The 125,234-nt window shown below is 43.1% G+C and overlaps 2 protein-coding genes across 3 annotated transcripts; one reads left to right on the top strand and one right to left on the bottom strand.

The window, feature by feature from the left end:
- Positions 1-21,516: 21,516 nt before the first annotated feature.
- On the bottom strand, positions 21,517-59,827 carry LOC115162331 (intraflagellar transport protein 43 homolog A). Of its 2 annotated transcripts, XM_029713528.1 has the most exons (10): positions 59,732-59,827; positions 59,328-59,432; positions 59,164-59,175; positions 38,139-38,203; positions 34,017-34,055; positions 33,132-33,178; positions 23,391-23,463; positions 22,327-22,402; positions 22,086-22,148; positions 21,517-21,803 (listed from the first exon to the last, which is right to left on the bottom strand). In XM_029713528.1, the coding sequence occupies exons 1-10, from the start codon at positions 59,774-59,776 to the stop codon at positions 21,693-21,695; spliced, it is 636 nt and encodes a 211-aa protein (XP_029569388.1). In that variant the 5' UTR covers positions 59,777-59,827; the 3' UTR covers positions 21,517-21,692. The 2 variants fall into 2 exon arrangements, with proteins under 2 accessions (XP_029569388.1, XP_029569389.1); XM_029713529.1 differs by lacking the exon at positions 59,164-59,175.
- Positions 59,828-76,289: 16,462 nt separating this feature from the next.
- Positions 76,290-90,301, top strand: LOC115162330 (transforming growth factor beta-3 proprotein-like). Its single transcript, XM_029713527.1, has 7 exons — positions 76,290-77,137; positions 85,414-85,577; positions 86,843-86,972; positions 87,120-87,227; positions 88,041-88,212; positions 88,678-88,831; positions 89,164-90,301. Exons 1-7 carry the CDS (start codon positions 76,792-76,794, stop codon positions 89,320-89,322), a joined length of 1,233 nt encoding a protein of 410 aa, XP_029569387.1. The 5' UTR covers positions 76,290-76,791; the 3' UTR covers positions 89,323-90,301.
- The last annotated feature ends 34,933 nt before the right edge of the window (positions 90,302-125,234 follow it).

Here is a 125,234-nt window from a genome sequence, read left to right as displayed (position 1 = left end):
AAAGACCAATTCTAAATGTATTAGATAAGTTCATACTTTTAAAAAAAAACAATAGAAATAAGTGTTTTTAGACAATGTCTGACAAGTGCCAATAATGGAAGTTTTCCTCAAAGCGAATGTGTGGCTGAATGAAAAGTCATTTACCACTCCTTTCAACACTCAAATGAAGCCAGGCTAAGTAAAATAAAACATTTAATTCTCTGAGAAAATTAGCACAAAAGCCATTTAATCTCTCTCATCTTACTCTTAATAACTGCACATTTCCCCTTGGGCCCATGGGAAAGGGCCTCTGTGCCGCTGCCACCTTATCGGTCCTCTCCATATGTCAGCATGCTGAGCGGCTCCCTCAGTACCCAGCCCCCGGCCTCCTCTCACCGGGCCTGTGGGAGAGCTGGGCTCCAGGGCCCACCATTGTTCTGGCCTGGGAGGCAGTCCGGGGAGAGGCCTGAAAGCCGGAGAGGGGGAATAAAAAAAACTCAGCCACTGCTTCATTAAATGCCAGCCTTTCACAAGCAAACATATCAGAAACAGCCCCCTTTCAGAGGCGGTAATTAGCAATTTGGAAACCTTGCCCCCTCAGGATATACAGTTTCAATTTAGTCGGGTAGGACAGCTTTAGATTCTAAGGCACTTAATATTCATTGTTTCTCCCATCTTCCCAATTTCTCAACGTACATTGTCTAGCCTTTCACTGGTGATATTTTTTATTTTTTTTATCTGTCATGTAATTCTTCTTTTCAATGAGCCTTCTGCAAGAGAAGTACATTTTTCTAGATAATTTTCAAAGGGATTTGTCAAGAATGTGTGGGATATGATAGCAAAGTGCTTTTCAAGAAGCGCCAAGCCGGAAATCCTGCAGAGTTGTGCATGCTTGATTAAGTTGAGAAGTAAATAGTCTGTAAGAAAACTTGGGGCAACTCTGCCACAGAGGAGACTCTCCCCTCCACAGGAAAGGGCATATGGGTCTTTGAATGTCAGGCCAACAAGAGCCTGAACAGACATGCAAGAAACTTGCATCACATGTTAAATATGACTGTGATGACCGATGGAGATTGTAAAAAAGGCCATCTTCAGACAGTTATTCTAGCACGGCCTAGGCATCCTTATGCTGTAGCACTTGCTGTTGCATCCGGCATGCACAACTCCCCAGGATGTCCGGCTTGGCGCTTCTCGAAAAGCACTTGCTATCATATCCCACACATTCTTGACAAATCCCTTTGAAAATGATTTATAAACAGTATAGCTGAAACGATTACCATTACTTTTTTGACCATCGTTTGGTGGTGCTATAATACTTATTTTGCTGCCTGGATGAGAGGGAAAATGTTTGCAAAGTGTTTAATAACCCAAGCCACACGCTTTACCTCAGGGGGCAAGAATAACACTTATCAGGGCCTCTCCGGATCCTTTGTTTCTTAATGCAACCCATTCCATTCATTTGCATTCTGCTTTGTCTAATAAAAATAATTGATTTTTGCCTCTTTCACATAAATGAAAAAGGAATGTGATTAAGAATTTTGTCCCCCCCCCCCAAAAAAAATCTAAATTCCAAGATCCTCATCAAAAATGGAAAAATACATAACTCATTAAAGCCAAAAAGAAATAGCTTGAATTGTAAAAAGAGGGACAGGGAATGAAATAATGAATGGAGTCCGAGTGAGCTATCTTTCCCAGGCAGAGCGTCACTAGGGAAGCAAACTCCCAGCCAGCAGAAATGAGCTACCTATCTGTGAAAAGAGTGACTGCTCCATCCTATTTGATTTGGCTTCCCTATCATCTCTTAAGAAGATGTCAGCCTTGCTTCGTCTATTGCTCTGAGCCTTTATCAACCCATAGACGCTCCGCTGCAAAAAGGGGAGCCTCATTTCAATGCCTTTCAAGGAGCAACACTAAAGAATAAGTGTTATGTGATAAAAAGAGGGTTGTTAAATAGATCTGTCTATTTGTATGGTAATAATGATCGCTTAAGGACCTGGGGCTCCGTGACTTGTAGAACAAGGAAACAAATCTGTATTCAGGTGTTGGGTTAACATGGCTCTCAAAACGACCTTGTGAAACTTTTACACAGTAACAAATGAGTTGCATGCTACATTTTTTCATTATTTTCTCTGCACTAGTCAGACTGAAAGCAGCTTGGTATTGGAGCATCCTGTGGCCGTTCAACACAACTCACTGATTTGATATAAAATGGGGCCCTTGATACCAATGTTTCCCACAATCATATCACTGTTTGTTTTGGTCACATTCAGGGCTTGAAGGTTCCTGATTTCATTGACAAGGTCAGAACCATTTTCATCAAAGAAATACATCCTGATGTTTCCCATTCCTTCAAAATAAAGGAAACATTGTTGACCGTTATTGTTGATCAAGTCACTGCTAGCTACAACAACCACTGTAAGACAAGAAACACCAACATAAACAACATGACAAAAGCCAATACATATCTCTCATTAGGATTCAAAGGATTCTGGTTTTCTGGCCCCAGATGGCCACATTATTAACAACACAGACCTCAGGAGCATTGTTTTTGTTGTCAAGGAAATGAAACAGTGGTGAGTGTGTTTGTTGTGTCTCTGTACCTGGAGACCTTATTGTAGCACATTGTTCCAGTTGTGTTGTTTCCTACAGTTAGTGATGTCAGCTTGTCCCAATGAAGGCAGGGTTGACATGTCAATTTGGCAGAGGGGCGGGCCAGGGTTCACCGCAGTCATTTGATCCCTTATCTCCCATTTTGATATCTCAGTCTTGTGTCAGTACAAACAACAACAGTCTGCCAGAGAGAGGCTGATGAACATGACTGATTCTTCAGGCAGACCAGGGGATGAGTAGGGCTTCTCCACAGATACAACAATGACATGAGCACTTGATGGAAAAGCTCCCCTCTATCTTCAGAGTAGCTGGAGTGAGTCAATGTGTACTCTTTGTTGCCATCCTCCAATAGAAATGACATAATAAATAGAAATACACAAAGTTCAAGTCCATTTATTCAAAAATCAATACACCTTGTGACATTCTTCACTGAAAAGCAATGGGTTCTCTATATATTATGTGTGGCCCTTACATGTCTCCAAAGAGTGAATTGGTAATGGAAGGGCTGGGGGTAAAATAACTAATTTCTCCATTAGCAGCCCCTGGTTGACCTGTGAGTATTCACAGCAGGCAGTCATGTTGGCCAACTCAGCTCTGCACCCCATGCCTGGCTCCATTATGGCCTTCCCCAGCCTGGTCACCCGCTTCCATTTATCTGGTGGGATAACTATAGAAATCTGTCAGGAGGCAGGGGGAGGTTTTTTCGCTCTGCTCCAGCCGAGCTGGCAGATTGAGAGCCTCCCGTAATGCACAAGTCTGTTTTTATTATTCTTGCTGGGGGAACACTATTTCATCAAGCGCATGATTCCACAGAAGAGAGGAGATAGCCCCAGCCGGCTATATTTCTTCCAATCAAACATTCCAAGGGGAAAAAATGAGTGGGTGCCATCAAATCACAGAATAATGCTGCCAGATTTTATGTAAAAAAGAAGGACTGATGGACAAATACAGGAAGGCAAGACAAGTTAAATGATGTGTGTTCAGGAGCTGAGATTGGAAAACTGACAGAGAAAAGCAGCCTCTTTGCTGGAATATAAATTGTTGTTCGCTGTAAAAAGGCTTTTATCTGGAGTGAATATGGGACGTAATACAAAGGTCAGGGTTAAGTCATTTTCTACGGCAAGTTAAGCGAATAATGAAGGCGAGCCCGCCTGGAGAAGGAGCAGTGCTACTGCCAGTTTGTCTTCATTTATTATGCCAAATCTCATGATTTTGGCGTTGCCACGGTGGGTGCTCTGGCGCGCACCAGTGGACGACATATCGCTTAATTTACACAAGGTAATGAAAGCAGGGAATGGGAGGACAAAACAATTTACCTGCTGACACAGGAAGAAGTGATTTGCGAACATGGGGGTGAACGGAAGAGCAGGCAGAGGGCCAAGGCAGAGGGGTGGAAGAGAAAGGGAGAGAGGGAGGGGGTGAGGAGGAGAGAGGCGTAGCGGGATGAAAGAGAGAGGGGGGGACAAAGAAAAAACAATAGAACGGGGTTGGGAGGATAAAGGAGATAGTTGGGTGTAAATAGTTGGAAAGAGAGAGGGGGTGTTGGTGGGGGGCTGGGCTCTTTTGATCACACCACTATTCTGATCAGTTCTGATCACAGGCATGATGATGGCTGTGGTAACTCCAGTTTAAACAAACACACACACACACACACACACACACACACACACACACACACACACACACACACACACACACACAAGCTGTAATTGACTTCAAACCTGATAGAGAGTCTGTTCTGAAAAGGCCCTTGTTTTACTCCTTCCCAATTTGAATCATTTAAACTACGCCACTTCAGTGGAGGGGGTGGGGAGGGTAACTATTATCATCGTCACACTGGCAATACAAAAGGTAATTCTACCCACAGACATCAGAAGTTTGTAAGACTGCCATCTCAAACTACTCTGTTTGACAACCACATTACGGTAGTTTAACACAATCACGTTATGTAAAGTTTGCCACACACATTTTGAATCTTGTGTGAATGTTGGCACAGTATTACAGATTGACATGTGTTCCCTATAAAATTAGCTGTTCACTTACAGAGGTGCTGAAACCTTCAGACTTGCCCTGATGTTTCGTAACATTCTCCTACAGAGTTTACAGACATACACTAAGCGTCCTAGAATTGCCAGATGGATGGCGACAAAGATCGAAATTGAATGAATTGCGACCATTCAGCTGATGTTCGTTCACTTGAGCAGACAAGAGTCTGACTTGTGACAATGCTTGAGGAGAAGCCCTGTAATTTTCCAATCACTACCTTTCAGGCCAGGCCACTCTTTAGGGCCATAAGATCAGATGAGATCCAGCATTTTCTTCTGGAAGAAGCCACAGTCTATTTGCCTGCACACTGTAACAAAACAATCAGACAGAGAATCAGGCTTTTTCAGTCTCTCTGGAGAGGGACCATAGGGAGGGGAGGAGAAGAGGAGAAGAAGGGGTGAGAGATAGAGAGAGAGGCGTCTGAGTCTCGTCCCACTGGCCGCCCACAGTGGGTGGTTGTGGTGATGATAAACGGAGTGGCGGCACAGCACTGGGGCTCTGCTGGCACGGCGCGCTGCAGGACCAGACACTGAGAGGAAGTGTCACTCTCCGCAGGCCTGCTGGGTCAACCTGGAGTCTGCTGTGTCCTGTTGTTTGAGTCTTCACAACAAATCAAACACCATAACACCGCCTCCCTGAACACAGCTGGGGGCCCTCCGCTGTCTGGAAGAATGTGCTAACAAACTCTGGTGCTCATCCAGAATGAATTGAGCAGCACAGCACTGCTCACTGAATATCTGAATGAAACAACCATTCAACTGCTTACAGCTGGGAGCCCTTTTCTCCCTGGGAGGGTAACTGATCTTTGGGCCCTGGACCTGAGGGTGCTCCTCCCACAGGCTCCCCTCTCCTCCACCCTCCGTAGGCTCTCCTCTCTTCCACCCTACCCTGGCCCCCTCCACAGGCTCTCCTCCACCCTCCCCTGCCCCTGGCTCCCCCCGTAGGCTCTCCTCTCCTCTACCCTCCCCTGCCCCTGGCTCCCCCCGTAGGCTCTCCTCTCCTCTACCCTCCCCTGCCCCTGGCTCCCCCCGTAGGCTCTCCTCTCCTCTACCCTCCCCTGCCCCTGGCTCCCCCCGTAGGCTCTCCTCTCCTCTACCCTCCCCTGTCCCTGGCTCCCCCCGTAGGCTCTCCTCTCCTCTACCCTCCCCTGTCCCTGGCCCTGTCTGTAGGCCCTTCTCTCCTTCACCTTCCCCAGCCCCTGGCCCCTCCGTAGGCTCTCCTCCACCCTCCCCTCCCCTGGCCCCCTTCGTAGGCTCTCCACCCTAGCCTCCCCTGGTCCCCTCCGTAAGCTCTCCTCCACCCTCCCTTGCCCCCCTCTGAAGGCTCTCCTCTCCTCCACCCTCCCCTGCCCTGGCCCCCTCCGTAGGCTCTCCTCCACCCTCCCCTGCCCTGGCCCCCTCCGTAGGCTCTCCTCCACCCTCCCCTGCCCTGGCCCCCTCTGTAGGCTCTCCTCCACCCTCCCCTGCCCTGACCCCCTCCGTAGGCTCTCCTCCACCCTCCCCTGCCCTGGCCCCCTCCGTAGGCTCTCCTCCACTCTCCCCTCCCCTGGGCCCCCTCTGTAGGCTTTCCTCCACCCTCCCCTCCCCTGGGCCCCCTCCGTAGGCTCTCCTCCACCCTCCCCTCCCCTGGGCCCCCTCCGTAGGCTCTCCTCTCCTCCACCTTCCCCTGGCCACGGCTCTCCTCCACTGGCTTATTTCCTCTCACAATGAGAGGTGACAGTGAACAGCGGAACTCGTCAGTGTGAATAACACACAGTCACGCTCTGCGAGACCCTATCTGGCGGCGTGCACACACACATGTGAGTGTCACAGGGGGCTGGGGGGCCTGGTGCAGAGCAGCACAGCGGCAGGCAGGCTGTCAGCCCCACTCCGACCCCTCCATTACAGCTTAACCAGGGACAAATTGAGCGATTTGACGTGTTACTGTATATCGTTTGACTCACTTTGTTGTCTTACAATGCTGTAGTGCAATTATAGACTAGTGTAAAAAATGAAATAACTTCTACTGGATGGAAGGGTGTCATCAATACAAAAGTGCAGTGTCTCAGCTCTATACCAAGGGCATGCCAGTCATCTTTGGTTTAAACTTTACAGAAATAGCTAAGCTCACATTACTGTAAATTCCCATAGTTGCATGCTCTCAGTCTCTTCAGTCTTCCTCTGTCCTTCTGTGACAGACAGCCAGGAGCTGCTATAAGACGACCACTGGTCTGGCTTAATTTAACCACTTTCCCTGTCCACTGCCACGTCAGTATACAGTATTACATAACTGCTAATGGGCTAATAGCGCGAGAGAGAGAGAGAGAGTGAGAAAGAAAGAAAGATAGTTAGGGAAATGGAGCTCAGGTTCATCCAAACATTTAATAATTTATGCAATCTGGAGCGTTCACCTCTTACTGGGCTAATTATATAATTTAACTGGCCTGGATGATTGGCCAATGCAGCCACTCTCTCTTACACTGTCACCACATGATTATGACTTACGCCAGCACAACCTAGCAACCTGGATGAAGTCAGCTTGCAATACATTTTAATGATCACTTAGATGATACGGACATTCACGCAGCTTCCAGCACATTAACAGGAAAATATGGATGCCATCAAAGTCAGACTAGAGACAGGAGGAGAGATGAGAGGAGATGTGGGGAGTAGGAGACAAACAGGGGAGATGTGACAGAAGCCCTGTTTATACCTGCCGTTAACATGAATCCTTTGTCCTGATGTTGTCCTGATCTTGACCTGATCTTATCTGTTTCACAATCAGAGCACATTTCATCTTTTAATCGTTCACACTTGTCTAAAAAGGTGAGCACAATCACAATGTGGACAAGATTAGGACAAAGGCTGCATGTGAGAACCAGGTATAAACAGGACTATAGGGACAGCTAGGCCAGCTGATATGGGCCAGATACATTTTCTTGCGTCTGTGGGATAGGTTTCTTTCTGTCTGTGGTCACTGCTCGGCCTGGTTGGGGAGTGACAGGGCTGGTGTGGCGTCAGTTCAGGCCTGTCAGAGAGGTAGACACTGGTTCAGGAACCAGAGCTGCTGTTGCTGTGGTGTGGTGCGACCTGTCCCATCCAGCAGCAATGGAAAAACAGCAGCTGACACTCTACTCCTGAGGCGCTGCTGGTGACCTCATTTAGAACATGGGCTTTTGGAGGAAGGGTGGAGAGGAGGTGGGGTACTGTATATGGTGGACAGGGAACGCTGGCTTTGGCTGTTACGTTCCAAACCTCAAAGCACTCGCACAAAGTTTCAAATAACTGTCAAAGGTTGAAATAAAGAGAAATGTAATAATGAACAATGGTGATATAAAAATAGATTGGACATAATGAAAAGAGCTGCATGTCTTTTTAATAGCTGTAAAATGGCTAATTGCCCCACTATGATTGATCATTGGAGAGGCACATTGGGACATTTGAGACCCCTGAGTTTTTCTACTGAAATAATTCAACATTTCCCATGTAATTAAGAGATGTTATACGACTTCGCTGACCTTAAATGACTGTGAAATAAGTCATGTAAAAACACAGATACATCAGAAAGGAATAGGCCTCTCAGATAGAAAGGGACTTCAGTGGTAGCTGGTCTCTCTCTCTCTCTCTCTCTCTCTCTCTCTCAGAGCTCTCTCTCTCTCTCTCAGAGCTCTCTCTCTCTCAGAGCTCTGTAGCTGTTTTTGTGGCTATCCTATTTCATGACCTCGCCGTGGAGCGATTGAATGACAGAGATGACCTGTTTGGAAAGCACCAGTCTGACCACGCGCCACTTGATTTATGCATGTTTTTGTTTTCTTTCCTGGCTTTGTGGACTCTGTTGTTTTTCTGCTGTAACTTGACTAACTAAACCTGAGGAGGGTGATTCTTACCTGAGGGACTCAGGCCAGGGATCAGTTGGTTCCTGATTGAGAGTTAGCTCAGAGTCTTGTTGGCTTGTAGCTTTTCTGGACCAGGGGTTCACCACATAGTCACCCCATGAGCCTCGCATTGACTTAAAGGGGGTGAAACAATATATTTTTTTAAATCTCCCCACCACCACAATTCCATTCTTACCCAATATTAAATGAGATTGAAAGTTCCACTGCACACTTTCCCGGGGCTGTCAAATGAGCTGTCAGTCATGTGCCAGAACAGTCCGATGCTCATCTGCTCTAATACATCACAGCCTTTTATATGGACCAGGATCAGGGAGGCTCCCCTCCCCTCACCAGCCCCCCCTGGGACCCAGCGTGATTGATAACAACATCCAGGCAGGGACTGATTCATACTGGTGCCCATTTGGAGAATGGGGTGAGGCAGAGACCACTTCCTCCTGTACTGGTGCCTACCACAGCCCCACTGGAGAACATGACATTAGCCTGTTAAATCCACAGCAGCAGCATGCTGAACCCCTGGAGCGTTCTGGAGAGAAACTCAACAAGGTTTTCATTCATAAAGTATGCTTTGACAGCCGTTGATAAATCGTATTCACCAGATGCTGATATGATTTGCCTTTTTTATGTTTAGTATAAGGTAATCATCTTAGAACACAGACACCATGACATGCCCACTTTAAAATCCAAAGGGGTGGCAGGTAGCCTAGTGGTTAGAGCATTGGACTAGTAACTGAAAGGTTGCAAGATCGAATCCCTGAGCTGACAAGGTAAAAATCTGTCGTTCTGCCCCTGAACAAGGCATTTAACCCACTGTTCCTAGGCCGTCATTGTAAATAAGAATTTGTTCTTAACTGACTTGCCCAGTTAAATAAAGGTAAAATAATAATAATAATATCCCTGTGTCCATGCTCCACTCTAAATGAAATGCAGACATCTAAACTATTCTTCCTGATTAGCTGCTCTCTTTCCTTTGGAGGTCCAATGCTAGGATTTGTATTGAGGGGAACCAGTTTTGAGTACAGGATTATTAGCATGTGGTGGTGCTGCCAAGCTAATGACCACTTGGCACATAGACAGCTATCCATCCCAATCTCAGGTCACACTAATCCAATTCATGCGACCTGCTTGGCATCAGAGAGACTCATCTGTCTTTACTGTTCATTAACAGACCTCCTCTTGGACTAAACACATTCACATTCCTCCTCTGGATTTCCTGAAAGGGAACACTAGCATATAACCCCTGATCTAATCTGAAGAGTCAATAGAAGGGATGGATACACAGCATCAGAGATTCTACATAAAGCTAAAAACGACATTCAGTTCACTAAAGGGATATGTTTTTCGGTAAAACTGAAACTCGTTTCTGGACTGTTACAGTACATGTTCCTTCAGACCAGTATAGGAAGATCTTCACTCAAACAAATCTAATCCCTCCGTGTGATAAGCAGCAGGAGCAGCAGCGGAGGGGTATGTCAGAGTGTCTGGAAGTGATAAGTACATCAGTTGCGGCTGTCGTGAGTAAAAGTGTGTGAAGCGATGTAATCATGGCAGTCACAGGGCTGAGGACCTAATCCTGGCCTAGCATCACTGGCAGCACAGCTATTGACCATGCTATGATAGGACGCTGTGGGTAAACAGACCTGTCCTGATAATCACACACAGGCTACGCACGCGCACACACACGCGCACACACACGCACGCACACACACACACACACACACACACACACACACACACACACACACACACCAGCTAGTTCCATCATACATTACATCAATCCCTGAATCCAGATCCGGATGACAGGGAATTAATGCTTTTGACAGGAAATCATGCTCACTTTCTCTCTATATCTCTCTCCAACTGAGACGCTTGATCTAGACACTGTCACACATCCAACTGTCTCTTTGAATATGCTCCATTCAAATAGCATGAAAAAGCTCTTCTGTAGATTTCCCCCATATCCTATTCAAAAACATATCAGAATACTTGTATTCACGTCAAATCCTATGCGTTTATTCCACACCATCTCAGTGTTGTCACAAGCTGAGTGGCTACATGGGATCCCCCCTCTCTTCTCTCTCAGGCTGTGACAGGGACTTTATGTCTGGGGGTGGAATGATAATAATGTTTCTAATCTTGTTACATTGCACACAGAATTGTGTTCCATGTTAATGAACTGGCCCCCTCCCGGCCCTGCCGATCTGCTTACTTTCAATTTGTGTACTGTCATCTCCCCGCGACGCTGCTGAAATTGATGCACCCTCTTCCTTTTAATTAAATCAAACCCAGTCGGGGGCTGGGCAGGTGGGTGGCCTGCGCCCGTACATACGTCAAAAAGACCTGCCTGACTTCACGCCAAACCTGAGTGCTGGTAAAACTCTGGTTTAGGTTTGGTAATCCATTAGCTAGTGTGTACTTCACTCTTCTCTAAGTGTGTTTTGCATGGCAGTGTCTTTGAGGCAGACAGGACATCCAGCATAATGTAGTTTACCCACTGATTCCATGAAAATGTATTGAAAACATAGACAGTTGACATCGTGTGCCTATGCCACCATGTAAAGATTTAACACAAAAATGACCTTTCTTGGTCTTTCCCAATCAGCCAAAATAAGTAATACGATGTTGGTAGGATAATGAAAATCTAGACTTTCTTTAATCTGGAATGATGTAGTCTACATCACAATACAATATAATAGTCATGGAATAATTGATGGCAGCTGAAACAATCCAGTTTCCCAATCTCAATTCACACATTTTGGAGTTCTATGGACACTGCTCCTGTACTACAAAATCTCTGCTAGAAAAATAGTCCCTCCAACCTGCCTTGTAGCTTGCACAGGTACAGAGGAATGTTGGAGCCAGACAGAGCATAAAAAAGGGAAGCGTAAAATTCCCACAAATTATAGGGAGGATAATTGGATTCCGAGCTTTGTCCTGTACTGTGGGCGGTGGCGCTCCTGAAGCTGTGACATTATCAATGTAACATAACCTGAAGGCTGCGGTGCTGTGGCGCAGGGCCGCCTGGTATGGCCCGTCCTCCAGGTTCCACATCACTGCCTGCTTGGCTATTCATCCTGTGGACCCTGCAAATGAAATTATGGGAGGAAGAGCAAAGGACATTGTTTGGGAATTAATCCTATTTATGCCTAAACCCACTTCAAAATGTTATAGTGAGGTACTCTTAAGATGTAAGGCGCATTTACAATTAGACAAGGCACTGAGAGGATTGGAGCACACAGTATGGCCGTTTCTTGGTCAGTAGGGCCGGCGTGAGAGATATAGCAGTGTCTGGAAGTAATCCAACAGATGGATAAACACTGAACAAATAAAGACATTCAACATACTGATTTCACACTCAAACAATCTGAATGAAAGATTCTCACCAGGTGTCCAACAGACCAGGGTTTCCAGTCCTGGGGTCCTCCCTTGGTGCACATTTTGGTTTTTGCAGTAGCACTACATAGCTGATTCAAATAATCAAAGGGGAGTTTGGGAAACCCTGCTGTAGGCAACCTTCATTTTGGACTGTATCTGCACCTGTTTGAACAGTTAGAAATGTATGTTTTGTCTTCTCCAAATCTAGGCCTACACCAAATTAAATAAAACATGTTGAAAATGTTTTTTCAAAGGATAGTCATCTCAAATATTTTGTCACTGTCATTTCCCACACACACACCTCAGTTCTGTCAGAGCAAAATATTGCCCTCTACAATTATAAAAATGTTGTTTTTGTTTTTATATCTAGGCCTACCTTAAACTCCAATAATCTTCTTCCTTGATCAGAAAAGGTGTGAGAATTGTTGTCGGTATTTATGGAATATTTTTCATTCAATGGATTAAATTAATTAGATCTAGTCTACAGTAGAGGCACTGTGATGTGAAGGCATGCCAAAGTAATCAAATGACCGCGCAACACATCAACAAGCACGGGCTCGACACCGTGCTTCATTTTAGCGTCTGAAATAGAACACTGTTTTGAATGAAATAAAAAAGAAAAAATATAGACATAGATTTGATTTGTTTGGCCTAGGCATTTGATTTGTTTAGCCCATAGGCCTATGACTGTATTTTTATATAAAGTTTTCATATATATATTTGTTCAAACTTCTGTCATTCTAAGAATAACATTGTTGTTTTGGTGAAAATAAAACAGTCATTCTAAAAAAAGTTCCTCAGTCTTGATGGGCCTGTAGTTTGCAAACGTTTTTCTAACATAACGCATCAGTTTTACCTGGCTGTCACTACGAAACAGCGCGCGCTGTATATAGGAAATATCAATGTATGGACTTTCTTGCGTTCAAATGAAACACTGTCAAAAAAAGTAGAGCCTAAACGGTCACAATTGTTCCATTTGTTGAAATAATATACCTAATTGTATTTAGGCCAGCTGTGAAAATCGGACAAAATATTACATTTTGAATAAAGGCTACCGAACGTAAGTAAATGTATGCTGTTTCGCCATTATTTTTGAATACATTTGGCCATGCAAATTATACAATTACAATAATATGACTATTACAGTAGGGCCTAATCATTTAAATATGAATGAAACATAAGAGCAATGTTAGGCTTATTGAGACTGCTGCAATTTTGAAATAAAGTTGCAGGATTTACCTGTCATTTAACAAAGAAAACCCCAATCTAACCTGTAATTATGTGATCAGAATGTATTAAATCCTAATCAGCCAATTTACGTCAAAACCCAATATACTGTTACAACAAAACGATTAAACTGAAGCCACAAATAGGCTACGGATTTTGACATGCCACTGCGTTATATGAAGTGAACCACACTGGAGCGTCTTCCAACCCTCTCGGAATTGCAGATAAACACTGCCCCCTGCTGATCAATACAAATACAAGACGATTCAAAAATACCTTAAAAAAAAATACAGAAAATTGCACATTATTTTATTCAAACATAATTGCACACATTAATATATTTCCATACACAGCAGCTTTGAAAGCATTCAGTAAGAAAAAAACATAAATCGAGCCTATATACCCAGTATGATTTTCACTATAAATCTCATTGTTGTTTGTAACAATGATATGACAACAACATACATTTCTGCCTGTCCAAAAGAGTAAAACATTATTTGATGGGGCTTATATACTGACATATTACTATTACCTGTCCCACAAACATGGAGGTATATAATGTAAAAGATAAGATGAGGTATAAGCCTATTGTCAGCAATGAGAGGTTTAATATCAGGTATACTTGTATTTACAGTTAATTTTATTCCAAAACATTTATATATTCTATATATTTAAATAAAAATCATGTTAGACTAGAAAAGAGGACAACAACATAAACACAGATATACTATATACACGTTCCAGGGAGGGCAGTGGCCATAATGGTCCTATAGCCTAATTACCTGATAGGTCCTTTACCCTCCCCATCAGGAGCAGCACAGACCCCAGCCAGAGCGAAGAGGCCACACCACAGAGCCTGTCTCTTCTCCCTGGTTACACGCTATCTCCCCCACCCACCGCAAACACACACCCAAGATGCACAGGAAAGAGGATACTGACACATACACACACGCAGATGTACGGACGCACATGTACAAACAAACAATAAAACACACACACACCAGAGGAGGCTGGTGGGAAGAGCTACAGGAGGACAGGCTCATTGTAAAGGCTAGAATGGAATCAATGGAATGGTATCAAACATATGGAAACCACACATTTAACTCAATTTATTCCATCCAGCCATTACAATGAACCCGTCCTCCTATAGCTCCTCCCACCAGCCTCCTCTGACACACACACACACACACACACACACACACACACACACACACACACACACACACACTTGAACACTCAGTCAGACCCACAACTACTGCTTCACCCTGCCATTATCCCCTCCTCTACCCCAAACACACAGTTTTAATTTCAAAGCTCTGATTAGCTGATGATTGCATGACAGCCGCCGACCAGGTTCCCTTTTCGCCTGGCTCCCAGACTGCAACTCAATCATGCCCAATTAGTGGGTCCCCAAACACTCTCTCTTATTAGAGGACTCATAATCGACTCATTGTGTCCTGATTTGGCAAATAAATCACTCTGGGGGCTTCTCTCTCTCTCTCTCTCGCTCGTTCTCTCTCTCATTCCCCCACCTCTCCCACTATGTCTTTCACTGCCCCCCCCCCCCCCCTCTTTACCTTGTCCAGGGGTACAGTGAACGTTTTCAAGCAAGCTTTTCATTGGAGCTGACAGTTTGAGCTACTCTGCTGGAATCCTTTTTTATTCCCCCAGAAGAATAAATAATCATTTAGCAGCGAAGGCAAGGCAGCCAGCATGCGGGTGTCCTTGTCCTACAAGGTTAAGAATCCATTCCGTCTGAGCAAGAAAGGAGTGAATTAAAATAAATGACGGCCAGATATTTATTGCGAGTTTGTAGATGAAGCTAAGTCACTCCAGTGGACCAGCGGGGGCTGGGCTGCCAGTGGCTCTGCATGACCTGTTAGCTCTTTTTGCATGGGACAAGGGAATAACACTCAATGTCACATTACGCCTTTCCTGCTTTTCTATATATATATATATATATATATATATATATATATATATATATATATATATATATATATATATATATATATATATATATATAAATGCATGTGTTGCTGCGGACGTTAGGGGGTAGACATCAAATGAGATAGTAAGGCAAATGAAATTATCTAGTGCTGGATGCTAAAAATATTTGTAATTTGATCGAAAGAGAAGATCGTGAGAAATGTAAGCTTGGTAGAAAGACAGCACTGGCGGCTGGCATAGACATCGAGATATAGAATGAAGGGGACGGATGGGATCAAAGAGGACAAAGTTTCCTTGATATTGTCATTGAATGTGGAGACACCAAACTCAAAGACACTGCTTTCGTCCAGTATCTGTAATTGAACAAATAAGATACATGTTAATGTTCAGGAACAAGGAGACAGGTTGGTTGGGAGGGGGTGTGGCCCCTTGACACTGTCCATTCATATAACATTCCAGAGACTCCCAGCAGACATTTATATACAGTATGTTAGCCCCAGATCTCAGCACAAGGGTATAACAGCCTAATTAATGAAGTGGACTGAGATGAAGTAGCTTCGTCATAGTAAAAATACCTCCTGTGCCAAGGATTCAAATAAGGTTTTCAGTGTTTCCACACAGTGATCATGTGCTATGTTCATAGATAGTTGTGTTCTGTACGTCGCTGAGCTTCACAGGCTCTGTGGGGTGTACTGGGTTGAGCTCCAAGGGCTTGAGGAGCAGGCAGGAGGCCTATGAAGTGACAGATTTAGAGGGAACCGTCGGATTCTGATGTAGTGGACTCAGAACCCCATTTTACAGAGTGGTCAGCGGTCTCCTACTGTGATTCTGAGCCTGGCTATTGGGCTCAAATGGCTTCTGCCAGTACGGAGGATTTCAGCATGCTTAGTGGGCTCTCAGAGGGGTTTGTGAAGTAACCTCTGGATTGTACGTACCTGCTCAGAGACAGACAGTACAGTAGTCCCCAACAGGGTGTAGCTGGGGGGCTGTGCATCTTCAGATGTCCCTCGCATACCTTAACATCATGATTGTGTGAGCGGCCTTTACTGTCACAAGCCTCATGCTCTCTACTGTGTCCATATCGCACAGCAGAACACAGTCCTCATCATAGTCTTTACTTTAACCACTTGACCCTTTGGCATGTGTGTCTCCCTTAACTCTGAACCAACTAATTTCCCCTTAACTCTCCCTCTCTCTCACACTTTACCTAGTAGTGTGTGTGGACTGAGGCTGTGTATTTGTGTGTGGTGGTCATTAGTCTCTGTATAAAAGGTAAAAGGAAACGTCCTGGCCAGCTGGCGTGGTGTGGGGTGCAGCGTGGGGGGTCTGCCACTGTGAGACTCCCACGGCAGAACCACTGAGGCCTGGTGCCCCCCGCCCACCGACGGGCCGCTGTGACCACCACAGGCGCTCAGCAGATGGAGCCTCCTGCTCTCCTCTCTCTCCTCTCTTCCACAGGAAGACAAGGAGATTTGGGCTAGGACTGGCCTAACTAACCTCCGTCACAGATGCCAGAAGAAGCCTGGGCCTCCAGTGGAGCCCTGCTGGGGAGATGCTGGGCTGCAGCAGGTGTGATCTCAGCCCCTCTCTCTCCCCCCTGTCAGCACCTCAGTGGTGGAGCCCACACTCTGCACTCTCTTCCTGCCCTCGCTCCTCCTCACTTAGACACCGTCTGTGCTGAGGTAACAGGACCACATCCTCCCCCTCACTAACCAAAGACATGTCCACTACAGTACATTTCACATCTCTTTAGATCCAGATATTCTGACAAACCAGGCTTTATCATTCACTAACACGATGAACGGGGGCGAACTGGGACCAGAAATCGGCTCTGGCATTTCTAACATCCTGGCAAATTTCTTCCCCGAGGCCCCCACAACGGTCAAATGTTTTTGCCAAAAAATAATTTTATCATTATCACTTTCGCCCCCCCCCAAAAAAAGTTAAACAGGTTCACTTGGCAAAAAATGGACCACCCCTTCTGGCATTTGCCAGATATGTCAGATGGCCAGTCCGCCCCGACGATGAAAGATGAGAGGTTACTGACAGATGACTGACTGACTCTGGCTGTGGACTGAATTGGATATAACACATGAAGCATGAGGTATGGCAAATAATATGAAGTACCAAGATCAAAGTACAATAACCAAAGTAGATGTTTTTGCCCCTTTGAGGGCAAACTGTCTGCCTGTTTACTCAAGTGTTTTCCACTGCTGGTGATGATAAGCTCTCCTTCTGACCTCGCCACCACCATGGGGCCCAGCCCACACTACCACTCTCCCTTCCATCAGCTCCTTCTTTATCGCCAGCAGCTACAAGACAAACAGGTTCTGCTGCAGGTCACACACTGCTGCAGCCAGTGTTCTCGGTGATGGAGAGGGTTTACATGGGGGTGCCGCTGCACCACGCGGCTGAGCCCCCCACCTTGACCTGTCCCTGTCTACAAGGCCTCAGTGAACGCTGTCCCCTGCCCCCCCCCCCCCCCCCCCCCCCCCCCGGTCCCCCAGCCTCTCTGACCGCCACTGAGTTATTATCATAATTTCCCAGAGAGGCATTGCGGGGCCTCCACAATGAGAGTGTCGCCCGTGTTTTACAGAATGTTTTGTGTTTTATTGCCTTTAAGTCACTCGTAGGCCAGTAGAGAGGGCCCACAATGATAAGAAAACCACTCATGTGAAAAATGAAGGGCCTCATGTCCTGGACTGAGAGGAGAAGAGAGGAAATAATAAAATCCATGGCAAATGTGGACCCTGACTGTAATTCATGTTCACACCTCCCCTCCAACCCAAACCAATTCCCCAAAATTGTAGGAGAATGAGGAAATGAGCATCATTAATTCAGCCAATCACTGCGCTACAAAAAGAACAGCGGCTTTTTTCTCGTTTGGTTTGTACTTGAAAAAAACTCCCATAAAACGCCACCCGCCCCTCTCATTCCCCCTCCCGACTCCCAAGCCCTTGACAACATGACACCTGTAAAATGCCCAGGGGCATTCCAAGCTGCCACCGTCCCAGTCATTTCATGTCCAAGCCCACCTGGGGTAAACAAAAAAGGACCAAGAGCGATAGAATATTAACAAAAGAGGGGGGAAAAAAAAGCACTGTCGAAACTGAAAACACCAACTCACACAACTTTGGACTCTTAAATATAAAGCCTTTGTCTCTAATGTGGTCAGCAGAGCCCCTCCCCCACAGGCCCCTGTGGCTCCACAGGATAAAGGTGTAGCATATCTCATGGAAAATAAAACATCTGTTTAATCTATTACTTTCAAACGCAAATCCCCTTTTGATCAAAGAATGATATTGATCTGCCTGCCTCTGTCTATGACAGGGATTTCTCTTTCAAACTTGAAATATCATCCAGTCTTTGTGGCAAATTAATACAGGGGCTAAACAGCTCTCCTTTTTCAAGTAATTTTCAAAGTGCACTGAAACCATTTGAATATGGTTGCATTTGCATTTATTGCAACCATATAAAATACAAATTCAGCTTGCCCATGTAAACAGAACGTATGTAGTGTGGTGGACATTTGCCCTAGAGTTAAAACACTGCTAATGTTTCATCCTACATAGAGAAGCCTCCAAAGCTTAATAATGAACAGACTCAGGGTCTGATGATGTATTTACTGCATCTCTGGAATAATCAAACCAACATCTGAGATGCTGGACATCCAGGCTTGGTTCATGGCACCTGACTCAGCTTGTAAAGCCCTGATCAGGCCAGTGACTGACTGAAGACCTGTGACAGGCCAGGCGCCTGGCCCCTGGTGGAACGAGCAGGTCAGGTCTTAATATCCCGTGAGCTTTGGCGTGTCTGTCCTCACCCGTCACTCTGTGTGTGACGGTCCCTGGCTGAAGGCCCCGGCTATCTTCACATCTCCCCATTTTCTTAACACTTTAATTACACATCAACATATTGCTTTTGGGCCATATGGAAGGCAGATATTGAGACCAGATAAGATGTATAAACTTCTGTCAACACCACAGCATATTAGGGGGAATTGGAAGCATAGTACCTCTATTCCTTCTTCCAATTAGCGCCCTGTATCAAAATACATTAAGACAAGCCCATCAACCCCGAGCAGGAAAATACATTTTTTAGGAGGCCTTGGCCCGGTTTTATTAAAATTGTATTACTTCCCCTGTTTGTTTCTTTGCCACAAAATGAAAAGTCATTTCTACACAGGGATTCAATAAAAACTCAGATAAAGGACCCAGTAAACTCGACGGCCTGAGAACTGGTCCTAGTCCACTGGCTCAGAATGGACTCTCAAGGTTCTACAGTTGGACTACAAGTATGAGAAAACATCCATAAAAAATAACCAGTAATAATTCACACGAGAATAAATAAATGCCGGATGAGAACTTAACTTTTACATAACTGATGTATATTTACATTTGATATGGGACCCTGACAAAGAGTTCAAACGAACAGTTATTTATTCCAATCAGCTGAATAAGGATATCATATTCCACATTAAATACTGTGTATTTTTTTTCCTGTACAAATGAGGTCAGAAGATCCCACTACAAAATCATTCCCCATTCCCAAAGATGACCTCAACCCAAATGAGACCTAATCCTCCTAAAATAGCTCCCTACGTTTTATCAGAGGCACACAAAGAAGTCTCTGCTCACCTCTCCGTGACACGGTGTTCTTCTGGAGCTAAATACATCTACACTGCGAGGAGCTCTAGGAGCAAGGGCCGTCTCTCTTCGTAGAAATAACGTATGTGTTACAGTTGGTTTGACGTGATTCAATTCAGTGCACCCAGCTACCGAGAGGTCATTCTAAGCCTTGCTGCATCAGGATATAAGAGAGAGGAAGAGAGATGGAGAGAAAGAGAGGGAGGGGGAGCACGTGAGCGAGAAAGAGGAGAGTATGAGGGACAGAGAGAGGTCACTTTGAGGAGCTGGATGCAGGCACATGCCAAACAGCGTCTCCTCTCCCTCTCTAATCCCCACTATGATCCACTGGTGTTCCAGCCAATCGTCTGAGACAGGCCACAACCCGTGATCACTGGGCCCTAATCTGGGTCCTCCGCCCGTAAGCCGTCCACCTCAAACGCCAGCGGCCCGGAGCCAGCAGAGGACTGGCAGGCGCGGCCATCTCCAGAGAGACAGCTAGAGGTTGTCTCTACATGGCTGGGCACTTCGCAGCTCCGCGGGGGTGGGAGGAAGGGGCAACGCGGCAGCTGCTCGGGGCATATGGGCAGAATTCATTAAGGCTGGCTAAATAAGCCAATTGTGGAGAGACTGTAAGTGTGTGTAAGTGCTGGAGAGAGAGAGAGAGAGTGAGGGAAAGAGAGAGATGGAAGAGGGAGAAAGGCTGACCACTCGTTACAGTAATTCTGAACATCCCCTCCATCTGTAATACCCATGAAGACTGATTTGAGGCCTACGAAATGACTGGCTGAATGGTTATCTATGTGTGACTGGAGATAATTGAGCTGTGAGCTGCGTAGATTGTGTCCTCCAGGCCGTTGGCGTATCCCCAACTGTCACGAGACCTCTCTCTGCTTCAGGGAGAAATAAACCTAATCACAGTCTGTAAATGTTAAACCTGTTTTCCCAATAGTCTCCGAGTAGCTTTGGAGGCCTGCGTCTTTATTCACACACATGATCCAAAGACTAATCTAAGTGGAGACAAGGCATAAACACACACTGATACATACTAAACATTTGTGTGCAAACTATGACAGTGAGAGGATCTTCGGTATAAATGATTCCATCCTTACATATAAAAAGGTAAAGAGCAGAGGACATACTCCACTGAGGGCTTCTTCGCTACTAATAATCTGTATTATGTTGAATTGGACTCATGTTCAGGCCCATAGGCATATATAGTATTACAGCCTCTCCTAAGGCCCTGTGGTTTGGGTTTGATGCATGGTTGTTATGTAAGTTTGGAGAGAGCATGCATCTGGACACCTCCAGCCATCTCCAAAGGTGGAAGATGTCTTCTTATCTTCCTTCCTTCCTTCCTTATATAATGTATGCTAATCCCCATTTGTCAATAGGAAGTGTGTTCAATGCATTTGAGATAATAGTGAAGAGGGGGCAGCTCTTGTCGAAGAGCTGGAAGATAAAGTCAATGGCACAGTCAATAACAATAAAGTTGTGGGCTTTAATGAAGAACGCTAATTTGACCACGATCAAGTGGATTTCAGCTTAGGTGATTGTCAACCTTGGACTTGTATCTGACTGAGGTTGTAGGGGGGTAGATAACGCAGGCGGGAGACGAGAGGGCATTTTGGTCTGTATCAGACCATTTAGGCATTCAGCATTTTAAAACAAAAGTGAGTTGTCTTCTAGCAGTTTTGGTAGATTCAAACAGACAGCATTGCAGTGAAATACCGCACACGTGTCGTTAAACTTCTGTGTCTTAGAGAAGATCATTCATTTGCAACCTACTATAGAAATTACAGTCATTAATTTCAAAATAAATACACCTACAAATGCGGTGTGTTTAAATTTATTAGAAAAAATAAATACATTTTGCACTGAATTTGAAATATGAACAACAAGCTACATATATTTGATGGTCCCTATGTTTGGACAGAGCATTGACATGCACCCACCCAGGTCCCAGAGGAGTCCTGGTCCCCCCTATCCCATCCTGGGGAGGCTCGTCATCATAACACAGGCAGCGGAACCTGCTCCTCCTTCTCTCCTTGATCCCATTCCGTCAGCAGCTCTGAGGACACCTCCGTAAACAGACGATCCCAGTCCCAACCCACGTCCTCCTGATAGAGGGAGAGAGAGAGGAAAAGAGGGAGGGAAGAGCAGATGAAGAAAAAGAGGGAGAAAGAAGAAAGCGAGGAAAATAAGAGGGGGAGAAGCAGAGCAAGACAGAGCGAACATCGCAGGGAAGGTGGGAGAAGGATAGTAGAGCGTGTTAATGCACACATCATAAATCTTGATTACCTGGGAGACTGGAAGGCAACCTCCCCTGGTGCTTCAGAAACAGCTGCACACCCCCCTCACAGGGAACACAGCAGCTATATTTACAAAAAAAACTCACTCACCTCCCGCACCTCCTGCTCTGGAGCCAAAACCTTGGTGAGGAGCTTCAAGTCAATCTCCCCATCCTAGGGAGAGGCAGAGACCTTATGAGAACACCCTGAGCGTGCAGAGACATACTCCTCAGAGAGAGGGGTTGATATTGGATACCTCCTTAAAAGGCAGGCTGGGTAATGTATTACAAAGAAAAATAAATTAACAGTTGAAACCTGGCTGTGTGTGTGGGGCCCATATGAGTTGTCTTACCAGGGTCTGGAAGGCAGAGTACTTCATGAGGTCGTTGTCCAGATCTCTGTATGTCATTACCCGGTTCACCTGGATGCTGAGGAGAAGAACAAACACGAAGTAAACAAAAATCCCATAGTAGACGTGCTATACTAAATGTTGGCATGCTTTTCCTCATTAGAGGCTGTCTATTCAAATACAGTAGCCACTACCTGCATCAGTAAGCTATCACCAGACCAATTGACAAACTGTATCATAGTACAGTACAACTTGCAAGTATCACTGTGAGACAGATAGCTTCTCAGAAGTTTAGGGTAGTGCTTACAGGGCACGGAGAGTTCATAAAGGACAGAGAGATCAGGAGATGGGCGCCAAGTGGTAACCGCCTCAAATTGAAACCCAGCTGCTTATCTGTAGTTGGAATTAAGAGGAGGGCTCTGAAAGTGGCGAGGGCCTAGCAGTGCATGCCAGTCCTACTTACTGCACATTACACGCTACATTGCCCCCGCAATGAGTTCAATGTGGATATTATCTCGTACAGAGAGCGGGTCTCAGCCTAATAACCCCCGCCGCTGTCATAGCCGCGCTACATAGTGGACACATGTCGGCGTGTCTCTCACTGCCCTGTAAATCAAAGGGCCCCACTAGTAAGGGCCCCGCTAACAGCCGTGCATAAATCACACCTTAACTGTTATTTCTGCATAACGGCCCAATATGCCAAGACACCTTCATTACCATGATGAGAGGAGGCAAGGTAACAGTCAAGACACCATCTAAGACCAGTGTATTATTATCTTTATCTCTCCTGGATGTTAACATGTAGGCCAGGTACTGTACATGGCTCTGAGGATGGGCTGGGTCTGTAACCCTCCAGAGGTATCTGAACTCAGCTGTCAGGTCCTATTAGGTCACTTCAGAGACATGAACAGTTATGCAGCCAGTGAGGGTGAGGAGCCATGTCTGTATTCACAAGACTGACCAAATGGATACACGTCATCAACTCTGAAAACAGAGTGGTGGGATGCAATCTAGGAGTTTGAGTAACTGGAGTCAACTAAAGGGGAGGGTGGTGTTGTTTACAGTACCTTGGAGGAGCAGCAACTTGCATGGTAAGGTCTTCCTCTTGTACTTCATCAAGGTCTGGGATCACTGGTATATCTAAAACACAACATACATACAGAACATATCAATATCTCATCAATGTCACCCTCTCCATTATTTAGTCATTCAATCTGTACATCTAAAGGGTTAACTGAGACGCAATAGTGGTCAATCACATAAAAACTGGACAAGGATTACAGAAACACTCATTTCAAAGACACAGTCTGCTTTGTGTTTGGTATGACAGTCTGCTTTGTGTTTGGTATGACAGTGTGTGTGTTTGTGTGTGTACGTGTTTGTTTGTGTACGTGTGAGTGTGAGTGTCTCAGAGTAAATTGGCACCTGATTCATCCCCTCCCTCTCCCTCTCTCTCCCTACATTCTCCGTAGAGCTGCCCTGTCACAATAGCCAGGCGGCCATGAATATTCAGGAGGCCAGGCAGCAGCTCTTCCTGCTGCGAGAGGGGCGCTGGCCAGGGGCTCCCCGGAAAGCACCCCCCGCTACCCCAGCATTTGGGCCCTGTCAGCGCCGCCCACCCCCAGGACCCGCGGTGGCCGGCAGGCCGACCTCCGTGACCACTCTGCCACTCGGACCGGGGCGGCATCCAGCCATGTGCAAGAGTATTTGCTGGCGGGCCCATCTGTGTGGGGTCGGAAGTCACGGTGCGGCCTGGCAGGGGCTGCGGTGCCAGGAGCCGCCAGCCCGCTGCTCAAACAGTGGGAACTCGCTTTAATTGGCAAAACGCAACAGGACAGAGGATGGCTCCGCTCCCAAGAAGGACAGGGCAAACTTTCACAGCACATTTCAGATGGACTTTTGTTAGAGTGGGCGAAGGTGTGGGGGGGGGGGGGGGGGGGGGCAGACAGACAGACTGTGAGGAAATAGAATGAATATTGAAATGTTGAAGACACTTAAATGCACCTGTATAATTCATATGAAATTAATACATGCATTATACCATGTTAGAAACAAACATTACAAAATATGAAATAGATGAACTACAAGTATATTACATCATATTTGAGGGAAAGTGGTCTACCCTACTTCCACAACTGAAAACGATAAATTCATACTTGTGCAAACTTTGCTATTAGAGTTGCCTGTCAACATCAAAGACACAGAAATCTATCTAATCCTTGTTGCCATGTAACAACTCTAAATGAGCAAAAAAAACAGACAGAAACAACTCATGTGCACTCAGAGGAGAGGTCTAATTCTCTGTTGTTTTGTCTCTTTTTTCAATACTGGTTCTGGTTGAAGGCAATTGAAAAGTGCAGCTACATTTCCTTCTGACTTCCTCCAGACAGACAGTGTGCTAGGTGTCAGTGGAGAGGCTGGGAGAGAGCAGGGGAGCGGGAGGGAGAGGGAGCAGGAATGTCAGTAATCTCTGAACACAGCGCTGCACCCTGAGGGGAAAGTCAATAGTGGAGCTAGATAGAGGCCAGGAGATGGGAGGCACGATCTGATGGGAGGAAATATCTGTAGATCTGTCACTATACCTTCAAAATACTTCTTAGAAAATACACTGGTGGTTGCAAAATACATATTTTCTCGGAGGGTTAGTCTACTGTTCTCATATAACAGTTAAGCAAATATTTCAGCAATGACAAAATAAAAAGTTAAAAAGGAAGTTATTTATGTTCCTAGAATGAGCAAAACGATTAAGGTTATGAAGGATTCTTCAGTTGAAGGAAACAGAAAAATCTAATCCCAGCAATTTTGCACAGATAACAAACATCATCATCAGTTGATAACTAATTCCGTTCTCTTTGTTTAATTAAATAAAATTTAAAATGCCACACTCGTTTAGCCGCTGACAAGATTCATCTGTGTTTCTGATATCCAAATAAACGCAAGCGTGGGTATTTCATATTCATGAGGCCCCGGTGACACTTTGTCCTCTCATTTACAAAGCACAGTGTTCAGCAGAATCCATCCCCTCCGGACCCCCAATCAAATTTAATGGTCTTAGCGCAATGACATCAAAAAGCCTCGCTGTCCAGCTCTTTGCAAATAGCTTCCTGGGTTGTTTCCCCCCCACTCTCTCAGCCAATAATGCCCTATTAACAGTATTCTACGAGAGTTCAACGTGAAGCAGTAAGGGTTAGGTTCTCTATATGCAAACTCTGGAAACACTTTACTTGACACCCAGTGTCTTAACACGTTATAATGTCATAACAGCTGACATAGCTTGTCATAATATTGTCATAACACAGTCATGACCCATATACAGTACCAGTCAAAAGTTTGGACATACCTACTCATTCCAGGGCTTTTCTTTACTTTTACTATATTGTAGAATAATAGTGACGACAACTAAATGAATGAAATATCACATATGGAATCATCTAGTAACCAAAAAAAAAAGTGTTAAACCAAAATATATTTTATATTTCAGATTATTCAAAGTAGCCACCCTTTGCCTTGATGACAGCTTTGCACACTCTTGGCATTCTCTCAACCAGCTTCATGAGGTAGGCACCTGGAATGCATTTCAATTAACACGTGTGCCTTGTCAAAAGTTAATTTGTTCGAATTTGAGTTAATGAGTTTGAGCCAATCAGTTGTGTTGTGACAAGGTAGGGGTGGTATAAAGAAGATAGCCCTACTTGGTAAAAGACCAAGTCCATATTATGGCAAGAACAGCTCAAATAAGCAAAGAGAAACGACAGTCCATCATTACTTTAAGACATGAAGGTCAGACAAGTGCAGTCGCAAAAACCATCAAACTGGCTCTCATGAGGACCGCCACGGGAAATGAAGACCCAGAGTTACCTCTGCTGCAGAGGATAAGTTCATTAGAGTTAACTGCACCTCAGAAATTGCAGCCCAAATAAATGCTTCACAGAGTTCAAGTAACAGACACATCTCAACATCAACTGTTCAGAGGAGATTGTGTGAATCTGGCCTTCATGGTCGAATTGCTGCAAAGAAACCACTACTGGAGGACACCAATAAGAAGAGACTTGCTTGAGCCAAGAGACACGAGCAATGGACATTAGACCGGTGGAAATCTGTCCGTTGGTCTGATGAGTCCAAATGTCAGAGTTTGGGTTCCAACCGCCGTGTCTTTGTGAGACACAGAGTAGGTGAACGGATGTGTGGTTCCCACCATGAAGCATGGAGGAGGAGGTGTGATGGTGAATTGCTGGTGACACTGTTGGGGATTTATGTAGAATACAAGGCACACTTAACCAGCATGGCTACCACAACATTCTGCAACAATACACCATCCCATCTGGTTTGCGCTTAGTAGGACTATCATTTGCTTTTCAACAGGACAAGGACCCAAAACACACCTCCAGGTTGTGTAAGGGCTATTTGACCAAGAAGGAGAGTGATGAAGTGTTGCATCAGATGACCTGGCCTCCACAATCACCCAACATCAACCCAATTGAGATGGTTTGGGATGAGTTGGACCGCAATGTGAAGGAAAAGCAGCCAACAAGTGCACAGCATACAGTTGAAGTCGGAAGTTTACATACACCTAGTAAAAAATCTGTCTTAGGTCAGTTAGGATCACCACTTTTTATTTTAAGAATGTGAAATGTCAGAATAATAGTAGAGAGAATGATTTATTTCAGCTTTTATTTCTTTCATCAAATTCCCAGTGGGTCAGAAGTTTACACACACTCAATTAGTATTTGGTAGCATTGCCTTTAAATTGTTTAACTTGGGTCAAATGTTTCGGGTAGCCTTCCACAAGCTTCCTACAATAAGTTGGGTGAATTTTGGCCCATTCCTCCTGACAGAGCTGGTGTAACTGAGTCAGGTTTGCAGGTCTCTTTGCTCACACATGCTTTTTCAGTTCTGCCCACAAATTTTCTATGGGATTGAGGTCAGGGCTTTGCGATGGCCACTCCAATACCTTGACTTTGTTGTCCTTAAGCCATTTGCCACAACTTTGGAAGTATGCTTGGGGTCATTGTCCATTTTGAAGACCCATTTGCGACCAAGCTTTAACTTCCTGACTGATGTCTTGAGATGTTGCTTTAATATATCCACATAATTTTCCTCCTCGTGCTGCCATCTATTTTGTGAAGTGCATCAGTCCCTCCTGCAGCAAAGCACCCCCCACAACATGATGCTGCCACCCCCGTGCTTCACGGTTGGGATGGTGTTCTTCGGCTTGCAAGCCTCCCCCTTTTTCCTCCAAACATAACGATGGTCATTATGGCCAAACAGTTCAATTTTTGTTTCATCAGACCAGAGGACATTTCTCCAAAAAGTACAATCTTTGTCCCCATGTGCAGTTGCAAACCGTTGTCTGTTTTTTTTATGGAGGTTTTGCAGCAGTGGCTTCTTCCTTGCTGACCGGCCTTTCAGGTTATGTCGATATAGGACTCATTTTACTGTTGATATAGATACTTTTGTACCTGTTTCCTCCAGCATCTTCACAAGGTCCTTTGATGTTGTTCTGGGATTGATTTGCACTTTTCACACCAAAGTACGTTCATCTCTAGGAGACAGAACGCATCTCCTTCCTGAGCGGTATGACGGCCGCGTGGTCCCATGATGTTTATACTTGCGTACTATTGTTTGTACAGATGAACATGGTACTATCAAGCATTTGGAAATTGCTCCCAAGGACGAACCAGACTCGTGGAGGTCTACAATTTTCTTTCTGAGGTCTTGGCTAATTTCTTTTGATTTTCCCATGATGTCAAGTAAAGAGGCACTGAGTTTTAAGGTAGGCCTTGAAATACATCCACAGGTACACCTCCAATTGACTCAAATGATGTTAATTAGCCTATCAGAAGCCTCTAAAGCCATGACATCATTTTCTGGAATTTTCCAAAGACAGTCAACTTAGTGTATTTAAACTTCTGACCACTGGAATTGTGATACAGTGAATTACAAGTGAAATAATCTGTCTGTAAACAATTGTTGGAAAAATGACTTGTGTGTCATGCACAAAGTAGATGTCCTAACTGACTTGCCAAAACCATAGTTTGTTGACAATACATTTGTGGAGTGGTTGAAAAACTAGTTTTAATGACTCTAATCTAAGTGTATGTAAACTTCCGACTTCAACTGTATGTGGGAACTTGTTCAAGACTGTTGGAAAAGCATTCCAGGTGAAGCTGGTTGAGAGAATGCCAAGAGTGTGCAAAGCTGTCATCAAGGCAAAGGGAGGCTACTTTGAAGAATCTAAAATATATTTTGATTTGTTTAACATTTTGTTGCTTACTACATGATTCCATATGTGTTATTTCATAGTTTTGATGTCTTCACTATTATGCCACAATGTAGAAAATAGTCAAAATAAAGAAAAACCCTTGAATGAGTAGGTGTGTCCAAACTTCTGACTAGTACTGTATTTATACCTGTTGTTACATATATTGCATTATTTTATGGCTGGTAACGACACCTACATAAGAGTGTCAAAAAACACATATTTTCAAATTAGTTTTTCCCTGCCAAGAAGTTTCCTTCCTTTCCTTTGTTGTATTTCATTACTTGTCATGTTTTTTTCTTCATATTTCAAATAACTTGCAGAAAATAGATTTTATGACACTGTCAAGAAGCATTATGACCATCCTGTGTCACTTTACTTGGACTAAGAAAATACACTTTAAGACACTGTCAAGAAGCATTTATGACCATCATAATCATATACGCCAGATAGGCCTATCACGTACATGCTCTTATATCAGTCATCAGTCAAAAAGAGGGTGTCTTGTCCTGCTCCTGAAATCTGCTCCTGCATTCATCCCAGTCTTCAGCAACAGGGCACTGGGGTAGGCGCATGTCTGACAATCTGTGCGCAATTACAATGATAATCGAACATGGTAATTAAAATATATATATATAAGATAAACATACTGTTGGCTATGGTGTAAAGGAATGTTTTCCCTTGTATGGTAGGTTTTGTGGGTTTCGACATTCCTATATATGTGTCATAACCAGCCATAAAATAACTACAGTGGTAACTTGTGTGGGTTTTGACACTCTTGTGTAAGTGTCATAAATCCAGCCATAAAATAAAGCAATATATGCCAAAACAGGTCTAAATATGTGTCAAGACAGTGTTATGTCCATATTATAGGTGGACAAATTGTGAGCCGTTATGACATATTATGACATGGTTATGATCGTGTCATAACGTGTTATGATGCTGGGTGTCAAGAAAAGTGTTACCGAAACTCTATTGTTAAGTGCAAAAAAATTTACAACATTTTAAAATGAGCTTCAAATTCAACCTATTACTGGACGCCAAGAGAGTATTAATAGGAGCTGCAAACAAGCTGCCGTTTTTCTTTCTGAAGGAAAGGGCAACGCCATCAGAAAGAGATGTCTGTTCCCAGCACTGCTGGCACACATTTCCTGATACATTTCCTCCGTTCCCCATTGCAGCCTGGACATCTATCAAGGTTGCTTTGTCTGGCGGCGACTGGGCAAAGCCTATCCTTATTACACGGTCATGGCGAGTTTCCTCGCTGAAGCATGTAAATATCAAAAGGGGATAATTTGCTGTGAATGTAGACATACTCCCAGCAGGCACGCCGCAGTCAGCGACTTTGGGGACACCTCCACACATCACCAGGCAGGGCTGCTATAATCTAAGCAGGGAGGCTATGGGATGATTACCTAGGCACGGACTACATTTGAAAAGCTTATGGGACAATATTCAGCAGATCACTGACTGAGAGACAGAGACAGAAACAGATTGAGAACAGATTAGTGTGTTTGTAATGGCAGTTCTTTGCAATGAGACTGGCAGGGGACTGAAAGCCAGCCAAGGGGGAGAGGGGGAAAGGGCTAGCCCTCTCTCTCTCTATGCTTCTAGCCACTGGACATAAGGGATAGGGTAAGGGACATAATCAAGATCGGAGGGGCTATCTCACTAACCCTCAGCACTGCAATTTCCACTGCCCCAGCCGCCGGCACTGTATTAAGAGGTGGCCCTCCACTGAGGAATTATCTTTCCAGCTGCATTTGCTGGGTAAGAACGGTACCACTGGGGTCTCCACACAACTGACCCTTTCAGCTAGGGTGTGTGTAAGCATGTGTGTGTGTGTGTGAATGTGATTATGACTGTGTGTGTGTGTTATCTTGTGAGCAACTTAAAAGCATTGTCAAAAACGTTTATTACCATTTGTTATAATCGTAAAAACAAAACAACAATGAAAAATGAAAAAGGCTTTGTAAAAACAAAGTGGCCATAAAACTAAAAGATGTCAAATGTTCACATTATTTTGTAAATCTAATTCCAGTAATGAAGTTCATAACATCTAAACCTACAACATCTAGAAGATGAAATGTGCAAATACACTTTATTAGGATTCTAAGCACATACAGTGCATTCGGAAAGTATTCAGACCCCTTGACTTTACCCACATTTTGTTACGTTACAGCCTTAATCTAAAATGGATTAAATTCACATTTTTCCTCATCATCTACACATAATCCCACATAATGTCAAAGCAAAAACAAGTTTTTAGAAATGTTTGCAAATGTATTACAAATAAAAACAAAAATACCTTATTTACAGAAGTATTCAGACCCTTTGCTATGAGACTGGAAATTGAGCTCAAGCTGGCCGCCCGACCAAACTGAGCAATCGGGGGAGAAGGGCCTTGGTCAGGGAGGTGACCAAGAACACGACGGTCACTCTGACAGAGCTCCAGAGTTCGTCTGTGGAGATGGGAGAACCTTCCAGAAGGACAACCATCTCTGCAGCACTCCACCAATCAGGCCTTTATGGCAGAGTGGCCAGACAGAAGCTACTCCTCAGTAAAAGGCATGACAGCCCCCTTTGAGTTTGCCAAAAGGCACTTAAAGACTCTCAGACCATGAAAAACAAGATTCTCTGGTCTGATGAAACCAAGATTGAACTATTTGGCCTGAATGCCAAGCATCACGTCTGGAGGAAACCTGGCACCATCCCTAAGGTGAAGCATGGTGGTGGCAGCATCATACTGTGGGGATGTTTTTCAGCAGCAGGGACTTGGAGACTAGTCAGGATCAAGGGAAAGATGAACATAGCAAAGTACAGAGAGATCCTTGATGAAGCCCTGCTCCAGAGCCCTGAAGACCTCGGAAGGTGAACCTTTGCACCAGTCTAACAGGACAACAACCCTAAAACACACAGCCAAGACAATGCAGGAGTGGCTTCGGAACAAGTCTCTGAATGTCCTTGAGTGGCCCAGCCAGAGCCCAGACTTGAACCCTATTGAACATCTCTGGAGAGACCTGAAAATAGCTGTGCAGCTATGCTCCCCATCTAACCTGACAGAGCTTGAGAGGATTTGCAGAGAAGAATGGGAGAAACTCCCCAAATACAGGTGTGCCAAGCTTGTAGCATCATACCCAAGAAGACTCGAGGCTGTAATTGCTGCCAAAGTTGCTTCAACAAAGTACTGAGTAAAGGGCCTGAATACTTATGTAAATGTGATGTTTTTTTTTATACATCTGCAAACATTTCTACAAACCTGCTTTTGCTTTGTCATTATGGGGTATTGTGTGTAGATTGATGAGGAAAAAAATATATAATCAATTTTAGAATAAAAGGCTGTAATGTAACAAAATGTGGAAGAAGTCAAGGGGTCTGAATACTATCCGAATGCACTGTAAATCCACAGAAGAGGGCTATAATGGTGGGTAGGTGTTTCATTAAGTATGAGAGTAGTAACTACAGCCGCAGACACAGTGCTTCTGTTCCTCATCAATATGTCAGTTTAATACCTCAAAGAAAACCTCCTTATACAACGCCATCCAGCCCAGCCTTGGCATGTATATAATATAACTTCTTAAATAATCAGGGGCTCACCACTCCTATCTTTGCTAAGGCAATTTCACCCTTATTTCCCCTGGTGCTTTGCCCCAAAAAATGGAACAATTATCCCAGGCCGTGCTTTGTTGAAATGTCTACTCTGACATTGTTTGTGATGCGGAGAACCAGGCCCTGAGGTGACCGAGTTAGAGGCTAGCGTTGAGCGTTCCCGCTGGTTCAACGCTCTGAAGCACCTGCCCCAACATGTAGATGTGTGTGTGTGTGTGTGAGAGAGAAGACGTGTGTGTGTGTGTGTGTGTGTGTGTGTGTGTGTGTGTGTGTGTGTGTGTGTGTGTGTGTGTGTGTGTGTGAATGTGTGTGTGTGTGTGAGAGAGAGAGGAGAAGACATGTGTGTGTGTGAGAGAGAGAAAACGTGTGTGTGTGTGTGTGTGTGTATGTATGTGTGTGTGTGTGTGTGTGTGTGTGTGTGTGTGTGTGTGTGTGTGTGTGTGTGTGTGTGTGTGTGTGTGTGTGTTTGTGTGTGTGTGAGAGAGAGAGAGAAGATGTGTGGGTGTGTGTGTGTGTAACGCTCAAAGAGAAGAGACACTTAAATCCTGCTTCAGCCACTGAATAGGATAATTCATTTAGTGAATACTGTATTTGAGGTCTGTTATGGACTGTGTGTGATGTGATTGAATGAGGGGATAACCAGTGATCAGCTACAGTTCTCTAAACTTATCAAATGAACATATTCACCTGTCACTTTCATCTAAACGATTGTGTTCTCTGGTAAGTTTTGGGTGTCTCACAGTAGGTGGTCAGAAGCAGAGTTGCTACAGAGGATTCCTCACTAGCACTGAGAACAAATATGTTGGGAGTGTTAAAGAAAGCGATGAGCCGAGAGGCAGCTTATCTGCTCTATTTTGGATGAATGTGCTGTGGAGGGACTGGAGGACTCAGCTCTGCCCGCCAGAAGAGACGCGGGACTGGGATACAAGGGTGCTCTCACCTCCTTCATCATCCGAGCCCTGGGGGGTTTGTGGTCGAAGGCGTCGGCTGCAGAAACAGGAAGTGGGAGAGTATGAATTATTGAAGGCTTTCAGTGGTGAGGTCATCACAGGGAGGCAGACTTAGACTGGGCTGTTGTGCTTTGATGATGAGCCGGTTTCTGTGGGCTGAGTGAGGCTCTAGATCAGCCTGATAGGAGGCTTGTTCAGCCTGTCTGTCTGCTGCAGACTGACTGGGACTGTTTCTACAATACAGCAGCAGACAACGCCTAAAGGCTCCACAGACACAGCAGCATCAGTGGGACTGCCTGGCTGATTGTCTCTGTGAGCAGCCCAGGGCTTCACTGAACTCAACAGTATCCCTCTAAGAATGAATCAAAAACACAACGGAGGCAGCAAATAAATGGAACTGAGATGGGCTGGTGGTGAAAAGAACATAGATCAAAGGACTATTTTGTAGCACTGCCTGTGTTTCTTTCAAAGCCTGTGTCTCAACACTGCTATTCAAGCGTGGGCCTCCAGCCGTGATGAGTAAAACACACCATGTCCTCTAGTCTCCTTCCATCTCACTACTGTCTATTCAAGGCCTAATATGCAAGTTGGCAACATGGAAGAACTAAAATAACAGGCTAACTTGGCTCCCAACAACAATAAAAGTGATGACAACTCAGTCACGCTGGCTTTTAATCATGTTAAGTGATTGTTCTTGGAAGGCGAGGATTAGTTGCAACCAAGTACAGCAATTTCCAAATCAGAGCATTGGGCACAAACATTTAAATTGGTCCAATTTCGATTCCTGTATTTTTTTTATACCAAATAGTTATTTAATTTAATCAACAACTGAGGGAAATATTTCAGAATGAAAAGACGAGACTAAGTGAACTTACTCTTCCACGTCCTCCACCACGGCAGGCCTTCTTCCAGACCTGAGGAACAAACAGTGAACATAATTGATAGATTATACAACAAAGGAACACAGACAAAATACTTTTGTGCCACATAAATAAAATGACTAAAATCTATTCAATTTTAACAGACAAATCAATGACCAATTAGCTTATTGAACAGTTGTTCTATTTATATTTGAAAGCTTCATCTTAAAAGCACTAATGGTTCTGATGTAGGCTAGTTGCTCTGTCAGATGTGAGCCTCCTAAGGCCTAGGTGAGGGATGGGCAACTGGCAGCCCCCCTTTTGTAGGCCCGTGGATCAATTTCCCCCAAATGAAAATAAAAACAGAGTCAGAGTCTTAGCCTAGGCAGATTCAGGCTCCAAAGGCACAACATTCCTCCTTAACTCATTTTAATGGCAACACGTCGGAAAAGAAACGAGGAAAATATGTGTACCGTCTTAATAAAACCATTTTCGGATTTTAAGACAATTATGCCTTCGCAGCCTGAATGGAGGATGCTTTATATGTATGAGCCGGTCCACGGGGGACATGAGTGTATTACCAGGAATGCAAATCAAATTTCACTTAGGGCTCCTAAAAGGCTAGAGCTCTGACTGCATGTATAAGTATGGATGTGGGTACACAACCCCGCGAGCCACTGCGTCTCCTCATGATGAATTCAGATTTTTTTGTCCCAAACCCCCATCAAAGTTGCCCATCCCTGTCCTAGGTTGTATTTTCTGTTGTTCCTCTTCTCTGTTGTTCCTCCCCTGCTGGACCACGGGGCTATTTTCAGACACCTCTCCATTTACACAGCCCAGCTTGACTGCATGCCACGCCCTACACACACTGACAGAATCCCTGTCTTTTCACACATTCTCACCTCAACACACTATTCCTGGCATAACACTGTTTCACACCAGGGTTAGGGGAGATAATATTACACAAAACAGGGCTACTGTCAAATAAAGGTATCCTCACCACAAGCAGCATTAGAAAGGCAAATCAAGTCTTGAAATCTTAACATTTTAGACCAAGACAGTCTGTGAATTAATGGCTATGAAGACAACTTTTTACAAAGTTACTCTTACACACGAGTGTTGCTGGATAATGTTTTGGAGGAGATACATAGTACCGGCAGGTTCTACTGGTAGAGGAGTGCCCCCTACTGGTTTTGAAGAAAACAGATACTGTAATTTTCTCAGGACTGAAAACAGCTTTTTAAAGGCAAGAGAATGTTGCCCTACAAATATATTTCTTATTATTCCTTACTAGTGTGTATCAATAACCTAAATTTAAAAAATGAAATTACATTATATATGTTTATAAATTGTACTTCATGAATAATCCATTCACTAATCTCTGGAGGCTCCCCTCTCTACAATAGATCAGCATATTCTCTGGGGTTGAAGCCACCACAGGGCCATAGGAGTGTTAAGGGCTCCTCCGTCGAGGAGCAGGAGACCAGTGGTGTAGATGGCAGACACTGGCCAGGGTCCAGACAGAGCTCAGGGGAGACAGAGACAAAGCGGACATGCCCCCGAGCCAACCCCCTGGCCTTAGGGCCTCGTCTGGAGGGGAGCGGAAACAGACTCAGCAGAGCCTCACACATGGTCCTCATCCACCCTCTAGTCCACACAACAACCAGCTACGCCAGGGACACTTCACTGCTGTGGGACCTGATCTCTGCTGTATTATGTATTTGTTTATTTAGCCTTCATTTATAAAGGCTACACATTTATTTATACTTTTAGCCTTTATTTATACAGTCTTTATTGATCTTTTTGTTGAGACAAATAAAATAAAAAATACTTCAGTCCGACCCACCTTAACCCATCCTGCCTATCCTTTTATCCTATATTTGTATGCTATTCAAAGCGACAACAATAGCAACAGAAGCATTGTGATCAGCTCTGGAGTCTGATGGTCAGAGAGAGATCAGAGAGGGAGCCCACCTTGCTGCCCTTGGACTGTGTCCTGGGCTGCTGACGCTTAAGACACATTACAGGCCCCTTGATTAAGACTCATGTAGGCTGAAGCGATAGACATGGTAAAACTGTCTGGAAAAAGTTGTTAGGGATAAAATATATTGTGACAACCCAGCTTCAAAAGGTTCATCAATAAACTGACAGATCATTTAGTGTCAATTAGGAGTGATAGATCGACAAATCCTGGGATTTCTGGGCTGGGATTAGTGGGAGGAGGTGATTGAGCACAAGGGTTGACATTGAAGGGAAAAGTCCTTGCCGGTTCCAGGGGGGCCCATTACTTACTTTGTTTCAGAGAGGATCAATGCACGTGAGAAACCCTTAACACCTCCGGTATTTCAATCTCTCTGAACGCAGGAATCAAGACGAGTTACGCTAATGCAAGGACGAGACACTCTGACCTTCCCAGAGTGAGAAAGATATATTTAGTTTGCTGTTGTCTTTACTGGCTCTGCAAATAAATAATAACTACGCAAATAAACCCAATTGAACCTGCTTGTTCACTTCAATGTATAGATTGATGCATCTCCCCGGCTCTCCTCCCCACAGAGACTGGAGTAGAGTGGTGGATGGAGCCATCTGGAACAGTGCAGAGCCAGTTCCAGTCTGACTACAGTCACACTGACAGCACATACGGAGACGTACAGTAACGAGCGAGGTCCTATAGTTGGCTCCCCTTTTCAAATCATTCAAAAATGGACAGTTAAGAGGAATATGTTACTTAATGTAGAGACAAATAATTATGCATATTTTTGGTCATAAAGTTAATTTACGAAAAATCGCTATTTAACAAGCTAGCTGACTAGCTAACATTAGCCAACTAGCTATACATTTAGCTTGCTGTATGGGCGTTTGACATTTGCATGAATTGTAATTTGTAGTTGTTGAATGTTTTAGGGACTTCTGAGCTGTGAAAACCAGCGGATGTACACAATCTACCTAGAAAGCATTTACTGCAAATTGAATGTACAATATTGTCAGGTTGCCTTGCTGTCAATCCCTTGTCAATGTTCTTTACTGTAGAAAGTAACGTAACGTTAGTGTTAGCGATTGAAGATATTTGCCATAGCAGGTACATAGCAGTAGCTAACTCTTTTCTTGCTTATTGTGTAGTGGAGGATAAAAAGACCTGTATGATATGGATGTGTAGCTATCTGTGTATGGACCCGAAAACGTTTGGTATAAATATTAGCTCAGAACAGTGGTCTTAATTGTTCTAGAATGCTTCCACTAGTAATGACTAAGTGAAGGAAATGCAACTGTTACATGTCAAACTATTATGGAATGGAAGTCCTGCTTCAGTACTACTCCACATTGAACCACAGCCAGAAGATGGGTACATTCCGAGCACATTGATTGCTCTGCTGCTCTCAGATGTTGCTCATATGGTAAGTAGTAAGTACGCATTTGTTGCATCAGAAATATAAGGAAAGCCGTTACTGCCGCCAGTATGGGCATTGTGAAAAACACAAGGCTCGTCGCCAATGAATTGCGTGGTATCCGTTGGCAGTTTCTGATGTGCGCGAGTGATGTACTGTTGTCCCATTCCCTAGGGCTAATTTAGCTCTCCCTACCACTAGCTGCTCCGTTTGAGTGCCACTCTCCCACTGAGGAACACTTGAAAATGAGGGGGAGGGCTAAGGGGAGGGATTGGGATGGAGCCTAAATGTGTTGTTTTAGGGATTAATTATTTTGTTCAACACATTCCATGTGTCTGTGGTAGGAAATATTCATACATGTGCCTTTAAAAGCAAGCATGCATTGGTTAGACAGCCATCGTAAGAGGTGATGAAGTGGCCTAACCCTGTGATGAAGTGGATAACTGACTAACAGTGCCCTCCTGTGGCTGACACATGAACCATGTCAATTGCCACCTCGCGCTCAGCTGAAGAGGATGTGTGGGGTTCACTACTCAGATAGGCTCCCTGGAATGTTGTTGATTCAGAGCGCAAAGTATAAAAAATATGCATTGATACATAACCTATTCTCTGTTTCAGCATGAGAGATCATTGGTAACAAAAGAACCTTGCTCCCAATCTCAAACGCATGCCAGAGACACATTCTGGAGACTGTGAGGTGGAGTTACCTAGTCTACAGTCTGGAGGTGAGTAGAGCGAAGGAGATACTCACTTGGCTGATCCAGAAGTCTCCTCAGCCCAGCCGCCCTGCCTGCGGGCTGGTTTAGGAGGGGGTACCTGAGGTTAGAGAGATCCTTAATGACAGGCATAACAGACAACTTCTTTAAACTATTACCGTAATTTCCGGACTATTAAGCGCACCTGAATATAAGCCGCACCCACTGAATTAAAAAAATATATATTATTTTGAACATAAATAAGCCGCACATGTCTATAAGCCGCAGGTGCCTACCGGTACATTGAAACAAATGAACTTTACACAGGATTTAACGAAACACGGCTTGTAACAAAAATAAATAGGCTTTATCGAAACACGACTTGTAACAAAAAATAAAACATTTGCAGTAAACAGTAGCCTACCAAGAAAGTCATTGGTCACTATCTTCCTCCTCCGGTGCACTGAAACCACTGAACCACTGAAACCACTCGGAGTTGAATAGCCTCAGAATTGCTTCATCCGATATTGGATGGTTTTCATTGTCGCTCTCTTCACTTTCATCCAGAGGCAAATCCCCCGCTGAGCCCTCTTCAACACGCAGCAGTCCAGCCTTTCGAAACCCGTTGATGATAGTGGATTTTTTGACAATGCTCCACGCTGTCAGGACCCACTGGCCCATAAGTTGCTCTTCGCATGCGGCCCGTTTTAGTGAAGGATTTCTCCCCACTTGTCATCCAAGCCTCCCACTGAACACGGAGCGCCACCTTAAATGCACGATTTACACTGATGTCGAGTGGCTGCAAATACTTTGTTGTGCCGCCAGGAATCAGGGTGACAAAATGACTACCGTAATCAGAATGATGGGAAGTTTGAGCGCGCTCGATTTAATCTAAACAGTAAACAAAAAAGTTGTTTGACCTTAACCCGTTCGGCAATTTCATTGGTCTAATGAAAGCTTCATGCCGCCAAAAAACTGAGCACGTCACAGAATGTTTTTTTTTGGAAAAAAAAATGTGATAGCGGGAAAAATCCATATATTAGCCGCGTCATTGTTTAAGCCACGAGGTTCAAAGCGTGGGGAAAAAGTTGCGGCTTATAGTCCGGAAATTACGGTAGGCTAAATTCTACACGTCGGCTGAAAACATACAGAAGGAGGAAAAGGGGAATTTGAGTCCAAAACAGCAAAAGGATGTTGTGGCATGTAATGGTCTCTAACTCCATGTGAAAATGATGCTTTCTGTCAAGCTTAAATCAGAAAAATAAAGTAAAAGCTTAGTTCCAAAACTGAGCAGACCCTAATACATTTTGAGACAATTCAACAGAGGGCCCTCTTATCTTTAAAAACATAAACTGCGGGGCTTCCTGTGACGCAACTTAAAAAATGGCTGCCTAGTTTTTCGTACTGCACATCGGTTGGGTATTTCCCCCCCTAAACTGAAGTATTTACTCAGAGTATTGTAATAATTTAAGCAAAATGGAAAAGGGGAAAATAGGAAAAGGTCGCGGAGCTACAACAGCCCGTAACAAGACAGCAGAAGATATAATCGTCGATGAACCCGAGATTGCTAATGCTAGCGCAAATAAGATAGCAGCAGCAAAAGAAACCTCATTTCGTGAGATGATAAAGGAGGAATTGCGCGGGGCGCTCACAGGCTTACGAGAGGAACTTCGAGAAGATGTAAGAAAGGAACTAAATTAGTTCAAGAAAGACAACCAAAAACTTGAAGAAAACTAATTAGAACTTCACAGCATATCTACAAGAATGGGGGACGCAGAACAGCGCATTGGGGAAACGGACACATGGAACTCCGCAGTCAAGGAAATACTTGAACAGTCACTGAAAAACCAACACGCACTACAGGCAAAAGTGACAGAACTCGAAGGTTTCTCACGTCGAAACAACATTAGACTTTATAACGTAGTAGAGGGCGCAGAAAAAGACTATGCCCAAATTCATGGAGGGTCTATTCAAAGACATACTTGAAGACTACACTGACCTGGGAATCGAGAGAGCACACCGAGCTCTGGCCCCAAAACCCCCCAGCGGCGCCCCACCAAGATCAATAGTAGTACGGTTCCTAAAATTCTCAGTGAAAGAGAAAGTCTTACATGCAACCTGGAAAAAGCCTGTTAGCTTCCAAGGCCAACGAGTGTTCTTTGATCATGACTACGCGCAAGAGATACTGAAAAGAAGGAAAGAATACACCCCCATTAAGAAAGCACTTAAAGAGAAGGGTATACGCTTCCAAACACCATTCCCGGCAAAAATGCGGGTATTTCTGGAAAATGGCCGGTTACATACGAGCATGCAGACGAGGCGGCTGAGGATCTGAAGTCAAGGGGCACCCCAGTGGAGTATACTGCTAGGAGAAAGGCGACATCACCGGTGGAAAGACTCGAGCAGGCTCTCCCATGGATCGTTATCGACAAGCAGAGCCTTGGAGAAAGAGGGAAACCTCGGCGAGAGGACGTTCACATCCGAGAGAGACTCAGGCATTTCCAACGGGAAGATGGAACTGAATCGGATTTAACAGAATGAATAGTTACCGCGAGCTGTTAAGACGTTGGGTTGTTACGGTTGACATTGCAATAGGTAAAATATCGCTCCTATTTTCCCCCAATGCTGAACAAGGGTGAGTAGCCAAAAGTATGTGTTCTTTATAAAACACACTAAGTAGCATCACGTTAACATATATATTAACTAAGTATTAATGACACATTGACAACGGGGTGACAGAAAAACACATCAAGAGGATGATTCATGATATGCATGCATGACCGATATATACTGCTCAAAAAAATAAAGGGGACACTTAAACAACACATCCTAGATCTGAATGAAAGAAATAATCTTATTAAATACTTTTTTCTTTACATAGTTGAATGTGCTGACAACAAAATCACACAAAAATAATCAATGTAAATCCAATTTATCAACCCATGGAGGTCTGGATTTGGAGTCACACTCAAAACTAAAGTGGAAAACCACACTACAGGCTGATCCAACTTTGATGTAATGTCCTTAAAACAAGTCAAAATGAGGCTCAGTAGTGTGTGTGGCCTCCACGTGCCTGTATGACCTCCCTACAACGCCTGGGCATGCTCCTGATGAGGTGGCGGATGGTCTCCTGAGGGATCTCCTCCCAGACCTGGACTAAAGCATCCGCCAACTCCTGGACAGTCTGTGGTGCAACGTGGCGTTGGTGGATGGAGCGAGACATGATGTCCCAGATGTGCTCAATTGGATTCAGGTCTGGGGAACGGGCGGGCCAGTCCATAGCATCAATGCCTTCCTCTTGCAGGAACTGCTGACACACTCCAGCCACATGAGGTCTAGCATTGTCTTGCATTAGGAGGAACCCAGGGCCAACCGCACCAGCATATGGTCTCACAAGGGGTCTGAGGATCTCATCTCGGTACCTAATGTCAGTCAGGCTACCTCTGGCGAGCACATGGAGGGCTGTGCGGCCCCCCAAAGAAATGCCACCCCACACCATGACTGACCCACCGCCAAACCGGTCATGCTGGAGGATGTTGCAGGCAGCAGAACGTTCTCCACGGCATCTCCAGACTCTGTCACGTCTGTCACGTGCTCAGTGTGAACCTGCTTTCATCTGTGAAGAGCACAGGGCGCCAGTGGAGAATTTGCCAATCTTGGTGTTCTCTGGCAAATGCCAAACGTCCTGCACGGTGTTGGGCTGTAAGCACAACCCCCACCTGTGGACGTCGGGCCCTCATACCACCCTCATGGAGTCTGTTTCTGACCGTTTGAGCAGACACATGCACATTTGTGGCCTGCTGGAGGTAATTTTGCAGGGCTCTGGCAGTGCTTCTCCTGTTCCTCCTTGCACAAAGGCGGAGGTAGCGGTCCTGCTGCTGGGTTGTTGCCCTGGAGTTACATTGTGTTGTTTAAGTGTTCCCTTTATTTTTTTTGAGCAGTGTAGTTTTCATTTGTAATTAACCGATGTGTATAAGCTACGAAATAGGCGCCCTTATTATTTTTGTTTCCAACAGGTCTTGTTTGTGACAACGTCACACATTTTCATATCTGAGCGAGGGGCCCCTCCTGCGGACAGGCTCATCCTCTCAAACCCCAGAGGCAAGAGACAGTCCTCTGACATAGGAGTCCAAATACCAAAGTATTTTCCCACTTTGGTTTACTTTATTATCGTTCTTGATTTCTCGTTCATTTTTAGGCTCATGATAAGCAGGCAGATATGGTGCAGTTTTTTTTTTATATCGATGCATCATCGGGAATTTAAGGTCATAAGTCTCAATGTAAACGGACTGGGGAGTGCCATCAAGAGAAGTAAGGTAATAGCAAAGATGAAACGGGAGAGAGTTGACATGCTAATCTGGCAGGAAACTCACTTATCCACACCTGAACACAAGATGCAGCTAAGGCGGTTATTAGAGAAAAGATCATAGCCACATCATCTCTCAAGAAAAAGATTAAAGCACAGAAACTGCTGAAATTACAGGAAACACTAAGAAACTTAGAACGAGCTCATAGTCAATACAAAGACCCTCTTATATTACGAGAGATTCAAAAGGAAAAACAGGAAATTGACCAGATTTATAGAGAAGAAGTAGAGAAAAAGCTCAGGTTCCTGAAACAACGATATTATGAAGCAGGCTCAAAGGCAACCAAATTACTAGCATGGAGACTCAGGAAACAAGCACAGAATACCATTTTCAAAGTTAAAAGATCCCAAAACAAAGAAGATCACATGCAAATTACATGAAATACAGAATGCATTTGAATCATATTACACAAATCTGTACAAGCAACCAGAGAAGGCAGATGCACAGACAATAGAGCATTTTTTGAACTCACTTGATCTCCCCTCAACTGGGACAGAGCAAAATGATAGAATAACTTTAGAAATATCCACCGAAGAAATGAATAAAGCAATATCTCAACTAAAAGTAAACAAGTCTCCAGGCACTGATGGCTTCCCGTCAGAATGGTTCAAGACCTTCAGAGAACAACTAACACCTCTACTTAAGGCCTGTTTTAACTGGACTCTGCGGGGGGGGGGGGGGGGGGGTCTCCCACCGTCATGGAGAGAGGCCATCATATCTGTAATCCCAAAAGAGGGTAAAGATAAGAAGGAATGCAGTTCATATAGACCTATCGCAATTCTTAACACAGATTATAAACTATATGCATCAGTAATAGCCAAAACAATGGAGAACATAATTCCAGAATTGATTGACAGAGATCAAACTGGTTTCATACAAAATAGGCAGACACAGGACAATATAAGGAGAACACTACATGTCATGGACCACATTACTCAGAATAAGACAAGTGCAATATTAAATCAGTCTAGATGCAGAAAAAGCATTTGATTCAGTGGGATGGGATTACCTACTCCAAGTTATGGAAAGATTTGGTTTCAACAAAGAAGTGATACAGTGCATCAAAACACTGTATTCGTGTCCGACCTCTAGAATAAAGATAAATGGACATTTCTCACGAACGATAAAATTAGTGCGGGGTGCAAGACAAGGCTGTAATCTTTCACCCACGCTCTTCTCCTTGTACCTCGAACCATTAGCACAGGCAATAAGACTGGACCCAACCTTAGAGGGAATAACAATAAGACAGGACCCAACCTTAGAGGGAATAACAATAAAAGACAGTGAACATAAGATATGCATGTATGCTGATGACGTTCTGTTATTCCTTAAAGACCCAGGCTCAAGTGGACCTAGATTGATGGATGTTTTACAAACATTTGGAACATATTCAGGTATGTGCTTAACGTACACAAGACCCAAGCCCTAATATATAATTATACCCCACAGGAAGAGCTGAAGAGTAGGTATAACTTCCACTGGACCTCTTCATCCATTAAATATCTTGGAGTATTTCTACCAAAAGATACACCCAAACTTTATTGCATGAATTACGATCACATCAACAAGAAAATATGTGAAGACCTAGACAGGTGGAATTCACTTCCCTTAGATCTTAGTAGTAGAATTGAAACAATCAAAATGAACATCCTGCCGAGGTTACTGTATTTGTTCCAATCACTGCCCATAGAAATCCCACCTAAACAGTTTAGAGAATGGGATAAACGGATATCAAGGTTTATCTGGAACAGTAAGAGACCAAGAACTAGATATACAACATTACAATTACCAAACAACTGTGGGGGTGTGGCCTTACCAAACCTAAAAGATTATTATGTGTCAGCCCAATTGAGACCTCTGGTGTGTTGGTGCAATTCAGAATACGAATCCAAATGGAAAGACATTGAGACTACTTTGACAGAGACACCCATACAATCAGTTTTGGGAAATAAGGACATGGTAATAGAAATATACAGTAGACAAAATCAGTGGATTCATTTCTCTCTGAAGACATGGTATAGGGTAGTTAAGCAAAATAAATTAGACAGAGAGATCAAACTGCTGAGTTGGCCCGCATACGACCCCAGCTTCATCCCTGCATTTCAGGATAGCAGATTTAAACAATGGACGCAGAAAGGCATCACATCATTCAGTACAATTATAAGGAATGGGGACCTAGATAACTTTCAGGACCTAAGTAAAAAACATGGCTTGGATAAACAAGATTTTTACAGGTACCTACAAGTTCGACACTATTTCTTAAGGGAGATAAAAGTGACTGACCCTCGAGCACCTCCAAAATTAATCCAAGTATTCACTAACGCATACAACTTGGGGAGAAACAAAAAAACTCTCAAATCTCTACTTGGGTATTCAATCCTCAAAGAAACATTCTACAAACTATATTAAAAAGAAATGGGAGGAGGAACTTAACATTGAAATAACTGATGAAACATGGTTGAACATATTAGAAACTCAACAAAGCGCCACCAACTCAAGGTCATGGAGAGAATTCTGTTGGAAGAATGCTGTACGTTTCTTCATAACACCTAAACTGAAATCAAAACAGACTGGCTCCCTACATCCTTGCTGGAGAGAATGCGGCCTATCGAGGGTAGATCACTCTCATATCTTTTGGACTTGCCCCGCAATCGAAACCTACTGGGGAGAAATAAGATCTAACATTGGAAAAATAATGGGATTTGACATAGAACAGACATTCATTTCTTTGTACTTGGGTGAAATACCTGATAATTTACACAATAGAGAAAAGTACCTCTTGAAGGTCCTACTGGCAGCCAGTAAAAAGGCTATCACTAGGAAATGGCAACAAAAAGACCCTCCCACCATGACACAATGGATAGACATTGTAAAAGAAATACACCACATGGAGCGTATGACCTTTGCTTTAAGAACACAAGAGGAGAGCGGTCAGGAATACTGGGAAAAATAGGTTTCGTACTTGGAAAAGGTCTAATTCAAAGATGTAAATGTAACTAACATGATGAAGGTATGACGTGCACTATAACCGCCAGATCTTTTTTGTTGTTCTTTTATTTTACTTTATTTGTACTTTCTTTGTGTTCCTACAATAAAAACAAAGTATATATATAAAAAATATATATATATATTTATTTTTTTTAAACATAAACTGCCCCTGGAACTGTATTCTGGAGTTGTAGGCTAGTTCAACAGACCAAGTAACCCTTGGTATCCCATATAGATGGGGAGAGACTATTTTATCTAAGAGATCTTTTTAAATTACTAGAGGAACTATGTCATAAACCCTAAAAGTTCCAGAATGGGGTGGAAATGGCAGTATTATTGTTCAGCGCAAAATTCACACCACTCTAATTTACTTTTTGCTAAACCCCGCCCCAGGATTTTGGACAACCAATCGCAGCAACTGTTTTCAAGTCCGACAACTCGGACAAATTCATGTTTGAAACGCATGAAAGCCAGTGAGGGCAGTGGGAAAAACCAAGTTTTCTTAAAAAAATGTATTGTTTAAATGGCTAAATAATTGTGCACCAAGGGTACTTACCACTGCGATTCCTGAAATGCAGACCCAGTTGGAGTATTTTTCGAATAACTAGCTAGCTCTCAGTCTCATTCATTGACCACCAAATGTTGCTAACGCTAGCTAGCCCCTTAATATAAAGTTCTCTCGAAATGTGCAGTACCAGTCAAATGTTTGGACACACCTACTCATTCAAGGGTTTTTCTTTATTTTTTCTATACCGTAGAATAATAGTGAAGACATCAAAATTATGAAATAACACATGGAATCAAATAGTAACCAAAAAAAGTGTTAAACAAATCTAAATATATTTTATATTTCAGATTCTTCAAAGTAGCCACCCTTTGCCCTGATGACAGCTTTGCACACTCTTGGCATTCACTCAACCAGCTTCATGAGGTAGTCACCTGGAATGCATTTCAATTAAAAAGTGTGCCTTGTTAAAAGTGAATTTGGGCAATTTGTTTCCTTCTTAATTCGTTTGAGTCAATCAGTTGTGTTGTGACAAGGTAGGGGTGGTATACAGAAGATAGCCCTATTTGGTAAAAGACCAAGTCCATATTATGGCAAGAACAGCTCAAATAAGCAAAGAGAAATGACAGTCCATCATTACTTTAAGACATGAAGCTCAGTCAATACAGAACATTTCAAGAACTTTGAAAGTTTCTTCAAGTGCTGTTGCAAAAACCATCCAGTGCTATGATGAAACTGGCTCTCATGAGGACCGCTACAGGAAAGGAAGACCCAGAGTTACCTCTGCTGCAGAGGATAAGTTCATTAGAGTTAACTGCAGCTCAGATTGCAGCCCAAATGCTTCACAGAGTTCAGATGACCTGGCCTCCACAATCACCCGACGCCAACCCAATTGAGATGGTTTTGGATGAGTTGGACTGGAGAGTGAAGGAAAAGCAGCCAACAAGTGCTCAGCATATGTGGGACCTCCAAGACTGTTGGAAAAGCATTCCAGGTTAAACTGGTTGAGTGAATGCCAAGAGTGTGCAAAGCTGTCATCAACGCAAAGGGTGGCTACTTTGAAAAATATGAAATATATTTTGATTTGTTTAACACTTTTTTGGTTACTACATGATTCCATGTGTGTTATGTCTTCACTATTATTCTGTAGAACGTAGAAAATATTTAAAAAAAAATTAAAAACCTGAATGAGTAGGTGTGTCCAAACTTTTGACAGATACTGTATGTTAGCTAAGCTTAATCGGCTATATTAGGAATATAACTCTCATCTGCTGTCAACATCAGCAAACGATTGGCTCCAAAAGTGGTTTGTAGCTTTGACTGCATGCACAGTGAATTCAGAGCCATTATTAAGAGGCTAGCCACACTACAAACATAATTTCACCTGGTTCACGTGAATCAATTGTAATGACAGTCCACCACAACATACCCAAGATGTTCATGATTAGCCAGGAGTAGTCTGGTATTAATTTAATTGTGTATTAAAAACACAGTTTGAGATCATTGTGAGCGGATTTCGCCAGTGGTTAGAAGGGGGAATTGGGCTTCCCGGACAAATGTTGTCCAAGGTTGCAACAGTAACCAAGGGGGGTGGGGCTTAGAGAAGGGTCAATTGGAATAAAAGGCAGTAGAGGGGTAATCCTGATTCTATACAGGAAAATAAAAGTAAGAAATTGTGTAATAGAATTAGTCAACCTAAAATATTGTCATACAATTCTAAATAGGTTATATAGGTTTTATACATGTTATGTATAAAATAGCCTCTAAAATATCTCTGAACAGGCCATAAATGTCTTCATTTTTGTTTTCTTGGAAAGCTGTGAGTGCTATTATATGATACAATAGCAGTACTTGTTGCATCATCAACTGATTTCAGCCAGTGATTGACTGCATTGTTTTAATGGAATGTTGGCATAGAGGCAGTACATATTAAAACTTAATGGAACCATTCCACTAAAACGGACTGGCTAGGTAGCTAACAAACATTCTTCAAAGTCATTATTTTACACAATATCTTATCACAGCACTGGCAAACCATGGTTTACCAACTCCCTGACCAAAATGGCTGACCTTTATACCATCATAAGAAGGTTCATTGCCATTCTAGTATTCTAATTCTATATTTGATCAGTGTTCTGTAATTTGTTTTATGCACTATACCATGCTACAGATAGATGCATGTTTCTGGCAAAGAGTACATGCCTTCTCACTAAGCCCACATACAAAATACTTAGGAATGGCATGCACAACATCTTGCCGTCTATATGCGAACCATTGCGATGCTTATTATGGTTTTAACTCCTGTCCAATCATAGAGCCTGAACATATGGAGCAGAGTGTGGGAACTGCCACACAGAGGACAACCCGGGTGGACTGCGAGTCTGACCTAAAATAGCTTCTCATGAAAAAAATGACCCTCTCCCTGTCATTCTTTGATTCTGAAAATAGTACTGAAAATAGTGAATTGAATTTGGATTGTGGTCCTGAGACCGGGGCCCGGGGAGTTGGGGACCAGCACTTGAATGAATGAATTCCTCAGAGCACAAGGGTAGGCAGCAGACAAATGAATTTGGAAAAAAAGCACAACATTCTCATTACCAAATTGGGTCTGCAAAGGACATATTGGTCAGGAGGAATTTCTTACTTTCGACATGAAAGAGGAAAACATCTTTCCTGGCTGGTTCCTTCAGCAAACCCATTTATAAATGTGAATGTCAGCGTCTACAGAAGAAGGGGAGGCTGGGGGATGGTATTAAGCTGGGAGGTTGAGGCTGAACAAGTAATTTCATGCAAAAAGTAAAGAAAAATATTTCAACAAGAACAAGGGAGGATAAATGAATGACAAATGTGGCAACTTATTAACAGTATTACATTCCTCTGGGTAAATCCTGCTTTTACAGTCTGCTACCAAAAAGAACACTCAGAGCGCTCTATGTAATTAGGAATTAATGAGGATAAATACTGATGACAAAGACGATACAAAAGCAGTTGATCTTTGAAGATGAAGACCTATCTTTAGCTTATGATGAGTTATTTGAACATGAAAAATAACTAAACTCAGCAACAACAAAAAAATACATTTGAAAGCACTTATATGTGTAATCATTTTCTGTGTGACTGTGGGAGATGAGGGTCCAGGAGCAAGTGCAGGTATGAATTAGTACACGGCACTGAACAAACTTCAGACTAACTCAAATCTATCCTCTCTCTTCATAACAGCCGAAGATATAGAACAGGCAACAATGTACCAAAGCAAATAGCCTTGGCCAATTCAAAAATAACATCTATGGTGAGTTTCCACTGAGGATTTACCCTGGTGTTTTACCAAAAAGACTCTGTTTGTATCTATGCGAACCGGCCACCGTGTCTCACTGGGCCATGGCTTCGGCGGACCTGCCCTGACTTGAGGCCTAACCTAGGCTTCTGGGTACTTTTCAGCTAGCGTTTACATAACAAAGGCTAACTGTGAACTTTAACACCTTCTCACAAAGCAACTGTCGAATGATGCAGAGGTTGTTGATTCTGTACGCTCCAAGTCTTTACTGTCACACTCCTGATGGAAACACAATTACACTAGAGCAGCAAATCAGCTCCAAGTGATTTATATTTTGGAAATCTGTTCCAAAGTATTCCCACAGACCACACATAATAGAGATATATGTGACCGTATACAAATGTAAGCAAAGTTTGAAATGGTTATGTTTTAGTAAAATAATTATGATATCTGTCTGGGCTTCTTGCAGTCAATTTTCAATCTACAAATAATTTGTAATTATGTTTTGGCTGAATCTACTTGATGATCCCCTGGTGTGGGGGTAAGTCTCAATTGAAAAGTACCACTAGTCCCTATTCCTACAATTTCATATCTGATGGAACTGGGTAGCTGGGCTTTGCATAAAAAACAAGCAACTCAAGACCGTCAGGTACGTAGAACAACTTAAGTCAAAGAAACTGCAGGATCAGGGGTGTAGTGCTGCTGGTGCACGGAGGAGTGGCACTCCCAATTTATCTATTTGAGAATACACAGAGCTGGTAACTATTTCTGGAAAATTCATGCGGATAAATTCTACATTATATTTAATTACTACAAAACTTCCATGAAAAACGATAGATTGACAAACCAAATAAATATGTATTGCCGTCTTCTCTCTGGTGGTGGTGAGAATGATGAAGAAGTATAGGTTACGTGCATGGTGGAGGCCCGTCGGAGGCTTGACCACTTTCGCCAATCAGAATGTTAAAAACAAATATTAAAAAGGGCAAACTCCAAGGACCCGTTGTGCATTGGAATCCAGAACGATATGTGCCCACTTGGTTAAGGCAACTACATTATGCCGAGGACACCCAAACCAGAGTGGCCACTGCAAACCCAAAGAGCCTGACCCTCTCTGTAAGTTGCTGTAGCGCTGCTTGGGATATTTAACCTACATTGGCTATTGGTTGAGATGCAGGGCCCGTTCTAGCTTGGTATGTCAGGGTGATAAATTAGAAATGTGAATTGGGCCAAGTTGGAGGTAATAATGCATTTAGGTTATTGTTTATTGAGATGCATGAATATACCACACCAAAAGCTTGATTTCATGGCCTGTTTTAAAACAAATGTCCTACTATTCTACATAGTGATCATTTATGCTCACTACTTCTCGGAATTGATAGTTCACCTCTGTTTTCTTCAATTCTGTAATAGGGTATACTGTAACCATGTGTTCAAGCTAATCAAAGTTTACTTATGATACACAATACAATGAAATGTCTACTCGCAATAAAGCTCTCCTCGCAAACAGTGCAATGATATTAAGCTATATGCATTTGTATTTAGATTAAGCTATAGACTACAAATAGGTATACCACGTAGTCGTAGGCCTATTAGGCTTTAGACCTACTTCAAATGATTGTTGTTTGTTTCTGAACTGGCCAAATGGCAGAGCTATCCTTCAGCACCACAAGTTGGTTCAACTTCTTTAACATCATTGCACGATCCTGGCGCTGTCCTTTCAACACCACAAAGGATGCTCCAATCGCTTAAAATTACATCTCATCAAGATCTGTTGCCTACGCCTAATAGTCATACTCATCACTTATTATTTATACAAATATAATATTATAAACTGGGTGGTTCAAGCCCTGAATGCTGATTGGCTGACAGTTGTGGTATACAGTGCCTTGCAAAAGTATTCAACCCCCTTGGCCTTTTTCCTATTTTGTTTCAATATAAGCTGTAATTTAAATGGATTTTTATTTGGATTTCATGTAATGGACATACACAAAATAGTCCAAATTGGTGAAGTGAAATTGATTTTTTTTTACTTATTTCAAAAGATTTAAAAAATGTAAAACTGAAACGTGGTGTGTACATATGTATTCACCCCCTTTGCTATGAAGCCCCTAAATAAGATCTGGTGCAACCAATTACCTTCAAAAGTCACATAATTAGTTAAATGAAGTCCAACTGTGCGCAATCTAAGTGTCACATGATCTGTCACATGATCTCAGTATATACACCTGTTCTGAAAGGCCCCAGAGTCTGCCACACCACTAAGCAAGGGGCACCACCAAGCAAGCGGCACCATGAAGACCAAGGAGCTCTCCAACCAGGTCAGGGACAAAGTTGTGGAGAACTACAGATCTAGGTTGGGTTATAAAAAAATATCAGAAACTTTGAACATCCCATGAAGCACCATTAAATCCATTATTAAAAAATGGAAAGAATATGGCACCACAACAAACCTGCCAAGAGAGGGCCGCCCACCAACACTCACGGACCAGGCAAGGGGGGCATTAATCAGAGAGGCAACAAAGAGACCAAAGATAACCCTGAAGAAGCTGCAAAGCTCCACAGCGGAGATTGGAGTATCTGTCCATAGGACCACTTTAAGCCGCATACTCTACAGAGCTGGGTTTTAGGGAAGAGTGGTCAGAAAAAAGCCATTGCTTAAAGAAAAAAATAAGCAAACAAGTTTGGTGTTCGCCAAAAGGCGTGTGGGAAACCCCCCAAACATATGGAAGAAGGTACTCTGGTCAGATGAGACTAAAATTGAGGTTTTTGGCCATCAAGGAAAATGCTATGTCTGGTGCAAGCCCAACACCTCTCATCACCCCGAGAACACTATCCCCACAGTGAAGCATAGTGGTGGCAGCATCAAGCTGTGGAGATGTTTCTATCGCGGCCAGAAACCTGCTCCATTTGCTCTCTGTTCCGAACGTAATAAACGACCAGTTCTGATAGCCTTTAGGTGTACCCTTATCCTATTCCTCCTCTGTTCCTCTGGTGATGTAGAGGTTAATCCAGGCCCTGCAGTGCCTAGCTCCACTCCTACTCCCCAGGTGCTCTCATTTCTTGACCTCTAAGTTTGTTTTAGTCACTGCTTTAGCTAGAAGTCGACCGATTATGATTTTTTTCAACGCCGAAACCGATACCGATTATTGGAGGGGCCAAAAAAAGCCGCTACCGATTAATCGGCTGATTGTTTTTTTGTAATAATGACAATTACAACAATACTGAATGAACACTTATTTTAACTTAATATAATACATCAATAAAATCAATTTAGCCTCAAATAAATAATGAAACATGTTCAATTTGGTTTAAATAATGCAAAACAAAGTGTTGGCGAAGAAAGTGAAAGATGTGCCATGTAAGAAAGCTAATGTTTAAGTGCCTTGCTCAGAACATGGGAACATATGAAAGCTGGTGGTTCCTTTTAACATGAGTCTTCAATATTCCCAGGTAAGAAGTTTTAGGTTGTAGTTATTATAGGACTATTTCTCTCTATACGATTTGTATTTCATATACCTTTGACTATTGGATGTTCTTATAGGCACTTTAGTATTGCCAGTGTAACAGTATAGCTTCCGTCCCTCTCCTCGCTCCTACCATATCGACAACAGCCACCCTCGAAGCAGAGTTACCCATGCAGAGGAAGGGAAACAACTACTCCAAGTCTCAGAGCGAGTGATGTTTGATACGCTATTAGCGTGCACCCGGCTAACTAGCTAGCCATTTCACATCGGTTACACCAGCCTAATCTTGGGAGTTGACAGGCTTGAAGGGGTGGGTATAATTTGTGGAACGTTCCAACAGGAATCTGTTCCAAAAAACGTAAAGTAAAAGGTTGCCAACCAACAACGCATACAAAGTAGAAACGCATACAAACCTAGCTAACTAGCTGCCGAATAGGCATCAACTCACCACGTAGCTTATTCTTAATGTTTGTCCATAGGCAAACAGACATGTGAGGAGAGACATTTTTTGGAATAAACGTGATGAGTGAAAAACGCAATGAAATAGACCACTCCCTACCCGGTATCTTATTCTGTCGCTATACAACTTTGTATGCGTTGTTTTTTGGAAACCTTGTTATTTACGAAGTTTTTCGAATAGATTCCTGTTGGAACGTTTCCACAAATTATACCCACCCAGGTTGAAGTCATAAACAACGCAACGCTTGAAGCACAGTGAAGGGCTGTGTGAATGAATGCTTACGAGCCTGCTGCTGCCTACCACCGCTCAGTCAGACTGCTCTATCAAATCATAGACTTAATTATAATATAATAAACACACAGAAATACGAGCCTTAGGTCATTAATATGGTAGAATCCGGAAACTATCATCTTGAAAACAAAAGTTTTTTTCTTTCAGTGACATACGGAACCGTTCCGTATTTTATCTAACGGGTGGTCTAAATATTCCTGTTAGGCATTGATGTTTATGGTTAGGTACATTGGTGCAACGACAGTACTTTTTTCGCAAATGCGCTTGTTAAATCAACACCCGTTTGTTGAAGTAGGCTGTGATTCAATTAAAATTAACAGGCACCGCATTGATTATATGCAACGCAGGACACGTTAGATAAACTAGTAATATCATCAACCATGTGTAGTTAACTAGTGATTATGTTAAGATTGATCGTTTTTTATAAGTCTAATGCTAGCTAGCAACTTACCTTTGCTTCTTGCTGCCCTCGCGTAACAAGTAGTCAGCCTGTTAATCCTTGTGGAGTGCAATGTAAGGCAGGTGGTTAGAGCGTTGGACTGGTAACCGAAGGTTGCAAAAACGAATCCCCCCTGAACAAGGCAGTTAACCCCCGTTTCTAGGCCGTCATTGTAAATAAGAATGTGTTCTTAATCTGACTTGCCTAATTAAATAAAGGTGTAAAAAAAGATATATAAAAAAATACCGATTACCGATTGTTATGAAATCGGCCCTAATTTGAAATCGGCCCTAATTAATCGGCCATTCCGATTAATCGGTCGACCTCTAGCTTTTGCACACTCTGCCAACCCGGATGTCCTAGCCATGTCTGAATTCTGGCTTAGGAAGACCACCAAAAACCCTGACATTTCCATCCCTAACTATAACATTTTCTGACAAGATAGAACTGCCAAAGGGGGTGGTGTTGCAATCTACTGCAGAGATAACCTGCAGAGTTCTGTCTTACTATCCAGGTCTGTACCCAAACAATTAAAGCTTCTACTTTCAAAAATCCACCTCTTCCAGAAACAAGTCTCTCACCATTGCCGCTTGCTATAGACCACCCTTTGCCCCCAGCTGTGCCCTGGACATGTGAATTGATTGCCCCCCATCTATCTTCAGAGCTCGTGCTGCTAGGTGACCTAAACTGGGACATGCTTAACATCCCGGCCATCCTACAATCTAAGCTTGATGCCCTCAAATCTCACACAAATGATCAATGAACCCACCAGGTACAACCCCAAATCCGTAAACACGGGCACCCTCATAGATATCATCCTAACCAACTTGCCCTCCAAATGCACCTCTGCTGTTTTCAACCAAGATCTCAGCGATCACTGCCTCATTGCCTGCATCCGTAATGGGTCTGCGGTCAAACGACCACCCCTCATCACTGTCAAATGCTCCCTAAAACATTTCAGCGAGCAGGCCTTTCTAATCAACCTGGCCCGGGTATCCTGGAAGGATATTGACCTCATCCCGTCAGTAGAGGATGCCTGGTTATTCTTTAAAAGTGCCTTCCTCACCATCTTAAATAAGCATGCCCCTTTCAACAAATTTAGAACCAGGAACAGATATAGCCCTTGGTTCTCTCCAGAGCTGACTGCCCTTGACCAGCACAAAAACATCCTGTGGCGTTCTGCATTAGCATCGAATAGCCCCCGTGATATGCAACTTTTCAGGGAAGTTAGGAACCAATATACACAGGCAGTTAAGAAAGCTAAGGCTAGCTTTTTCAAGCAGAAATTTGCATCCTGTAGCACAAACTCAAAAACGTTCTGGGACACTGTAAAGTCCATGGAGAATAAGCGCACCACCTCCCAGCTGCCCACTGCACTGAGGCTAGGAAACACTGTCACCACCGATAAATCTACTGTAATTGAGAATTTTAATTAGCACTTTTCTACGGCTGGCCATGCTTTCCACCTGGCTACCCCTACCCCGGTCAACAGCCCTGCACCCCCCCGCACAACAACTCGCCCAAGCCTCCCCCATTTCTCCTTCCCCCAAATCCAGATAGATGATGTTCTGAAAGAGCTGCAAAATCTGGAACCCTACAAATCAGCCAGGCTAGACCATCTGGACCCTCTCTTTCTAAAATGATCTGCCGTAATTGTTGCAACCCCTATTACTTGCCTGTTCAACCTCTCTTTCGTGTCGTCTGAGATTCCCAAAGATTGGAAAGCTGCCGCGGTCATCCCCCTCTTCAAAGGGGCAGACACTCTAGACCCAAACTGCTACAGACCTATATCCATCCTACCCTGCCTTTCTAAGGTCTTATAAAGCCAAGTTATCAAACAGATTACCGACCATTTCAAATCCCACCGTACCTTCTCCGCTATGCAATCTGGTTTCAGAGCATGATCATGGGTGCACCTCAGCCGCGCTCAAGGTCCTAAATGATATCATAACCGCCATCGATAAGAGACATTACTGTGCAGCCGTATTCATCGACCTGGCCAAGGCTTTCGACTCTGTCAATCACCACATTCTTATTGGCAGACTCAACAGCCTTGGTTTCTCAAATGATTGCCTTGCCTGGTTCACCAACTACTTCTCTGATAGAGTTCAGTGTGTCAAATCGGAGGGCCTGTTGTCCGGACCTCTGGCAGTCTGTATGGGTGTGCCACAGGGTTCAATTCTCGGGTCAACTCTCTTCTCTGTATCCATCAATGATGTCACTCTTGCTGCTGGTGATTCTCTGAGAAACCTCTACGCAGACGACACCATTCTGTATACTTCTGGCCCTTCTTTGGACACTGTGTTAACTAACCTCCAGATGAGCTTCAATGCCATACAACTCTCCTTCCGTGGTCTCCAACTGCTCTTAAATGCAAGTAAAACTAAATGCATTCTCTTCAACCGATCGCTGTCCGCACCTGCCCGCCTGTCCAGCATCACTACTCTGGACGGTTCTGACTTAGAATATGTGGACAACTACAAATACCTAGGTGTCTGGTTAGACTGTAAACTCTCCTTCCAGACTCACATTAAGCATCTCCAATCCAAAATTAAATCTAGAATCGGCTTCCTATTTCGCAACAAAGCATCCTTCACTCATGCTGCCAAACATACCCTTGTACAACTGACTATCCTACCAATCCTCAACTTCGGCGATGTCATTTACAAACTAGCGTCCAACACTATACTCAACAAATTGGATGCAGTCTGTCACAGTGCCATCCTTTTTGTCCCCAAAGCCCCATATACTACCCACCACTGCGACCTGTACGCTCTCGTTGGCTGGCCCTCGCTTCATACTCGTCGCCAAACCCACTGGCTCCAGGTCATCTACAAGTCTCTGCTAGGTAAAGCCCCACCTTATCTCAGCTCACTGGTCACCATAGCAGCACCCACCCGTAGCACACGCTCCAGCAGGTATATCTCACTGGTCCCTCCCAAAAGCCAATTCCTCCTTTGGCCGCCTTTCCTTCCAGTTCTCTGCTGCCAATAACTGGAACGAACTGCAAAAATCACTGAAGCTGGAGACTCATATCTCCCTCACTAGCTTTAAGCACCAGCTGTCAGAGCGGCTCACAGATCACTGCACCTGTACATAGCCCATCTGTAAATAGCCCATCCAACTACCTCATCCCCATACTGTATTTATTTATTTATTTATCTTGCTCCTTTGCACCCCAGCATCTCTACTTACACATTCATCTTCTGCACATCTACCATTCCAGTGTTTAATTGCTATATTGTAATTACTTCGCCACCATGGCCTATTTATTGCCTTACCTCCCTTATCCTACCTAATTTCACACTCTATGTAGACTTTTTCTATTGTATTATTGACTGTATGTCTGTGTTGTTGTTGTATGTGTCGAACTGCTTTGCTTTATCTTGGCCAGGTTGCAGTTGTAAATGAGAACTTGTTCTCAACTAGCCTACCTGGTTAAATAAAGGAGAAATAAAAAAAATAATAAAAAAATGTTTTTCATCGGCAGGGACTGGGAAACTGGTCAGAATTGAAGGAATGATGGATGGTGCTAAATACAGGGAAATTCTTGAGGGAAACCTGCTTCAGTCTTCCAGAGATTTGAGACTTGGACGGAGGTTCAACTTCCAGCAGGACAATGATCCTAAGCATACTGCTAAAGCAACACTCGAGTGGTTTAAGGGGAACATTTAAATGTCTTGGAATGGCCTAGTCAAAGCCCAGATCTCAATCTAATTGAGAATCTGTGGTATGACTTAAAGATTGCTGTACACCAGCGGAACCCATCCAACTTGAAGGAGCTGGAGCAGTTTTGCCTTGAAGAATGGGCAAAAATCCCAGCTGCTAGATGTGCCAAGCTTATAGAGACATAACCCCAAGAGACTTGAAGCTGTATTTGCTGCAAAAGGTGGATCTACAAAGTATTGACTTTGGGGGGTGAATAGTTACGCACGCTCAAGTTCAGTTTTTTTGGTCTTATTTCTTGTTTGTTTCACAATAAAAAATATTTTGCACCTTCAAAGTGGTAGTCAGGTTGTGTAAATCAAAAGATACAAACCCCCCAAAAGAATACTTTCGCAAGCCACTGTATCAGACCGTATACCAAGGGTATGACAAAACATTTATTTTTACTGCTCTAATTATGTTGGTAACCAGTTTATAATAGCAATAAGGCACCTCTTGGGTTTGTGGTATATGGCCAATATACCACGGCTAAGGGCTGTGTCTCCAGGGTGCATCGTGCCTAAGAACAACCCTTAGCCGTGGTATATTAGCCATATACCACACTTCCTCATGCCTTATTGCTTAATGATCACTTCTCACAATGGTGCTTGTTTAGTAGACCAAAGCTGATTCAATGTTTTGCAAGATTACATAATGATTAATTTGCGTTTTACAAAACAGAACTGAATATAAAACCATAGCATAGTAGGCCTACAACGTTACTGTCACACTAAAAACATTGTTAGCTGAAGCTGAATGGTCCCAAAAAAAGATAATGCACCAAAACTCAACAGAGCGTGCCACTATGCAGGATATATGCTTTGATTGAAATGAAATACAACAAAGGCTAATCGTTTGTTAACACCATCTGCTCTAATTCGCTCACAAAACCGTAATTCAAGAAGACCTAAATGCATATTCCCATGAAACTGGGAATATGAAGAATGAAGAATTGTCGTTCATGATTGACAGTGATGATGGCCTATTTTGAAATGAGGTAGCATATGCCTAACTTTGTGTTTGAGGGTATTAACATTTTTATTTTTTTTAGACAATACTGTATGTGCAGATGTTGCAATTGGAGGATACAGTTTATGCATATTCTATAATGATAGGCTGTTCAATTGGCTACATCTGTTGGTACAAACTTTAAGGAAATTATGACTTACTTTTTTTTGCGCTCCCTTTTCTAAAAAATAATAGCACTATACTACTGCGCAGGATCCACTTCAAACTAATTTTACATAAAAGTAGCAGTATCCAAAGGAACAACTGTACTCTAATATGCCTACATCTATAAAGCAGAATAGAGCAGTACATCCCTTGAACACAACATGAAGTAACTTAATACCACAGTGTGAGGTACTCAATGAAGTAACTTAATACCACAGTGTGAGGTACTCAGTGACAGCTGAGTTAGTATGTAGAATGCCTACATTCAAATCACATGTAATGTATATGGATTGGTGTATGGATTCAATCTATGAGGGTACAGTATATGTTCTTGTGGTATAAAGTTACTCTGTAGGGTTAGAAAATGAATACTGCCAAACCATATCATTACTTAAGTGCCCTCATACAATACCTCTTCCTCTTCCTTGGTTCATGCATAAGAAATGATTCACATGTATTTAGGTGGAGTGTATGCAGTGACGTTAATGGCCATGACAAGTAATATATGATATTTGGTTTTAGGTAAATAAAAGACATTACAAGCAAAACTGATAGTCAATCATAAATCATAGCTACCTCTCCCATCGACATAGAAGAAGAGGATTTTCTGACGTGTCGAGACTCCTCCAGTGATGATGTTTGCTCTGCAGCCAGGCGAGCCCGTCGACCTAACTTTGCAACCTGAGTGAATATCATAATTCGAGTCACTAAAAGTTATCTTAAAATGACATGAACACGGTCGTAACTCTGAAGCATTAGTTAAATATTAACTTTATCACACAATTGCTGTAAAGCGGTGTTTAGTTAGCTGGATGGCAATGCTAACGCGTTAGCTAGCTAAGTAGCTGCCTGGAAAAGGCTGCCTCGACAAGAGAGAAACCATAATTCAAGTTCAAGGTTTGCAATGACATTCTAAACATTGCTAACGTTACTTATTATGTAAAGACTCTGTGTACAAGTTGAAATCGTAAATCACTTACATTCTTTACAAGTCCACTGTCTCCGAGTTGAAGATTATCGTCCATTTTCCCTTGCGTTTACAGATGGAACTACTTCCTGGGGACTAGGAGCGTCACACCGCAACCATCTCCATGGTGACACCAATAAGGGGGAGTGGCGTAAGTAGTCAATGCTCGAGTGGCAGGGAACGTGACGTTAGAGGCAAGCCAAAATTACATGATGAGCTACATCCAAACCTTTCAAAAACTCTGGTCTGGTAGATACAGAGGCTACCCATTACTGGGTAAAAGTGGCCAATAGACAGAGACACATCAGACAAAGATTGTCATTATAAACCTACCTACAGACGCCTCATTAGCATAACAGTGATGGGGGGTATTTCTACTCCTGTGTAACTTCAGGTTACCTATAGAATAACTTTTTATTTTACTTTTGAGGACATTTTCTGTAGCCTACATCTAGTATATAAAACTAGTTAATTGCGTCTGCCATAGAGGCCAGTTTCATAATATTACCTTATGTCCCTGCTACTTGCCAAAGTTTTTAGGGCCTTTTTCACACCTATTAGTTTTATTGAGCACCGTGGCACCAACTCTTATTCTGAAAGTTCTATTTCCAGCCCATTGTTCTGCATCACAATCCCAGTTTTGCAGTTGTGTCACAAATCCCCTAGCAACTGCACTAGGCGCCAGTGGTGGAAAAAAGTACCTAATTGTCATACATGAGTAAAAGTAAAGACACCTTAATAGAAAATTACTCAAGTAACAGTGAAAGTTAAAGTTGCTGAAAAACCCAGATCCTACGCTGCCCTTTGTGGTGGAGGTGGCCACTTCAGAATTGGGCATGGGGGCCGTCCTGTCCCTATGTCAAGGGAACCCACAGAAATTGTATCCATGTGCATACTACTACTAAAAAAAACGGTCTCCTGCAGAGAGGAACTATGACGTCATCGATCGGGAGCTCTTGGTGGTGAAGTTGGCATTAGAGGGGTGGAGACACTGGCTGGAAGGCACCAAGGACCCATTTCTCATCCTCACGACCATCGGAACATGGAGTACATACGGACAGCGAGGCGGCAGAACCCGCGCCAAGCAAGGTGGGCCCATTTCTTCACTAGATTCGACTTCACCTTGTCATATCGCCCATGTTCAAAGAACATTAAAGCCGATGCCCTGTCCAGTCTCTACAATTCGGGAGAAGTTCCTGTCCTGAGTGCACCAATCATACCGCCCTCCCGAGTGGTTGCCCCGTGCTTTGGGACATAGATGTGGACATTCACTAGGCTATGGGGATAAGGGATTGGCTGTTGACCTGGGCGCAAACATCTCTCGTCGCTGGACACCCAGGTATCACCCGCACGTGGCTCGGTATGTCAATTCCTGCTCCGTATGTGCCCAAACTAAATCTTCCCGGCACGCTCCAGCAGGGAAACTCCTTCCCCTTCCCGTGCCTTAGTGGCTTGGGTCTCATCTGTCCATTGATTTCATCACTGATCTACCCTCTTCTGATGGTTTCACTACTATCATGGTTGTTGTGGACAGATTCTCTAAATCCTGATGTTTTATCCCTTCCTCTGGTCTCCCTACTGCTCTCCAGGTCGCTGAGGCACTGTTCCAGCAGGTCTTCTGGCATTATGGCCTTCCGGTCCCCTGGCTGGTGCCGTCCCCTACAACACCCCTCCACCTCCCCTGGACTATCAATGGGAGCCCTGCCTATGCCGTCAGGTCCCTCCTGGACTCCCGACGTTGTGAGGGTTGGCTCCAGAACCTGGTGGACTGGGAGAGGTTTGGTCCGGAGGAGAGTTGTTGGATCCCAACATCATCTGGGATTTCCACCTCCTCCGTCCGGACTGGCCCACTCCTCACCCTCGTGGCCGTCCCCCTGGCCAGCGTCGTCCTGCGGGTAGAACCGTGCATCAGGCGGGGGGTACTGTCACACCTACTCCTGCTTTCCCGCTTTGACACTCGACGTTGCCGGTCTACTAACCACCGGTCCTGGCAACCCACATTACGCACACCTGGACTTCAATTATCATCCTGATTTCTCTCCCTTTATTTAGGCCTCAGTAGCCTTCAGGCAGTATTGGTTTTGATATTCTTCATGTTCTTATTATTAAACTCACCTTCTGCACCTGCTTCCTGACTCCCTGCGTGTACGTTACAGAATTGAACCATTTTCCTGTCCTGCTAGCCATTCAAAATGTAACTAGTACTTTTGGGTGTCAGGGAAAATGTATGGAGTAAAAAGTACATTATTTTATTTAGGAATGTAGTGAAGTAAAAGTTGTCAAAAATAGAAATACTTAGGTACAGATACCCCAAAAAACTACTTAAGTAGTACTTTAAAGTATTATTACTTAAGTACTTTACATCACTGCTAGGCCCCATGTTGGAAGACCAGAGTCAGTAGGTTGTATGTCTCCAATCGTCCACATCGCTGGCTGCTTTCTGCTACCACTGGAAACTTCAGGAAGATTGCCCTTTCTTTTTTTCTTTTTTTTCTAAGGTCCAAGAAAACTGAGGCAGTGGGAGAACCTATCCAAGTAAGTAAATATATTTTGAAAATATATTTTTTAAATGATGTATTATTAGCTACCTAGCTACAGAAACTTAGTGTGCACTGTGCAGGCTAACTCAAATGAGCTGCCAACATAATGTTCACTACTGTAGTTAGCTAACTTTACACCCTTCCAAAAATGTACCATGGTACTACTATGGTATTTTCATTCATAGCATGGTACTACTATGATACTTTCACTTATACCATGGCATAGTCTGAATCATGGAAGTGTACCATGGTTTTAGCCTTGAACTATGATGGTACTACCATGGTACTGCCATTGTACCTAAATATTACCATGGTATGGCATCATTTATACCATGATATAGATCTGAATCATGGAAATGGACCATTGTTTTATTTAGGTAGTATGATGGTACTGCAATGCACCTAAATAATACTCAGTTATTGCTTCATTTATACAATGGTGTAGATGTGGATCATGGAAAAACCATGGTTTTAACCTGCATTATACATTCTACCATGGTAATGCACAATTATGATAAATTGTACAAAAAATTATCATACGGAACCATCTTTATTAAGTGTGCATTACCATAGTACAATTGCAGTATAACGCATTAAATAAATAAACCCCCCAAGGTCAAAAGAGTTTGATTGGTATTATATTGATTCATTTATATACCAGTATGGGCAAGTATCTGATAAAGTCAGAAGCAGGCTACTATTGTTGGATATAGTTTGTATGTAACATCAAAGATAAAAGGAAATAGTTGCTATGAAAAGGGGTAATACTTTCTGTATTTAATACCCTGTTAAAACGTGTATTTAGAGCTGTACATATAACCAGATTTGTTTAATTTTCATAAGCTCTATGTTTTACTACAGCCTTCGCTGTTGGGTCTATGTTGGTTAAATTATTATGTACTGTTACTTTAGATATGTTGGGACAGTTTCTGTTCATGTGAAGGATGTGTACCTGTTTAAACCAATCAAGTTGGACTATGAGTGGTGGGCAGTGGGCTTCGTGGGTTTTTTTCTGTTGTTGCTGGGGAGAGAAAAAAGGGGGAGAGATGCTCTTGTGAGGTGGGAAAACATTTTGTGTACTAAAAATAGTTTTTTCCCGAATTGGTTTTAACTGCACCCTACTTTACTTACCTTAACAAAATAAGATTTATAGTTTAGTATTTTAGCGATCGGGTAGTCTTAATTCGCTTGCTGCATGGCTGGATTGACAAAGGTTCCAGTGGCTTCAGGAGCTAATGTAGCTTGGGTTCATCGGATTGGGAGCTGGCGAGGACAGTTTGGTCTGAGGGAATGTGAGGGCTTTGTTGACACTCAACATCGTTTTTCACATGCATGCAGGGCACTTTCTGCCAATTTGATTATAAATAGGCAACGGCCTTGGAACTGTTGCTTTCAAGGAGTTTCTACGAAACCATGAGTAACTGTGTGGGGTTACATGCTGACCACACTGTTCGCATTATGTTAGCGAGCGTTGCAAAATAAATGTACACATACATGTTATTCAATCATTGCACCCACTGCTCGCGCGGGTCAACGAGCGTCTGCATAGCCAGGGGCTAAAATAGAACTTGAGCATCTCCTCATTCGTTTTTAGGAGCATATACCCACGTGGGGGATTGAAAGATGAACTGAAGTCCACATTCCAATCCAGTTGGTGGTGGTAATGCACCTTAAAGTTGGTTGCCAACCACCATATAAAGTCCAAAGAAGAAGAAGCAGCCTGAAGGAGGAGAAACGAACTCGGTTTACCCTTTTATCTGTGGATTAATTGTCAAAGTAGAGGACCTTGTGCATTTTAAGGTAAAATAACAACCCAATGTTTATATCCCAGGACAAATTAGTTAGCAACAGCAAGCTATCTTACTAAATTGCCATAAATGTTAAATACTTTTCGACCTGTCCCCAAATTAATATAGTTAGTTCAGTGTTCATTTTGATATTTCAACCTGCGTGTCCTGATCATGTCTGGTGTGGGTGGACAAAATCAACGTGCACGCATGTTAGCATAATGTTTTTTTGAGCTCCAACGACGCCAATTGACATTTTCAGTTTAGCCTAAATCTAAACCCGGGTGCTATCTCAAATCAAATCAAATTTTATTTGTCACATACACATGGTTAGCAGATGTGAATGCGAGTGTAGCGAAATGCTTGTGCTTCTAGTTCCGACCATGCAGTAATATCTAACAATAACCTAACCTAACAATTTCACAAAAACTACCGTATACACACAAGTGTAAAGGAATGAATAAGAATATAGAATATGAAGAATATGAATAAGAATATACGGCATAGGCAAGATGCAGTAGATGGGATAGAGTACAGTATATACATATGAGATGAGTAATGTAGGGTATGTAAACATTAGTGGCATTGTTTAAAGTGGCTAGTGATACATTTATTACATCCATTTTTCCATTATTAAAGTGGCTAGAGTTGAGTCAGTATGTTGCCAGCAGCCACTCAATGTTAGTGATGGCTGTTTAACAGTCTGATGGCCTTGAGATAGAAGCTGTTTTTCAGTCTCTCGGTCCTTGCTTTGATACACCTGTACTGACCTCGCCTTCTGGATGATAGTGGGGTGAACAGGCAGAGGCTCGGGTGGTTGTTGTCTTTGATGATCTTTTTGGCCTTCCTGTGACATCGGTTGGTGCAGGTGTCCTGGAGGGCAGGTAGTTTGCCCCCTGTGATGCGTTGTGCAGACCTCACTACCCTCTGGAGAGCCTTACGGTTATGGGCGGAGCAGTTGCCGTACCAGGCGGCGATACAGCCCGACAGGATGCTCTCGATTGTGCATCTGTGAGTGTTTGTGAGTGTTTTTGGTGACAAGCCGAATTTCTTCAGCCTCCTGAGGTTGAAGAGGCGCTACTGCGCCTTCTTCACCACGCTGTCTGTGTGGATGGACCATTTCAGTTTGTCCGTGATGTGTACGCCGAGGAACTTAAAACTTTCCACCCTCTCCACTACTGTCCCGTCAATGTGGATAGGGGGCTGCTCCCTCTGCTGTTTCCTGAAGTCCACGATCATCTCCTTTGTTTTGTTGACATTGAGAGTGAGGTTATTTTCCTGACACCACACTCCAAGGGCCCTCACCTCCTCCCTGTAGGCCGTCTCGTCGTTGTTGGTAATCAAGCCTACCACTGTAGTGTCGTCTGCAAACTTGATGATTGAGTTGGAGGCGTGCATGGCCACGCAGTCGTGGGTGAACAGGGAGTACAGGAGAGGGCTGAGAACGCAGCCTTGTGGGGCCCTGGTGTTGAGGATCAGTGGGGTGGAGATGTTGTTACCAACCCTCACCACCTGGGGGCAGCCCGTCAGGAAGTCCAGGACCCAGTTGCACAGGGCGGGGTCGAGACCCAGGGTCTCGAGCTTAATTACGAGTTTGGAGGGTACTATGGTGTTAAATGCTGAGCTGTAATCGATGAACAGCATTCTTACATAGGTATTCCTCTTGTCCAGATGGGTTAGGGCAGTGTGCAGTGTGATTGCGATTGCGTCGTCTGTGGACCTATTGGGGCGGTAAGCAAATTGGAGTGGGTCTAGGGTGTCAGGTAGGGTGGAGGTGATATGGTTCTTGACTAGTCTCTCAAAGCACTTCATGATGACGGTACCGAGAATGAGATCATCATGCTGACCTGGGACTATGAGCACAGGAACTAAACAACTAATCCCATACACGTTAAGGTCAAATTCATACATGCATTTTGGTTGTGCCGTTTCCCCCCCTACACCAATGAGATTGACTGGCTCCGACAGTGGCTTCTTCTCTAGACTAATATTTTCTGCAAGCATTCTTTGCTCTGCTGCCTCGCTTAAAGTACAGGCCATGGAGCCGGTGTCAAGCATCCCATTCATTTGGAACTGGTTATTTACAGTGACTGGGGCATAAAACAGTTTGTCATGTTGCGTTACTCTTTGTATATTCTGCGCTATGACCCGAACCCCTCCTGGTGCTGCACTACGTGTTCACATATCGTCGTTCTAAATCTTCATCATACTCGAGGGTTTGTTTCTCTTGACCCACATATCCCCCCTCCAAATGTGGGCCTGCTAGTTTAACGGCTCCGCTCCATGGGTTGCTGTGTGGGCTCCTCACTGTATCTGGACCCAGGCTTCGGACAGTTTTTCTTCCAGTGACCTGACTCAGAGCATGACAAACACAGACCCTCCCTTCTACAGTGTGCAAGCGTAGAGTGGTTTGTACCGTTACACACCTTGCAGTATTTCCTGTAAAAGTACCCTTGGTTAGGTGGGTGCTGCGGTCTTACTGTTGTCTGAGTGTTCTGCGTTAGCACACGATCAAGTAGGCTTAACAAAGTTTGCATGCAGTTTCCCTCTGTTTGATTAGAGGGTGTGACAAGTTTTTATTTTTTGTATTGTTTTGTATTTCACCTTTGTATTTCACCTTTCTCATTTACAACTGCGGCCTGGCCAAGATAAACGCAAAGCAGTGCGACACAAACAACAACACAGAGTTACACATGGAATAAACAAACATACAGTCAATAATTCAATAGAAAAAGTCTATATACAGTGTGTGCAAATGAGGTTGGATAAGGGAGGTAAGGCAATAAATAGGCCATAGTGGCAAAATAATTACAATATAGCAATTAAACACTGGAGTGAAAGATGACAAGTACCTCACTCTGGCTAGGAGACACTGGACAAGTTGTCATTTCATCTTCAAGTACAGCTGTTTGGATATGTGTGGCCACCTGTCTCACAGCAGCCTGGCGCTTTGACCTGGTCAGCATTCAGGCTTTCATTTCAGACTGATACTCCTCTAGATGTTCTTGTATCTCAGCTGCCGTCCACCTATCAGCTGTTTTGAACTTTTAAAACTGCAGAAAGAGAAGGATCTGGGCAGTATTTCACAAACATCATCGTTACCTCTCGGCTGGAGTCTTCAATGTTCCGACCCTGCCTCCTCAAACACTCATCAGCCACATCTACTGCCTTGCTCAGAAGGATCCAGTACTCCATGGCATTTTCTCCTATTATGGGCAAAGTGTTATAAAAATCGTCAAGAGGCATAGATGAATATGTTGACTCACTGAAATGCTGTTTCAGTATATCTATTATCCCTTTAGAGTTCTCGTGAGGTTTCAGAGATGTATTGCTGCGGAGTGTTATCTTTACAATGACCTCCTGTGACTGTTCTATGACCGGCACGCCCATTTCCTTCAGGTAAGCGTCGATGAGCTCCTCCCATTCATGTACTGAGTACTTGTCAGAACCCTCCCCTCTGAAACATGGAGGTTCTCTCACGTCAGACTGCATGACCAACTTCATACCAGATAAATGAACGGAGGGTGTGTCAGTCAATGTCTTGCCTGCACTGGAGCTCTGAGCATGTGCGCCGCTATCCTCCTTCCTCTCACCTTCCTTCCTAATTTGAGCTGATATAGACTGTCCTATCTGATGAGCGAGTTGTGTGATAAGATTTCCCAAGTCAGGATTGGCCACCTCTGAACTATCTGAGGGGGTGTCACTAGGCATAATTACAGGAGCTGAAGGTGTGGCGTTAGGCACCCGAGTAGAGCATAAATGTTGTGAATCTACAACATATATAGTTCTAGCTGGGGTCTGAGGCAACTCCCTGAAAAACCTCCCTCTCCAATGACCCAGTTCAAGCTCATCACTGGAAACACGGTCTCCTTTTCCAACAATATAAGTCATATTCACTATATGATACACAAATAAATGAATGAGTAATTCAATTAAATATACAGTTGAAGTTGGAAGTTTACATACACTTAGGTTGGAGTCATTAAAACTGTTTTTTCAACCACTCCACAAATTTCTTGTTAACAAACTATTTATTTCACCTTTATTTAACCAGGTAGGCTAGTTGAGAATAAGTTCTCATTTGCAACTGCGACCTGGCCAAGATAAAGCATAGCAATTTGACGCAAACAACAACACAGAGTTACACATGGAATAAACAAAACATACAGTCAATAATACAGTAGAAAAAGTCTACATACAGTGTGTGCAAATTAGGTAGGATAAGGGAGGTAAGGCAATAAATAGGCCATGGTGGCGAAGTAATTACAATATAGCAATTAAACACTGGAATGGTAGATGTGCAGAAGATGAATGTGTAAGTAGAGATACTGGGGTGCAAAGGAGCAAGATAAATAAATAAATACAGTATGGGGATGAGGTAGTTGGATGGGCTATTTACAGATAGGCTATGTACAGGTGCAGTGATCTGTGAGCTGCTCTGACAGCTGGTGCTTAAAGCTAGTGAGGGAGATATGAGTCTCCAGCTTCAGTGATTTTTGCAGTTCGTTCCAGTCATTGGCAGCAGAGAACTGGAAGGAAAGGCGACCAAAGGAGGAATTGGCTTTGGGGGGTGACCAGTGAGATATACCTGCTGGAGCGCGTGCTACGAGTGGGTGCTGCTATGGTGACCAGTGAGCTGAGATAAGGTGGGGCTTTACCTAGCAGAGACTTGTAGATAACCTGTAGCCAGTGGGTTTGGCGACGAGTATGAAGCGAGGGCCAAACAACGAGAGTGTACAGGTCGCAAAACTATAGTTTTGGCAAGTTGATTAGGACATCTACTTTGTGCATGACACAAGTAATTTTTCCAACAATTGTTTACCGACCGATAATTTCACTTATAATTCACTGTATCACAATTCCAGTGGGTCAGAAGTTTACATACACTAAGTTGACTGTGCCTTTAAACAGCTTGGAAAATTCCAGAAAATGTTTTCATGGCTTTAGAAGCTTCTGATAGGCTAGTTGACATTATTTGAGTCAATTGGAGGTGTACCTGTGGATGTATTTCAAGGCCGACATTCAAACTCTGTGTCTCTTTGCTTGACATCATGGGGAAATCAAAAGAAATAATCCAAGACCTCAGAAAGAAATTGTAGACCTCCACAAGTCTGGGTCATCCTTGGGAGCAATTTCCAAAAGCCTGAAGGTACCATGTTCATCTGTACAAACAATAGTACGCAAGTATAAACACCATGGGACCACGCAGCCATCATACCGCTCAGGAAGGAGACGCGTTCTGTCTCCTAGAGATGAACGTACTTTGGTGCGAGAAGTGCAAATCAATCCCAGAACAACAGCAAAGGACCTTGTGAAGATGCTGGAGGAAACACGTACAAAAGTATCTTTATCAACAGTAAAACAAGTCCATATCGACATAACCTGAAAGGCCGCTCAGCAAGGAAGAAGCCACTGCTCCAAAACCACCATAAAAAAGCCAGACTACGGTTTGCAACTGCACATGATGACAAAAATCGTACTTTTTGGAGAAATGTCCTCTGGTCTGATGAAACAAAAATAGAACTGTTTGGCAATAATGACCATCATTATGTTTGGAGGAAAAAGGGGGAGGCTTGCAAGCCGAAGAACACCATCCCAACCGTGAAGCACGGGAGTGGCAGCATCATGTTGTGGGGGTGATTTGCTGCAGGAGGGACTGGTGCACTTCACAAAATAGATGGCATCACGAGGAGGAAAATTACGTGGATATATTGAAGCAACATCTCAAGACATCAGTCAGGAAGTTTAAGCTTGGTCACAAATGGGTCTTCCAAATGGACAATGACTCCAAGCATACTTCCAAAGTTGTGACAAAATGGCTTAAGGACAACAAAGTCAAGGTATTGGAGTGACCATCACAAAGCCCTGACCTCAAGCCTATATAAAATGTGTGGGCAGAACTGAAAAAGTGAGCAAGGAGGCCTACAAACCTGACTCAGTTACACAAGCTCTGTCAGGAGGAATGGACCAGAATTCACCCAACTTACCCGAAATGTTTGACCTAAGTTAAGCAATTTAAAGGCAATGCTACCAAATACTAATTGAGTGTATGTAAACTTCTGACCCACTGGGAATGTGATGAAAGAAAAGCTGAAATAAATCCTTCTCTCTACTGTTATTCTGACATTTCACATTCTTAAAGTAAAGTGGTGATCCTAACTGACCTAAGACAGGGAATTTTACTAGGATTAAATGTCAGTAATTGTGAAAAATTGAGTTTAAATCTATTTGGCTAAGGTGTATGTAAACTTCAGACTTCAACTGTAGCTAATGAACTGATTTCCAGTCCCAAAGAGAGAACTATGACAATACAAAAACTCAATTACAACGAAATATCAAATGTTATATCACTTGAGAATAATGAAGCAAATCCTGGTCTAATGTCTATGCTTCTAAACTCAGATACAGAGACCTGTGAAAACTGCTTAATTATTAACCTTGTGTGGATGAAGGTCCCAAAGAAAGCCCCAAGTCCTGGAGAGACTGAAGGGTATATAGCCGTGTGTTATATATGCATGGTGAACCTTGCTTCTAGAGATCTAGCTAATGGGTGTGCAGGTTTCTGTTCCAGCCCATCCCTGACATTCTGCTTATTATTTGTATTAAACACTATTCATTTAACTATTCAATCATCTCTTGTTTTGGAGTAAGATGAATGTCTAAACCCACTAACCATTTACATAGGCATTCTTTGTATGATATAAAATAAAGTCTTGATTCTTTTAATTATGTAAAGTGTATTTTTTTGGTCATTGAACATTCCGTTTGTCTGTTTTATTTGGTTGTCACTCACTTTCATTTGTCTGATGGTACTGCACAGATTTGAGCAGCAGCTGATGTCCTTGATCATTGGTGTGGGTGTAACAATCCCTGTATGGCTGACCTAGGATGCAACCCCTGTCCATAACCGCATCATTCCAAAACCAGGATCTTGGTTGGGCTAGGGTAACAATACTTTAGGTCTCAGGGTGGGTGACCTCACCACACGATGGCTACTAGGCCATTCTCACTTTGTCTTTCCTTGATTACTCGCATCCTATCTCCTCACCTGTATTGTATTGGAGGAGAAGATACAAAATCCCTCCCCTCTGACCTTCTTCTTCAATGGGTTTTTAGAAGGAGACGAGGAGAGGAATCGAGGAAGGATGAATTGAGAAAGTGACTAGCACTCCCCTGTCAACTAGTTCACGTGTGCTACACACTCACCCCTCTGTTACACTCATTGACCTCCTTCTCATTAACCTCAGCACACTCACCCCTCTGCTACACTCACTGACCTCCTTCTCATTAACCTCAGCACACTCACCCCTCTGCTACACTCACTGACCTCCTTCTCATTAACCTCAGCACACTCACCCCTCTGTTACACTCACTGACCTCCTTCTCATTAACCTCAGCACACTCACCCCTCTGCTACACTCACTGACCTCCTTCTCATTAACCACAGCACACTCAGCCCTCTGCTACACTCACTGACCTCTTTCTATACATCAACCTCAACACACTCACCCCTCTGCTACACTCACTGACCTCCTTCTCATTAACCTCAGCACACTCACCCCTCTGCTACACTCACTGACCTCCTTCTCATTAACCTCAGCACACTCACCCCTCTGCTACACTCACTGACCTCCTACTCATTAACCTCAGCACACTCACCCCTCTGCTACACTCACTGACCTCCTTCTCATTAACCTCAGCACACTCACCCCTCTGCTACACTCACTGACCTCCTTCTCATTAACCTCAGCACACTCAGCCCTCTGCTACACTCACTGACCTCCTCATTAACCTCAGCACACTCACCCCTCTGTTACACTCACTGACCTCCTTCTCATTAACCTCAGCACACTCACCCCTCTGCTACACTCACTGACCTCCTTCTCATTAACCTCAGCACACTCACCCCTCTGCTACACTCACTGACCTCCTCATTAACCTCAGCACACTCACCCCTCTGCTACACTCACTGACCTCCTCATTAACCTCAACACACTCACCCCTCTGCTACACTCACTGACCTCCTTCTCATTAACCTCAGCACACTCACCCCTCTGCTACACTCACTGACCTCCTCATTAACCTCAGCACTCACCCCTCTGCTACACTCACTGACCTCCTCATTAACCTCAGCACACTCACCCCTCTGCTACACTCATTGACCTCCTTCTCATTAACCTCAGCACACTCACCCCTCTGCTACACTCACTGACCTCCTCATTAACCTCAGCACTCACCCCTCTGCTACACTCACTGACCTCCTCATTAACCTCAGCACACTCACCCCTCTGTTACACTCACTGACCTCCTTCTCATCAACCTCAGCACACTCACCCCTCTGCTACACTCACTGACCTCCTCATTAACCTCAGCTCACTCACCCCTCTGCTACACTCACTGACCTATTTCTCCTCATCAATCTCAGCAGCCAGCAGAGCAGACTTTGTGAACTGAGTCAATCTAATTTAATTCTGCTACATTGACTCAGATCAGAGTTGGTGGCGTAGGAGGAGGTGAAAGGGGTGTGACTGTAGCAGAGATGAGCTGCAGATAATTTCTGGTAGCCACTGTGATGTAATGTCATCCCCCCCTGAGACTTGAAGTAGTGTCTCCTCCAGTCTATCATGAATTGATCTATATTTTAATGCTGTAAGCATCTCGGCTGCTGGAGGATGTCCTCTAATTTTGCACTGATTTGCTTCATTTTGCTACACTTATTGTCCTCCTTCTCCAGTGGTTGGTATGCTAGCTACAAGTGTAATCTGATTAGGGTTTCTGGCCCAGTCAGCCATACAAGGATGGAATTCATACATTACATAGCTACTTTGCCGCCCATGTAAAAGTTAACCTTCACTGTGGTCACTCTCCAGGGTATTTTCTCTTGCCTCCACTATTGGTTACAGTGGATGTGAGATTATTTATGGCATGCATGCACAATGCAGACATGATGGGATTATTATTGTCCTTGTGGGCATGTCCAATGTACTTGTACATGTGGTTTGTCATTTCTATATGGAAACAGGATTTGCAAGTCCTCACACATTATTTACATTTTGCTGATATGTTTTCTCCATTTAAAATGATACTGTAGAAATAAATGAAAATGATACTGTGGATTAACACACAAGAGAACTTGTGTGTTAATCATTTGCTAATAAAGAAAATACAAGTCTGGTTTGATACTGGCAAGATCAGTGTGGGTTTTTCTTTTTTCTTTTTTTCTTAGACAATTAACAAGGCTAACCATGTTGAAGGATACCAGATATGACTTCTATAGCTTCTGTGCACCTCTCTGATTCAGAGGGGTTGGGTTAAATGTGGAAGACACATTTCAGTTGAATACATTTAGTTGGAGAATGGACTAGGTATCCCATTTCCCACATGCCGTCAGAAAATGTATTTGTGCAAGCCCAACCCTTGTAATGAAGGTAGGCCTTAAAACCTCTACAGGATCAGTGGGTCCCCCTCTGCACGGTTGTGCTAACGTAGGCTAATGTGATTAGCATGAGGTTGTAAGTAACAAGAACATTTCCCAGGACATAGACATATCTGATATTGGCAGAAAGCTTCAATTCTTGTTAATCTAACTGTGCTGTCCAATTTACAGTATCTATTACAGTGAAAGAATACCATGCTATTGTTTGAGGAGAGTGTACAGTTATGAACTTGAAAATGTATTAATAAACCAATTAGGCACATTTGGGCAGTCTTGATACAAAATGTTGAACAGAAATGCAATGGTTCATTGGATCAATCTAAAACTTTGCGCATACACTGCTGCCATCTAGTGGCCAAAATATAAAATGTGCCTGGGCTGGAATAATACATTATGGCCTTTCTCTTGCATTTCAAAGATGATTTCAAAGGGGGAAAAAACATGTTTTTTTTCTTTGAATAGTGTTTTACCAGATCTAATGTGTTATATTCTCCTACATTAATTTAACATTTCAAATGGTATCAAGAATATGCATTTCCTTGCTTCAGGTCCTGAGCTACAGGCAGTTAGATTTGGGTATGTCATTTTAGGCAAACGTTTGGGAAAAAAGGGGCGGATCCTTAGGATGGAATGCTCAGCAGAGAGACATTATCAGCATATATCACTATCAAGAGGGTGTGCAGAAAGGAATATTTTAGGGTTCATTTTATTTAATTTCAAAATGCATGTTGCTTGAAATAAAGTGTATATTTGTTTGCTTCACGTAATGTATCATCCTGGTGTAATTCATATACAGTTCAACATTATCACCACAAGGTGTCAGCGCTAGCATTTGTTTTACTACAAACCGCTAGCTTGGTCTCGTAACGTGAGGTCAATAAGACATGCCTAGCGGTTCATTGAAACGACAGTATATTTCTTAATTTAAACTAGCTAAGTGGCCAATATACCTGGGTAAAATATAGTTGCATTTTGGAGGAAGCAGACGAAGAGCTAGGAGAGACAGATTAGTGAAGGGGAGAGAGGTTGATAGTGGGGTACTTAGTGCTGCTAGCCAACTTTGATGTAAACAATGCGGCCGTCAAACATTGGACTCGAATGCTAGCTACGGTTAGTTTAGTTATATTGTTGGCAAAAGTAAACTAGTTGGCAAAGGTAAACTAATCTTTCTCTACCTCACATTACACTAGCTCGACTGGTTATTTGGTGTGCTAGCCAAATGTAACATCACCAGAGCAAACGGGAAATAAACGTTGTCTGATTATTTTGTTTAGTGGATCTGATAGCAATAAGTCAATGTGTGTATATAGTTAATGTGTGAATTGTTTTGGTTGGATCAAGAAATACGAATTTATAAATGTGTTCTAGCTAACCAACTAACTAGCTAGTTAGAAATGATGGCGCTGCAGCACATGATGTAGACTGGGGAACCTGGTTGCGCGTGCCTATAGAACGTGTTATTGTTTCGACCGTTGAAAAGGTTTATAAACACTAGCTAAGGTTACCTAGCAACAATAAAATGGCGGAATGAACGCTATGTAGCTAGCTAGCGCCCAAATAAAATGTAACGTTAGGTAGATAAAGTCAGCCAATTAGCCCAGAAACAATATAGAAACATGCTATGTAGGCTTACATTGTCTTTTTCGTCGTCATAATTTGAGCCAATTATCAGTCAGGAAAAGAGCCTGTATTAACTTTGTTATCCTTAGCCATATATGCCCTGTAGTGTGGCATCGCTGTAAAAGTTTTGGTATAGCTTATATGAGTTTATGGCATCTGAACCGCAGTTTATTTTTGTTAGTCAATGGATAGTTGGGCGCATGCCAGCAACTGGAGGTTCAGTATTATTTACTAGATTATTTCCAGTAAATGTGGATTTAAGCCCTTTGGAGTTCCATATATAGAGATACTGATATGGAATCTCTCCCTGCAACTACACCAGTGACTTCATACCACTATATATGTTCATGTCATTCATGACCTAAAAAAAATCATGCTGCGTCTCAATACATTTTAGTGGTAGAGATTTCTGCAATGTAAAATATCCTATCATGCAGTCCCTAGGGAAGCTTGCTGAGTATAGTTTTACATCAAAAGTGACATTGCTGACATTAGATTGTATTAATAATTCGACAAACAACTTTAGCAAAGTTGAAGGACATAGGCACTTGTTGGACATTATGTCTCAGACCCAATAACTCAAACTTTTATTTTATTTACCCTTTATTTATACAGAGAGTCCCATTTGAGACCAGGATCTATTTTTCAATGGTGCCCTGTGTTATAACAAACAACAATCCAAACAGCAAACAGAGATAAAATGACATAAAGTTAAAATTATATAGGCCTACAGAGAAACATGATTAGATTTTCAATCACCAACAAATACTGTCAGCATACAGGCTAATTGTAAAGGTATGACAGAAGTATGCCTATTCTATCAGTAAATTATATGAAAATCAAGTAATATGCAGTGGTTTGGTTTTCCCCCTCATGTTTTCCACATTAGCTTCACATATCCACTAGGGGGCATACTCTCACTTCTTGAAAATGTACACTGCTCTTGTGTGACCCGAAACTATTTCGTGACCTGAAGTGCCAGCGTAGGCTAGTATTTGTATAAATTGAATAAATACTACAAAGTCCAATCGCAAACAAAATACGTTGTTTATTTATCTGTAATACTTGGCACATGGCCTCCAGATAGGCAGACATAATCATAGTGTGAAATGCTTCTCCCCGAAATGTACTTGTGCAATTATGATCTGCAGTCCCTCCTTCCCAAACGTCACAAATACCGTTTACTATAAAGTATCAGTGAAAGGACTGCGCGCCCATTGAGTACGAGACTCTGGTTGTGCAAAACGGGCAGGAGCGCGAGGGAGACCGGCACTGACTTAACACCAGCAACAGTTGATGAAAAATAAAAAGCAATGGAGAAAGTTAATTTTGTCATGATGAACTAATGAAGAGAGAAAACGGAAGATGTCAAGGTTGTGACAGAACATATGAAGAACAGAAAGACAACAGGTTGAATGAAAAGGGGTCTCAGATAAGATACAATTTCAAGAATGATCTGGACTATTCTTGGAATGCATAGCGGGTTAGCACCCAGATGACACTAGCCCTATCTTGACAAGATGGGATTCCTCGGGGGAAAACTCGTTGACCACTTTAATGCAAAGATAGAGGGTAACATTTCTCCTGGAATCTAGTCCATCTTATTTGGTGTATTTTTCTGTTTCCCCTTTACCATACTTTTAAAAACATATTTCATCATATTATTAGCTAAGCAAGGGCAGATAGAAATATGCATTTGGGCAAAGCACTTCTGTTTTTCCTCCTGTTGAACTGTGTGACCATGACTTTGTCACTATCCACTTGCACCACTGTGGACATAGACCACATAAAGAAAAAGAGAGTAGAGGCAATCCGAGGACAGATTCTCAGTAAACTTCGACTGACCAGCCCGCCGCAGACAGTGGGTCCGAATCAGGTACCGTTTCAGGTGCTGGCGCTCTATAACAGTACGAAGGAGCTGATCGAGGAGTTGGGGAGAGACAGACAGCAAAGTTGTGGACAGGATAACACGGAGACTGAATATTACGCCAAAGAGATTTACAAGTTCAATATGATTAATGGACCACCAGAAAACAGTAAGTAATGTTCATGTATCTATTTACGCGTTTTACCCATGCAGGCCATTTTTCTATCATGATCCTACCAAACAGCTGATCGTGTTGCCACCGTGGCTTCTATTATGTTAGGTATCCTACTGATCAAAAGCCTGATTGTTAAATGTAAATAGCCCATTGTTCCATGGTGAAAGTCTAAGCAGTCCAGGTCTGATGATGCGTCATTTCTTAACCTGAATGCCACAGCTGGTGAGCAGCGCATGCATGTAATATCAGTTTAGAGTGGTTTGCCATGACAATTTGTGAAAATAATCGAGAAGCATACCTCTCCAATAAAGAAACAAGACAACTTTTTATGATTTCCCGAAGAAGCCAATTTAGCCATTTTTTTTTATTCCGCTTTTAAATATAATTCTTCTGACTCCCCTCCAGAGTACAGAGATGTGTCTGTGTGCAATGCAATTTGTCTGTGTTTTATTTATAGAATTTGTCATTGTCTCCCTTTAACTGGTCGTATGTTAATTCCAGCGGAATGAAATTATAAAAGCACCCGTAGATCTGCAGCATAGGCGAAATACTGCAAACACGTAGAGGAAATGTTATTAACAAATTATACTAAAGAACGCAAGAACACCTTCGCTTGGGGTGTGTTCCATCCGCCTGAGATGAATTGGCCAACACAATTTAAACGCACACTGTAAGCGCCATTCCTCCCTCATATCTCACTCAAAAGCCATGGGAACTCCCAATAGCGCACACGACCGTCTGAGATGCCATTGGAACCATTTTTTTCTAGGACTCCATCGATTTTATCTTTCCTCCAACCACTGTTCCAATTACCCTTTCTTTCCCTAGTCCAAATATGCATTTATCTAAAACCTTTTTTGATCAATTGTTTGATTATGTATTGTGTACACTACAGCAAAAAAAAAAGATATTGGCTCTATTGAAACGTTAAAACACAGCTAATTCAGCTGCAAATTGGCTTGTGCACTAGAGCAAAATGCAAAATTGCTCATCCCAGTTGGTGTTACCTGTATAAACCACCCACAACTGATTGTTCCAGTCTAATCAGAGTGAGAGGTTTATTGGAAGCTTGCCTCTATTGCAGTGACTTTTCTCAGGAAGGGAATTGTTTACTAAGTGGAAGACTTGGAAGCAGGCCTATTCGCTGTTCAGGGGCTGGATCATTGCATCATGTTACTACTTTAAGATCAACATGGCAGGTGTTTCATGCTATTCAAAGACCGAGCAGAGCTTCTTCTGGCAACAGCTCAGGCCCCTGTGTCAAATCTGTTTCCTGGGTCCCATTAGTGCATCTGACTCTCATAATAATAACTACTACAACCACCTTGGTCTAGGGGTGTAGGGACTGGTGCTCTTTACTTGTCCGTGTTCCAAACAAGACATTATTGGTCTTTTTATCTAAACAAGCAAACACCATCAGATCAAATTCATAGCAAGCAATTCACTGTGTTAGTCAGATTTGATGAAATATAACAGAACAGATGACCTGGAATGACATTCACTCTCACCGAATGGGTTGCCAAAAAAAACTAACAAAGCCACACCCCCAATAAGCCACAAATATGACTTAATTGAGGCATATGTCACAGTGCGTCTATGGCTATATACACCATACCACTGCCTATTTCATTTGTTCATTTAGTAAACAAGACAGCTCATAATCCCGTGACTTTATCACAGTCAACACACCTATATTTTGTCTTTAATTAGCTTTAAAAAAGCAACATTTTCTCTCAGCCTCATTGCAAAATGTGTAGAGAATAGCATGAGATTAGCAATAAAGCTGCAGATTTTTCTATGTGCCCCATGGCAAAATGTGTACAAAGTTGGCTGCTTTTTGGGGTCCACCCAAATTTCTGCAGTCCCACCCACCAACTAATTTATGGCTACGCCACTGCCTTAGTCAGAGTCCGCAAAACAAACAGAGGTCTGATGTGTGAGCTGTGGGCTGCACCAGTCATGGTCAGGAGCCCTAGTCACGTCACCCTGTCAATCATGATCAAAGTAAATAAACAGGGCCTATAGTTGTCACTCATTGGCTATGGAGCTAGACTAATTCTTTTTCATACACTTATGTAAATGTAGCCTACAATGCACTTTTGTGTCCCTGTTTTTTGTTTGTTTAATCGTTTTATTTGTTAATATCCAGATACAGTCTACTCTGGAGAGTGTAAGGGAGGGAGAGAGTTTATCCTCTCATTAACAAGGCCTGCAGTTTGGACGAATAACCACTTTTCTCTTCCCTTCACTTTCCATTATGTCATTTTCATAAGAAGTATCAGTGAGTGTAATGTCTGTCACCAAAATCTAATGTTATTGGTCGCGTACACATATTTTACAGACGTTATCGTGGGTGTAGCGAACTGCTTATGTCCCTAGCTCCAGCAGTGCAGTAATACCTAACAATACAAAACAGTACACACAAATCTATGCATAGTCACTTCACCCCCACCTACATGTACAAATTACCTCAACTATCCTGTAGCCCCGCACACTGACTCAGTACCGGTACCCCCTGTATATAGCCTCGTTATTGTTACTGTGTTACTTTTTATTAAAACTTTTTATTTTGGTCTTGGTAAATATTTTCTTAACTCTTCTTGAACTGCACTGTTGTTTAAGGGCTTGTAAGTAAGCATTTCACGGTAAAGTCTACACTGTATTCGGCACATGTGACAAAAAGTTTGATTTGATTTGAAATCCCCAAAATAAAAAGAAAGGAATTAAGAAATATAGAAATATTAGAACGAGCTACCACAGTAATACAGTAAGGCATATTTGAAATCCATTTCCATAATCTAATGGGTTATACATACACTCTCTTTGGAAAGTGGGAATGTCTTGGATTATTGTCAGTGGTGCTTTTTCACTCTTTTTATTATTCGGTTACAGGGCTGTGTAAGATGAAGCAGAGATTTTTCCTCCCAGACTCATATGCTTTAATAGCTAGAATAATTTGCCAAAATACTCATTGTACCACTAGTTAGGTATCTCTGAATATAAACAGTGTTTATAAACAGTAAAGCTGTGGATATGACAAGTGCAGATGGGAGCCATTTGGCAAACACTGGTAGAGGATCCAAACTAACGACACAAGGGCCAAGCATCTCCATAATCCACAGCACCCAGTCCTAGGTTTGGTTTGGGTACTGAACTCCAGTTGTACTGACTCCTCCACATATATTAGCACTCATTCACTGTCTTTATGTTTGCCTTAACATAGTAAGACTGTCAAAAGACAACCATTGAACCATCTAAGAAAACCACCTGTTGGCTCTCATAGCTGAAAATTAGGCAGAGACAGGTTTCTTTAGAAGAAAAGCTTGTAATGAGTGGTCGGTCTGGCATATGGCAATCATTGATTCATCGTTGGGAGGATAGGAGAAGGATGTGGACCGGAGCTGAGGACAGCAGTGTTTCTGATATATGGAATAGTAGAAAAGTGATGTCATCCCAGGCAAACAGACACAGAGTTCTCTGGTCCATTCCGAAAGACGCCGCCCCCCCCCCCCCCCCCCCCCCCCCCAGCCATTTTCCCCTCTTCATCCTTGATCAAGTGGAAAAAAGCTGTCTTACTTCAGCAGAGAACTCCATCACATTATCTCATCTAACGCAGTCAGCTACAGGCTCCATGTGTAGAGACTTACTCAGGACAGGAGGGCCTGGTCCACACTAAAGCATTGTGTTTAACCCTTGTGTAGTCTTAATATTCTGTATACTCCCCTTGTCCTAAGGCTAAAAAATGACTCGCCTTCACTAAACCCCTAAAATAAAGCAGCTTAATTGAATTTTAAACCCCAAATCTATTTTGCATGAAGAAACAACCTGTCATTCATCAAACTTTGTGAATATCTGGGTTTTCCCTCTTCACAACACAGAAAGACTGCATTTAATCAGTGGACAACACTCGTTTTTATTACAACACACCTGTCATAATTGTTTTCTTTACTAAAGTAGAGGTTTATTATTATTGCTAAAGGTACTGCATAGGTGTAAACAATGTTTTTAGCAAGAGATAGCACTTGTATAGCCTAAGAAAGTAGCAGAAATGTGCATAAAGTAGTTTTGAATGCATTTTATTGAAGGGGAACAATAAGTCTTGAACTTTTTTGGCAACATAGTGATATATTATTATATACTGTACAATGAGGAATTCAACTACAAAATACTAGTCTTCTCCCATTTTTTTAAACCATTGCCCCACCCACAAGGTGTATAAGCAACAGCAACAGCAATAAGAATAAAATAGATACAAAAACGTGAACAACATAAATCAGTCAACTCTAATTAGCACATGTAGGACAGTATGCAAGTGTGTGTGCATGGATTTTGCAGATGTATTTCTCACATGTGCAGCACAAAGTATTTGTCCTTTGGGGGAAGAATTGGCATCTCCTCCTCTTGCCTGCCCTAGCTGCAGCCTCGGGTGGATCAGGACAAGATTCAGCCCCTTGAACAGTTTTCACAAGCGCTGCAGAGGCTGCTGTGCGGGGGAGGTGCTCCCTTTGAATGTGTGGGGTTACAAGTGCCTTTCCCAGCTGCTCCAGGAACAACACACTCTTGTTCCGCTTATCAGGCATCCAGGTAGGGTTGATCTTGTTCCATATCACAAAGGCATTGTATGAGGACACATCAATGATGTTATGGAAGATGACCAGGGGCCAGTGGGCAGTCATCCTCCTGCAGCTGTAAGTTTCAATCACCTTGTCCATGCCTCCTTTTGTTGTGGTTGTAGTCCAGGATGATGGCTGGCTTCCTGTCCTCATGATCATTGATCTCAGCCGTTTTGTGCAGTGTGCTCAGGAGGACCACATTCTTGTTCCTCTTTGGGAGGTAAGAAACTAGAGTGGCGGTGGGGGTGAAGGCAAACTTTGATGAGAAGGCCTCTCTCCCCCTTGTTGTGAGGAGTGCAGGGGGGAGCTCAGGCTTGTTCTTTCTAACTGTGCCAACCATGGTGATCTTCCTCTTCAGGAGCTGCTGGCTGAGTTCAATCAGTAGCACACAATCTCAATTTCTCATTTTGTGTGTGTGTTGTGTAAATGATTTTAACTGCCGGGTCAAAAATGACCCTAAGACAATCTTTGTACCCTGGTGGTGTTCATATTTCCATGAAAGCTGTACAAAGGCGATGTTTCACTTTTTCTAATGTTGGGGTCGGAAAAGTCATCAAATTTCAAGTTGAAGAAATATAATTTAGGGGGTTTTCTCTGCTGTTAAACATAGTGGCGGGTCATTTTTGACCCTTAAGACAACACAAGGGTTAAATGATAGTACCACACACAGGTGAGCAAACCTTTGACATAACAGTATATTTCTATGAGCAGGATCAGTACTTCAGTTGCAAGAATTTGGAATTTACTGTTCAGGTTATTACATTTAGTCATCTGGAGTTAGCTATATTATTTTATTGACAGATTAGAAAGCATGATTGGTTACTTATTTTTTTAAGATGGAAACGTTAGTTGAAAAACATGAATATTTATGGCCTTCTGGATAAGCCAGATAAGTCTTATAAGATTAGTTTGACAGGTAATTTAAATGCATTATAATACCAGTTTTTGCAGCGCCGTTGCCATTTTTCACTGATAAACAAGGTCCAGACTCCTCAGCAGCTGACCAGCACCTGCTTTCCATGCTTCCCATTTCCTTTGTTTACCTTCACATAGCTTTGGAGAGACTGACATCATAGCACTGGGAACAGGCTGATTGCTGGGAGCTTCTATGTGATGTCACCTGCCAGGGTAGGGAGGAGCTAGTGTGGTGGGGCATCCCAGACACAGGAAGCAGAGGGTTTGAGGGTGGAGGGGGGCGCAGGGGGAGCAGTGTCTGTCTGGGGTGGAAGCTTTATGAGAAGCTTTAGAGCAGAGATATTTGAAGTCTGTCCCTAGGCCTTCCTATGTGGAGGGTTTCACTACTGTTGCAACCCTTACCTAAGACTCTTCTATTGACCATGTTATTGACCTAGAACCCTCAAACACAACTCTGGACCTCTAAGCCAGTTCCACTGCATTTCTTCATTGTTCCCCCCTAATCAGGGACTGATTTAAACCTGGGACACCAGGTGTGTGTAATTCATTATAATGTAGAACAGAAAACCAGCAGGCTCCGGACTTCGTAGGTTAAGAGTTGAGTACATAAATATATCTGGTCAACTGCTCAACATTTTGACTACATCACACTTCTGTCAAGGTGTTAGTGGATGGTTTCCAACTGGTCCTCAGAAGTCAGCTTTCTCAGCTCCACAGTCCAGACTCCATGGAAGTCATTGCCAACATACTGCCAAAAAAAGAGAGAGGTTACAAAAAGCAGGACCTCAGTTCCAGTCCCTTGGGGAAAGTGGGAGAGGTGTTTGTACCACTTCATGTTAAGTGCCATGAAAACCATGTAGTTACATAGGCAGGTGATTAGTGTAATTACAGTGTAGATATACAATTCTAAATAGTACTTTGTTTGTAGTATGTAACTGTGATACCTGTTTGGGGTTTGTCATTACACACACACAAAACAGTTACTATTTTCACAATGACTCTCGAAAGAACAGTGCACAACCTTGAGAAATGGGGAGGGCTACAATGTAATAAAAGTTTGTCGCATTGATAAATAATCTATTTTGAGGGCCCAGAGAAGCTCTTTGGGGCATGTTTTGGTTGTTCCAGATAAAGTTCAGGTCCAGATTCTGCTGATATAAGCATCCTCACACTGCTGGCCTTAGAACCAGATCTGATAATGGAGAGGAGAGAGACTGTCAATTATCCTGCTGTGTATTTCACTCTAATTATACTAGCTCTCCCCTGCACTCACAGCCATGGAACAAATTACCTTCAGACCCTTGGCAAAAATAAGCCTTAATGCGAAATCCACCTAAAACCATTGCAATGGGAAAAATGAGGTCATCCAAAAGGAAACTAAAGACTTGATTAGAATTTCAAATCTCCTCTCAAAGTGGGGCTTTCCACCTTCTGTGGGGGAGGCAGAGGGACACAGGAGACGAGAGACAAAAGGGTTTGTGGGACAGGCCAAGGGAGTACTGAGCCCTTATAGATTGTGAGGAAGCACAGGACAGATATTTGGCTAGGGGTGAAGAGTCAAGACTGAAAAGGTCACTTGAAAAAAGTGGGGGGGGAAAAACATTCAATGGAAATATCGGATAATGGCAAAGCCGCAGTGAAATAGGATTACAGGTCATAGGAAGTTTAGGTAGACGTATAAGCTCACAATCCATTATACACAAACATCCTTCTCCATTGTTATAAACAAATCTAGATGTCAACCAAAGGTGCAATGTCCTTGTTAACCACCACAGCGAATCACAGGGTCTCTATTAAAGCTCAGGCTTGGGGTAATAAATTAGCGATGGCTTGGCTGTAAATTAGTGTTTCCACTTTGCTCGTAAAACGCTTGCCGTGTTCTTGTTTTGCTCAACACTGCATGCGCTCGGCCTGTTAAAATAATAAACGATTCAATGGTATTAGGGTTGGGAAAAAAATAAACGCTTCCTTGACTGGCAGTGCAACAGGAAGTATTTCAGAAGAGGGCCATCGAGAAGTGTTCTGTGGCTGTTACTGTAACTACTGTACTACTGAAGCGGAGTTCACTGTCTGCCTTACACAACCACACCACACAGGTTGACAGGACTTGTTCCCCTTCATTACTCAATTGATGGCTAAGAAAACCTTAAGGCGCAACTCTCAGTTATACACTCAGCCCCCCTGACAAACAGTCACCGAAGGACTGTCTATCTCCCTTACAAACAACACATTGATTGAACTCGTGTTCTGTATCTACATGCATGTGATTGCACATGTGCGCTGAGCTGCTTGGTTGGTTGGTTGGTCCAGAGAATGCTTGGCTTCTGTCCTAGCTTTCTGAGCACCTGTTGAGCACCCTGCCATCTTAGACCAGCCTATTCAGTTCCACCAACGCATAGGACATTTGGTTTTCATTTCAGGACTTCAACTTGTTGCTAACTCGCACTGCTCGAAGTATAAGCAGATGGCCCAAGGCTTAGTTTTATTCACTGGCTATGGTTGAAGAATGGTTAACTGTATTTTTTCTGTTGTGAAGAACATTTGTTTATAGTGTCAAACACTACGAAATGCAGAAGATAGATAAAAGATTGACAAATCATTTTATTTCAAAACAGATTTTAGGCTGTGTACAGAGTGATGACTTTAGTCACAGTCCTGCTGTGTGTAAGCAGGGAGGATTGCATAATTAGTGTTTTAAGGTGGCTCACCTTGTCTGTGACACAAGTATGTTCTGCTCTGCAGATGACCTTCCCTACTGCCCCAAGGGCATCACCTCCAAGGTGTTCCGCTTCAATGTCTCGGCCATGGAGAAGAACTCCACCAACCTCTTCAGAGCCGAGTTCCGAGCCCTTCGTGTCCCCAACTCTAGCGCCAAGAGGAACGAGCAGAGGATTGAGCTCTACCAGGTGTGTGAATGTACTATTTCATTCCCACTGTACTCAAGCATGCAGGGGGGGGTCGTGATCCAATTCTCCCATATGGCTCAATGCACACGGGACAGTGTTGGTCTACATGTAGTGTTGATCTACACCTATTTACACAGGTCCCCTAATTCCTCTCTCCTCTTTTTAAGTGATGATCATTATTCCATGTGCCTCAAGTCAAATGGATTCTACATAAGTCCATTTGTAAAACTTTAAGAGTGTGCTACAGCAGACTCTGAGAAACTCAAGATTACCATTTTGCTATCTCTCCTTTCACAGCTGTCAATCTCCAAGCTTTTGTCCAACCACCCTTTCTTCAAGTTCCGTTAGATGTTTTCAACAGGGGATTCAGACATCTGCACCTGGATTTGTGTGTTTAAATGATGTGTGTTTGTCCTGGGATTGTGGGGTGTATGTGGGGTGGCAGGGATGGGTCTTTGCTCAGTTTCCTCATTAATCTCCAGTGAGAGACTAGGAGCCATGATCAGGTGCCAACATTTCCTGCCAGGGAGACAAGCGTCTCCAGCCCGCATACTGCCTGAGGCGAGCTCTGCTCTGGCCAGGGCCGAGCTCAGCTCAGATTGACTGGGGGAGTAAACGGAGCGGCGCCCCCACACATAGCTTGGAGCTGATTGGCAGGGGCTGGCACTCTCGCTGGGTCTCCTGTTCCCACAGGAAGCCAGATTAGATGCTGACAATGTTCAGGAACCTGGTTATCCAGCCTGCTGTGGGACTAGGCGCTGCTGTGGCGCCAAGCCCCCAACTTCACTGGCCTCTCCCTGTTCACAGAAACCTTAGGTGTTGTTTAAAGTGTGGATCTCTACATCCTATGCCTCAGTCCTGCAATTTGAGACGTAGAGTAAAGTACACTTTCATGCTGGTATACAGCACATACTCAGAGATGCTCAGAGATCTGAATCAATGGCGTCTCTAGCACCATATGCAGTGCCTCATCCAGACTAGACCAGTGTAAGGAAACCCAAAATGTTGAGAGCCCAATTGTTTGAAGTGCAGATGGGAGGGACAGCCAGGTTCTCATTGGCAGTAGGGCTACACACAGGCATTAACTTGCAAAATGGGGATATCAACACAGGGAGTCACTTTTTCCATGAGGAGAAGACGTTTGGCCCAGGGCATCCTGGAGCGTCTGGCTCAGACAGAGCTGGCTGGGTTGCCGTCTGGTGTGTGTGTGTGGGAGAGAGAGTGAGCATATGCAGCTGGGTCACTCTCTTACCTCTGGCTGGCAGATCCTGCGGCCAGACGACCACATAGCCAAGCAGCGCTACATTGGGGGCAAGAACGCCCTGACCAAAGGAATGCCAGAGTGGGTCTCCTTCGATGTCACAGACACAGTCAGGGAATGGCTCATGTACCGAGGTGAGTGGACTAAAGCCCCAATGTTCCCTGTCTCATACCATATGTTGCATATCAAAGCATGAGCAAAGGGTATTTGGAAACTCAAGTTCATTTGGACAAAGACAAATGGCCTCAAAGTTAAATACCACCTCCTCTTCTTCCCCTCAGAGACCAACCTGGGCCTGGAGATCAGTGTGCACTGCCCCTGCCACACCTTCAACCCCAATGGTGACATCATCGAAAACATCAACGAGGTGCTAGATGTCAAGTTCAAAGGTCAGATGACACGAGATGCCTCATTATGTATGAAAATCCTTTTGGCTTTTCCACTGCTCTTCACAGCCCCCCTTTCTTTCCGTACGAGCTCTGATGTAGAAAAAGACCCTCTGAAGTCTTATCCAGTGAACATGGGCCTCAATGGTTGATAGTTATTCGGCACTTTTTTTTATAAGAGAAAGAAAATATCATGGGAATACAATTGGTCTGGTATCTCACTTAGCATTGGGGGCCCCTGGTCCTGGGAACGCTGCCCTGACTGGCTTGGCCACAAGGAATGTGCTTCCACGGCGCTCAGATGCTTGGCCCCGAATTAAGAGGGGCGTCCGTATCCACTGGCAGCGTCTCTCCTGAGTTCTCTACTGCTTTTGCTATCAGGGGAAGATTGGATGAGCAGACACTAACCCAGGGGGAAGACAGAGGGACCAGCTCTGACTGGTGGAGGAGGAGGAGGAGGAGTGGGGCTGAGTGGGTGATGTCTCAAGTCCAGCCTCTCACCAGTGAAGACAATGCTTTTAAAACTTTACAGAAAGTGCTATGACTAAAATAGCAGTGATGAATTTAAATTTGGTATAACTGACTCAGACACACTTATGCACAATTCTGTTAATATATTTTGGTTTACATTTGAACTGAACTTTGTTTTCTAATGGACTAGGACTGTACTTCAGCTTGAATTAACCAAATTATCCAATTTTGTACAATTTGAATATGGAATATTGCAATGGAATGGTCTTGGTCTATGTACCATTTCATCCACTGATGACACTTCCCTCGGAAAACGTCTGACATCCCTGTATCATCCTCCTGCAGGTGTGGAGGGTGACTACGATGAGAGCCGCTGGGACCTGGGCAGCAGACTGAAGAAGCAGAAGGAGCAGCTCTTCCCTCACCTCATCCTCATGATGCTGCCCCCTCACAGGCTAGACGCTCAGTCCTCATCCCGCAGACGCAAGAGAGCCCTGGACACCAACTACTGCTTCTCGTAAGTAACCACCTCACTCTAGTAATTCAATCACCATTTTAGAGTGCATGCCATATATTTAGATGAAAACTTACTGCAGGATGAGTAGAGACATTTGTGTCCAATAGATGAATAGCCCCTAATTACTCCTGTAAGCAATATAGTAGGTCAAGGTGGATCTCAAATGGCAATGTGTCTTCTCTCATTTCTAATTTACTTGGTAGAGGAGCATTACGCATACGAATAAGCTGGTTAATTTGCTGTCAGATAGTCTTTGGAAAGGCAGAGGCATTACAAGTCGAGATCTGTCCCTGTATTAAAGTGTACGACAGTGAAATAAGGACACACCTTCCAGTGGTATTTCTGGGCTTCTCAGACTACATGCATGTAGTGAAATATACCCAACTTGGAAACAGAGTGTTTCTCCTTCAGGTAATGTATGTCATTTCTTCATAATTATCACTCTCTCTCCCCTGCCTGCTGTAGTAACTATGAGGAGAACTGCTGTGTACGACCCCTCTACATTGACTTCCGCCAGCACCTGGGCTGGAGGTGGATCCACGAGCCGAAGGGATACTATGCCAACTTCTGCTCCGGGCCCTGCCCTTACCTACGGAGCGCAGACACCACACACAGCTCGGTGAGACACGACTTGTACACCACTAATGACTCATTACCCTGCGCTACAAATATTATTACCACACAAACACTAATTGACACAATGGAATGCAGGCACTTACAAGCATGCATGTTGGCACACCTAAACAGACAACACTCACCTCGACTCTCACAATCTGATACCCTGAGCTTTCCCATGCCAATATGACCAAATACCAACCCATAGTTCATCATCATATTTCCTAGTCTTAGTGCAACTTACATGTCTAACTTGTGTTTTATCCAAATGAAATGAAAAACATCGATTTTTGTAGTGATTGTCCCTGGTCTGACATCCCCTCTATCCCTCCGTAGATGCTGAGTCTGTACAACACCCTGAACCCTGAGGCGTCTGCCTCTCCCTGCTGTGTGCCTCAGGACCTGGAGCCCCTCACCATCCTCTACTACGTGGGCCGCACCCCCAAGGTGGAGCAGCTCTCCAACATGATCGTCAAGTCCTGCAAGTGCAGCTAAGGGCCCCAGCCCAGCACACTGGGATCTGACAGGACCTGCACGGCACTGAGGGAGTGGAGGGTGGCGTGCTGTCTGTCCCACCACCAAGAGTACCTCTGTCCACCCTCATAACACTCTCCACCCTCCTCATTCCTCAGCCGAGCACACGCAGAGGGCCTGCAGAGAGAGACGCAGCCCACCACTCTACCCACAATCCCCAGGCTGTGTGTCCAAATGACTTTCAAATACCACTCCAGACCCAGCAATCTCAACGTCAACATAACTTTTTATTGGCCTTTTACAATGGCTTTTTTCTTTTCAACGTCAAGTGTTTTCCTCATTCTTTTGTCAATATTTCAGCCTTCTGAACTGCCTGTACCTTTGTGCCATATGACCACGGGCATTCAAAGCCAACCTCTGAACAGAGGAAAAGAACAGACAAAGCTGTTCGAGCCTTGACCACTGCCTACTCAAGGACATACAGTAGTTGCAATCAAAAAGAGAGACCCACTGAGAACCTGAACTTACAGTGCAAATGAATACATCAAAGGGGCTAAAGCAAAAGCTCTGTCAGGCTTTTGCTTCCTAAAGAGAACCATCCTTTTTAATGGAGGCATAACACAAGGCCTTGACGCACAGAACAGACAGTCTATGCTGGAAACTAGCGCGTTGTGCGCCACAGCTCCCTGACATTGTTCATCTAGGACAGATGCTGATGGACTCAAATTACCGGTATCTTAGGAAAAATACAACATGCTGGAAAACAACTTTTATTCAACAACGTATCTTCATGGTTATGTTTACCTCTAATATGCAACACAATCATGTTTTTAGGGATTTTTTCTCTCAAATGAAGCAGACTTTTATGTTGTACAAGACGATAAATGTCACTAAGTGAACGTGTAAATGTTTTTATTGCTATTACTCTTAAACACTTTTTTTTCAAATAAAAAAATGGTCTTGGAAGAACAGATGTTATTAAATGTTTATCTGAAAGTAATCATAATTGTGGATATCAGTGTAAATTCAGCATTTAGGCCCAGCTCAACAATACAGCTATTCGTATTGAGGTCCTAGTCCTGAAGCGATAAAAAGTGTTCACTTTCATAGGTGCTATAAACTGATTTGATTGACAACCTTTTTTTAAAATGAAAAATATACACTGAAACCATTTAGAGTACATATAGACACTGGCATGATCAACATATTGCTACCGATATTAATGGACTTGCTTTGAAATGGTCACTATTGGTCACCACACTGTTTGGTCCTTACAGTACAACAGTTGGGGAGACACAGGCAAAAAGCTATTAATAATCCACTAACTTAGTATTACCTTGCAATACATGCACAACCCACTGTTTCTACTCTAGATAACAGCATGCTGTCATAGGTTCCGTACTTGTCAATCAACACCAATCACATTTCTGAATCTAAATTAAATATTGAGAACCATCTGTGTAATGGACAGTACTTCTGCCAAAATGTCACACCTGAATCGCATGCAGAAACACAGTCTTCATCATGTTAAAATGAACAATAATCAAGTATTTTTAGCAAAGCAAAACAGTCAAAAAGTAATCTAAAACAACAAGTTTAGGAAATCAAACATCAAACCCTGAGTACGTTCACTACAAAAATATGCTCTGAGACAGACATTCAATAGCTTTTTACCTCTCAGGTTGTAAAGGTGCCAACGCACTTTAAATGGTCAACATTGTCATTGCATTACAGCCAGAAACGACTGGGTAATGTGTAGCCTACAGTATCACAAAGTAATACACTATAAAGTTAATGCCGATTACAGTGCAGGATTACAGTACCGTTCAAACATTTGGGTTCACTTAGAAAATGTCCTTAATTTTGAAAGAAAAGCAACATTTTTTGTCCATTAAAATAACATAAAATGTATCAGAAATACAGTGTAGACATTGTTAATGTTGTAAATGACTATTCTAGCTGGAAACGGCTGATTTTGAATGGAATATCTACATAGGCGTACATAGGCACATTATCAGCAACCATCACTCCTGTGTTCCAATGGCACGTTGTGTTAGCTAATCCAAGTTTATCATTTTATAAGGCTAATTGATCATTGGAGAACCCTTTTGCAATTATGTTAGCACAGCTGAAAACTGTAGTACTGATTAAAGAAGCAATAAAACTGGCCTTCTTTAAACTAGTTGAGTATCTGGAGCATCAGCATTTGTGGGTTCGATTACAGGCTCAAAATGGCCAGGAACAATGAACTTTCTTCTGAAACTCGTCTGTCTATTCTTGTTCTGAGAAATGAAGGCTATTCCATGCGAGAAATTGCCAAGAAACTGAAGATCTCGTACAACGCTGTGTACTACTCCCTTCACAGTATAGCGCAAACTGGCTCTAACCAGAATAGAAAGAGAATTGGGAGGCCCCGGTGCACAACTGAGCAAGAGGACAAGTACATTAGAGTGTCTAGTTTGAGAAACAGACGCCTCACAAGTCCTCAACTGTTTCTCAAACTAGACACTCTAATGTACTTGTTCTCTTGCTCAGTTGTGCACCGGGGACTCCCACTCTTTCTATTCTGGTTAGAGCCAGTTTACGCCATTGGAACACGGGAGTGATGGTTGCTGATAATGGGCCTCTGTAGATATCCCATTACAAATCAGCCGTTTCCAGCTACGATAGTCATTTACAACAGTCTACACTGTATTTCTGATCAATTTTATGTTATTCTAATGGACAAAAAATGCTTTTCTTTCAAAAATAAGGACATTTCTAAGTGACCCCAAACTCTTGAACGGTAGTGTATATTACTACTGTAAGCCCTAACGCACAAAGAATGGCGAAATAACAGGTGCACATCACTACAGTTCATAGTGGAAAATGCCTGGTATATACTGTTCCTGGAGAGCTACCCTCCTGTAGGTTTTAGTATCAACCCGTTGGAACTAACCTGATACAACTTTTCAACCAGTTAAATATTAGAACCAGGTGTGCCAGGACGGTATCTCTCAACGAACATGGTTGGAGCCATGCTGTGGAGTACAGATAAACCATGGAGTGTAAAAGTGAGAACTGGAAAGGCAACAATAAAACTCATTCAAACAAATGTCCTGCTAGCCAATGTAACAAGTCTTCGTGAAGAGAGGAATCTCTTCAGTATACATGATTGGAAACTGTTTGTGATACTCTCAGATAAATTCATTCATGAGTGAATGGGGGGTGGTTGGTTCCCAAACAACTTCAAAACTGCCTTACCTGACAGGAGTTCCTTTCCTTGCTCATTTCTCAATAATACAAGAGATCATTGAGACAATCTCTAAAATACTGATCAATTGCAGGCGATATCTATTGCCATCCTAAACTTGCCTACATAGCAAACCTGTTTTTAAACGGAGAATGAGGGGAGTGGTGGAGCACTTCTCCCTGGCTGTACAGTAACTGCTATAAAGTATAAAGACTATACTCTGAGATAAAGTATAAAGACTACGCTCTGGTGGGAACCAGCTGTTGCTGGGTGTTTGTCTTTCTATAGCATAGACAAAAAGACAGACAGACAGCAGACGGACAGCAAGGGAAGAATGAGGGAGGACAACTGCTGCGATAGGGGTTTTGGAGTGGAGGCCGGGTGGTGGGGAGATACAGAAGGGCACTGGAAAGTATTGGGCTGTGCAACGGATCCCGACCTGCGTCAGGCACAGGGATTTCTGACAGGGCAGGCTATCTTTCATGTTTGCGGCTCCTTCACATACTGTAGTAACAGGCCCTGATGTGATGTCAGACATACTGTCATGCTGTCACAGTGGTGGTATCTGTCTGTTGTTTCCTACCCAGCATGCACCTGTGGTCATATGCAGATACACCTCTGTCGGCAAAGTGGAGTGGCACCGCTCCCATCCTCTCTCTGTCATCTGAGCTTGGTCCTGTAGCCCTGAAACAGTTGGCTGTACACAGAAAGACCTGCAGAGGAAAGAAGATTACTGACATGAACACAATAACTACATTGGGGTTAACATCTAATGTTGTGATTTCAAGGCCCGCTCTTCATTGTGCAGTAGTTAGAAACTATACTACCGTGGGAGCAGGTCAGGGCAAAAGCTGTGGAAGAATGTACTCCATAGTGATGACTGGTGTATCTTACACTTCAAAAAGGAGCGTTTGGAGCCAATTTCAAAGACAAATAGTGTGAGGAGTTGAGCCAAACTTGAAAAGTTCTATATGGAATTTTATTGTTGCAACAGTATGCTAGATGTTTAAATTGTTATAGGGAGAAGAATGAGTCTGAGAACTATTAGAAATATAATAGTCTGAGGTATTGGATATAGAAATATTTGCAAAACATTATAAAGTTTCAAAGGAACGTGCAAAACCAATGGAGAGAAAGAGAGGAATCAGCTGGCACACTGTCCTGGTAGGGCTGTGTTACTTTTCATGGCCAACGCAAGTATCAGTGGACCTGCCCAGGCAGCCACTGGACATCAGCCCCTGTCCTGCTGTCCCATCACCCCTTGCCCTCTTGCATATCACCTGGCCCAGAGCCAGGCATTCAGTATAAAAGGAATTCCAAGTACAGTTGGAGCTGCTGTGTTTGTGCTCCCAAACAGTATTCCCTTTCATTCCCTCTCAGCAGACTGTTTATTTTGGTGCTCTTCTACACTGCGGGGCCTGACGGAGCTGGAAAGCGAAAACATCTCCCCAACTTCCAATCCGATGACATGACCACTGGAAGCGTCTTCTTCTAGCTCAGCAAAAGAAAGAGAGAAAAGCCAATATTCCCCTTCCATTTCCCCCTGACAGTAGCCTAATGCAGAACAAAACCTAATGAAACAAAAAGCCACAAAACAGATACTAGATTACTGTGAGAAACCAGGACCTGAAAATTTTCTGAATTGAACATGACAACTGGGTAAAAAATATGCCAAGTGAGGAAACTAGTTGAAAAATAAGAATTTGAGTGATGTGTCTTTACTTGGTTGCAGGGTTGGAAATTAACACCGCCACACACCAAATGCGGGTATATTTTCTTATTGGAGAGTAAGAATGTATATTAAAAACAAAAAACATTTTAAATTAGAATAGGCATTGGTCTGAAACTGAAAAAGAAAGGAAATTCACATGAGTACCACAATGACTATTCCACCAACAGTGAGGGGAAAAAAGTATTTGATCCCCTGCTGATTTTGTACGTTTTCCCACTGACAAAGAAATGATCAGTCTATAATTTTAATAGTAGGTTTATTTGAACAGTGAGAGACAGAATAAAAAATTGAAAAAATTAAAAGAAACGCATGTCAGAAATGTTATAAATTGACTTGCATTTTAATGAGGGAAATAAGTATTTGACCCCCTCTCAATCAGAAAGATTTCTGGCTCCCAGGTGTCTTTTATACAGGTAACGAGCTGAGATTAGGAGCACACTCTTAAAGGGAGTGCTCCTAATCTCAGCTTGTTATCTGTATAAAAGACACCTGTCCACAGAAGCAATCAATCAGATTCCAAACTCTCCACCATGGCCAAGACCAAAGAACTCTCCAAGGATGTCAGGGACAAGATTGTAGACCTACACAAGGCTGGAATGGGCTACAAGACCATCGCCAAGCAGCTTGGTGAGAAGGTGACAACAGTTATTATTCGCAAATGGAAGAAACACAAAAGAACTGTCAATCTCCCTCGGCCTGGGGCTCCATGCAAGATCTCACCTCATGGAGTTGCAATGATCATGAGAACGGTGTGGAATCAGCCCAGAATTAAATGGGAGGATCTTGTCAATGATCTCAAGGCAGCTGGGACCATAGTCACCAAGAAAACAATTGGTAACACACTACGCCGTGAAGGACTCAAATCCTGCAGCGCCCGCAAGCTCACCCTGCTTAAGAAAGCACATATACATGCCCGTCTGAAGTTTGGCGTGTGAGGCGGCTGTTTCTCAAACTAGACACTAATGTACTTGTCCTCTTGCTCAGTTGTGCACCGGGGCCTCCCACTCCCTTTTCTATTCTGGTTAGAGCCAGTTTGCACTGTTCTGTGAAGGGAGTAGTACACAGCGTTGTACGAGATCTTCAGTTTCTTGGCAATTTCTCGCATGGAATAGCCTTCATTTCTCAGAACAAGAATAGACAGACGAGTTTCAGAAGAAAGATTTTTGTTTCTGGCCATTTTGAGCCTGTAATCAAACCCACAAATGCTGATGCTCCAGATACTCAACTAGTTTATAGAAGGCCAGTTGTATTGCTTCTTTAATCAGCACAACAGTTTTCAGCCGTGCTAACATAATTGTAAAAGGGTTTTCTAATGATCAATTAGCCTTTTAAATTATAAACTTGGATTAGCTAACACAACGTGCAATTGGAACACAGGATTGATGGTTGCTGATAATGGGCCTCTGTACGCCTATGTAGATATTCCATATAAAGTCTGCCGTTTCCAGCTACAATAGTCATTTACAACATTAACAATGACCACACTGTAAAAAAAAAATCTTTCAAAAACAAGGACATTTCTAAGTGAACCCAAACGGTAGTGTATGTTTAGGCAGGTTGCTAAGATTCAAACCTTCTCAAACAGCCTGATTCAAACTCTTAGAGGAGGTGCTTCCACAATATTGTGATTTGTAACGCATACAAGGTAAAGTATTGGATTCTTCACACACCACAGTAAGACATTTTCCCATTCCACTACCTTTCATGCTTTTTTTTATTAAATGAAAACTAGCGTTGCTTTTATACTTACAAGACCATCAGGCTTGATTGAGCTGTTTTGTGTTGTAGTAATGCGGTGCATGCCTGTATTTCCTTAAACCTACGTGTCATTGAAAACAAGTACTCATAACAACATCCTTTTTTGGTCAGTAGGTGACCAACATAACAACAGGGGGTGGTGTGTTGGACACAGTAGGCCAGATAGACAGAACCTGTCTGAATTCCTATTTTCTGTAACTGTTAGCTTACCTGTGCAATACTGACATAAGCTCAAAGCCACTTGTGTTTCAATCATGGTCCTGTTTTATCAATTGCTGTGCTGATCAATGGACAGTTCATTCACATTGTCAAAATAATGTGTAGCTTTAAGTTATGTTTGCAATACAGATGGTGATGCAACAATAATACACATTTACATAGGCCTACATCTAAAAATACATATATTATTTGGCTTTATGTATATATACTGAACAAAAATATAAACGCAACATGTAAAGTGTTGGTCCCTTGTTTCATGAGCTGAAAAACGAATCCCATACATTTTCCATACGCACAACAAACTTCTTTTTCTCAAATTTGGTGTACAAATTTGTTTACTTCCCTGTTAATGAGCATTTCTCCTTTCCCAAAATAATCCATCCACCTTACAGGTGTGGCATATCAAGAAGCTGATTAAAAAGCATGATCATTACACAGGTGCATATTGTGCTGGGGACAATAAAAGGCCACTCTAAAATGTGCAGTTTTGTCACACAACAAAACGCCACAGATGTCTCAAGTTTTAGAGGGAGTGTGCAATTGGCATGCTGACTGCAGGAATGTCCACCAGAGCTGTTGCCATGGAATTTAATGTTAATTTCTCCACCATAAACCGCCTCCAACATCATTTTAGAACATTTTGCAGTACGTCCAATCGGCCTCACAATCGCAGACCACATGTAACCACGCCAGCCCAGAACCTCCACTTCCGGCTTCTTCACCTGCGGGATCGTCTGAGACCAGCCACCCTGACAGCTGATAAAACTGAGGAGTATTTATGTTTGTAATAAAGCCCTTTTGTGGGGAAAAATTCATTCTGATTGGCTGGGCCTGGCTCCAAAGTGGGTGGGACTATGCCAACCCAGGCTGAACCCCTTCCCAGTCATATGAAATCCATAGATTATGGCCTAATACATTTATTTCAATTGACTGATTTCCTTATATGAACTATAACTCAGGAAAATCGTTAAAATTGATGCATTTTGTGTTTATATTTTTGTTCAGATAGATACGGTATATATACAGTGCCAGTCAAAGTTTGGACACACCTACTCATTCAAGGGTTTTTCTTTATTTTTACTATTTTCTACATTGTAGAATAATAGTGAAGACATCAAAATATGAAATAACACCTATGGAATCAGGTAGTAACCAAAAAAGTGTTAAATATATTTTATATTAGAGATTCTTCAAAGTAGTCACCCTTTGCCTTGATGACAGCTTAGCACACTCTTGGCATTCTCTCAACCAGCTTCACCTAGAATGCTTTTCCAACAGTCTTGAAGGAGTTCCCACATATGCTGAGCACTTGTTTGCTACTTTTCCTTCACTCTGCGGTCCAACTCATCCCAAACCATCTCAGTTGGGTTGAGGTTGGGTGATTGTGGAGGCCAGGTCATCTGATGCAGCACTCCATCACTCTCCTTCTTGGTCAAATAGCCCTTACACAGCCTGGAGGTGTGTTGGGTCATTGTCTTGTTGAAAAACAAACAATAGTCCCACAAAGCGCAAACCAGATGGGATGGAGTATCGCTGCAGAATGCTGTGGTAGCCATGCTGGTTAGGTGTGCCTTGAATTCTAAATAAATCACAGACAGTGTCACCAGCAAAGCACCCGCACACCATCACACCTCCTCCTCCATGCTTCACGGTGGGAACCACACATGCAGAGATCATCCGTTCACATACTCTGCGTCTCACAAAGACACAGCGGTTGGAACCAAAAATCTCAAATTTGGACACATTTACACTCGTCTAATGTCCATTGCTCGTGTTTCTTGGCCCAAGCAAGTCTCTTCTTCTTATTGGTGTCCTTTAGTAGTGGTTTCTTTGCAGCAATTCGACCATGAAGGCCTGATTCACACAGTCTCCTCTGAACAGTTGATGTTGAGACGTCTGTTACTTGAACTCTGTGAAGCATTTATTTAGGCTGCAATTGTTGAGGCTGGTAACTCTAATGAACTTATCCTCTGCAGCAGAGATAACTCTGGTCTTCCTTTCCTGTGGTGGTCCTCATGAGAGCCAATTTCATCATAGCGCTTAATAGTTTTTGAGACTGCATTTGAAAAAACTTTAAAAGTTCTTGAAATGTTTCATATTGACTGACCTTCATGTCTTAAATTCATGATGGACTATCGTTTCTCTTATTTGAGCTGTTCTTGCCATAATATGGACTTGGTCTTTTACCAAATAGGTCTCTCTTCTGTATACCACCCTTAACTTGTCACAACACAACTGATTGGCTCAAACGCATTAAGGAAAGAAATTACACAAATTCACTTTTAACAAGGTGACTGTTCCAGGTGACTATCTCATGAAGCTGGTTGAGAGAATGGCAAGAGTGTGCAAAGCTGTCATCAAGGCAAGGGGTGGCAACTTTGAAGAATCTCAAATATAAAATACATTTTGATTTGATGAACACTTTTTTGGTTACTACATGATTCCATATCTGTTATTTCATAGTTTTGATGTCTTCACTATTATTCTATAATGTAGATAATAGTAAAAATAAATAAAAACCCTGGAATGAGTAGGTGTGTCCAAACTTTTGACTGGTACTGTACCTGCCATGGTGGCTGGTGGATCAACAAGTTCATTTCCGACCCTGCTGGGTTCACTTAGAATTGTCTTTAAGTGCAAAGTGCCAACAAAGCAAAACTAACAAAAAACCTGGCTAGCTAAGCAAAAAAAAAGCTATTGCTCTTGACATGATCGGTTTCTCAGTAAAATGACACAAGTGCAGCATTCATTTCCTTCTCAAACAGAATGCAATAAATCTCCCTTCAGCTGCCTTCTGTGGCGCACCACCCACTTCAGGAGAGATAGATCTTACACATTTGGGGCCAATTAGTAAAAATATTTTCATAAGCTTTGATAGGTCATCATTTGTGGCGGACGCACAAGAGAGCGGTGGTTGAGAGAGAGAGAAGAGAAAGTGAAGAAGAGAGAGAAAGAGAGTGAGAGTGAGTGTGCGATTAATATTGGCTGACAGCTGACCAGAGAGAATGCTGTCTGTTTGGACCCAGTCTAACTCCCTGTCAGAGTGGATCAGAGGAGGCCAGTCATCTCACTACAAACGGACACTGGGCAGGCAGTGTTCCTAAGCTCCACTAAAGCTATGTCCACTCGAAAAAACAAAGGGCAGAAATCCAGCAATACCAGCGCTTGCCTCGGGACTGCTCCATTCTGAATGCATGGCTAAACCTGGTCCAGGGCTGGCTTGTTAAGCGGTTTGGGACTGAAGTTTTTTTGTCCTTTCTCTCCCTAGCTAACTGCTTTCACGTTGTATGTGAGGAGCCAAGCATCTCCCCCACCCCGGTGCCGTAAATGAGGAAAAAAGGCATTCATGAAATTCAGGAGCTGCTCCCCACGGATCCAGTTACAGTTATCGATGAGTTTCTAAGATGTTTGTTAACCTATGCCAACCTTCATACTTTGAAGAGAGAAAGAAATGTTCTGGTTTACAGAGGCACACATTTTTGGGTTGGTGCATCGATGCTGTCTTTTTCCAGCTCCGTTTGGACAGATGCAGGCTGATCTGGGTTTCTCTGGGTCGCCTCAAGTGTGACGCTCACATGATGAATGGTGTGATACGCTAATGCTAACGTATAGAAGGATTATGGAAAAAGGCCCTGATCGGACAAACAGATGTGCATCCGGAAAAACTGCTTAATATCACCATTACTGCAATAAACTCAAAGAGTTGCACCAGTCCCTTTCTCAGGCTCCAGGATGGAAAGAGTTGAGCAACTGCAGAATGAGAAGGCGGTACACACACACAACTTACTGGAATTATGGCAATCAAATGCAGGGTCTGTTGACTGCAATTTAAAATTAATAATGCTTTTCAAAATAATATGTCATTTAGCAGACGCTTTTATCCAAAGTGACTTAGTCATGTGTGCATACATTTTACGTATCTAAGCAATAAGGCCCGAGGAGGTGTGGTATACGGCCAATATACCACGGGTAAGGGCTGTTCTTAGGCACGCTGCTAAGTGTGCCTGGATACAGGCCTTAGCCTTGGTATATTTGCCATATAACACAAACCTTTGAGGTTCCTTATTGCTATTACAAACTGGCTACCAACTTAATTAGACCAGTAAATAGTAATTGTTTGTCATACCCATGGTATACAGTCTGATATGGCTGTCAGCCAAATCAGCATTCAGGGCTCGAACCACCCAGTTTTGAATATGAATATATAGCAGCAATAAAATAACAGGAGACAATGTTGAGCAATGAATACCACAATGAATACCGCAATGACACCACAATGAGTACAACAATGAATACCACAATGCACCTTCCAAGGTGTTTTCCTATGGAAGGCATGCTCAGTCTTGTGTGTGATTTCTGGGGCACAACTGGCCAAGGATTTAGGTGGCTGGGCAGCGATTAGGATGGGAAGCACGGCCAACAGCTGGGAATGCCCAAACTATTTCTATTTCCCACCATTACAAAAGAAAGATGGCCATCACACTAATGCTCCTTTCTACGCCAGCAGTCATGTGACCTCTACAGTTAGAGATACATGGAGCCTATCTGATCAAACAGCAGATCATCAGACTAGTAGAAACCTAATTCAATATTTACAGACGGTCAGAGACGCCGCCTGTAAATCTTTTGAAACAGACCCGTCAGGCCTGGAATTGTGTAGACTGGGAAGAGCCTTGCAATAGCCATAATCTGGTGTGAAGCAGTCAGGCCAAACGGGATAAAAACATCCAAATTGTGTTTCTCAGTCCTCGATGAAGGAATTACGTTTTCCTCAACACGAACGCTCCAACAGAACACATAGCTTAACGAGTAGAAAGAAGAGGAAGGGAAGTGCTACTAAGGTACACAATAGTACATTTTGGTAGACAGAAGGTGCGCTTTGGTAAAAGGGGTGAATTGGTCATCAAAAAGAAAGGAGGCTGCAGCTGAAACGCATCGGATTTTTAAAACTTTGTTTCTATTGAACATACCATACAAATAAAGGCATTTTAATGAATTATATGAAGAGTGCCTTGGTCCTCCTTTTTGAGAAGGGTTGTAGGTTTAGCCAATACGGTTGTGGTGTCAGCTGTGCCATTTGTGTAATTACCTGTGTTTTTTAAATAGAAATGTCATGAGGACAGGAGATGATTGTGGACTACATGAAAAAGAGGACCGAGCACACCCCCATTCTCATCGATGGGGCTGTGGTGGAGTAGGTTGAGAGCTTCAAGTTCCTTGGTGTCCACATCACCAACAAACTAACATGGTCCAAGCACACCAAGACAGTTGTGAAGAGGGCACAACAAAACCTATTCCCCCTCAGGAGACTGAAAAGATTTGGCATGGGTCCTCAGATCTTCAAAAGGTTCTACAGCTGCACCATCAAGAGCATCCTGACGGGTTGTATCACTGCCTGGTATGGCAACTGCTCGGCCTCCGACCGCAAGGCACTACAGAGGGTAATGCGTATGGCCCAGTACATCACTGGAAACAAGCTTCCTGCCATCCAAGACCTCTATAGTAGGTGGTGTCAGAGGAAGGCCCTAAAAATGGTCAAAGACCCCAGCCATCCCAGTCATACACTGTTCTCTCTGCTACTGCACGGCAAGTGGTACCAGAGCGCCAAGTCTAGTTCCAAGAGGCTTCTAAACAGCTTCTACCCCCAAGTCATATGACTTCTGAACATCTAATGAAATGGCTACCCAGAATATTTTCTCTGCTCCCCCTTTCTTTTACACTGCTGCTACTCTCTGTTATTATCTATGCATAGTTACTTTAATAACTCTACCTACATGTACATATTACCTCAATTACCTCGACTAACCGGTGCCCCCGCAGACTGACTCTGTACACTGACTTCTCTTTTTTTAGGTATTTTTCTTGAAACTGCATTGTTGGTTAAGGGCTTGTAAAAACACATTTCACTGTAAGGTGAAACCTGTTGTATTTGGCGCATGTGACAATTAAATTTGATTTGAGGTCCCATTGTGGCTGATACTGTATGTTTCATGAAACCAAGGACCAATGGAACTTCTATCCAGCAAGTACTACCAATCTGTACATGGCACTGCATCTCACAACACTGGCTCTCACAGAAGCAGACTACACAGAGAGAATGTGTGTACAGCTTCTCAGACTAAATCAATATGGGTGGAAGAATGGTGTAAAGCAGGGTCTAACAAGCCTGTAACTCTATACATTAAATCTGTTAAGCATTTTTGGGGGAACAATAAATAACCTTAGCTGGTATTAACCTCTCACCCCATAACATTGGCTTGCCAAAGCAGCATTAACAAGGTAATGAGGGCACACACTGCTTCCTTGTAGGGGCTGCACAGTTGTTCCTTCATACCATTATGCAACCACAAATAAGACTGGCCCATTAAAGTGTGGCATAACTATACAGGAAGAACCCCTTTAATATTTGGAGAAAGCTTGACCTTCTTCACATATCACTTTCTTTGTCAACAGTCTCACTTCGCCATCATAAAGTGTACATCGGCCAGCGCCACAGCACGGAAGGGCTCAAATGCTGAACATGTATCCCATCATGGAGTATGCACCCACAGTTGGAAGTTCAGTAAATAACTGTAATGCCTTGTAAGATGCTTGTTCCTTGAGAGTGGCTTGAGTGGATTTCTCCAGATAGACAATGAATTACAGGAACATGGTTGCCTGTGGATGTGTTTCTTTGTATATGGAGAAAGTGAGTGTTTCTTTATGTTATCTGGACGTTTTACTGAGGGGGGATTAGTGTTCATTTACAAACAGAGTTTTGGCGGCATGATGTGTTTATAGTATCAAGTCTTTCCTACAGCTGAGTCTAATAGGCAGTGAAAGCAGCAACCAGTCCGACATTAATGGTGCTGCTGTGATTGTCACCCTATTAAGAATGCCATTCGACAGCCTGGGTTTCTGTAGCTACAGTGGCAAAACTCGTCAACCCTTAAACAAAATACCAAACACACATTTATTTGTGTCACAAATCGTGCCTTTCAAATTTGTAACTGAAGTCATACCCAGTCTGAGACCATACTGTACAGCCTGTAAGTTGGTTACCATGACAGGCCAATAGACACTTGAAGGTCCTCCCCTGCTGTATGTCACTGCTAGCAATTTGGTTAGTATATGGGTGAAGTTTGGAATTTGATTGACATTGTCCATAGCCATAGAGACAAGCGTTGATGCTTTGGTGTCCTCTTAGGATATCTCACAGAGGCAGTCATTGTTGCGAAACTAGTGTGTGGTCCCATTCGCGTTCTTTTGATCTTCTCTCTCATCAGTTAACATTTAATGAGACAGAAACAAGTGCTGACAAGTCTGTCCAATCAGTGGCTGAACTGAGTTTGCATTTCCTCATGATGTTCTGCTCTGATTGCCTGGCAGCTTGGTGGTGGGTCCAGTGAATGGGCTGTTCTCTTCTCACATCTCAGCCCTTGGACAGAGAGAGGAGACGGTTTGGCTGCTCCAACATATAAATCCACTCCCCTCTTTATTTGACTCCCAAACACAACTGCTAATCTTTATCCTTGTTAGTCACCGTTGTCAAACAAACCTAAAACTGCATGTCATTCAGATCCTAGATTCAATAACAAAGACTAACTGAGTTCATCAATTTATGTATCGTCTTGGGGGAAAGCAGGCAGGGGCATTGTTTTGAGACAAGTATCTTAATGTAATGTGTTTTTGAGTTCAGCAGTTGGCTTTTGGAAGGGTGTTGTGAAGATGAAATAACCTTGAACATTTCTAATACCTACAGTATTAGAGATTCATTATGAGTTGGACAAGCTAAGGCTAAAGTGGAACAGGTTTCAGGTGTTTTTCAACCAAGGTATTGAGTTGCTCCTGAAATTAGTTTAAAATGAAAGGAAACAAATGATTATACATTTTCTGCGAACAATCATCTCATCTCTTTCAGACAGAGGTTAGCTTTCTATCTGTCATTCTTTTTTCCCACTCTTCTTTCTTTCGTTGTTTCCACCAGTGCATTTTTGGTCTTGAAGCATTCGTTTTTCCCACACTCTCCCCTGTCACACAGGCCGACCACAAAAATGCAGGACAGTGGAGAGTGTGAGGGGGCTCTGGAATTCTGCATGCAGAGGGTAAACACAGAAACTTCCAGGAAGACACACACAGAGGAGCAAACAGTGCACCTACCCTGCCCTAACCTATCATCCCTCTGCCCTTAACTCTTCACTGGCCTCCCCTCTGACCGTGCTGTTTGTCCAGGAGAGCTCTCCTCACACATAACACAGCCACATCCCTCTGGCCTCTCCTGCTCCCTGGCTGGCCTCAGCCGCCACATCCCTCTGGCCTCTCCTGCTCCCTGGCTGGCCTCAGCCGCCACATACCTCTGGCCTCTCCTGCTCCCTGGCTGGCCTCAGCCGCCACATCCCTCTGGCCTCTCCTGCTCCCTGGCTGGCCTCAGCCGCCACATCCCTCTGACCTCTCCTGCTCCCTGGCTGGCCTCAGCCGCCACATCCCTCTGGCCTCTCCTGCTCCCTGGCTGGTATCAGCCGCCACATCAAAGCTGCCTCAGACGGCCACTCAGGCTTTGTGTCATTACCTAAATCCTTGTAACCCTGATAAAAAGGAATCAACACGGATCCTCTGATACAGACAGAAAGACAAGTGGCATGCACACGTGCCCACCCACCCACCCACCCAGTAGGACCAGACACATAGAGCAATGGCTTTACCATACAGTTCTATAAATATGCATACTTAGCAAAAAAAGACAACAACATCTAATGTACAGGTCCTTATAAATCTCACTGATGCTAATACCAGAGTAGCACACAGCAGGACCGGGGGGGGGGTCTCTGCAGAATGACAGAGTTAGGACCGCTGCGCCTCACAGGGGCTGGAGCCCTGTCCTCACACTGGGAGAGAGGAGCCCTCCACTAAAGCCATGTGCTTTAAACAAGCAGCCCTATCGCCGAGGTCTGCCATCGCTGTGTAATTTGGCCAGATGTTGGGTAATAAAGTCATACTGCAGCGTGGGAAACAGATGGCAGTTTCAGGCTCCACTCCGTTTTCTCGCTCCCTAACTTTTCTTTCTTTCTCTATTTTTCCTCCTCTCTTCTTCTGTTAATCTCCAAACAAAACAGGGTTTAAATGGCGCTCATAAATAGGGCCCTGCAGTTGAACCGCAATGTGTTTACTGAGCAGGCACAAATCAGGCCTGTGATGAGGTTGTTTACTGAACAGGCAGATACAGCCTGAAGCCAAGGGACTGGGACCGTACGCTTCACGCTTCAAGTAGTCTAACTCTCATTACCCTCACCACCACCTCCTCTTAAACTCTCTACTGCTGCTGGACCCTGGTTCACCCCTCCAGCACAGCAATAGTCCTCCAGACCCACTAGCCATCACATATACTGCATATTCATGGTCCAGTCAATGTAGTAATAATGAACTCTTTAGTGATAGAGTATTGAACAGCAGCATCCCAGTGCTGTGCTGTTGTGTGGTGTAGCGTGGTGTGGTGTGGAGGCAGTTCTAGCTCCAGGTCTTACTTGTTGAGGCTCTGGTTGGCTGGGGCCGAGGGGCCGTCACATGATAGGGTGGCATCATGGCCTGAGCAGCCAACATGGTCTAGGGAGCAAAAAAAAAAACGTTTAGCTTCAGATTCAGTGTCCAGTAAGTTATAAGGACATGACAGTTAGGAGGATTTACAGAATAGGGCATATTATGTACACTATATCTACAAATGTTGCTGACAGGTGTATAAAATCAAGCACACAGCCATGAAATCTCAATAGTCAAACATTGAAGTAGAATGGCCCATACTACAGAGCTCAGTGACATTCAACATGCACCGTCATAGGATGCCACCTTCCCAACAAGTCAGTTTGTCACATTTCTGCCCTGCTAGAGCTGCCCCAGTCAACTGTAAGTGCTGTTATTGTGAAGTGGAAACGTCTAGAAACAACAACGACCAGCCATGAAGTGGTATGGCACACTTGCTCACAGAATGGGATCGCCGACTGCTGAAGCCCGTAGTACGTAAAAATCATTTGTCCTCGGTTACAACCCTCGCTACCGAGTTCCAAACTGCCTCTGGAAGCAACGTCAACACAAGAACTGTTCGTCGGGAACTTCATGAAATGGGTTTCCATTGGCCAAGAAGCCGCACACAAGCCTAAGATCACCATGCACAATGCCAAGCGTCGGCTGGAGTGGTGTAAAGTCCGTCGCCTTTGGACTCTGGAGCAGTGGAAACGCGTTCTCTGGAGTGATGGATCACGTTTAGAGCTGTTGCGGTAACCATATTACCGCCACACCGGCGGTCACGAGTCATGAAGGCAGTCAAATTCCACGTGATAGTTTAGTCACGGTAATTAGGTGTCATGACTCTCCTGTGAGGATCCGAAGATCAGGTTTACAATGGATCTGACTTCCACCAGACCCCTCTCACCTGCAGAGGGGAGGAGGGATTGATGTGGGGGTTTTATGACACCTCACGGCCGGTCGTAAATTGTATGCAGCAGAGGACTCTTGTCTATTTTGTGATGTCATTAAAAATGGTATAAAAATGATATTACAAAAATATTGTAACTTGAAGAGTTCACACTGTATGTCAGGTTTTCATCCTTTACGTTGTGTAGGAAATACCAGGGATGAAGAGAATATTTTTGTTAAGACAGGAATGTGATTTTAGTTTTCTAATGAGATCATCGTTTTGATGATACTTTGCACAGTAAGTAGCCATGCCAGAAGGGAGCTCAGAGAGCGTGTCAGCATGACGGAAACACCCCCTTTTTACAGGAGTGTATAAAGGATGAATTGAGAATTAACATATCAGACCAGAAGGACTCAAGCTGCAGCTTAGGTCTCCATTGGTTACAACCCTGAAAATCAACACGAGCTGAAGACGACAAAGTAGCCTCTCTAACAATCAAGGTTACCGTTGAGTAGCTGTTCTAATTACTGTATCTAAGAAAGTCAATTTAAGTAAGACCATCCTGTTACTCTCTTCAAAACATTGTTGACAATACTGCTTTCATCACCCCATTGGGGATCATCGACCTGGCTGATTAGCTGTATTCAGAGGACCACTCTTCCAGAACGGGTGAAAGCAAACACCATCCTGTTATTCTGCTAAAGACTACAAGACAAGGCATTAAAGCCACGGACAACTAAGAAGAAGGACATTTTGACCTCTTTTGGACAATTAGAGCCTTACACTTAGGGTTTGGGAGAAGGCCCAATGGTACCCTTTTCACGAAGGCCTGGGTCCAACAGAGATACACGACAAAGGAAGACATTCAAACACGTAAATACATTCATTAGTTCTTTAGCCCAAACGGGCGGCGGTTCGGGGCAGAGTATTATGATTACTGTGAGCATAGTTCCAAGTGTATAAGTTTGTATCTCTTTCTTTCTCCCTTTGTTCCTCTCTACTCCTCCCTCTTTTGATAAACAAGCAGTCATGTTGTTGTTAGTCTGCTAGGGACCAGTTTCCATCGTATTACATTTCTAATCAATAACCTATACCGTGTGTGTGTGTGTATCCTGTGTTATCCTTTAGTTAGTTAGTAAATAAACAATTAAATCAATTTGTGTGGTACGGAATGACCAGTAAAGCTGGGGTTTGAGCAAATGCAAGAAGTATGCAACGTTCAGAATTATGAGACTGATATGAGGTAATGATTAATAAATTACTTATCAATATATGTCTTATATATCATCTAGAGTTTAATTCGGGAGATGGTAACTCGTTAAACAACTTCTTCCGTGGTGCCCCAAATCCTAATGTGTTAATTGTTACATGATTAATTGAATCGAGTAACAATTAAACATAGTTAGTTGATTCGATACTTAACAGTCATCAGATTAATGAAAGTCAAGTCACAGGCTTCTCCAAGCTCTGATTCTGCTGATGGTCATTAGTAGGCTACCAAACTTGCTAACTGCCTGGTACTCATCACTCTATTGTCCCTCTAATCACTCTGACATAAATGCAAATGTGTTCAAAAATCTAATTAAACAATTCATGAGAGACTGAGTTCATGTTGCGCAACATTTCTATAGGCTATGCAATTGCGTGAGAAAATGGCCTCTACTACAAAGAGGAGGATCCCATCAGCTTTCTATAGGTTAGGCCTATGTCATGACGTTGGCCTGTGGGTAAGGTTTATGACCCCCCCATAAATACCTTTCTCCCTTCCCCTCTCTCTCTGACCCTACTGAAGGACTGGAATAGCCTGTGTTAAATATAGAGAGTCTGGGAACATCAAACAAATGGGGAAAAGGAACCATCTTTTGATAATAAAACCAGTTGGAAATATGCTTGATAACGTAATGAGTATGTATGTCAGTTCATTGTTATCTGAGACATTATGACTGATGACAGGACGACATAAACTGTACCTGAGAAAGTATACACCCTCTAGTTATCAGAGTCACATGGAATTGTTATGCAATTGAAATGTTTGATATTGAAATTGTTTGTTAGGAGATTAAATGTAATTTTAGCTTCCAAATGAGAGAATTGGGTTTTCATAAGGAAAGTGCCCTGCCCGATCAGTGGCCAACCCTGTGAAGAGACATGGGGTTATAAACGATGAAACACCTCCTTTCCCCCTCTCCACTATATAAGTCTTTGACGAAAAGATAACCAGTGTGTTCCAGTACGTGAGGTCTGCAGCCTCTACGTTAGAAGGACAGACACATATCAAGGACAGAACTAAGCCAACCTCGGCGTGAGCTATGGTATGAACTGGTATGAACTTTGAGCTTATTCACTACAGAAGTGATACTTCCTAGCCGTTGAGTTAGCCGCTGCTAACGTGGGCTAGGAAAGGACGGACGACGGATCCAGTCTAACAACCAGACGAAGATACCACCACGTATCCAATTTGCCACCATTGACATTCTTCCACTACAGGAAGATCTGTTGGCCAACCCGGCCAGCATCTACGACCAACCTACCGAAGCGCAGCTCAGAGTAAATATTTATTGCATTTTCCTTTTCCAAATGGGCGGTAATTTAGAATGCATAAGATAATGTATTTACGATAGCATAGCTGCTGTTTCTTTGTTCCTAAGTCTTCCCGCCCTTTCATTCAAGCCCAACCCCCCCTTCCTTTGTGTAACCAGCCATGATACAGGCTCCGTCCACCAGGACGTTTTCTGTATGACATCATTGTATTCTGTGTATTTGTAATTCTGTGTGATTAGTTAGGTATTTAGTAAATAAATAATTAAACCCAATTTTGTATTGCTGATTCAACTTGTTAGCCAGGGTTCGTGAAGATAACCAAGAATTGACAACTTTCATTATGAGACTGAAAATAAGATAAGGGTTAATATTGACTGCTATCGATGTAAAATATTACTAAGTAATTTAAGAGTTTATTCGGAAGATAACAGCTCTATAAACGTTCTTCTGTGGTGCCCCGACTTTCTAGTTAATTACATTTACATGATTAGCTTAATCAGGTAATATTAATTACAGAGAAATAATTTTATAAATTAGCATGTCATATCACTTAATCCGGCATAGCCAAAGACACGACACCTACTATATTTATTTCTCAACTTTCCTAATATTAAGCCCATTGTTTATCTTTACAACAGGAGTATGGCTTACCTGGTTGGCATGAAAATGAACCATGGGAAAAGCATCCTCCATTCACTATTTAAGTGCATAGATGACATGTATTTTTTTCCTGCTGTTCCTGTTTCGAGATTGGACCATTATCATGCACCTTTCTAAATCAAAACAAATTTCACACATATATTATTTAGTATTGTCACAAGTGTAGAGAGGAGTAGGCAGGAGGCTGTCGCAGGTTTAGAACTACTGCATTTATTAAATCACTATATACTGTATATATATATATATATAAAAGTGGGACGAAACCCAAAGTGCAAAATAATAAAGTACTCAGGAAATAGTAGGAGAGATTCCTCTCAGGAAAACAAGCAACCTTTACAATGACCGACAAAGACAAATGACAGAGGGAGTATATATACAGTGATAGAGTGGGGATTGGAACCAGGTGTGTGTAATGATGACGAGACAAGTCTGGGGTTGATGAGTGAAGGGCGTTTGCCAGCAGCAGGTTTGGCAGCAGCTAGAAGGCCAGCGACGCCGAACGCCTGAGCTGGACAGGAGGGAGAGCCAAAGTGAAGGCTGGTATGACAAGTATATGTAAAGACAAAATTAAATCAAGAATAGTCTGATTGGTGAAAATATTAGCCTATCACCTGTGAATTATATATCACTTGTGAATGATGCCCAGCATAAGAATCTGCCTTTTATTTTGTGCGGCTTTTTCGAATCATAGTCGCACACTTCATGTAGCCTAGCCCATAGGCCTATATGTTTTGATAAGGTTTGTATCACAACTAAGCACATTAATCCGCTTTACAATGGGTTTAGAGCCTAACTGGCATACATGAGCAGCGTGTGAGTTTCGAGTTTGGGGAAGATAATATTCACCACAAAAATGCACCTGTTTTCCTGCTAATGGAGCATTCGTGCTTATAGCCTACTACCATGTGTGCATTGCTGTGCTTATAATGTGAAGAAATAGCCTAATAGTTTAGCAACATTTTAAGCAAAATGTTCTGATCTGTTGCATCAGCCACATTGCGTCAGAAAAAATTGGGGATGCTAGTGGTTGTATTAATTTGGGATCTATTGCATCCCACAACTGTCCCAGACTATGTTTGGAATATTTATTTCTCGCAAAGAGTAGAATAGGTTGACTTTTGTACTATGGGAGAAAGTAGATTGACATAGGCTAGTGCTTTTGCTGTTCGTTAAGCCTACTCATCTTGTTGGCTGACAAAAAGTGAATGTGGACAGTTCTTCCAATATCTTCAATACGCACCTCGGAATTGGATAAGGACGCACACAGATGGGTCCCCGATGTGTCTGTCTTCACTTGTAGCCTGTGAGAAAGACCCGATCACGTGATGGACAGCCATGTGAGTGAGAGTTGCTTTGGAGCGTGCAGCACTCAGGCATAAGGGCACACCGTAGCACTCCGGCCACTGACTGCAAAAGGCATGGATTACGGCCACAAAGGGGATGCCGCCTTGAAATTCGAGGCATTATCAAGTGCTTGTCAAATTGTGAATGAGAGACTAATGTAGTGTGTACAGCCTGCGCAAAAAAACAAAGCAGAGCTCATGCCTTTCAAGCAACTTTTTTCAAATCATCATTAGAGTCTCATCATGCAGCCTTACAATATATTAAACATCTAAACATATAGCCCAACGTTTGTATAACAAATAAAGTGACATTAACAACTCTAAATTAAGCATATAGGAGAACCTAAACACAGAATAGCCACATGTGCGCTGAATAAAATATTAATATTTTATTCAGCTTTGTTCAATTGTATTCTTCATAATATAAAATAATGCCACAGAATTCTAAGCAAATCTTGTCTGCTAAATGAACTAGTGTAGCCCATAGCCAGCTCAGGACCTAACATCAGGACAACTCAGAGTATGCTGTTCTTCTGAAATAGACCACATTTTCTTCATATCATGTTTCTCTAGACCTGTCTAAAATAAATAATGGATTTATTGTGAAGGTGTAGGCTATATTACATTGATTTATTAGACTTTTTAAAATGTAGATGTTCCAAAGGTCTGCATCAGTGGCTTGAAGCCAGGAGATGCTAAATGTGTTTGTTAATTAACGGTCAATTACCGTGAGAATGACAGTTATTTGCTCGACAATCCCCGGCTTACAAAATTTTGCGACTGCCACAGCCCTAATCACACTTCACCATTTGCCAGTCTGACGGATGAATCTGGGTTTGGCGGATGCCAGGAGAATGCTACCTGCCCGAATGCATAGTGCCAACTGTAAAAATTTGGTGGAGGAGGAATAGTGGTCTGGGGCTGTTTTTCATGATTTGGGCTAGGCCCCTTAGTTAACGCTACAGCATACAGTGACATTCTAGACAATTCTGTGCTTCCAACTTTGTGGCAACAGTTTGGGGAAGGCCCTTTCCTGTTTCAGCATGACAATGCCCCTGTGCACAAAGCGAGGTCCATACAGAAGTGGTTTGTCAAGATCAGTGTGGAAGAACTTGACTGGCCTGCACAATGCCCTGACTTCAACCTCATTGAACACCTTTGGGATGAATTGGAATGCCGACTACGAGCTAAGCCTAATTACCAAACATCAGTGCCTGACCTCACTAATGCTCTTGTGGCTAAATGGAAGCAAGTCCCCGCAGTAATGTTTCAACATCTAGTGGAAAGCCTTCCCAGAAGAGTGGAGGCTGTTATAGCAGTAAAGGGGGACCAACTCTATGTTAATGCCCATGATTTTGGAATGAGATGTTCGACAAGCAGGTGTCAACATACTTTAGGTGGTTAGGTACACTACATGACCTAACTAAATCAGGGATGGGAAAACCTATCAAAATTGTAAATGTTCTCAGTACAACAATAAAAGGATCAGACTTTGATTTCAGTACAAAAAAAGTTCTGCCTTCCAGGTCACATAAGGTAAAATATCACAGATCTAAAAGACCACTACATCAATTAGCTTTGAAAAAAGTGTCATCCTTTATCAAAACACGCTCTACATATTTTGAAGTTGGACGCAGTGCAACACATAGTTGTTTAGACAAGACTTCTCTTTAATGACTTCTAGAGACCAGGTAAACAACATGTTCTTCCTGACAATATTTAAGAGCTATCTTTGCTTGTGTTGCTGGGGAATGCATCACGGACATTCCTCACCACATCTCATGTCTATGCTATTTTCTCTGCCACTTTATATATCTATCTAACAACCTAATGGTTTTCCAGCTTCCCAGCGTAGGATTTCAAAGGGCCGGCAGCTTGACAGGGAATATTTTGATGTAATTTCTGTGTTGATAAATGAGAAGCAGAATTTCCAGGTTGGAGGGTCTGTGGTTGTGGAGCAGTTGAGCAGGGCCAGGGAGGGCACCTTTCTTTGGCTGCCAGGTGGCCCCAGGCCAAGCCTGTGGAGGAGCCGCACAGTCTGCACCCAGTAACTGGAACACGGAGTAGATCACCGGAACAGCACATACGCACACACACACAGCTCCCCTAGACACACACACATTTTTGTGTTCAGTTAAGCCAAATACTTAAATAAATTATCCCGTAAGGCCACAAGGCAGCGGAGGTGAGTGCAGGGATGTGGAGAGCATTTGTTTCAATAAGACCAAAACCCTTGATGTTTTTTCACATCATTACAGAGCAGGGTCAAGGCATTGACTTATTTTCTGACCAATTGAGGGACACCGTCTGGGAAGGAGGGTTTACTGGGCAATTCAACTCTGAGCCCAAGACACGAATGAGCTTTAAGGCCATGGAACACATGGAAAAGCTACAGGATTGTAGGGCATCTGTTAGTATAGACTCCCATTCAGGCCAAGCTGGCAAGAGTGACTGAGGATCAGGGAGAGGAGATTAAAAGGAGGGTAACCTGATTGGGAGTGACTCAAGACGCACAGTAACCCCTCCCATGAGCTCAGTAAAGGGCTCATGGGAGGGGTTACTCGAGGTCAGAACAACAGGTTGGGTCTCTCTATCTCTCAATGCTGTGCCCTTCATGGCATATGATTACACACAGCAATTAATGATGCAAACCATTTCCTGCAATTTAGCATCACAATCAGGGTTAGAGATGGGCCCTGCTCCTCCCCAGTCCCTACCTGGTAATGGTGGATGGATGGATGGATGCTGTGTGGCTGGCTGTGGGTGGGTGTGGCTTGGTGAACTGGTAAACTGTGCTCAATCAGAGAGCTGCTGATTGGAGTGGATGGAAAGGGAATGGACAAGGGCTGGGGGGGATCACTTTCACAGAGAGCCTTGTGTAACACAGCCAGTCTGGGCCAAGAAAAATATAATCTCAATTGCATTAATTAGACCCAACCTGGACCCCAAAATGATTTGAGAGCAACTGCTTTAAAAACATTTTTAAAATTAATGCGCGCATCCAATCATCCCACCCCGAAAGCTGACATCTCTTCCCAGCCTCCACGTCCATACAACGACTACAACAAATGCTGCAAGAAGAATAAACACACATTTCCTGGTTGTGTCACGGTTGTCGTAGGTTAAAGCGGACCAAGACGCAGCGGGGAAATGTGCACTCATCTTCTTTTTATTTAACGGACAAAGAAGGTAAACCAAAATAAACACGTACACAACAAAAACACAACGACTAATAACAGGCCGGTAAGGCAACAAAGCTATACCTAGCACAATCTCCCACAAAACACTAAAACAAACACATACCTATATATAGGACTCTCAATCAGAGGCAACTAGAAAACACCTGCCTCCAATTGAGAGTCCAATCCCCAATAAACTAAACATAGAAATATAAAGAACTAGACTAAACATAGAAATACATTAACATAGACCTGTGCCCAAAACCCGGAATAATAAATCAAATACACCACTAAACACACAACCACCCCAAACCACATAAAACAAATACCCTCTGCCACGTCCTGACCAAACTACAATAACAAAATAACCCCTATTACTGGTCAGGACGTGACAGTTTGCTTTGAAAGGATCCACTTTCAAAGCAAACGTACAGAAAAACCAAGAACCTATCTGTTTTCTCAGTGTCAAAATAACTGTCAAGTAACCCAAAGCTCTCAGTTTAATCTCCTTCAGCAAATTGCAGAAATCACATCTGTCATGACGACTAGTCAAGCATGACTAATAGGTTTTGTAACTATGAAGGTTTCGAATAGGGTTGTAATGCGAACCAAAATGAATGTAGAATCTGATATGAACTGTGAATGATGGTATTAGACTTCTTATTCGCTGTCGAATCAGTGGCGTGGTCCCACCAGAGCCCTTGTGGACAGCCAGCCTTGATTACTCACCTTCCAATATAAGCACAGCCAGCAGTAGACTCAGCAGAACAAATAGTTCTCTTGGTGTGAAAATTCATGTTTGCTTTCAAGGAACGAGCTCCCTGTGAGGATGTTCCCACTGGACACCATTTTGTTCGGCGGTTGGAGGAGAAATTCCCAGAATAGCTTTGCAAACGCTAACTTCAAGGCTTTTCTCCACGAGTGATGGGGGGCCTTTTTACAGAACTTTTGGACAGTATCCTCATTGCTTAACAAAAACAAGCAGTTGATATTGCCCAGACAAAAAGAGATGAGGGTTTTCCTGATTTATAATCCAATAGTAATCAAATGCCCAGCTAAGTGTTTACATCTATGCTTTATTTGAGTAAGAGTGAAACATCAAGGGAGGAAAGGGGAGAAATTGCAACTTCTAATGTTTCTCTGAACCCCAATCAGAGAAAATCACAAAAAGTCTCTAAAATGGTTTTGGCACAAAGCTGAACACAGGTTCCAAGGATTGGATTGTGTGCAGCTTTCAGCCCAGTCAGAGAAGGAGAGTTTCTAATGCATGCTCACCACACTGTATATAGTCTAGCAGGGTTTATAATCTGGGTCTACCTGAACATGAGGTTTTCCATGCTCAGCCTGTGGTTTGCAGAAGGACAAGGTCTCATTTTGTTGGGCTGAATAGTCCCAAGGCAACCAGAACTACACTTTTGTCTCTCATAGCTTAAGCCACGGATAGCAGTAATCGTTCTCTCTAAACTCCACAACCTGAGTTACCCTATCATCCAGTCCGTGATGTTGTGGTCTGCAGCTCACTGACCTGGTGGAGGGTGTGTCTCTGGCCCAACAGTTGGAGGGACTGGAACTTCTGCTGCTGCAGGATGGCGAACTGGAGCTGGTATCTGCCTGGAGTGGGATACTGCTGGGGGCTGACACCTCTCACCAGGTTGTAGGGTCTCTTGGTTTCCTCATACCAAAGACCCTCCTCATCTCGCAAATGCCTGGGGCTATGGGAGCAGAGGAAATTAGATCAAAGATAGTTCCAAAGTTCATGTGTACTGTATGCTTGACAAATTAAGAGTGCTTTTTCTGATGCAAAAAGTTAGGCTCAGACAGCAGTGGAACAGAAAAACCACTGCTGTGGGTTAGTCAAGTGAGTATTTAGGCCTTCTACCTTCTTCTCATTACCAGTCACTTGACCATGCAACCAAGACTGAAATGTGGTATTAGCTCATTAACTGGCCTATTTCTCTCCACATATTGAGTAGTAAGACGGTGAACGAGAGGTAAAGGGGACAGGACAGCGTGTGGCACCCCAGCCACTGCACCCGGATGTCTTCCTGTCAAAACTGACCAATCACAAAAGCAAAGCCGAGAGTAGACCGGTGGCAAACATGGACTCTCAACGCATCACAAAGCCACAACCTGGAAAGCCAACCTTTGAACGGCTCCACGCATTTCTAACTGGATTACCTCTCATTAGTACTAAGCCTTTTGTATTTTTGGCAATGGGGGAGTCAGGGCTCGCCTCCCAAGTTCACGGCAGAGTCTGTGACAATGAAAAGCACCCCTTCAGCCAAAGAAATTATGCCCTAAAGAACAAGGAGCTAAGAGAAAAACATGTAAAGGAAGAAAGAGAGAGATTGAGGAAGAGATAAAGAAATAGAAGCCCTAAGGGTCTCATTTCACACAAAAAAGTGAAGAGTTCCTGGAAATTCCTCCCATAAGATGTAATAACATTTGCATACAGTAAGAGTTAAAGAAAATATTATCAGACTTGAAATATCACAATTTGACAAGACATTTTTAGAACAGAACTGAGATAAGGTCTAAAATTAGAATTCAATTAATCTTGAATAACAACATGAGCTGCGATTAAATAATCCAGTGTCGCTCACAAAGGCTACATTAAAAATATTCCTTTCGGGCGTAACCAAACAAAGACACAAGGGATCTGAAAGTCATGTGAACGAGCTATCCGCCCATGCATTTCTCATTTCACATAATGGCATGTATATTGCAAAAAGAACTGGTGCAATCCAGAGCCATTCAAACTTTTTCCCCCTCTGCTGCTATCAAAAGGTCTGTCTATAAACCCTTTAAGACCACAGATTGTAGATGACCACAAGACAAAAACAAAATCCTGATGGATGGTTTTATCTCCATTCATTATTATTGAAGTATTTTCCCCCAAAACTATTCCAAGTGCTGTATGCTTCCGTTAGTCTTTATCAGTATCGCTCCACTTGAGCTACATGGGAGGCCAAATCACACATCCCCAGAGTCCCACATCAGGAACCTCAGTTCCTGGCTATTCAATTCAAACACAATAAATAACAAATAGGGAAGGGAAAAAGCAGCCACATCTGAGTTTCCTATTACTGGTACAGTACAGTATAGTACATGTGTGATGCTTTAGCAGCCTGGGGCCTGCCCTGCCTGGTCTGCCTGTAACATGGGGGTGTCAGTATGATCCCTGCTGTGCTCACCGTACTGTAATATGCTGATATGACTTACAATAACACAGCAATGCGAGCTGAGCACATGTGCAGCATCAATCTAACTCAGCACTGAATGTGGGAAAGAGGCCGTTCTGAAATGACATCATGCTGCTGCAGCCCACCATACCTCTAAGACCTGGTCTGGTCTAGCTGGCCAACATGGACATCATGCTGCTGCAGCCCACCATACCTCTAAGACCTGGTCTGGTCTAGCTGGCCAACATGGACATCATCAGGCTCAGTGGTATTTCCAGAACTTATTTATTTTCTCTTCCCTGTCCTTCGCCTAGTGGGGTATAATAGCTATGAAACACGGCGTACTAGAGCCTATAATGTTGAGAAGCACAGAGCTTGTGGATGGGTTCAGAGTGGTAGTGTGCATCAGCCCATCTCTGATGCGTGTGACTGACATTGAGGTTTAGATGGAGGGAGAGTGGGGTTTAGTCCATGCTGCCTGCTGAGAGGGGCAGGGTGTCTATGTCGACTCATTAGCATGGCCGCCTTATGCCAGGGTGGATTTTCACTCTCCCCTACTTCAGGGGATGCCTCACTCCCGGCACTACATCTGGGTCCAATTGAGGTTTTTATTAAAATGAGGAAGACATCAAACCATTTTTGCTGTGCATTTTTTTTACCCAGTTCATTTTTAAGTTTCTCTTGAGTTTTCTGGTGAGCCGAATTGGCTCTGCAAATGGACAGTCACACAATGTACTGGAATGAAATGCCCCTACAACGTTCGACCAAGTAAAACAACAGTCTGACAAAATATTGAGCAAAACCAAAAATACCAGTATGTGTGTTGCGGTGACCAGGGTCTTAGATGTCCTTGAGTACTGCAGAACCAGAGATGGTGGCCCTGTGGTTATTTGGATATCAAGGAGGAGATGGAGTTGAGTGTACACTCTCAGAAAAAAAGATGCTATCTTGAACCTAAAATGTGTCTTCGGCTGTCCCCATAGAAGAAACCTTTTTGGTTCTAGGTAGAACCCTTTCTGGTTTAAGGAGGAACCCTTTTGGGTTCCATGTAGAACCCTCTGTGGAAAGAGTTCTTCATGGAACCCAAAAGGGTTCTGCCTGGAACCAAAAAGGGTTATTCTATGAGGACAGCCGAAGAACCCTTTTGGAACCCTTTTTTTCAAAGAGTGTAGAGGTTGGGTGCCAAAGTAGAGAGAGACACACATTAGTGTTCTCCTCACTGAGGGGAGTAGAATGCACCAACCATGACGTATTCCAAACCAAAATACACAATAATCACGGTGCTCCATCACAATTTTAAACCACAACTATTACCAATCCAGAAAAGTACCCAATAACTTACTGGAAATGAATTCTTACCTGAGCCAAGAGTCTGATCCAGGATCGGGTAAAATTACCAGAACACATCAGAGGCTGTAGACAATCTGTCCGTCTTTTACTGCATATGCTGGTGGTAAACGAGCAAAAGAGAGCTAACAAGACACCATGCACCTATTGGTCATTCAACCCGATGTTGGAGATTTTCAGATCAATATAATGCCTGGGAGAAATCAAACATCATTTTACACAACTATGTGGTCGGGAATATTCAAAAACTGGGAAGTCAAGCGTTTCTCCTGACAGCAGAGTTGTGAGTGGTGCGGTGGGTAATACATAGTAGAGGGATGAAGGTGTTTATGAATTTGAGTATAGCCAGCAGCCCCTTGCCCCAGGCTGTCAGCAGACTGGAGTGGAGAAGAGTGGGGAAGCAGCGTCTCTCTCTATGTTTCTCAGAGTGCTGAGGCAGCATACCTGGCAGATCCTGGCAACGTGTCGGCACAACAAAGGGCCCAGCTACTCTTTGAAACCCATCATGCTTCACCCCTGTGGTTGCTGTTTAAAGAGCCAGCGTGCTTAACGGTTTCAGTATGTTTGGCACAGACCACAGGCCCCAGTTGTAGGGGGCTCAGGAAATTCTACATTAAAGAAACAGCACTCAAAGTTGAAATCAAGGTAATTTATCCTAATATCTCATCAACAATGTTATACCGCATTCTAAGATCCCTGAGCCAAATTTACTGTTGCGGGTAAAGGGGGAAAAATAGGGTTTTGTGTTGGTGCTCAGTGGGTACCAAATGGAAAGTTACAGAGAGAAAGTGATAGCATGTTCTTATCAGAGAACTTTTTTACCCGAGCTGTCCAGTGACGAGGTGAAGAATCTCATCAAAATCTCTTATGAAATATTGACGGCAGAGCTCATAAATGGCAACTTACTGTAGTGCACTCAAGAACAGTCTTTTATATGTTTTTTTTATGAGAGGATTTCCAGTTAAAAAGCAGAATAGTCCTCACATGAACTGGGATCAAAATAGAGTCAAAATGTGTAAAAGGTAGACAAAAGGAGAAAGTAGATCAGATAAAAAGGACTGACAACAGAAAGAAGGATAATCCATGAAGGTGAATTGATAATTAGGCAACATTTAAAATGTGAAATGTAAAAGTGTAAAAGTTGTCTCTCTCTATACAAATACTCTTTGAGATAAATTATATTAAACCCATCTTCCTTCGTTTGTGGAAATAAAAACATTTTAAAAAGGGAAAGGGCCAGACATTCCAGGAATTCCCTGACAGTTCCATACATAAGGACGGGCTGGACTGGAAAAACAGAGATCAGGGCCAAACTGTCTGAGACATTGTCACTCACATATCACCGTAAAAATAGAGCGCAACCATGTATGCTTAACCCTTGCTCAGCCTCCTCTTCCAGAAGCAGCATCCAGCAGGTTGAACCGCCCCGGAACTCACGTGACACAGTCTGGCACACATATTCACGTGTCCATGTGCTCACTTTTCTTCTCTCCATCTCTCCCTCTTCTCAGTCTCCCTCTCTGCAGTCTGCACTGTCCCAATGTGAGGGGAGAGCATGGTTACGGAGGAGGGCTGGAGCAGACGGGCTCTGTGGCTGACTTATTGTTGACTCTGACCCCCTCTTATTCAATGCAATGTATTACATTTACATTTAAGTCATTTAGCAGACGCTCTTATCCAGAGCGACTTACAAATTGGTGCATTCACCTTATGATATCCAGTGGAACAACCACTTTACAATAGTGCATCTAAATCTTTTAGGGGGGGTTAGAAGGATTACTTTATCCTATCCCAGGTATTCCTTAAAGAGGTGGGGTTTCAGGTGTCTCCGGAAGGTGGTGATTGACTCCGCTGTCCTGGCGTCGTGAGGGAGCTTGTTCCACCATTGGGGTGCCAGAGCAGCGAACAGTTTTGACTGGGCTGAGCGGGAACTGTGCTTCCTCAGAGGTAGGGAGGCGAGCAGGCCAGAGGTGGATGAACGCAGTGCCCTTGCTGCCAGGATGCTTCACACACACCAGGCAGCTATCTGTCAACTCCTCTGCTAGCCCCTTAAAAGCTAAATTAAAACGGCTAACAAAATGTTTATTTTCATGCACATGCCTAATTAAAATACCCCACTAAGCCCAGAAGTGTTGGAAGTTACTTTCCCAAAGACTATCCGTCTTCAATATAAAGGTTCTTCAGAGACCATCCGCCTTAAGGTTTTATTGACTGTGACCAAATAGTCTGCCACAAACTAAAGCGCCTATAAAATTGTCCAAAGTCGATTATACAGAAAATCCTCAAACTGTTAATTTTCACCTACGTGAATGACGCTCTCAGAATGGTCACACTAAAAACCTCTCAAGGGGTTGAGCACAGCTCTTGTGAACCTCTCACTGGCAAGCACTATCAGGGAGACCAAGAGAAAGGCACCCGCATTAGGAATAGCCTAGAACTTAGAAAGCACACCCTAGACACACACTTGGAGAGCCCAAATGACTGATGTGATCCGAGCTGCTTCTGTAAAAACAGATGACACATGGGGGTAAAAAAAATGTGGCATTTCCTTTAGACCAATACAGTGCATTCTATTGATGGCATTAAATGCATTAAATCAAAATTAGTGTTCAAGTCACTGATCAGAGATGTTCCAAGAAATGGAAGGGTTGCAATCATGCATCACAATAAAGGCTTAAGCCTGTCGAGAGAAAGAGAGCACAATATTTCTAATGCCCCAGCAGTTTGGAATATAAGTTACCTTTGACCATCAGACCGACATAAAAGAGTAAATATGTAGTCTAGTAGAAAACAAAAAAAATGTTATAAAGCATTGCATGCATCTTTAAATCTCATGTTCGTAGCGGCATACAGTGGAGCCGACACGTTTTTAGGATTTCCACACATGGGGCAAATTTTTTAGCAGGGTCTGGGGTGTAAAAAAAGTGAATTTTATAAACGCATTTCATGCAATTCTACGTCATTTACACGATAGAATACAATAACAACAATAACAATAGCATATTATTGTTTTCATACCACACAGGAGGTCAAATGCAGGCTACCGTGCAACTCTATTCAGGTAAGATGTCTTTTTGGAACTTTATTTAAAAAGACATTTGTTTTTAAAATAATTTGTTTTAACATTCTTGTATATCATTGTTATTGTAGGCTTGTTTATTCATCTAAACCACTTCTTTAAATATGCAAAATGTGTTTTGTAGAGACATTTTCGTTGGCTAAATTAAGTTTGATCTGTCTTTTTAATTGTGTGCCCCTATTTAGTTGAAGATAGGTTCTAAAGTAGGCCTTTTGTAAATTAAATAGGCCTTTTGAAAAATAAATATCATTACTGTCATTTGTTGGGTACAATATGCACTAGCCCTTCTTTGTAATTGCTGCAATTGAAAACCCTAGTCATTGGAGACTCCATTACATGCAGTATTAGATTTAAAACAAATCATCCAGCGATCATACACTGTTTGCCAGGGGGCAGGGCTATCAACGTTAAGGCTAATCTGAAGAGGGTGCTGGCTAAAGCTAAAATTGGCGAGTGTAGAGATTATAGGGATATTGTTATCCACGTCGGCACCAACAATGTTAGAAGGAAACAGTCAGAGGTCACCAAGCGCAACATAGCTTCAGCGTGTAAATCAGCTAGAAAGATGTGTCGGCATCGAGTAATTGTCTCTGGCCCCCTCCCAGTTATGGGGAGTGATGAACTCTACAGCAGAGTCTCACAACTCAATCGCTGGTTGAAAACTGTTGTCTGCCCCACCCAAAAGATAGAATTTGTAGATAATTGGCCCTCTTTCTGGGACTCACCCACAAACAGGACCAAGCCTGGCCTGTTGAGGAGTGACGGACTCCATCCTAGCTGAAGGGGTGCTCTCATCTTATCTACGAACATAGACAGGGCTCTAAGTCCCCTAGCTCCACAATGAGATAGGGTGCAGGCCAGCCTGCCAGCTTAGTGAAGTCTGCCACTAGCACAGTCAGTGTAGTCAGCTCAGCTATCCCAATTGAGACCGTGTCTGTGCCTAGATCTAGATTGGGCAAAACTAAACATGGCGGTGTTCGCCTTAGCAATCTCACTGGAATAAAGACCTCCTCCATTCCTGTCATTATTGAAAGGGATTGTGTTTTCTCACATCTCAAAATAGGGCTACTTAATGTTAGATCCCTCACTTCCAAGGCAGTTATAGTCAATGAACAAATCACTGATCATAACCTTGATGTGATTGGCCTGACTGAAACATGGCTTAAGCCTGATGAATTTACTGTGTTAAATGAGGCCTCTCCTCCTGGTTACACTAGTGACCATACCCCCCGCCATCCCGCAAAGGCGGAGGTGTTGCTAACATTTACGATAGCAAATCATTTTTAAAAAATACGTTTCGTCTTTTGAGCTTCTAGTCATGAAATCTATGCAGACTACTCAATCACTTTTTAAAGCTACTGTTTAGAGGCCTCCTGGGTCATATACAGCGTCCCTCATGAAGTTCCCTGAATTCCTATCGGACTTTGTAGTCATGGCAGATAATATTCACACTTTGTAGTCATGGCAGATAATATTCACACTTTAATATTCACATGGAAATGTCCACAGACCCACTCCAAAGGGCTTTCTGAGCCATCCTCGACTCAGTGGGTTTTGTCCAACATGTCTCCGGACCTACTCACTGCCACAGTCATACTCTGGACCTAGTTTTGTCCCGTGGAATAAATGTTGTGGATCTTAATGTTTTTCCTCATAATCCTGGACTATCGGATCGCAACAAATAATCTGCTCAGACCCCAACCAAGGATCATCAAAATCTGTGCTATAAATTCTCAGACAACCCAAAGATTCCTAGATGCCCTTCCAGACTCCCTCCACTTACCCAAGGACGTCAGAGGACAAAAATCAGTTAACCACCTAACTGAGGAACTCAAGTTAACCTTGCGTAAATCTCTAGATGCAGTCGCACCCCTAAAAACAAAAAACATTTGTCATAAGAAACTAGCTCCCTGGTATACAGAAAACACCCGCGCTCTGAAGCAAGCTTCCAGAAAATTGGAACGGAAATGGCGCTACACCAAACTGGAAGTCTTCCGACTAGCTTGGAAAGACAGTACCGTGCAGTATCGAAGAGCCCTCACTGCTGCTCGATCATCATATTTTTCCAACTTAATTGAAGAAAATAAGAACAATCCAAAATACATTTTTTTATACTGTCGCAAAGCTAACTAAAAAGCAGCATTCCCCAAGAGAGGATGGCGTTCCCTTCAGCAGTGAAAAAATCATTAACTTCTTTGAGGAAGAAAATATGATCATGAGAAAGCAAATTAAGGGCTCCTCTTTAAATCTGCGTATTCCTCCAAAGCTCAGTTGTCTTGAGTCTGCACAACTCTGCCAGGACCTGGGATCAAGGGAGACACTCAAGTTTTTTAATACTATATCTCTTGACACATTGATGAAAATAATCATGGCCTCTAAAGCGTCAACCTGCATACTGGACCCTATTCCAACTAAACTACTGAAAGAGCTGCTTCCTGTGCTTGGCACTCCTATGTTGAACATAATAAACGGTTCACTATCCACCAGATGTGTACCAAGCTCACTAAAAGTGCCAGTAATAAAGCCTCTCTTGAAAAAGCCAAACCTTGACACAGAAAATATTAAAAACTATCGGCCTATATCGAATCTACCATTCCTCTCAAATTTTTTTGAAAAAGCTGTTGCACAGCAACTCACTGCCTTCCTGAAGACAAACAACGTATACGAAACGCTTCAGTCTGGTTTTAGACCCCATCATAGCACTGAGACTGCACTTGTGAAGGTGGTAAATTACCTTTTAATGGCGTCAGACCGAGGCTCTGCATCGGTCCTCGTGCTCCTAGACCTTAGTGTTGCTTTTGATACCATCGATCACCACATTCTTTTGGAGAGATTGGAAACCCAAATTGGTCTACACGGACAAGCTCTGGCCTGGTTTAGATCTTATCTGTCGGAAAGATATCAGTTTGTCTCTGTGGATGGTTTGTCCTCTGACAAATCAACTGTAAATTTCGGTGTTCCTCAAGGCTCCGTTTTAGGACTACTATTGTTTTCACTATATATTTTACCTCTTGGTGATGTCATTCGGGAAACATAATGTTAACTTTCACTGCTATGTGAATGACACACAGCTGTACATTGATGAAACACGGTGAAGCCCCAAAATTGCCCTCCCTGGAAGCCTGTGTTTCAGACATAAGGAAGTGGATGGCGGCAAATGTCTTACTTTTAAACTCGGACAAAACAAAGATGCTTATTCTAGGTCCCAAAAAACAAAGAGATCTTCTGTTGAATCTGACAATTAATCTTGATGGTCGTACAGTTCTCTCAAATA

Source organism: Salmo trutta, chromosome 25 (genome assembly GCF_901001165.1).
Source record: "Salmo trutta chromosome 25, fSalTru1.1, whole genome shotgun sequence".
NCBI lineage: Eukaryota > Metazoa > Chordata > Actinopteri > Salmoniformes > Salmonidae > Salmo > Salmo trutta.
Note: the sequence above shows the minus strand (reverse complement) of the source record. Positions and strands in the feature narration are given on the sequence as shown.

Excerpts from the sequence above, each read along its gene's own strand:
- LOC115162331 (XM_029713528.1), bottom strand. The coding sequence starts at position 59,776 with ATGGACGATAATCTTCAACTCGGAGACAGTGGACTTGTAAAGAAT. Across the intron at positions 33,179-34,016 it reads GTGGTGGAGGACGTGGAAGA|CCGACGCCTTCGACCACAAA; the intron begins GTAAGTTCACTT and ends CTGTTTCTGCAG. Across the intron at positions 22,149-22,326 it reads ACTCTGCCTTCCAGACCCTG|GATGGGGAGATTGACTTGAA; the intron begins GTAAGACAACTC and ends GCCTCTCCCTAG.
- LOC115162330 (XM_029713527.1), top strand. The coding sequence starts at position 76,792 with ATGCATTTGGGCAAAGCACTTCTGTTTTTCCTCCTGTTGAACTGTGTG. Across the intron at positions 86,973-87,119 it reads GGAATGGCTCATGTACCGAG|AGACCAACCTGGGCCTGGAG; the intron begins GTGAGTGGACTA and ends TCTTCCCCTCAG. Across the intron at positions 87,228-88,040 it reads GCTAGATGTCAAGTTCAAAG|GTGTGGAGGGTGACTACGAT; the intron begins GTCAGATGACAC and ends ATCCTCCTGCAG.